The sequence below is a fragment of the Apodemus sylvaticus genome, chromosome 22 (assembly GCF_947179515.1).
Source record: "Apodemus sylvaticus chromosome 22, mApoSyl1.1, whole genome shotgun sequence".
Lineage (NCBI taxonomy): Eukaryota > Metazoa > Chordata > Mammalia > Rodentia > Muridae > Apodemus > Apodemus sylvaticus.
Genome location: NC_067493.1, coordinates 58,820,832 through 58,939,381, shown reverse-complemented (window position 1 = coordinate 58,939,381; position 118,550 = coordinate 58,820,832). Strand labels below are relative to the sequence as shown.

General features: G+C 43.6%; 5 protein-coding genes and 1 pseudogene across 10 annotated transcripts; 3 read left to right on the top strand and 3 right to left on the bottom strand.

Annotated features, from left to right (window-relative positions):
- Positions 1-3,662: 3,662 nt before the first annotated feature.
- On the top strand, positions 3,663-29,679 carry Ankle2 (ankyrin repeat and LEM domain containing 2). Of its 2 annotated transcripts, none has more exons than XM_052168425.1 (13): positions 3,663-3,851; positions 7,481-7,954; positions 9,389-9,601; positions 10,791-10,984; positions 11,073-11,261; positions 13,605-13,727; positions 16,199-16,265; positions 21,238-21,407; positions 22,642-22,748; positions 23,225-23,415; positions 25,900-26,512; positions 27,384-27,515; positions 27,901-29,679. In XM_052168425.1, exons 1-13 carry the CDS (start codon positions 3,665-3,667, stop codon positions 28,118-28,120), a joined length of 2,880 nt encoding a protein of 959 aa, XP_052024385.1. In that variant the 5' UTR covers positions 3,663-3,664; the 3' UTR covers positions 28,121-29,679. The 2 variants fall into 2 exon arrangements, with proteins under 2 accessions (XP_052024385.1, XP_052024384.1); XM_052168424.1 differs by having other exon boundaries at positions 10,788-10,984.
- Positions 29,680-32,157: 2,478 nt separating this feature from the next.
- Positions 32,158-41,425, bottom strand: Pgam5 (PGAM family member 5, mitochondrial serine/threonine protein phosphatase). 2 transcript variants are annotated; one of them, XM_052168285.1, is made up of 6 exons: positions 41,197-41,425; positions 38,390-38,568; positions 37,213-37,338; positions 37,042-37,130; positions 36,809-36,942; positions 32,158-33,421 (listed from the first exon to the last, which is right to left on the bottom strand). In XM_052168285.1, exons 1-6 carry the CDS (start codon positions 41,382-41,384, stop codon positions 33,271-33,273), a joined length of 867 nt encoding a protein of 288 aa, XP_052024245.1. In that variant the 5' UTR covers positions 41,385-41,425; the 3' UTR covers positions 32,158-33,270. The 2 variants fall into 2 exon arrangements, with proteins under 2 accessions (XP_052024245.1, XP_052024246.1); XM_052168286.1 differs by having other exon boundaries at positions 36,809-36,939.
- A 5,098-nt stretch (positions 41,426-46,523) lies between these two features.
- Pxmp2 (peroxisomal membrane protein 2) lies at positions 46,524-58,855 on the bottom strand. Its single transcript, XM_052168724.1, has 5 exons — positions 58,519-58,855; positions 55,787-55,894; positions 52,900-53,062; positions 49,999-50,118; positions 46,524-46,827 (listed from the first exon to the last, which is right to left on the bottom strand). The coding sequence occupies exons 1-5, from the start codon at positions 58,638-58,640 to the stop codon at positions 46,759-46,761; spliced, it is 582 nt and encodes a 193-aa protein (XP_052024684.1). The 5' UTR covers positions 58,641-58,855; the 3' UTR covers positions 46,524-46,758.
- An 89-nt stretch (positions 58,856-58,944) lies between these two features.
- Positions 58,945-112,877, top strand: Pole (DNA polymerase epsilon, catalytic subunit). 3 transcript variants are annotated; one of them, XM_052167514.1, is made up of 49 exons: positions 58,945-59,066; positions 61,811-61,952; positions 62,379-62,459; positions 62,788-62,832; positions 62,967-63,059; positions 63,317-63,471; positions 65,964-66,105; positions 66,438-66,518; positions 67,102-67,209; positions 67,650-67,760; positions 67,994-68,079; positions 68,285-68,404; positions 69,189-69,321; positions 69,687-69,800; positions 70,061-70,273; positions 70,580-70,687; positions 71,063-71,191; positions 71,271-71,373; positions 71,457-71,603; positions 78,235-78,380; positions 80,636-80,784; positions 81,490-81,582; positions 81,773-81,917; positions 84,596-84,753; positions 85,343-85,538; positions 86,472-86,686; positions 89,094-89,196; positions 89,785-89,865; positions 89,957-90,079; positions 94,362-94,571; positions 94,795-95,004; positions 95,235-95,378; positions 99,690-99,830; positions 100,064-100,217; positions 100,295-100,401; positions 100,556-100,732; positions 100,814-101,037; positions 101,206-101,426; positions 101,641-101,845; positions 103,651-103,824; positions 104,515-104,640; positions 105,615-105,756; positions 107,081-107,255; positions 108,771-108,902; positions 109,020-109,213; positions 110,732-110,932; positions 111,478-111,603; positions 112,121-112,210; positions 112,289-112,877. In XM_052167514.1, the coding sequence occupies exons 1-49, from the start codon at positions 59,005-59,007 to the stop codon at positions 112,400-112,402; spliced, it is 6,849 nt and encodes a 2,282-aa protein (XP_052023474.1). In that variant the 5' UTR covers positions 58,945-59,004; the 3' UTR covers positions 112,403-112,877. The 3 variants fall into 3 exon arrangements, with proteins under 3 accessions (XP_052023474.1, XP_052023473.1, XP_052023475.1); XM_052167513.1 differs by having other exon boundaries at positions 89,957-90,097; XM_052167515.1 differs by having other exon boundaries at positions 58,987-59,066; positions 61,834-61,952; positions 89,957-90,097.
- LOC127673449 (uncharacterized) lies at positions 104,015-104,137 on the top strand (annotated as a pseudogene).
- A 2,302-nt stretch (positions 112,878-115,179) lies between the features above and the next one.
- Positions 115,180-118,190, bottom strand: P2rx2 (purinergic receptor P2X 2). 2 transcript variants are annotated; one of them, XM_052167516.1, is made up of 11 exons: positions 117,930-118,190; positions 117,650-117,821; positions 117,483-117,554; positions 117,328-117,403; positions 117,153-117,249; positions 116,941-117,021; positions 116,695-116,833; positions 116,249-116,379; positions 115,994-116,087; positions 115,788-115,853; positions 115,180-115,703 (listed from the first exon to the last, which is right to left on the bottom strand). In XM_052167516.1, exons 1-11 carry the CDS (start codon positions 118,103-118,105, stop codon positions 115,314-115,316), a joined length of 1,494 nt encoding a protein of 497 aa, XP_052023476.1. In that variant the 5' UTR covers positions 118,106-118,190; the 3' UTR covers positions 115,180-115,313. The 2 variants fall into 2 exon arrangements, with proteins under 2 accessions (XP_052023476.1, XP_052023477.1); XM_052167517.1 differs by lacking the exons at positions 117,328-117,403; positions 117,483-117,554 and having other exon boundaries at positions 117,650-117,785; positions 117,998-118,190.
- Positions 118,191-118,550: the final 360 nt, after the last annotated feature.

The following is a 118,550-nucleotide window of genomic DNA, read 5'->3' as shown; positions in this document are numbered from 1 at the left end:
GATCAGCTGGTAGCAGAAAAAACACTGGCTTAATGTTTTGGTAAATCTCCAACCCAAATGACTCGGTTAAAGAAATCACAACTCAATTATTAGGAAAACAAGCTACATGCCTAGATTGGGCAGATCAACCACTACACTACTCTATTCCCAACTATGAGATCCCATAGAACTTGTGGTTTTCCAAGCCATCTCTCCACTCTCCTTCCACCGCCTCCTCTCCTCCCTCCCCCTCCTTTCTCCCACAAAATCTTTTCAGCTCCACCTTCCTCCTGCCCATTCATTGACTCTAGCCTTTATTTGAAAGGTTAAGGTGGGGAGAAAGTTCACAAGGCACCTAAATTAGTGATTAAGTGGTCTGCAGGCCCCTCCCAGGAGAGTATTATTAGCATAGAAATACAAAACCGGGGCTTAATCTGCTGACACCTCAAAGCCCACCTACTGTGAATTCCTCAGACAAGGCCCAACCTCCAATAATGCCACTCCTTGTGAGTGTGTAGGAGCCATTTTCATTCAGACCACAACTGGTAACCATTGTAGAGTCCTCAAGCCAGTTTGTAAGAATTCTTAGAATCTGTGCCATTCGCTACCCTTTGTCAACTTTTGTATAACTATGCACTGTTTCTAACTCCTTCCCCACGGCCCTTACAGTGGCATGATCCTGGCTCCCAAAATAAACTGCGTGGTGACCTGTTGCTAAAGTTCCTTCACAGGGAGATGTAAACAACGTTAAGTTCACTCTGGGAAACTAATAAGTTTACTAGGGTTCTATGGCTGTGAGGGTAATTAAAATGTGGGTACAGTTGGAAAGCCTCTACCCTGCAGCATAGGTAGGGCACTCCTTCCCTAGTTTTTCCCTCTCTCTAGCCTCTCCAAATACAACATATGGTAAGGAGCAGTTAAACACTCAGGTGCAGTTCTCAGGAGGGAATACAGAGTCAGGAAACTCAGCTGGGATAATCTTTTTACTACGGGCACAGCTGAACTCCCCAAAATAATGGTAGTTTTACTCAGAGGACAGTCACAACCTTCACAGGTCTTTTGTGTTCTTCCATAATTGAACTAGAGTTAGAGTTGAAGATGGCTCCTACTAGGCCGCAGTTTTAGCAGCCCAGGTAAGAAGTACTTGGCTCTTCCTCAAGTCAGTTCCAAAAGCTCCTAGGATATACATAATTATATATGTATATATGTGTATGTGTATATACACACACACACATACAGACACACATACATAATTAGGGTCAAGTATTACCTTCACAGTAAAATTCCCCTTTGAGTTCTATATGAATATCCTAGAGTAGTTGAACTCTATGGAGGAACAGTCTTATTAAACACCCCACATTAAGTTTCCTAAGCATTAAATTAGCATTTCCATATGCAGTCCACTACCCTTTGTCCACTTTTGTATAACTTTACTATCTCTACCATGAAAATCAAAGTGGGCTTTCTCAACCCTTTCATACCTTGTCATTCTGAAAGTAAGTCAGACCTCCTTGCCAGCCTGTTGTGGGCCTAGCTACAACCCCATAGACCATTATTCCTGGCCTGCTGTTTTTCCTGGCTTAGTTTTATGTACTAGCCTGTCTCTGCCTGAGAATCTCAGGCTCCTGGTCGTTGCTGTTCCCAATTCTCTCTACTCAATTCTCGATATGGGCTGAGACCAACGGCATACAACTTAACATATAGCCAGATCTCCAAAAGAATAGTACATTTCTGCTTAAATCTTTGTTTTTTTTGTTTGGTTGTTTTTGGTTGGTTTTTTTTTGTTTGTTTGTTTGTTTTTGGTTTTTTGAGACAGGGTTTCTCTGTGTAGCCCTGGCTGTTCTGGAACTCACTTTGTAGACCAGGCTGGCCTTGAACTCAGAAATCCACCTGCCTCTGCCTTCCAAGTGCTGGGATTAAAGGCGTGCGCCACCCCTGCCCGGTAAGTCTTTGGTTTTTAAAACAGGCTGGCCTTGAACTCAAGATCATCATCCTTAGCTGCCTGGGTTTCAAGTAAATGTTTTAGTCACTACACGCAGATCTAACAGTCTTAACAAACAATGGTCTATTTGTTTATTTTTATTTTTTTAAAGATTTATTTATTTTATGTATGTGAGTATACTGTAGCTGTCTTCAGACACAGAAGAGGGCATCAGATCCCATTACAGATGGTTGTGAGTCACCATGTGGTTGCTGAGAATTGAACTCAGGACCTCTGTAAGAGCAGCCAGTGCTCTTAACCACTGAGCCATCTCTCCAGCCCCAATCGTCTTTTTAAATAAACACAATTATGAAGCAAAAGACAAAACATTAAAAGTTGTTCTCCACTGCTCTATGACATATTCCTGTACCTGTTTCTTGAAGGAATAAATACTACTTTACCTATCTGCCTCTATCTACAATTAAATTTACTTATTTGGTTTCAATACTTAGTCTTGGATGCCTCTTGGGCTCGATCTGTAGACCAGGGTGGCCTCAAACACAGAGATCCACTTGCTTCTGTCTGGGATTAAAGATGTGTACCACTACGCCCAGCTAAACTGAAATTATCTAAATTAGCCTTCTAAATCCTGGGACTGTAAAAACAACTGTAAATTCATTTTAGCATTTCTCATGTCATCTGGTTGGTTTTTTGTTTTATACCTAGTTCGGCTTCCCTGAGTCTGTTCTGAGAAGTAAGTAACATCTTTAACTGAAGACATGACCTGAAGGGTGTGTATATCTGGCTCTTGGCCGGTAACCTGTAAATTGATTCTCCATATAATTCGTGGAGACCTCCACTCAGGCCTTTTTAGGCCATTCCTCAGGCCACTCTCTTCGGATAGTGAGAACTGGTCTTATCAAGTAGTCATTAGCAGGAAAGTAGGGTACACATTTGAACAGAACAGGTCTCCATCCCAGCGTCCACCCTCCACTCTGCCTTCTAAGACCTACTAAATAAGCAGCTTGCACGCGTCTTGCTGAAGACCAAAGTACGTGTGAGAAGCCTCTACACCATCACAGGCTTCCATAGTCTTCGGTTCCCTCGTGATCTGTAGTCAGAAGTGATTTCAAAAAATTATACTTAGCAGCTTGGCAAGGTGGCTCGCATCTTTAATCCCAGTGCTAGGTAGGCTTTCGCGTTATCCCTCAGAATGGAACCGGCATTTTACCTATATTCCAGAGCAACAGCTCCATTAATAACAGGAGGCAGAGCTAGGCTTCCTGGACTTGGCCGTCGTATTCACTTCAGCCCCTACCAATCAAGGACTCTGCCCCAGCTGTGCTGGCTTCGGGATGGCACACAGTCTGGGTGGCTCAGGAGCAGTCTCTCGCTCTCCAGCGGCTACACCAGTGGCGAAGAAACAATTCTTGGCGGCGCGCCCATTAGACCGAAGGACCCCAACGTGCTGCCCGCGCCACTGCCGGGCTGCGCTCGCGTTCATTAGGACCTCGGCTGCCCCCGAAGCCGCCTGAGGCTGGGGTCCTGGCCGCGTTCTGGCCTAGTCGTTGGGAAACGGGAGGCCCCGCCGTGCGCGCGCAGTCCACCTGGACTTCTCCCACGGCCCGGCGGAGGAGGCCTGAGGCAGGCGCGGCCCCGGCGGGGAGGCGAGCGGCCGGCCCACTAAGGGCCGGAGGCGAGCGCGGCGTGGCACGGGCTGTGTCTGCGGCGGCCGCGCTCAAGGCCTCGGCGCCTGCAGTGGCGATGTTGTGGCAGCGGCTGGCTGTGGTGGAGTGGGCGGACCTGGCCTGGGAGCTCCTGGGAGCCTCGGTGCTGCTGATCGCCGTGCGCTGGCTGGTCCGGCGGCTAGAGAAGCGGCCGCGGGACTTGAACCGTTGCGGGACACTCTCCTCTCCACCTGGCGCGACTGAAGCGGTGGCCGCTCAGCCAGGTAAGGCTGCGGTAGTCGTGGGAGGAAAGCCTCACTCTCCCCGCCCGACCCCTGGACACGGTCGCGGCCCGAGTCCGTAGGCGGGTGTTTTGGGAACTGCTGATAAGAACCCACAGCCCTGTTCGTAGTTAGCACTTTTCTTCTTAGCTCTCCACCTCCCTAAACTATTATCCCATGCTTACGAGGTATGTGTTCTTCAGAAGTCACTTTTCACTAACACTCACTTTCTCCTAAATCTAGTTCTTAGTGGAAAATGAATAGTAATCCCCCTGCACCCAGATATTCTAGAAGGAACATGACATTTTAAACCGTTAACTAAACCCTTAGAACTTTAGCGATAACCCAACCCTAACAAGATCTTACAGGTGAATGAGGCTCCATTTACTACTATGAACTTAAACACAATTTCACCTCATTATTTAGGGCTGGGGATAAAACTCAAGGCCTGGCACATCTTGGCAAATCTTCTACCACTGACGTACATATCAACCCTTTCTTAGTAGTCATTGGTTTCTTGGGGGTTTTTGGGTTTTTTTTTGGTTTGGGGTTTTTTGTTTGTTTTTGTTTTTGCTGAAGAAACTGGAACAGGAAGGACAGGGTCGTGCTGATTATTTTACAAGGCTGTGGAGAGATGAAATGTTTGTGTCGTGACAACAAGGCCAACACCCTGTCTTTTGGGTTTTACATTCTCTTGTCCCCCTCAGAAAATAGCATAGTCTTACTGCAACTTGGTGTGCCATGGCTAGTTGATGTGGGTGGAGAGAAACTGAGAGGAGAGGGAGGGCAAACTGATCAGGATGTAAAACATTTGAGGTTAAAAAAAGGAAGTGGCGCCTAAAAAGGCTAATCTCTCACTTGGGAATACACACACACATACAGCTGTACATGCAATTACAGGAAAGCACAAAGCAGTAAGGGCTTCTTTAATAAGTATAGTGCGCACTAGTCCGTTTACTCAGTGAACATTGTACCAAAAACTCAAGAGAACCAAGGTCACAGTGAAAATCACCCAGACACTGAAGGAGAGCAGTGCATGTGGCTAATAAGGTATAGAGCCAAACACCAGTGTTTGCAGCATCTTGTTTCACTAAAAGATTCTTGGTATGGGGAGGGACTGCCTGTGATATGGATGTAAAGTGAATAAATAAATTATTAGGGGGAAAAAAGAGTTCAGCCTAAAGTGAGTATGAATGCATATACCTATTATATTAGACTGAATAAGATTTAAAAAATATGATGTTTGCAAAAGTCTGCACGTGCTGAGAAGATGGTTCTCCTGCATTGTTGGTGTGTTTATTAATGGTATAGTCCCTCTGCAGATTAGTCTAGCAGTGTCTCAAGGAAGTTAAGCCTTCCCTGTACCCATAAGCTTTTGTCTTAGAGAAATGAAACTCTTGCTATGTGCCTTAGGCTGCACTTAAACTCATGATCCTGCCTTTAAGGGTTAGGATTACAAAAATATGCAGTATACTGGCTTTGAGAATTTATTGTCTCACCCAGGATAGCGGGCTGGCTGACTGGATGGATGGGCTGATGTGGATGGATGGATGGATGGGCTGATGGATGGGTGGGTGGATGGATGGATAGATGGATGGATGTGGTATGCTGCTATAATCTTGTACATCAAGAGTCAAAAAAAAAATAGAAACCTATTCCTACATGGATTAGCAAGTCCAAGTCTGCTCACTGAATTGTTATATGAAGTCAGTTTCCTGTTTTTGATGATGTGCTATCATTATAAAAATACCTTTAGAGAAAGCTGATGATTGGCTAGTTGAACTCTAGAGAGTTTATAATTTCTTGAGTCTACAAATTATTTCAAAATAAAAAGGTAAAGGGATTCTATATGCTATTGACTTAGATTCTCTAGATTTTCTATACTACATAATCACACCACAAGTATGGCAAGGAAATTAATAGTGGCAGAACACTTGTCTAATGTGCAGAACTAATTCAACTTCTTATATCTTATATCTCTATCAATCTTCTTTTTGTTTGTTTGTTTTGTTTTGTTTTGTTTTGTTTTGTTTTGTTTTTCGAGACAGGGTTTCTCTGTGTAGCCCTGGCTGTCCTGGAACTCACTCTGTAGACTAGGCTGGCCTCGAACTCAGAAATTCACCTGTCTCTGCCTCCCAAGTACTGAGATTAAAGGCATGCGCTACCACCACCTGGCCTTTTTATTTATTATTATATGTAAGTACACTGTAGGTGTCTTCAGATACCCCAGAAGAGGGTGTCAGATCTCATTACAGATGGTTGTGGGCCATCATGTAGTTGCTGGGATTTGAACTCAGGACCTTTGGAAGAGCAGTCAGTGCTCTTAACTGCTGAGTCATCTCTATCTATCTATCTATCTATCTATCTATCTATCTATTTTGGTTTTTTGGATTTGGTTTTTTCGAGACAGGGTTTCTCTGTATAGCTCTGGCCGTCGTGGAACTCACTCTGTAGACCAGACTGGCCTCGAACTCAGAAATTTGCCTGCCTCTGCCTCCCAAAGTGCTGGGATTTCAGGCATGCGATACTGCTGCCGCCGCCACCGCCGCCGCCGCCACCACCACCACCTCCTCTCCCCCTCTATCTATTTAAACTGCAAAAGTTGTGATAATACTTCCAATGCTATTGCCCTCACCTGTTTTGTTAGTAGAGGCATTTTTGAGACCAGCTGTGGCCTCTCTATGTGGTAGAGGTGGCAGCCCTTAAATGAGAGGGGTTTGTTCTTGCTGTTGTTTGTTTTTAAGTTTAATTAACTTTCCAGTGTGCTATTACTCATTCCGAGGATTAAGAAGCCTGTGTTCCTGGGCAGTGGTGGCGCATGCCTTTAATCCCAGCACTTGGGAGGCAGAGGCAGGTGGATTTCTGAGTTCTAGGCCAGCCTGGTCTACAAAGTGAGTTCCAGGACAGCCAGGGCTATACAGAAAAACCCTGTCTCGAAAAAAAACCATGATGCGAAGCCAAGAGGTAGATTTGGGAGGACTGCTGGTTATAATGCAGCAGCAGCCAGCAGCAATCAGGAAGCCCTGTCTCAAAAAGAAAATAAAAGAAAAGCCTGTGTTCCTCGACAGTTGAATAGCTGTAGCAGACATTTATGGCAATTATATCAGTGTCAGACCCAGTGGTACAGTATTATGTTCATTATTTTATCTGAATCCCATTATAACTTAAGAATGGACCTATTATTATTTCCATTTTGTAGGTGAAAAAGCTGGGGCTTGGGGTTTCAATAATTATCCTAAGGTTGATGTTAGTGATGTGTGAAGTCCTGTTTATGTGTTAAATTGCAGGGACAAAACCTTTGAACAACTACAGTTAAAAGCATAGCTTTAGAATAAGAATATTGATTGTATCTAAGGTAGGATCCTGTGAGGAAACTGAGCACTCATAAACTGCACTGCTGGGCAGTTGTGGTGAATGCCTTTAATCCCAGCACGGGGGAGACAGGCAGGTATATTTCTGAGTTCAAGGACAGCCTGGTCTACAGAGTGAGTTCCACGACAGCCAGGGCTACACAGAGAAACCCTGTCTTGAAACCTGTCACACACACACACACACACCCCAAAAAAAGTGTGTGCTTAACTACTGAGCTCCAGTCCTGTGGTCCAAGTTAATGTTTGTGTTCTTGAACTTAGGTGGTATGACAATGGATGCCATGTTGGCTCGACTGAAACTCTTGAATCCAGATGACCTTAGAAAAGAAGTTATGAAAGCTGGATTGAAATGTGGACCCATTACATCAACAACAAGATTTATCTTTGAGAAGAAATTAGCTCAGGCCTTACTAGAACAAGGTCGATTGATGACTTCCTCTCTTCCCAAGCACAGCGAGATGACTGCCGTGGCATTTATCCAGGGTGCCTCAAGGACTCCTGCGTCTGTGGATGGGAAACAAACTCAGCAGGCCTGTTTTTCTGAGGACAGAGATTTTGGTTACAGTGTGGGCTTGAACCCTCCAGAAGAGGAAACTGTAACATCCAGTGCCCACCCGATACCCTTCAGTGCCTCTTCAAGGAATGAGAACCACAAGACTGGAGTGACAGCTGCTAAGGAGCCACTTCTGTACTATGGAGTGTGTCCAGTATATGAGGATGGCCTTGTGAGACATGGTAACATGCTGTGTAATATCTCCTTACACAAACTAGGAAACTAGAATCTTACCACCCAAGATTAATTTTATTCTTATGTGTTACCCTCTGATTCTTTCTACCCTCTGATTCTGCCTTTTTTTTTTTTAACTCTAAGGAAAACTTTTTTTTAATTACTAGGAAAATGGATTCTATCAGATAGATGTGACTTGCAAATGATTGGCTCACTTCCATTTGTTAGTAACTACTAATGAATCATCTTCCTTTTTCTTAAATTCATTGCAACCTGAGCAGCTTTTAGGTTAATAATGTAATATGTACCAATAATAAATGTAAATGTACCAATTGTGCAACTGTAATGTTGTATAAGGAATTGTACATTTTGGACTAGAAATCTGTTTAGTTGGTAGAGCATTTGCCAAACATGCATGGAGCATACATGGATGTATTCAATTCCCAGATCCACATAAACCTGATGTGTAGGCACATAATTGTTACCAACACTTGGGTGGATGCTAGCATGTAGAAATTCTGTCTCTTAAAAAAGGAAAAAAAATGAAAATGAAAGATTATATTAGTCAGGATTATACTGTGTGCTTAGGCCTGGATCTTGTGGTATGGCCTAGGGTGGGCTTCAAATCTCAATCCTCCTGACTTTCTCTTATGGCTGTTGAGATAATAGGAATAAGTTATGTATCGGATCCAACAATTTTAAGTTTGAATTTTTTTTTATTTATATCCTTTTGGGTGGAGGAAAGGGTTGTTTAGGAAATAGGATTTCTCTGTATAGCCCTGACTGTCCTGGAACTCACTCTGTGAGGCTGGGCTCCAACTCAGAAATCTGCCTGTCTCTGCCTCCCAAGTGCTGGGATTAAAGGTGTATGCCACCACTTCCCGGCTCTTATTTATATCTTTAATCCACTTAAAATTCATTTTTAGTAAGTTACTTACTTTTTATCATACATCTCATGAATTTATCACATTTTGTAAGTTATACCTTTGGATATGTAATTAACACATAGGAATATAAGGTATCATTGCTTGCTTATATACATACACACATACATTGTCAGTGTATTCATGTGAATTTTTGGATAGCCAAGGCCTACTTTAAGATGAAAAATGGGAAGTGGGCAGAGTGATGGCTCAGTGATTAAGAGCACTTGATAATCTTGCATATCCAGCTCACATATTAGATGGTTCATAACCCACCTATAACTCCAGCTCCAGTGGTCTGGTTCTCTTTAGGCTTCCAAGGGTACTCATACATTATATGCATACAGTTATAAAAAACACACATACTTTTTTTTATCCTAAAAATATTTTCATAAAAGACCGAAAATCTGAACTGTGAATATAGACTTGTTAACAAATGTAAATTGACTGCTGAACTCTAGGTACAGTTAATACATGTTTCAACCTATTTATCTCTTAATTTTCCCTTGGTACTTTCAGACCCAGAAAGGATACATGTTTACGAAGATAAAAAGGAAGCTTTACAAGCTGTCAAATTGATCAAAGGCTCCCGGTTTAAAGCTTTTCCAACCAGAGAAGATGCTGAGAAATTTGCTAGAGGGATATGTGATTATTTACCTTCTCCCAGCAGAGCTATGCCCGTACTGTCTCCTGTGAAGGCAGTGCCTCTCTGTGGCAGCGACAGCTTGAAAGGTAAGGCATTCTGTACCTCTCGCCATCTCATTGCTGTCATTACCTCTCTTGCTCTCCTTCCTGATGTGTGGCAGGCACCTCCATGTCTTCATCTATGAGTTAAGTCTGGTGTAGAAAGAGCTATCAAGCTGAGGTGTCCTATAATGGAACAACCAAAGAGAAAGGAACTGGGGCTGCCCTTGTAAGCTCTGAAGGCATAAGGGGGGATGGAGCCTGGTGCTAGTAGACCCTGAAGCTAATGAGCCAAGTCTTGGCATGTGGACCACAGAAGCAGCAAAGGGAACACTTCCATTTTCTTGGGGCTATAGTTTAAGTTGTGGGTATTTCGATGCTGACAATCTATAATACCACCTGAAGATACACCTAGGATGTGTAAGAATCAGTCTCCATATAGGAGCTAGAAATCTGACTGCGCCCTCTGTGTGACTCAAAACCAGAGGCCTATTTGGAGAGGCTTGGCTTTGATTCATATGCTTTGTAGGAAAAGTCCCTTCAGTTGTTTGATGTGGACCTCTGGCCTTCTGTTCAGAGCTTGTCTGTTGCCTTCTACTTTTCCTTTACTCAGGTTTCTCTCCTTTCATCTTGGGAAAGTGCCCCCTCAGGAAATGTTATATGAAACTTTCAGGTTTTGATTAAACCTTTAGAAGCTGTATATGGAACTCTTTTTCTCTGAGGAAGATAACAGTTGGGTTTTTTGAGACAAGGTCTCAATCATGTTAATTCATGCTGGCCTTGAACTTGCAATCCTCCTTTCTCAACCCCTTGAATACTGGGATTATAGGTTATAGATTATAGGATACAGATTATATTATTATATTAGTATATATTATGTTAATAATATAGATTTTATTATTATAGAATATTGTAGGTTATATCTTCTTGACTTATCTTCAAAGTACTCTAAATGGCCAGACATGGTAGTACATGCCCTTAATGCCAACACTCAGGAGGCACATATAGGTAGATTTCTATAAAGTACACAAAATGATGTCTTTCAGTATTCAGCCATCTGATTGGAATTGTCACTGCATTGGTGCTGTAGTGTGCTCTGTGTCATGCCACTTCCTACCTGTCACTCCAAGAGCTGCTCATCCTCTGTAGAGGGACTGCAGCCTTCACCACAGTAGACTAAGTAAGAAGAAAATGTTTTTGAGATTAAGTGTTCTTCAGTTCTGTCTCTTAATAGCAGATGGCTTGTGCCTGGCTGAATCAGAAACTGTAAACAAAGAACGAGCAAACAGTTACAAAAACCCCCGTACACAGGACCTTACAGCCAAGCTGCGGAAAGCTGTGGAAAATGGGGAGGAACATACCTTTTCTGAACTTATCTGGAGTAATCCTCGATATCTAATTGGTTCTGGGGACAACCCAACCATTGTACAAGTAAGTATGCTTCTAACATCACTTCTGGTCACAGTGTTCCTGACCATGTTTTAACAAATATGAAGCTCAACATGTGGTCTTCTTTCAGGAAGGATGTAGGTACAATGTTATGCATGTTGCTGCTAAAGAGAATCAGGCTTCTGTGTGCCAGCTGACATTAGAGACTCTGGAAAACCCTGAATTTATGCGTCTGATGTACCCAGATGATAACGTGGACATGCTACAGAAGCGCATCCTCTACATTGTCGACCTGTATCTTAATACTCCTGACAAAGTGGTAAGTATTCCTCATTAATTTGTCTGATAAAGGTTTGGGTTCCTGATATGTGAGAGTGTTTCTTTTTCTGGGCTACATCAACATGCAAGGCTTATAGAATACTAGGAAGACAAGAACACTCATTGACTTAGAAAGATGTTTATGAGGGTGTTACATAACAAAACTTATCTTGGGGGAGACGTAGCATACACATTGGGAACTCATGGGGAACTCATAACAGACCAAAGTACAGATATCACCAAAACCCAACTTGATGCTATAGGAATATGGTATGGGTGAGGGATTACTTACAGGAACAGAAATGACTCAGACAGTTGTACCACCAGGGCCCATCCTAGCTAGCATGGGTGACAGTTTACAAAGAACTGGGAACCTGGAACACACTACACATCCTGCAGGCAGCTCAACAGATTAGAGTGTATTCTTTCCAGATGCCTCAGTTGGTCTAACCCTTTTATAGGGAGTTGGTCTGTCTTAAAGTTCCTTTGCTGTGAAGAGACAGTGTGACTACAGCAACTCTTATAAAGGGACGCATTTAATCAGGGCTTGCTGTATGTTCCCATCATGGTGGGAAGCCTGGTGTCATACAGGCAGACATGGTGCTGGAGAGCAGCAGAGTTCTGCATCTGGATCCACAGGCAGGAGAGAGACACTGGCTGGAGAGAGACACTGGGGCTGGCTTGAGTTATTTTAAAACCCCAAAGCCCACCCCCAGTGACACACTTCCTCTAAGGCCACACCTCCTAATATTCCCACTCCCTCCAACCAAGCATTCAAATCTGTGAGCCTGTGGGGACCTTTCCTATTCAAACCACCACATTCCATGTGGCCAGAAAGCAAAAATTCATTTAGTCCAACTTCAAAAGTCTCCATAGTCTGTAATCTCAACACTGTTTAAAAATTCAAAATCTGTGTAGAGACTCATGGCAATCTCTTAATTGTAACCCCTGTAAATTAAAAATCAAAAGGTAGATCACATACTTCCAACATACAATGGCATAGATACACTTTACCATTCCAAAAGGGAGGAATGGGAACATAGTGAGGGAAATACTGGACTGATAGGACCAAAAAATCTCAGCAGGACAGACTCCAAACTCTGTATCGCCATGTCTGATACCAAAGCATTCTTGATATTTCTAATTCCACTCAACTTTGTTGACGGCAGCACCTTCTGTCTCTTGATTGCTCCCATACCTGGTTTGCAGCTCTCCTTGGCAGGTGTCCCTTGGCTCTAGCATCTCCAACATCTCAGGGTCTCCAAAGCAACCGAGGCTTCACCTTCACAGCTTCACGAAATGGCCTCTCTGGGCCTCCGTGCAGGGTCAGGCCTGACAAGACAGCAGCTTAGCAGAGGAGGGAGATTCCACAAACATTTTCTTATGTCCTTGACTCTAAGGCCAGAAGCAAGTAGCCAAAGCTGCTGGGGTCTTCTGCTTGCTGTGGCTGGAACATGGCCTCAAATACATTTCTACCAGCAAGTTTTGTTTTGAAGGTTGTTGTGTTTTTTTAGAATTATTTCTTTTATGTATGAGTACACTGTTGCTATCTTCAGACACCCCAAAAGAGGGCGTCAGATCCCATTATGGATGGTTGTGAGCCACCATGTAGTTGCTGGGATTTGAACTCAGGACCTCCAGAAAAGCAGTCAGTGCTCTTAACTGCTCAGCCATCTCTCCAGCTCTTGTTTTTGGTTTTTAAGACAGACTTTTCTCTGTGTAGCCTTGGGTAACTCTCTTTTTTGGGGGGTTGTTTGTTTGTTTGGTTTGGTTTGGTTTGGTTTTCGAGACAGGGTTTCTCTGTGTAGCCTTGGCTGCCCTGGAACTCACTCTGTAGACCCCAGGCTGGCCTCAAACTCAGAAATCCACCTGCCTCTGCCTCCCAAGTGCTGGGATTAAAGGCATGCAACACCACCACCGGGCAGCTCTCCGGTTTGATGGTTTCTTTCACTTGGCTATTTTTGAACTTGCCCTGTAGATCAGACTGGCCTCAAACTCAAGGGATCAGCCTGTCTCTCTGCCTCCTGAGTGCTGGAATTAAAACTTTTAATTTCTTTTCACAACTTAGAAGTTTAGCTGAGTAAGTGATGCCCTGAGGGTCACCACTCTCTTTATTCTATTTAGGATCAGCCTTTTCTTTAAATTGTCTCCTTGAGCACTGGACTGGTGCTCCATTTTTATAATAATTTTATGGGGGTTGGGCGTCACCACAACATGAGGAACTGTACTAAAGGGTTGTAGGCTTAGGAAGATTGAGAACCACTGTTTTAAATAAACACCTACTTTCACTGTTTCATGTTAATGATTTGAGTAAACAATTGTGCTGCTTTTACACCTTTCCTAGGGCTTTGATACACCATTGCATTTTGCTTGTAAATTTGGAAATGTGGATGTAGTCAATGTGCTTTCTTCACACCCTTTGATTGTGAAAAATCCGAAGAATAAATATGGTAAAACTCCTGAAGATGTAAGTAACATTTTAATGGTACTTACTGTCTCGTGTTAGAAATTAAAATATATAAATATGCATTCTGTGACTGTAACTGAGTTGTGTTTGCCTTGTGGGGCACATTTAGAATGCTGACTGCTGAGTATGATATATTTGTAGAGCCAGGAGGAGATGAGCTAACCTATAACCTAGTCTTGCTGCTTTTATTTTTCTGAAACTGGCCATCATTTGTTATGAATAACTCATTCTTACCATGTTCCCTTTAAACACATGAGCCAGCCAAGTTAGAGAAAACAGGCAGTGGTCATGACAACAGCTATGGGTAGTGATGGTAGCAGTGGTCATGATGGTTATAATGTGTAAAGCAGCTGATTGCTATAAAACAGATAGGGAGCAGCCCACATGCATACAGTTGTACTCAAGCCAAGTGAAACAAGCTTTTTTGTGTTCCTTAGCAGTAGAATGAAATACAATCAGTGCATACTGCAACTGTGACATAAAGACAGACCTGGAACTAATAAGAACCAAAGTGCTAATTTAAGAATCGGGCATTATATGCTGCTAGCTGATCTAGATCTACTACTTTCAGAAATAAAACCTAAAGAACATTCTTCTAGTAGGAGTGTCTTCCCTAGGGTCAGGCCCCTTTTTTAGCTATTACAACATTTAGTAACACTTACATACCCCTGTTAGTAAAGCCTTGGAATTTGGGAATGAAGAAAAGAAGAAAAAAGAAAATAATAAAATTTTACTACAGAGAGAGAGTTTTATCTATATGTTTATAAAATGATTTTTGATAACCAGCCTAAAATTGTATGACTCTTGTGTGTCATATATACAATGTTGGACATAGCACCAACTGTCTCAAATATGCTAAATAAGCCTTCTAAAACTGAGTGAACAATTTTAGTTTGCCTCACAAAGTGGTAGCATACAGGGATTTTTGTTCTTGTTGTTTTGATTTTATTTGAAAGTAATTGCTTTTCTGTTGTTTCTAACATTATTACTGTTGTAATTGCACAGGAGCTCAGAAAGTTGATTCTAGTAGCTGCAAAAATAGATCTATGTTCTATATGAGTTAGTAGTTGTTTGAGCTCAGTTACTCAACAGCAAAAATTTGTATAGAGAAGGTATACTTTCAGACTGTAAAACTCCTTCAGATGAGAAACTGTAGCATGTTCATGTATTCATACTTTATATACTTTTTAAAAATTATTTATTTTTATTTTATGTGCATTGATGTTTACCCACATGTATGATGCAGTATGTCTGTGTGCAGGACTCAGATCCCCTGGAAATATGGTTACAGACAGTTGTAAGTTGCCATGTGGGTGCTGGGAAATTGAACCCAGGTCCTGTGGAACAACAGTCTGTGTTCTTAACTGCTGAGCCATCTTTCTAGCCCCCTGATACTTTTAAGGTTTTTTTTTTCTTTCACAAAATGGGAAACTAAAGTCGTGTGGGAAAAAAAAGATAAAATGTACCATATTGCTAGTCTGCTTTCTTGCCCTGTTCCAATGAGTGTTTCTAGTGAGTGATCTTATAGAATAGGCTGTGCTGTTGAGTGCAGGTTTTCTTTGTTTGTTTAATTTTATGTGTGGGTGTGATTTTGCCTCTGTATGTCTGCACTACATGCATGACTTGGGCTTATGGAGGCCGGCTAGGAAGGAGTCTCAGACCCCCTGAAACTGGAATTGCAGACAGTTGTAAAATGCCATGTCAGTGCTATAAATTGAACCCAAGTCCTCTGAAAATCATCCAGTGCTCTTAACCGATGAATCATCATCTCTCTAGTCTCCCAGCACAGGTTTTCTGAGTGTGAGTCTTGTGGAATTTTTAGCATTAAGATATTTCTAGGTCTGGAGAAACAAGCTTCAGTGGTTAAGAACACTTGCTGGGGTGGTGCCATACACCTTTAATCCCAGCGCTCAGGAGACAGAAGCAGGTGTAGCTCTGGTTTTTGGGTTTGGTTTGGTTTTGTTGGATTTTTTGGTTTTTTCGAGACAGAGTTTCTCTGTATAGCCCTGGATGTCTTGGAACTCACTCTGTAGACCAGGCTGGCCTCGAACTCAGAAATCCGCCTGCCTCTGCCTCCCAGAGTGCTGGGATTACAGGCGTGCACCACCACCGCCCGGTTGCAGGTGTACCTCTGAATTTGAGGACAGCTGGAGCTACACAGAGAAACCCTGTCTCGAAAAACCAAACAAAAAAGAATACTTACTGCTCTTGCAGAAGACTGGAGTTGTGTTCCCAGCACCCAGGCACTTGGATGCCTCAGAGCTGCCTGCAACTCCAGCTCCAAGGGAACCAACACCTTCTTCTGACCTGGGCACTTAAACCACACATATACACAACATATCCCCATACTCATAAATACAAATTTTAAAGATACTGTCCTACTTTACTAGCTTTAAAGTTAAGAAAACATTTGTTAGGAATGCAATATAGTAATATTTAGAATGCTCACTTTGTCTGTTTTGTTTAAATAGGTAATTTGTGAAAGAAGCAAAAACAAATCTCTAGAACTGAAAGAAAGGATTAGAGAATACTTAATGGGTGAGTTGTGGACTCGATGTATGAGTGGACCTGGGGCAGGACAACAGAGATTGATCTGCTTTCCCAAGTTCTGAAAAATAGTGCTGTGAATGCCCTCAGAGCCTTATGAAATTATTCACTGTTTCCCAGATGCTATACCTCCTTGCCTGAGTTCATACTACCTGTTGCCATTCTGACTTTAGGCTCTCTTACTTGATTGCCGCTCAGGGACTCACTCCATCTCTGGAGCAGGTTTCTCTGATCATTTCTCACTAAGGAGGGCTGAAGCCCAGAGCTCCTTGTTTAGTTTTTTGGCTTTTGTTTTCAGCTGTTTCAAGGAGGTTGTATTTTGAGTCTGTCTCCCTCTTCTGCCCCTATGAGGCTGTCTAGCTCAGCTTAACCTTTCAAATCTAGGATCCTATCAGCACCATTATCCTGCTGGATTGTGAGGGTATGATATTCATTCATACTTGTTTTCTCTCTCCTTGCCATCTCTTTATTCCTCTCCTCTCTTTCTCTCCTACACTTTCTTCTCCTCCCTTCTTTCCCCTCAGTGCCTCTCTTTTCATCTCTGGTATCCACCAGAGAAAACTGCTTGGACATGGGTTTAAGCTAATAGAAAGTATTAGCCTCCCAGCAACTTCATTAGGTGTTCAGAATCCCAGTATATCCATGAGTCTTTCTTAGGGTGACCTTTTAAAGCACAAAATCCATATCTTTGGTCAACATATTTCGGTTAGCAGGTACAGTTAGCCAGAAATGGAAGGAACTATAGAAGCCAAAAAGCAAGGTTTGTAAATTTAGAGACCTTTCCAGAACTATGGACTTGGATGGATTTCTCATTGCTTTCATTTTGGCAGGTGGTGTTGTCAATATGCTAAGTTTTATGGCCTGAATAGTACTTCCATGAATTATGCTGAGGTCTGGGGGCCTGTTTCATTTCTCTCCTTCTGGTCAGGAGCTTCTGGCTTCTGTGCTGGTCTGTGGGCATGTTAGTTTCAAGAGGGACTGTCCTATGTTATTTTCAGTGCCTCTCAGAAGATGTGTTGATACTTTTCTCTTTGTCTCTACCCATGGACCCAGTTTGTTGTTTCTGCTGACCAAGTAAAATTGAAATTTTCTGGCCTCTATTTTGACTTCTTTTCTTTCTTAGGTATATATCTATGGTCATGGTTTGGCACAGTGTCTCTGGGTATTTTATCTAAGTCAGAGTCCCTTTAGCCTGTATATTTGACATTTTGTACAATTGGATACTAACTGTCTTAGGGTTTCCATTGCATAAATGACCAAGGCATCTTTTATAAAGGAAAACATTGAATTGGGGCTGGCTTATAGATTCTGAGGTTCAGTCCATTTGGAAGCATGGCAGCATCCATGCAGGCATGGTGCTGGAGGAGGAGCTGAGAGTTCTACATCTTGTTCTGAGGCAAACAGAAGCTGTTTTCAGGCAGTTAGGAGGAGGGTCTCAAAGCCTAACCCTAGAGTGACATACTTCCTCCAACAAGGCCACACCTCCTAATAGTGCCACTGCCAGGGTCAAGCATATTCACACTATCACATACTCCCAATCTAAGATTGTCTGGATTTTTTAATTGTACTCTGATCTCTTCTAGTCCTTTCTGCCTATGCACCCATGAATCCCAGTGTATGGTGGAGGTAACAGATGTCTCTTGGGCTAGCTGTCATTTGTTGGAGACTCTAGTTGTGTTACAGAACACAAACTAAACTGCCAGAAATACCTTAAAATGTATTTAGTTACAGATTGTGGTGGGACTTTTCTTATTTGTAATCATATAATTTTATCACCTAGGTTTTTTCTGGGATTAGCATGGTACTTCTGCATCCATGTTCCTTTTTGTTACTCAGCTTTGTGGAATTCTGCATACCTTCCCTGTTCTTGCTGAGGGTCATAAAACCCAGGCAAGAGCTTCAGTGTTTCTCTTGTGGCAGTGTTCACCTTCTAGACTTAATGCTTCAGGCAGCGTGCTGCATAACTGACTACATTGCTGCATGCTGCCCAGTCATCCAAAAGACATCCAAGCTTGCATAGAGGAAGAGAACACACTACTTACTATCCATCCACCCGCCCTTCTGTCCGTCTTTCTGTCCATCCGTCCATTTACCCGTCTATCCATCCATCAATCATCTGTCTATCCATCCATCCTTCCATCCATCCATCTATCATCTATCATCTATCCATCCATCTATCATCTATCCATCCATCTATCCATCTATAATCTATCTATCCATCTATCTGCCATCTATCCATCTATCATCTACCCATCTATCACCTATCCATCCATCTATCCATCTGTCTATTTATCCATCTATCATCTATCTATCCATCTATCTATCTATCTATCATCTATCTTTATGTACATTGGTATTTTGCCTCCATGTATGGCTGTATGAGGAAGTCAGATATTGAAGTTACCATGTGTTTGCTGGGGATTGAACCTAGGTCATCTGGAAGAGCAGTTAATGTTCTTAACCACTGAGACATCTCTCTAGCCCCTGACATACAACATTTTAAGGAAATGAATAGGATAAAAAAGCTCGACACAAAATCACTGAGCTTCTGAATCCAGTTTGTTGATGCAGTATTATTGCCTTCTCCAATGTGCTGGGGATTGAACTGAGGTCCTCAAGCATACTGGACACCTCTACCTTTGATCTATCTCACAGCCCTTTATATACAAGCTTTAACATCTTGCAGTGGTAAAGTATATTTCTGGAATATTTTGATATACAAAGCCCTAGGTTCCATCCTCAACATGTGCACACATATACTCATATATACACATACCTCTAAATACACCTAACCTCTAAATTTTTAAGGGACTTGAATATTCAAAAGAAAGGTAAGCCTTATTTTATGAATAGCTAGGTTATACATGAGTTTTGTTGTGCACTTTCCAAAAAATCAGCCATTATTTCAAAATTCATGAAATGGGAAGGGAATAGAAATCTGTCATTTATGAAAATCTCATAGGTATGTAATATCAGTCACAAACTCAGATACTGAAATGCTAAATACATTTCCCTGGTTGATTTGTTTGTTTTGAGGCAGGGTCATACTATATATTCTTGGCTGCCCAGGAACTTATTCTGTAGACCAAACTGGCCTTAAACTCACAGAGATTAGCCTGCCTTTGCCTCCAGAGAGCTGGGATTAAAGGCATATGCCACTATGTCCAACCATTTTCCTATTTTTAAAAATTATTTTTATTGTATGCACATGAGTGTTTTGTGTGCATATATGTATGTGCATCAAGTGCATACCTGGTACCCACAGAGAGTAGAAGAAGGTGTTGGATTCTGTGCAACGAGACTACTACAAAGTAGGTATTTAGAATTAAGGAAACCAGATCCTAGTACCCTGTCCAAGCAGCAAATTCCCATAACTGCTGAGCTCTACCTCCATCAATCACCCCCATTGGTTTTTTTAATAGAAAATCTCATGTAGCCCAAGATGGTCTCAAAGCTCACTAAACTCAGGATGACCTTGATTTCTGATCCTCTTCCCTCCGGGCCTTGGTGGCACACATCTTTAATCCCAGCACTTGGGAGGCGGAGGCAGGTGGATTTCTGAGTTCAAGGACAGCCTGGTCTACAGAGTGAGTTCAGGACAGCCAGGGCTACACCCGAGAAACCCTGTCTGGGGGGTGGGGGGAATAAAAAATCTGATCTTCTTCCCTTGACTTCCCGAGAACTGGAATTGTAGGTATAAGCCACCTTATCAGTTTTATGTAGTGCTCAGTATCAAACCTGGGGCCTCATGTGCCTTCTAAACAAGTAATAAATGTTAAAGATACATTTTAATGCTGTGGGGTTTTCTTTAGGTAGGCTCTATGTTAACACTGTTTTAAGTAGAAAAAGAAAGATATAAAAGCTATTATAAGCACTTGAAATAAAAAAAAATTCCCAGGAAATTGTGAGCAGCATGACAAGCTGATATTCTAGCACACCTCTTCTACAAGAATGAGAAATGGAGTCAAGGAAGAAGGAAGTGTGACCTCTGGGTACTAAGCTCCTTCTCTGTCCTAATCAGATTCACGGCTCCAGGCTCACAGCTTCCATGGGTGTCTGCTTGCTTCTTCTCTCATTCTTTACTTATTTTCTTCATGTTTTTTGTTTTGTTCCACTGTTTGAGGACATGAATTTGATGGTATGTTTTATAGATTGATATAGAAAGAAGGGTTGAGAGGTGTGTGTGTGTGTGTGTGTTAGAGAGATGATGGGGACTAGGAAAAAGTAGTTTGGCTTCAGCAGTTTTACCATAAAATAATTATGTAAAAGTGGAGACAGAGCCGGGCGTTGGTGGCGCACGCCTGTAATCCCAGCACTTGGGAGGCAGAGGCAGGTGGATTTCTGAGTTGGAGGCCAGCCTGGTCTATAGAGTGGTTCTAGGACAGCCAGGGCTACACAGAGAAACCCTGTCTCAAAAAAACCAAATCCAAAAAAAAAAAAAAAATTCCAAATAAAAGTGGAGACAGATTAGATAATTTTTAAAGACAAGAATTACATGATACCTTCTAGATTTGAAGTTTAGGTGAAATAACATTGATAAACCATCGAACAAAACAGGAAACTACAGATTGAGTAGAAGCAATGTCGGGTAGGTTGGTTTGTTTGTTCATATGGGATAGGACTTACTGACCTGTTTGCTCATAGTTCATCCTTTTTACAAACATTTACTCTTGGCAGTCCATGGATTGAAGAATATTATAAGTATGCATCTTCATTTGTAATCTCAAAGCTTCAAATGGTGTGTCATTGTCTTCATTATGCATGCAAGGCTCAGAAAACAAAAACAAACAAAACCCTGCTTTAGTAGAGAATGGTGAAGGGACTCACTATGTAATTGCTGGCACAAATTGGTCTTAGACCCCAAGCCTATCTTATTGCCTGGTCCTTTCCTTGCTGTTCTCCTAGACCCTGACTCAGACGAAAGTAAGTAAAAGCTTGTGGCTGACATTTATCTCCTATTCAGGTCACTACTATGTGCCACTTCTGAGAGCAGAAGACACTTCTCCTGTCATTGGGGAACTGTGGTCCTCAGACCAGAAAGCTGAAGCCTCTAATGCTGACCACTGCAGAAGCAGCCCCAGAGATCCTGTGATGACACTGAGAGCGTTTGTGGGGCCTCTGAGTCCATCCAAAGTGAGTGGCCAGGAAAAGAACTACATTTTAGGGTCCAATGCTCCAATCTGTTGCTTTGTTTTGGTCTTGGAGGCCAACTTATGGAAGCCTAAGGTCATCTTTATCTCAGATCACCTCTAATGAAGTATTAATGAGTCCTTGGAGTGTTTGTTTTGTTATGTGGCCAGGGAAGGTGTATTCAAAGCCCAGGCCTCCTAGCATATTAGTGTTTTCCTGGCCAAGTTCCTTTTGTTATTTACCAATCCATTGCAACTTAGGGAGCTCCACATTTGCAAATTCAAATTCCAGACTGAGCTTCCTACACCTGAAACTCTTAACTTCCCCCATGTTCCTGAGTTCTTATCATACACCTGTTTAATTGAGCTCTACTTACAAATAATGGATTTGCTGGGTCTGTGTGCTTTCATGACAGATTTACAGTTGACAGCTTTCTCCAATGAAATACATCTCACTGATTATTATTTAAAATGTTCTAGCCGGGCAGTGGTGGCACATGCCTTTAATCCTAGCACTTGGGAGGCAGAGGCAGGTGGATTTCTGAGTTGGAGGCCAGCCTGGTCTACATAGTGAGTTCCAGGACAACCAGGGATACACAGAGAAACCCTGCCTCAAAAAAACAGAAAAAAAAAAAAAGAAAGAAAAAGAAAAGAAAGAAAGAAAAACTTTCTAAATAAGCTTGTCATGGTGGCACAGGCTGTAATTCCAGCTTCTTGGAAGGCTGAGGCAGGTCTATCACAATTATACACCCAGAAAATAAGTCTGGGTTATACACCCAGTAAGATCTTGTCACAAAACAATTTTCTAATTAATTTGCAAGAAAATTCCAGTAAGGATTATTCATGAGAAAGAGATGTCAGCTTTCCTTTTATATGTAAGGGGAAAAGGGATATGAACCAGTGAGATAGCAGATAGACAGTATCTGAGGTCCTTAGGGTGAGGCTTCATACTTAAGCCATCCATCCTGGGCCAGATCTGACCCTCAACATTAGGCTGTACAGAAAGGCAGCTCTCCTTTGTATTGCTTTTTCTGGAGTTGTAAACATCTACTTAGAAAAAGTCATACAACCAACCCAACCTTTCCCAGATCCCATGAGGTTGTGCTGTCTCTTGGCTATATATAGAAATGACTGCAGAATCTGTAAGGTGGTAGAAAGCCATTAAGTCTGTGGTGTTGGTGGTTCTAAGTCTCTGGTGAGCTGCATGAAGCATAGCCTATCTTGTCACTTTCTTCCAGGCAGAAGATTTTCGTAAGCTCTGGAAAACTCCACCTCGAAAGAAAGCAGGCTTCTTCCACAGCATCAGAAAGGCTGACCCAGAACGAGGCGTTGAGAGAGTTGGAAGGTATTTATAGGACCATGACTGCCAGGCTGAGCAAAGTGTGCTGTGTGGTTGTGGATAAATGATTAAAAAATATTAATTATGAATACTGAAATATAACAGTTCCCAGAAGGAATTAGAGCCTTTTTTCAAAGTATGTTCCCAGTTTGAACCTAATACAGACCTAAAGTTTATGTACTTAACCAAAGCAAGGACATACATTAGGAGGATTTGTGTGTGATTTTTATTTTTGCTGTGAAGTTATGATTGTACACTGGGCTTCTTTCATGAATAAGAGTCACTTGCTATGTTAGAGTAACTCAAGAGTATGCAGGATCTAACCACTGGGGGAGAATGAGAAAATGCCCCAAAGTAGGGCAAAGTAAAATACTCAAAACAACAGTGGCTCTTAAGAGGTTATGTGCTATTTTCTGTGTAGTTGGGTTTTTGTTTTGCTTTCTTTTCCTGTTTTCTCAACTGCTGTGTTTTATTTCTTACAGGGAGCTAGCTCATGAGCTGGGGTATCCCTGGGTTGAATACTGGGAATTTCTGGGATGTTTTGTTGATCTGTCTTCCCAGGAAGGCTTGCAAAGACTAGAAGAATACCTTATCCAGAAGGAGTTAAGCAAAAAGGCTCAACAAGAAATGGGAGAAAATGAAGACTGCCCTCAGGACCAGCGCTCAGATTGTGGTAAGTAGGTGCAGGTGTCTGGGTTTCTCTTCTCTTTCTTTATATGCTTTTACTGTAAAATCAGATTTTTTTCCTCAAACTGATGTCAGAAAATGTGCATACTATTGTGTTAAAACAAACAAGCAAACAAAAGCAAGGTATCACAGTGAGCTCTATATGTCTGGAACACTTGTGTGTATATGCAGGTATATAAACTGTGTCGTATGCATGGGATAGTATAGAAAAATTCAGAATCACAACAAGCAACGTGTGTATACTACATGAAAAACATGGCATTCTTGCAAGGAGTCCGATGCTTTCGGCTTCTTATACATACAACGTGTGTATACTACATGAAAAACATGGCATTCTTGCAAGGAGTCCGAGGCTTTCGGCTTTATATTTGTGTAATGTCAGAAAAAGAATAAGGAACATAGGTTTCAGAATACTGGGCATGGAATTTTGTACAGTCATTGGATATAGCATGTCTTGAGTACAAAGCAAGTTAATGGAATGCTTCGAAAAGGTTAACCTGAGTACAAAAAAAATATATAAAAATAAGTCATCATTCACCAACACCATTAAAGAAATTAGGTAAATTAGTCTGTGTTGTAACTCTGGTAAAATATGTGCTTACCACGAACAACGCCATAGGTTCAGTTTCCAGCACTAGGGGGTAGGAGGAGATATTATGTTTTTAATGTTATATACCTAAAGTGAAATGGGAAAAGAAAAATATTCTTTAAAGAAGGAAAAATCATGTATCTTAACTACTATCAAAGAAATACCTGGGGCTGAAGAAATGACTCTGCAGTTAAAAATACTTTGGAGAGGACCCAAATTCGGTTCCCAGCACCCATATGCATTGTGGTTGACTACCATCTATAACTCCAGTTCCAGAGGGTCCCACACCCTCTTTCTACCTTTGCTGGCACCAGGCACACACAAAAATGCATATAACATACAAGCAAGCAAAACACTCATGTAATAAAATATATTTTAAAAAAATTTTTTTAAGAAACACCTTAAAACTATAATGATTGTTAAGATCCCAATGTGGAGAGTTTCCCAGAAAGTAAATGTTCCGTCTAGGCTCTGGACAGTCAGTTTGCTTAATCAAGTGTTCGAGCTTGGGCCGGGTGTGGTGGCGCGCGCCTGTAATCCCAGCACTTGGGACGCAGAGGCAGGCGGATTTCTGAGTTCGAGGCTAGCCTGGTCTACAGAGTGAGTTCCAGAACAGCCAGGACTATACAGAGAAGCCCTGTCTCAAAAAACACTCCCAAGAAAGTGTTCGAGCTTACAGCAGTAGAACCCTCTGTACAGGTTTCTTCACCTACAGGTGAGGATTGGCTGAGGAAGTAAGTGACTCTATCCTTAGGCAGAAAAATCATGGTTTTAAATAAAATTATACTTTAAAACTCTTTTTTTTTTTTTTTTTTTTTTTGGATTTGGTTTTTGGAGACAGGGTTTCTCTGTGTAGCCCTGGCTGTCCTAGAACTCACTCTGTAGACCAGGCTGGCCTCCAACTCAGAAATCCGCCAGCCTCTGCCTCCCAGAATGCTGGGATTACAGGCGTGCGCCACCACCGCCTGGCACTTTAAAAAAAACTCTTTAAAGAAGTGAATGGTGTAAACTTCACAGAGTACTGTGACTTCTAGTTTCATGCCACTCCTTGCACGCACATGTTATGTACCTAGACACACATCATACTGAATTAAAAATGAGTCTGAAGGGCTGAAGAGATGGCTCAGCGGGTAAGAGCACCAACTGCTCTTCTGAAGGTCCTGAGTTCAAATCCCAGCAACCACATGGTGGCTCACAACCATCCCTAAAGAGATCTGACTCCCTCTCCTGGTGTCTGAAGACAGCTACAGTGTACTTACATATAATAATAAATAAATCTTAAAAAAAAAAATGAGTCTGAGAAGCAACGTTGAATATGTAGAGTAAAGGGTATGCACATGGGCTGTGGAAGAAACTGTACCAGGCTGGGAGTCAGTGCCAGGATGCATCTTTATATACTCTGAACCTATTGTTTCATGAAACTATAAGCACTTAGTTAATGTTAAAGAGTTCTCATATAGCGACTACTACTCTCAAGATGATATACTTCATGAAGTAGTTTTTATTTTTTATTTATTTTTTAAAGATTTATTTATGTAAGTATACTGTGACTGTCTTTAGACACACCAGAAGAGGCATTGGTCATTGTGATCCACCATGTGGAATTGAACTCAGGACCTATGGAAGAGCAGTCAGTGTGCTTTTAGCTGCTGAGCCATCACTCCTGCCCTCATGAAGTAATTTTTCACAAGCTGCTTCTACATAGTATTTCTAGAACCTTATCAAATCAACTTGTGGGAAACTGGCCACATGACCCTTGTCTTAAAACCTAACCAGTTTTGAAGTGGTTATTTCTTGCTTGGGTTGCAGGGTTTACACTGAGTGAAGGCTCTGTTACAGTTTCATCCTGCACATTGATAAGCAGTTCTGTTGCTCTTACAGGCAGTGGAAAGAAGTACAGCAATTCGATCTCCGTGGGAGCATTTCTAGATGGGGATGATGACATTAGCTTGGAAGAAATTAAAAATCATCAAAATATAGTTACAAGTCAGAGTCAGCCCACAATTGATAAGTTCCAAAACTCTAAAAGTGGTTCCCTCCCTTTGGGACAGAAGTTGGACCCTGGAGAAGCCTCAGTTGGATCTTACCCAGATAACAGCAGAAATGGGTTTTGTCATCCTCTGAACAGCAGGACTGCAGATGGAAGGGGACTAGAGGCCACAAATGAAGAGGAGGCCCTTCCACCACCTGTTTCTATTTTGACTCAAGAGTTTGATAAACTAAATTTGCAAAGTCTAGGAGATAGCCTTTTTGAGGCACCAAATAAAAATAGAAACCTAGCTTCAAGAAAAGATGTAGAAAGTGACTTGCTGGTATCTCCTCCTGCAATAGCAAGACTTGAAAATAAGCAAGTCAGAACCAACAGTGAGGTGTCAGAGGCAATGGCTGAAATGTCTTTGGGCCCCAACAGCCCCCAACTTGGGGTTCAGGATGGTCTGGAACCTGGGTTCTCATCTGCCACAGTAGATTCCACCACGAGACTCTTCCTGTCTGGGTAAGATTTGCTTGTAGCACTATAATGAGTATGTAGTTTTTAATATCCTTGGGGGTCTTCTATCTGGACTATGCTAATCCAATGTCAATAAGGGAGTACCAACCAAATGATTTCATCTGTTTTATGTTTAAGACTCAAGACCATAAGGGCATATGATACTACCATGGAAGACTCAAATAGTATATATATATAGTTTTATTTTTATTTTTTGTTTTTCAAGACAGGGTTTCTCTGTGTAGCCCTGGCTGTCCTGGAACTCACCCTGTAGACCAGGCTGGCCTCCAACTCAGAAATCCACCTGACTCTGTCTACCAAGTGCTGGGATTAAAGGCATGCACCCCAACCAGTATCTTAAAGAGGTCTTTACCATTCCTTACATCATTTACTTTGACCAACCCTGGTCTTGCATACCAGCTCTACCCATCTACCCACGTTAGGCTGTTTTAGTGGTTTATATGCTCAGCCCAGATGGGGGGGGGGTTTGTTTGTTTGTTTTTTCATGAATACTAGAAGCTAAACTCCAATCCTTTGTAAGACCAGTACCCCTCAGCTGCTGAACCATTTCTTTTTTTTTTTTTTTTTTTTTTTTTTTTGGATTTGGTTTTTTCGAGACAGGGTTTCTCTGTATAGCCCTGGCTGTCCTGGAACTCACTCTGTAGACCAGGCTGACCTCGAACTCAGAAATCCGCCTGCCTCTGCCTCCCAGAGTGCTGGGATTACAGGCGTGTGCCACCACCGCCCGGCGCTGAACCATTTCTTTAGTCCCTCCAGATTGGTTCTTGAGTTAAAAATACTATGCCTTAATATTTTAAGTTTCTGCCCCCCACAGTGTTTCTGCCTTTTCTTATATTTTTTCTGTTCTGAATTCTAGAGACGAACCATCAAAACTAGATCGAGATGTTTTAGCAGCTCTTGAGTGTGTGAATATTGACTTTGGTCTGTACCCAGCAGTCCACAGATGGAAAAGTACCGTCATGTGTTACTCGCCCTCAGACAGACAGAGGTACTACTAATCACAACATCAGCTTGCAGCGGCTGATAGGGTTATTATACATGGGTGGCTTTCTCATAGTAACAAAGCTAATCTGGGTAGCTCCCCAATGTCAGCCTGGCCTGTGCATCCATATAGATGTGGCCACAAAGGCAGATAGATGTCCATTGAGTAGAAAAGTAGACCAGGCTTGCTCCTGGCAAACTGCATCAGGGGAGGCAGTGTCCAGAATTTATAGCTGGAACAACATGGGTGTTGTGTGTACAGTCTCCATATTTGAGATATAGGAGTATTCCTCTCCTTAAGACAAGTATCATGCCTATGTCTTTGTTCTGTTCTTAAATCTCTACTCTGTAGTGTGCTTTTCTGTGGTAACAAATCTTTTTGGTTTCCATAGTTGGCCAAGTCCTGCACTCAAAGGGAAGTTCACAACTGAGCCGGTGGATCTTGATTGCTCTCATAGCTGCTCAGGACGATGCAGTCCAGCTGGTAGCAGCCCCAGTAAGCCTGGCCATACCACCTCCTCCTCTGGCCTGCACAGCCCTGGACGCTACAGTCCAGCACATGGGAGACACTTCCAAAGAGTGGCATGCATGGCCCGACTTGCAGCTCTGTAGAGCCAGCCAGTATGCTCACTCCTGAGATTCATTTACTTCTTTGTTTGTAAAAGAAGAGTAATATTTATTGGTAAAAATTCCATGAAAGAATGTATTCTGAATAACTTAATCCTCACTTTGAGGGTACCAGAATTTTAGAAAATACCATGTTCTGAGTATAATTTGAATGTCTGATATTTTGGAAGAAGTTAATGAAAGCAAGCTGAAATACTAATTGAAAGTGTAGCTATAGTAAGACTTTGCAGGTGGAAACTTCTAATTTTGAAATGGAGCAAAGATGCAAAGTCTGTTAACAAGAGAAGTGAAGTGTTGCTAATTGAATGTGTTAGCAACTCTGCAACACCGCTAACACCACTATTTCAGAAATAGATGAATTATGTGTTGCCTCTTTTGGGGGGAGGGACAGCTTTCTGACATGCAATGGTATAACTATTTCACTTTATCCTAGTTATTCCAACCGTGAGAAAGTGGGTGACAGAGAAGCAGATGGGCCCTGACTCAGACTTCAGTAACAATGCTCGAAACACTGCCAGAAGATGGGGTGGGGGGAGTTAAAGCCATTGAGAATCATGCCAGCAATCATAGGAAACTTACCAGCAATAACTACAAGCAAAACAAAATTATTTCTCAGTACTTGTCAGTGTAGCAAGTAATCTAGATAAGTAATCTAGAAGTTGTTCCCTAGTCTTAAAATTTATCCTGAGATTTCACTGAGCATGATTACACAACAGATGTATCCCATATTTTAGAAATTATTTAAAGAGCATTACACTAGAGTTTAGCACTTAAGATCTGAGTTCATTTCAGGGGCTTGTGGTGTTTGTTTACTTTTGGCTATCCCAAGAGATGTGTACAGAATTGCACTGCACACCCTAAGGCACCAAGATAAAGCCACCTTGCTGAAGCTGGGTCCTGGCTCTCTGGCACAGTTGCTTGCACAAAGCCAATAGTAGTCTATAGACAGTGCTTAATCCCAATATAGAACTATACCACTGATTTTGCCAACTTTAGTGCCTTTTGTGAGTCATTTAATTTTTCCAAATTTAGATTTTGAGATCACATAGTGCTAAATGGGTGTTAGATTCTCTTTTCTTAAAAATGTTGACCAGGCAAGCCTTTAAACCCAGCACTCATTAGACAAAAGGGAGGGGGGTTCTCTGAGTTTGAGGCCAGCCAAAACTATACAGAGATCTAGTTTCAAAAAAAAAAGAGAGAGAGAGAGAGAAAGAAAGACCCAAAATAATAATAAAGTCATTCTGAGCTCAAATGTTTAGGTCTTTTTTTTCTTTTAAAGCTTATTTTAATGTGGTAAGAAATATCAGAATTGAGATTTTGGATTCAGTTTCCTTGTAAGCAGATGCGCTCTTAAGTACAAGACAGCCAATAAAGTGACCTGGAAACAATCCCAAAGGTTATGTTTGTTCTCAAAAGAAACCAAAACCCACACATTATATTCGCTATGATTTTGTTTTCTCTACAGTCTTATTGTCCTGTGGGGTTATTTTTGTTGTTGTATTTTTCATACTCAAATAAAGAATTGAAGTACTAGTTTTGCCCTACTTTTAAGACAACTTTTGGGAGTCAGTTCTTACACCATGTAGGTCTCAGGAATCCAACTCAAGTCACTGGAAGTGAGTTTTACCTGCTAAGCCATCTTGCTGGCCCATTTTAAACTTTAAGCCACCTTTGGACTATTTTTTTCACTACTGTGAAGGGTGTATATCTATTAGTAACACCTGATGATTCTGTCATAAACATTGTTTAATTCATGTTTCTCAAAGTGTTGTATAGGAAATGATTCCTTAATTATCTGGACAGAATCCCCTTAGTAAAACTTTAAGCAATATTTTCATTAAAAAGTACATTGAGTGTCACATGTCTGGAAGATGATCTTACTATGTTGCCACATTGGCCTTGAACTGGACAGTTTACTTGCCGGGTTTAGGTTTATTCTAGCACAGTTGATAACATTTGATTATGTGGCAGTGTAAGACTTAGAAACAACCATTAATTTTCAATGTGTGGTAGGGTTGTGATAGGCGAGGTATGGATTAACTTATAACAGAGACACACCACTACCACACACACCCTGCATTTTAAAAGCAGGATGCAAGATTGAAAGTAAATGCTTGCAGCACTTGGCAGGAACCAACTCCAGATGCTATTTAACAGTTGATCTTTTCTGCTTTTGGGGGAAATGAATGGTTAGGATTTTGTCTTCCTGAGTTGGGCCTTGCTTGCTGGGCAGTTGGCACACACTTGTTGATCTAGTCATTTTCTGACTTAGAATTAGTGCCACTTAGTGGCATACCATTCTTACCACAGAGTCCCTCAAAATACTTGAAACTTTTGTTTTGGCAAGACTTAACAATATTGTTACCAGTGTTTCAGAAGTCTTAAACCAAGGAATATGGTTTCAATATCCAGCACCACAAAACATTTTCTATCACAATGTCATTGGGCCTCTAAGACACTGGCCAGATCCCTCCCTAATATGGGGCTGGTGGTCACTCACTCTTGCCGAAGTATTCACAGCATGTGTAGGTATAGACCATAAGGAAACTAAAAATTATCAGGTGTTTCATATTTAAGAAATTAAGTTATACCCAGAACTTAACTAAGCTCTTAAATTGAGCCAAATGTTCTAGTCTGGTCAAAACTTTACAAAATCTAGAAACCTAATTTTACATGGTTGGCTTCAAATCTAACAATTAGTATAGTTACTTTGGGGGTTGTATTGTATTTCATTAAAAAAAAAAAACCATAATCAGAGTATGTCATAATAAGATTTTGACATAGCATTGTGTGTAGATCAACACAACAGCCTAGCAAGAAAGGTCCAGTCTAGGAACATTTAAAAATTATTGGATTGGGCTGGACAGATGGCTCAGCAATTAAGAGCACTGACTGTTCTTCCAGGTCCTGAATTCCATTTCCAGCAAGTACATGGTGGCTCACGACCATCCATCCACAATGAGATTCAATGCCCTCTTCTGGTATGTCTGAAGACAGAGACAGTATATTCACATATATAAAATAAATCTTTAAAAGATAATTATTGAGCCGGGCTGTGGTGGTGCACGCCTGTAATCCCAGCACTCTGGGAGGCAGAGGCAGGTGGATTTCTGAGTTGGAGGCCAGCCTGGTCTACAGAGTGAGTTCCAGGACAGCCAGGGCTACACAGAGAAACCCTGGGGGGGGGGGGGGAGGGGGCAGAAACAAATCCAAAAAAAAGATAATTATTGGACCACAGATTTTGGCATAGCAAATGTGTATATTAATGGCCCTGCAAGCAAGGTCTGACTCAGGAGCCATTTTTGAAATCTATCAGATCACTAGTGTCATGACCAGAAGTGTGCATGACTTCAGCAGGCCTTGCTTTAGCTCTGCTCAGTATCTCTTACATCACTCTCAGCCATCACTCTGCAGTGTGAATTTTGACTGGTGATAAGGAGAAATAGAATCTGGAGGGCCAGAAGTGACTAGGGGTCAGATTGTCAGCTTGCAGGATCAGTGCTATTACAAGCAATCACTATGCCTTTCAGATGTCATCAGCATCCCAAGAGAGAGAACTCATTTCACATACAAGGAGCTCACCTCACATCAAAACAATGGTGTGTTGCCAGTCCTTAAAGGTCTGCTATGGAGTTTGTATGACATGGGGATACCCTTAGTACACTAACCCTGAGCAAGTCACTATCTCCTATGAAATGCTTTACTTTTCCATCAGGTCAGGTGAGGAGTCTTGACAAGTGAGGAGTCTTGACAGGTGAGAAGTTGGCAGCCTGCCATTCTTGCTTCAACTAGTTCTAGAAAACAACATATGGGTAGCCAAAGTCAACTCCGAGGGATGCCTCTCACAGGCCTACTGTTGGACAAGAAGCAGTGTGCCTTCTAGCTTGCAGCGGGGGTGGGGGTGGGGTGAGGTAGGGGGGTAGGGGGGTGTAGTCCTCCAAGCAGGATGCCTGGGATAGAAGACACTGAGAAAAGGTTTCTAAACACCACTTTCTTTCCTTTAAAACAAATAAACAACAACAAAAAAGTAAAATTTTATTACATACTTATTTCCAAAGAGGACAGAGAGGTACATCAAATATTCCAATTCATTGCATTGATTACAGAAGATGCTCACAACCACGTCATTAAAAACTGTACTGGGTTTTTTGGGGGGGCTTGAAAGGGGGGCAAGTAAGGTAGTATATACTTGCAATCCCAACATTTACAAGACTGAGAAGGGCCTCAAGTTTGAAGCTAGCCTGAGCAAGATCTGTCTCAAAAAACAAAAACCACATAAACAAAAGCCAGTTTTTTCTTAAGTTATCAGAATACCTGGAGTAAACACATCATTTCTAAATAACCTACAAGTCCAAGGTTAACGGTAACCAGTAGCAAACTAGGATGGAACTGTCAGTCAGGGATAATTTTCTAGGTCTTTCAACCTAACTCAGGCTGGCTAGAAACTCATGATCCTGCTTCTGCCTCCCAAAGGCTAGAATTACAAGTATATGCCACCCTCTCTGGTCAGTCAGTGGGGGCTGTATCTCTGCCTCCAAAGAACCTCTTATAGAACTGTCACCTACTTGCCTTATATAGGCCACAGTCTTTTGCAGTGCAACTTCTTTCAAGAATTTTATCTACCTTATAGTAAGCCAGCCCCTTGGTCCTTCATTCAGATGCCAGCTGAGAAGCTGGTTTTCAAAGCAAGAACCCACATGAGGAAGAGCTTTGATAAATAAGCAACCAAAGTCCCTAGATTGCAGTATATGAAAAAATCACCTATAAACAACCACTATACTACCTGACATGTCTCTGCCAGAGGTTATGGTTGCTCAGTTGATCTACTGTAATCACGTGATACAGTACACCCAGGCCAATACAATATCCATGACAGGGTTGCCTTCTGCCTAGGAAGGTTCCTGTCACACCGCATAGGACTGTGCTGGTGGTAATGGTAAAGTAGAAAGCTTTCAAAAAGGCCATATAATTCATAAGTTGCCTTCTTCAGCCTAAGCCAGAAATAAGCACCCAAATGTGACATTTGAGATATCCTCTTCTGGAGACAACAAGAAGCCACAGCACAGCTGTGGAAGACAAGGAAAGGCCATAGCCAAGCCACCAGCAGAGGTCAGGGTGCAGTCTTACAGGCAGCCTCAGGACCGAGTAATCTTGTCTGGGGGCATGAACCCTGTGTCCCCAAGGGTCCTGAGCGCAACACGACCATTGGGTCGGATTACCAGGTGGGTGATACTGCCGTTGTTGAGGGACAAGCGGAGCCAACCTTCTGGGGGAAACTGTAATGCTCTGGGGAGAGAAAAATAATGTTAGCAGAAAGTTCAGGTTGACACACAGCTGCTTTGTTCAGGGAGAGGCTGGGTTCAGGCAACTTGACAGCCTTTTGGAATAGATAGATTCAGGTAGGCCAGTAATGGAGATCTTCAGAGAAGAGATTCTCAGGGGGACATGTCTCAGTAGTGCTCTAAATAAGGTATTCAACCTGTGGGGATAAGGGCTTAACTAAGTAGAAATGTGCTCAGAGCTAGTGATATCAAGACATTTAATGTTTTCCTCTGTAACACAAAGTACCCAAACTTGTGCTAGAAATATTTCTGACAAGACGTGGCTGGTCTCCCGGGACAGAAGTATAATACATGACCCCTGAAGGATTTCCTTGCACATAGCTTGTGCTCTCTCGTGTTTTTAAGACAGGGTTTCTCTATGTAACACTGGCTGTCCTGGAACTCACTTCATAGACCAGGCTGGCATTGGACAACACAGCCCAGCTTCCATGCTCTTTTGAAGAGCACAAGTATAGGAACTAGAGAGATGGATTGACACGCTGCTCTTACAAAGGAGCGGAGTTCAGTTCCCAGCACTTATCTTGGGCAGCTCACAAAGTCTCATACCTCCTGCTCCAGGGCATCCTCTATTTCTGGCCTCTAAGATATCTGCTGAGCAGTTTATTATCATTTCTGCCATTTAACTTCAACTTAATTTACCAACACGTGACATTTCCTGCTACTAGTTGTTTACTTTTAAAATTTAAATACTGTAAAACCCTGTCATGGGTCCTGGCTAATACTGAAAAAGGGACATAGTATTTGTGTGTGTGTAGGGGGGAACACACACTTTTTTTGCCTTTTTCTTTTCTTTTTATTTTTTTTAGAAATGGGTTTTATGTAGCTCAGGCTGGACCCAAACTCACTATGTAGTTATACCTGACTCTAAATATCTGCCTCCTGCCTCCACATCTTTTTTTAGACGTATTTTTATTTATTTTATGTATATGAGTACACTGTAGCTGTCTTCAGACACACCAGAAGAGGGCATCAGATCCCATTACAGATGGTTGTGAGCCACCATGTGGTTGCTGGGAGTCGGGATCTCTGGAAGATCAGTTGGTGCCATCTCTCCAGCCCCCCTCCACATCTTAAGTGCTGGGACTATAAGCATGCACCACTACACTGGGCTCCTGGCCTTTGTATTGCTTTGCAAGCACTCTGCCAGTGGAGCTACATCTCCAGTCCAGTCAGATGGACACTGTACACTGCTGTGGTCTGATGCTTAGAAAGAAAACTTTTATATCCTCAAGGGGCTGCACGGATATTTCTATAAACAGGTTTGATTTTGAGACAGAGTCCTACTGTGCAGCCCGACTCACCTTGAACTTGCTACATAGAACAGGCTGGCCCAGAACAAACAGAAACCCACCCACCTTCTAAGTGCTAGGATTAAGGTATATGCCACCACACCCATGGGTTACTTTATAGAAAGTATATTTTATTTTGTTTTGCTTTTGAGACAGGGTCTCGCTATGCAACCCTGGTTAGCCTGGAACTCAGATCTGCCTGCTTCTGCTTCCTAAATGCTGGGATTAAAGGTGTGTTCCACCACACCTGGCATATTTAAGCAATAAAGTGGACCCATGAGAGAGTTCAACTTGGGTAAAGGCCCTTGCAGTGCAAGCCTGGCACCTTTAAGTCAAGCCCTAGAACCCACATAAAGGTAGAAGGAAGAAGTGACTCCACAAAGTTGTCCTTGATTTCCACACAAACTCTATGGCACATATGGGGTTCTCTGTTTAGCCCTGTCTGTCCTGGTACTATGTAGACCAGGCTGGCCATGAACTCAAAGAGTTCTGCCTGGCTCTGCTTCCCAAGTACTGAGATCAAAGGTGTGCACCACTTTACTGGGAAAAAAGTAAAGTCTTTTCCACCTTGGTGTTGAGGATCAAACCTAGGTTCCTAAACATGCCAAAACAAGCTATTTATCACTAAGCCACGCTTCAGCCCAAGATGACTATGTAGTCTTAGTGTTGCCCTTCACAACTGAGGATGCACACTCCTGAACAGGACTAAAAGCTACCTGCCTTTCTTCACAGCCTAAGTAGTCTTCCCACACTAATTCCTTCTGCATAGTCATCATTAACATCCCTTATCAGGGACTATTTATAATAATGAGGTGCAAAATAAACAGGGCATTCCTGGATAGTTCACTTGTTAAGAGGAATGTATGGGGTGGATCCTGACAAGCAGTTGGGACATCACCATCCTAGAAGCCCTTGATTTTATTGGAGAGTATAAACTAAGCACTTGTCTACCACATCACCCTCCTTCCTACTACCAGTCCTCAGTCTGATAACGGAGCTCCAAGAGCCCAGTAAGGATTCCCAGCTCCCCAGCAACCTTGTCATTTCTTGGGATTGATGCTTGCCTAACTGACCATGAGGTCCCCTAGCCATCCCTGGGCTTCTGTTCGGGTGTGATGAGAACACACCATCATGCCACTGGTGACAGTCCAAAAATAGGTAGCAGGCTATGATGTCACCCATGGAAAAGTGGCTAAAACAAAAATATGCAGGGAAACAGCATGAGCCTGGAATGTTGTATAGAAAGAAAATCCAAACACAAAGTAGGCTGAGTGGCAAATCAACAACCACAGGTCATAAGATAAACAGGCCCAATTTTCAGGACTAGCAGAAAAGAATCACAACCAGGCAGTGGTGGCACACGCCTTTAATCCCAGCACTTGGGAGGCAGAGGCAGGCAGATTTCTGAGTTCAAGGCCAGCCTGGTATACAGAGTGAGATCCAGGGCTGTACAGAGAAACCCAGTCTCGAAAAACCAACCAACCAAACAAACAAACAAAAAAAGAATCACAACCCCCAAGGTGCCCAAACTATTCACAAACACACAAACATGGAGAAAGATGCTTATATAAATTCTGATACCAACAGAATGAAGGAAACAAAATCTCAGAGCAAGTCCAAGTTGACTGCTACCGGCACCATCTAATGACAGGCAACTGGAACAAGTATGCAAAAAACAGGCCAGGGGGTGATGGCATAACTTTTAATCCCAGCACTTGGCAGGCATTTGGATCTCTGAATTCAAAGCCAGTATAAGTTCTAGGACAGCCAGGGCTACACAGAGAAACCCTGTCTGGAAAAGACTTAAGACATTCACCATTTTCATAAGGTAGTGGAGGCCAGAACACGGCTCCTTAATCATACACGGTCATGGCCAGATTCACTGGGGGCTTTTTACTGACAGAGCAGAGGAATGCAAAACAAAGGTATTCTACAGACAGTTGATCAGGCTTCACCAGTACTCCCCTCTGAGTCATACTGAGGTAGTGCCTAGGCTGAGGAAGCACAAGGCCAGGACGGATGGTGGCTGTCAGTACACTTACCTACAAACAATATAGCGGATGACATTGGCATGGCATATGAAGATCTCATAGCTGTCCTCCTCCTGCTTGGCATCAGCTCTGTGGATGTAGTTCCTGAAGGCAGCCTCAATCCGGGCTCCGTCTTCATAATACTGCTAGGAGCAGAGACAGGAGTTGTCAGTGAGGAAGCAGACAAGGGTAAGGTAAGGACAGGCCCTGCCCTAATCCAGTGGCACAAGGAATGGCAGTTTTACCACGGCCTCTGGTTTCCAATGAGAGACGGGTGGATCCGGTTCAATGGGGGCACCTTCCCGTAGCAAGTCTGTGCTGACCCTGCAGACACCTGGGAGGAAGCAGGCCCCTGTTCAGCACTGTATCCCAAGAGTGAATCTACACACTCAGCACAGGAGACAACCAGCACTCACCTGGCAGGTGCTTACTGATGATGTCTGTGGTCTCTACTGCACGGGTCATAGAGGAATGGACAATTTTATTAAACTTTAATCCCAGGCTTGCGAGTCGAAGCCCTGTGAGTTCAGCCTGTTCCCGACCTTGAAGGAAAAACACCTGTGAATATCATAAACCAGGATCTTCCACTTACTGCAAAAAGAGTGAGGTGCCATCAAGCACCACTGAAGATGTTAACCTCATAGGCTTAACTAGGGGCAGGGCCTCAGGGAGCAAAGAAACAGTCAGTTGTCCTCAACCCCAAGAGAAAATACACCAGTTTCAATTAGCAACCTGAGTGAACTCGACAGCAGTGGAATATTCCTTTGCTATTCCTATTTTTATTCAACTATGTTCAAAATCGAGTTCCATTTGGGAATATAATATAGCCCACTGATAGAATCGCCTAACATGTAAAACCCTGGGTTCAATTCCCAGTACTGATAAGGGGAGAACAAAAATTAAGTTTCAGCATCATGGTAGCCCACTGCCTCATGACAATAGATGCAACATAACAACATGAAGAAAAACATGAAAACTGAACTGGGCTTGGTGGTACAGACTTATAATCCCAACACTCAGGAAGGCTGAAGCATTGAGAGTTGCCATGAGTTCAAGGCCTGCTTCATAAAACAAAACACACAAACTACAAATTGATTCTCAGGGGTCACAAGGAGACAGTGATAGTAAATGCTTCTTCCTTATATGTACTTCAGCATATATAAAAACATTCTAAGAAAGCATTTTCCTTTTGTTTTGAAAATCATTTTTTGCTAGATATAGTAATCTGCATCACCACATGGAGACCTGATATCCTGCTTATGCCCAGGTGTCAAAAGCACAGAACAACTCCTCAGGTTGGAGAAACAATCTGCTAGAGAAGAATCCTGGAGACATGACCATCCAACGTTTGAATATGGATACAAATGGGAAATATGCCACCTACCAAGAAACTGTTTAAAACGGAGTGGCACAGCGCCATTTATTCATATTCCCACCTACTTGGGAAGCAAGGCAGGGGAATCAGATATTCAGACTACACAATGATGTCCCCATCATCACCATGCTGAAGGAGGGAGGGAAGAGGAAAGAGAAGAGAGAAGGCCTAGATCCCAAGTTCAGCTCCTAACTTCAAGACCAACAAATAAATCATACCTAATGGGGTCAGGGTGCGGTCCTTCTCCAGTGAGCCATCCACGTGGTACTGGGAATGCCGGATGAGGAATATGTGCCTTGTAGCCTTTGCCTTATAGTGGTCCAGCCTGGATGCCAGTTCATCTTCTCCAGATTCCACGTTCCTTTTCTTCAGGTTAATGAGTGACAGTGGCTCTCGCCTAATTGTGAAAGTATGTCCTGTCTTACGACCTCTTGTCCAAGACACCTTTCAGTGCATGGGAAAAGGCCAGGAGGGCAAGCCCACCAGCCCAGAGAGCCTGGCCTCACGGAGCATACCTCACTCTTCCCGAAAGGGCCAGGCTTGCTCTGGGTGATACAGACTGGTACATAAACATGAAGCCTCCGGCTCATGTTCCTGGTGAAGACGGGCTGGGGAGATGGCTCAGAGGTTAAAGTGCTTGTTATACAAGCAGGACGATTGGAGTTCAGAAGCCACATAAATACTGGGTAAGTTTAGTGGCTCACCTATAATTACAGTCTCAGAATTCGGAGACAGATCTCCAGAAGAAGCTGGCTAGTCAGACTATTTATATTAGTAAGTACTGGGTTTGACTGAGAGACCCTGCCTTAAACGATAATCTGGAAGTATGATCAAGAAAGAATTTCCAGCCGGGAAGTGGTGGGGCACACCTTTGATCCCAGCACTTGGGAGGCATACCTGGTCTACAGAGGGAGTTCCAGGACAGCCAGGGCTATACAGAGAAACCCTGTCTCAAAAGAGCAAAACAAAAAACAAAACCAAAAAAGAACTTCCGAATTTACCTCGGGCTTTCACACAGGCCTCCACACACATGATCTCACACACATGCACATGAGAAGAAAAAAAGGAGAAACTCAGTAATGCCCCAAATATGCAAGCAGTGTCGAGGACAGGTGTGAGAATGGATAGTTGCACAGCAGCAGAGCCTAACCCTGTACTGTGTATGACTCCAGTAGTCCTGGGGCTGTCTCAGTGTAGCTCAGGCTGACCACAGCAATCCTACTTCAGCCTTCCAAGTACGAGGAGTACAAGCATGCACCAACATCCTTAACGTAAATTAAAAATACTAGACATGGGCGCTTGGCTCTATTTTCTCCTGGAAGAAGTCTGCACTCCTCACACATGGAAAGCTGAGGCAGAAGGATTGCAAAAGGCCAGCTTAAATAAACAAATCGAACTATATTTAGGTCTTTTGTAGCTGAAGATTCCATACTCAATATTCAACCAACCAAGCATCAAAATACTCAAAAGTCTGCATCTGAACTAAACAGACCTTGTTGTATGTGATTTTTACTACAAGCTATATAATTTAACAACTACTTAGGTAGCAATTTTATTGAGTGTGATAAATCATCTAGGAATGTTTTAAAGTATACAGGAGGATAAGCTAGATGTCTAGGTTATTTGCAAATAGTTCATTATCTTGAACATCCACAGAGTTTGATATGTTCAGAGATCCTGGAACCAACCCCCCAGCATTCAGAGGGATTACTATAATTAAATTAAAATTAAATAAAAACAGAACTCTTTTCTAAGTCACACTAAACACACTTTAAATGTTTAGTAGTCAGTGGGGTAGTGACTATTACAATATTAAGAACTATAGTTAGTGGACTGGATGTAGGAGCTGAAGAAACTGAAGCTACTTAATTAAATGTAGGAGGCAGGAAGGGGACAAATCGAACCTGCCCAAATTACAACAATGGTGGAAGAGGAAGGTCTGGAGAATGTGATGGTAATTCAAGCATTATCTGAGCAGGCTAACCTGGGGTGTTAGTCCAAGCCAAAGTCTTGCAGATACAGAAATGTGTGGGGTTGGACCAGACAAAATTTAGAGACAACTGTCAAGAGAGGAAGGCACACCAGAAAGAAACCAAGTGGATATGCCCGTTTTAGTCCCTTCGTGCACTTGTTTATCCATCTGTCACGCATCCTTCCCCACCTAACAAAGATCTAGTCACTGTACCGGTCCATGCACATATGCAGACATGGCAAGCAAGTATGAAACATTTAACATCAGGTAATTTCATTTTCCTTTTTTTGAGACAGGGTGCTTTTATATATAGCGCAGAATTCAGAGATCTGCCTTGCCTCTGACTCCCAGTGCTGGGATTAAAGCTGTATTCCACTATACATGTCACTATACCCGGCTTCCATGGGTAACCCAACCCTTGGTTCTACTTCAAGCGCAGGTACTCTGACCTCTGAAGGAATAGATAGCATGCTTGTAGTCCCAATTTTCCCCCAGGCTGCAGCCGGACAATTGGTGGGGCAAACCTGGCCATATATATGTATGTATGTATGTATGTATGTATGTATGTGTGTGTGTGTATATATGTATGTATGTGTATGTATATATATATATATATATATATATATATATATATATATATATATATATATATATATATATATATATATATATATATATGACCCTGACTATAAGTAAAATGTAACCCTTTAGAATTTCAGGCCAAAAGAGGATAATGGTCCTGGAACTAAGGCCTTCGGGTGGACTGTCTCTGAACAAGGGCTCTTCGAGGATGGGATCCGGGCGGATATAGGTCCCTCAGAGGGATGGATGGTCCAGGAAGACCCTCGGAAGAAGCGCCATCCTGGTGCGGAGACCCTCAAAGGGCCGGCCGCACAGATTCACGCAAACTCAAGAGCCACTCAAGACTAGGGTACACACCGTCCCCTTCAGGGAACCGATGTCCGCCACACCGTGCACCGTGATGGATGTGAGGCCCACCCTCTCGGGATGGAAGCAGGCCTGAGCCCCACCCTCTCGCCCCTGTCCCCGCACCTGTCCCAGTTGGAGTCCCAGACGCCGTGCCCGGGGCGCGCTCCCGTCCAGGCCGGGGGCTCGGTCGCGCGCGTGTCTGCATCCCCGCCACCTCGCGGCTTCCCTACCGCTACCGCCGAGAAGAGAACAGCAGCCGAGCCACCGGCCAGACCACAGGCCGCCAGCTGAAGCGCCTGCCGGAAAGCCATGCCGCAAGCCGTGCGACCCGACGACAGATACAAGCTTCCGCTTCCGGCTGGTCGAAGTTCCACCCGGTTCCCGAGACAAAGCAGGAAACGCGGCCGGGGTGCCACCTGCTGGTGGTCTCAGGGTAGCAGGCGCGGACGCCAGCCTTTCAGTGAGTGTGAGTCCCCAGTGTGTCGAAATCAGGCACTAGGTTTATATGAACTGAAAAACCTCAGGTTTGGCTCTTGCTCTAGATCTAATGTTTTTGTGTTTTCTTTTGTAATCCTTAAATGTATGCATACTCTCAACTTTCACCTCCAGAATTCTTTCCATTTTTTTCCCCTAAAAACCTTCTGTATTCAGCTATCAACTCTCCATTCCCTAACCCTATTCCCTGGCACCTACCATCGTGCCAGTTTGATTGCCCTAGATGTTATTGATCAACTGACCAGGCCCTTCTGTGTAGGAAAGGAGTCCAACCGCTCTTCCAGTGCTGGCAGTTCTAGGCCCTGTTGAATCCAAGGCCTAGGGACTAGATTGGCAGGCCCCGTGACTCATTACTCCAGCCTTGAGCTTATTGCTTTGGGCTTTACCAAAAGGCCCAGCACTTGGCGGCTATTACAATTTTCAGCTTTGAGCAGTAGTGAACAGCAGCAGGCATTTGATAATATTACTGCTCCTGAATGAACCTCTAACCTCCGACATTCTCAGGACCCTTGACTTTGAAAATGGCGAAGACGGCTCTTTTGGCTGGACAGCTCCCTAAAAGTCTTAACAACAGTATGTTTTTTCCACTGCCTTCTTTCACCTCAGCTCTCTATACTCTCTAGCCTCGGCCTTTTCATGTTACCCTACTACTGATAAAAATAATTTTTTTTTTTTTACAAAAACCCTTTAAGTCCTGAAATACCGAAAAAGGGACACAGAGGCTGCATTTCCACTGACTGAAGTTTCAGTTGGCTTATATATAAAGAGAAAAGGGGTAGACAAGGGTCTTCGCTCCAATCCTGGCAGTCCTTCATACATGCTTCAATCACAGGCTTTCTGCAGAGCCACCAAGGAAGTGCTTCCCCTCTGGCCAGGATGAGATTATTGCAAGGTCATCAGAGGTCACCACCATGCTTCTCTTGCTCATACTACTACTTTCCAGTGTCAGCGGAGGCAGTCTGGACAGATCACGACTGGAGCAAGTCGTCCACGGAGGTTTTGGTGGTCCACTATGGCTTCAGAGGCCCCAATATCTAAACTGGCTGCCAGAAAGGCAGTGTGGCTAGTTTTTCATAAGAGGTTGCTTTCCTGGCAAGACCTCAGCCAGGCACCAGAGCAGGGCCTGTTAAATGTTTTAATCGTTCACAGAAGCATCAATAGGGTGTGTACACAAAGGCCTAACAAAATCTGTAACAAAATTACAGTATAATTCTTATTTAACAGTGCTTATTTACTGCCTCCTTGTCTCATGGGGATGTAGGTCCCTCTGATTTGTATTCTGGGTATAAATTATTTGGACTCCCATAGTCTGTCCTTTTGGAACGAGGTGTCCTTTTCTGTTTCTTTTTCGTTCCTCTGAGATGGGGTCCCATCATACTGTATAGTCTATAGACCAGACTGGCCTCAAATTCATAGATATCCTTCTGCCTCTGTCTCCTGAGTGAGAATGGAAAGGCCCTTACCACTAAGTCTGGCTTATGTGGTTATTTTGAGCATTAAATTTGTAAACAAATATATTGCTTCATCTCAAGAAACTACTTCTGTTTCTGCACTACTCCTCTTTACATATCACTGCAAAGTAGGGGAAAAGATGTAATGGACAGAGTAAGCAGGAGGTGCATGCAGAATTGTGGCACCATGTGACAGTGCCGTTGTGAGGACAATTTTATGGGTTTATATATAGATATTGGTAGACTGGGTACCCAGCTCAGTTGGTAGGAGGCTTGTTTAACTTATGCAAAGCCCTAAATTCCATTCTCAGTATTGCCTAAACCGGGTATAGTGGAGCACACCTGTAATCCCAACAAATGAGAAGTGAAAGTGGGAGAGTCGCAAGTTCAAGGGCATCCTTGGACTTCAGGATCAGCCTGAAATACATAAGACCCTGTCTCAAAAAAGCGAGGCAGGGTTAAGTTGGGAGGGATAGAGAGATGGTTAAAAGCACTGGCTGCTCTTCCAGAGGTCTCAAGTTTAATTCCAGCACCAGTCTATGACTCCAGTTCCATGTGATCCAAAACCCTCTTCTGGCCTCTAAGGACAGTGGACACACAGGGTACACAGACATAAACTTTTTTTTTTTTTTTTTTTTGGTTTTTTTTTTCCCGAGACAGGGTTTCTCTGTATAGCCCTAGCTGTCCTGGAACTCACTCTGTAGAACCAGGCTGGCCTTGAACTCCAAAATCTGCCTGCCTCTGCCTCCCAAGTGCTGGGATTAAAGGTGTGCGCCACCAACGCCCGGCAACACAGACATAAACTTAAGTAAAATCTTTTAAAAAAATAAAGTAAATGTTGGTCAAAGTATCTAGAGATAAATATGAGGAAAAGATTAGTTTTCTCTTACCTACCAAAACAATTCTCAGTTCATTTAACTACTTGTAAGTACAATGATAATGTCTGAGTAGAGGAGACTACAAAAGTACATTCTGACCTTCTCTATATGTAGTTGTGCAAACCACTATGTATGAAATGAGATAAATGATGTGGGCTGTGATATGCCAGAAATAGGAATTCACACCATTTTAAAGCAAAGAAGCCGGGTACAGCTTCTGTGAGTACATGCTGGTAAGTCCAGGACTTTAGAGGAGGCAGCAGGATATGGCTGACCATGATGGCCTACTCCTTTAATCCCCGACTCTTAGGTCAAAGGCAAGTGAATCTCTGTGAATTCAAGGCCATCCTAATCTACACAACAAATTCCAGGCCAGGCAGGATTACCTAGTGAAAACTTTACTCAAAAAAAAAAAATTGTTTTAATTCCAATGTAAGACTTTATAAAAATTCCAGGTTACTGTTAACTATACAATGAGTTCAAGGCCAACCAGGTAGCCCTAGTTACCTGATATCATGTATCAACAAACAAATAAATAAACACCTGTATCTACTTTAGTGACCTCACCATACTGGCTGAGCACTGGCATTTTGAGGCCACATGCTAAAGCGTTAGAGAGAGCTGGTGTTTTTAAAGCCATGTAAAAAATAAAAAGACATCAGAGACTACACCTGAACACCTGGATGAGGGTCCCCATTCATGAAATGCAAAGAACAGCAGCACAGCCTTGTTATAGTGATGCTAACTCATGAAGGACACTGAAGACCCCTGGGCACAGAGATCCCTCAGCAAATGCTATCATGGCTGATCGCTAGACTTGAGTGGGGGAGGGGTGGAAAGTCTAACAATGGGAGTTTTACTGTAGTTCCCAGGCTGACCCTGAGCACCTGAGCCCCAGCTATGCCCCTACCTCCACGTCTCAAGCAGTTAGGGCTGCAGCTGATGGTCTGTAGAGCTGTGCACGGGATCCAGAGCTCCATCATAACCAAGCAAGGTAGACAGACTGGAATGCGTCAAGCTAGGGTTAGGTTGTAAATTGTGTAACTGGTATCAATCATGGGCTCAGCTATTTTCGTCAGTGTCTGGGGGGCTAGTGTAGGAACAATGTCTACACACCCATGTTCACACCAGCATCTGCATAACCAACTCTTAAAAATGATACAGAGGTCTTCTGATAAGCAGAACATGGTATATATACACTTTGGAATATGTAGATTCAAAAGGGAAGGGATTCTGACATGCAATGATACAGATGAATCTTTTTTTTTTTTTTTTTTTTTTTTTTTTTTTTTTGGTTTTTTTCGAGACGGGTTTCTCTGTATAGCCCTGGCTGTCCTGGAACTCACTCTGTAGACCAGGCTGGCCTCGAACTCAGAAATCCGCCTGCCTCTGCCTCCTAGAGTGCTGGGATTACAGGCGTGCGCCACCACCGCCCGGCTCAGATGAATCTTAAATACAGCAAAATACCACAGACTATATAGCACACACAACAGAAACCTATGTCTGTTTGGAGGCTGAAAAGCCCAAGATCAAGCACTATTTCTGAGATGGTGTTGATATGTGCCTGGAAGAGGAAGGTTCTCCTAGCATAGCCAAAGAGCATGAAGGAAATTCTCTGAAGCTTCTTTTTTTTAAAAAAAAGATAATTTATTTTATGTGAGTACACTGTTGCTGACTTTAGACACACCAGAAGAGGGCATCATATCACATTGCAGATGGTTGTGAGCCACCATGTGGTTGCTGGGAATTGAACTCAGGACCTTTAGAAGAGCAGTCAGTGCTCTTAACTACTGAGCCACCTCTCCAGCCCTGAAGCTTCTTTTACAAGGGCATTAATCTGCTCTTTGTCAGGTTTAATAACTTCCATAAAAACCCTAACTCACTCACACTCACTCTCTCTCTCTCTCTCTCTCTCTCTCTCTCTCTCTCTCTCTCTCTCTCTCTCTCTCTCTCTCTCTTTCTTTGGTTTTTCAAGACAGAGTTTCTCTGTATAGACCAGGCTGGCCTCAAACTCAGAAATCTGCCTACCTCTGCCTCCCGAGTGCTGGGTTTAAAGGATGGCAATTCTAAATCTTACCAAGCTGATGAACGAGATTAACCAATATGCAGTTATTAGGCAAGGTAAATAGACCAGTCCTAAAAGAATAGTATCAACAGATTCTATGAAGGCTCACACTCAAGACGACATAGGAATGATGGTTACTGGAATAGAAAGAAGGGGAAGAATGGGGTGTTTCTTAGGAACAGTTCTACTTTAAAATGAAAAAACACCTAGGAATGGATGCTGGTTATGTTTACAAAGTGCCATGATTGTACTTACTGCTGCCGAACTGTACACTTAAATGGTAAGTGTTGATGCATTTTGGCACAACATAAAAGAATTTAAAGAGCTGGGCAGTGGTAGCACATGCCCTTAATCCCAGCACTTAGGAGGCAGAGGCAAGCAGATTTCTGAGTTCGAGGCCATCCTGGTCTACAGAGTAAGGTCCAGGACAGCCAGAGCTACGCAGAGAAACCCTGTCTCAAAAAAAAAAAAAAAAAAAAGAATTTAAAGAGATCTGGCTCCAAGATTTTTCTCCAAGCAACAGCAATTGTTCTGAGAAACCACACCATCATGGAAGCAGCTGCATCACTGTTTATTGACCTTAACCCTGTTTACAGTGACAAGTAAGATTAACTCCACCAAGACTGGTGCTGTCGGTCTGAAGCACATGACTCTGACACTCACGCATTTCCTCCCTCTGTAATTTTAAGGCATCTTGAATCACATAATTTAGTCAGGTGGTGTCCTTAATGGTGGATTCTGCTCTCTCCTGCTGGTGGTTGGATCTCCCCAGACCTCATCCACGGTGTATCTGATATCACTTCCCCAGAGAAGCCAGGTAGGCATACCAGAACAGAGCTGCCATGTTGGCAAAGAGCACCCGGAACTGCCAAGAGAACAATCATTAAGCCCCGAGTGGGAATCCTGACCACAGCCCTCACACGTTAGTCTCCCAAGATGGAATTCATCCCTTCGATTGTTTGCTGTTTGAGCTATCTTACCTTCCAACTCTTGAGCCTTTAGCATGTAACAAGGTTTGTTAGGGTCCAGCAGAGAGAGGAGGAGTCTACATCATCCTCTCCTAAGAATATTCTTTATGACTTAGGATCAGCCTAGCCACCACCACCCCAGTACCCGCTCATCCAGACTTAACCCACCTGAAAGCACCTTCAGTCAGGTGCTATCTCTTCTTGGCAGACAGTTCTGTGACAATGACAATCTGTCCCTGCCTTGCTAATTATGAGTCTTTGGCACTGGAGCACAAAGTAGTGCTTAATAATACTTGATGCATAACTTCCTTGTCCCTCAAGCATTCTTGTGCAACTGCCTAAAACCTTGAGCCTAACCTCACATCCCTTCTTTGAAGCAGTTTTCTAGCCTCTTCATTCCTCAACTCACCAATCCCTCTGTATCTTTCCAGGGTGCCTTAGGGTCAAAGTCTGTCATCCCTGTCTCACTAGGATTCTTTGAGTGTTGATTCCAGTACTGTGAGCAAAATAGTCTAAGGCTCATAACTAAGAGGGTTTCTTATTTAACCTTATTTAAGAGGGTTTTCTTCTTCTTTCTTCTTCTTTGTTTTTTTGGTTTGGTTTAGTTTGGTTTTGGTTTTGATTTTGGTTTTTTTGAGACAGGCTTTCTCTGTGTAGCCCTGGCTGTCCTGGAAATCACTCTGTAGACCAGGCTGGCCTCGAACTCAGAAATCTGCCTGCCTCTGCCTCCCAAGTGCTGGGATTAAAGGCATGTGCCACCATTGCCCAGCCAAGGGTTTTCTTCTTAACACAGTTTATTTTCTTCCAAATACCTTGCTTCTCTGCTCAGACCCAGAGGGGAAAAGTCAAGCAGTCTTGACCATTCATATCAACTCTCTGAAGTTACAGAGAAAAAGTAACCACCTAAGCATGATTCTGCACTCACCCGGGGGAACCCCATTCTCTCACCCTCCTAAGATGGCTCTAGGAGACCCTCATTTTGGACCTGAGTGCCCACCCATTTCAGAGGCAGCCATATTTGTACATAACATAGTTTTGGGGTTAGTTGGCCAGTTGGTTGGTTTGGAGACAAAGTTTCTCTGTGTAGCCCTAGCTGTCCTGGAACTCACTCTGTAGACCAGGCTGGCCTTGAACTCACAGAGATCCACCTGCCTCTGCCTCCCAGCTGCTGGGATTAAAGCTGTGTGTCATCAAACCTAGCTTCATAACACAGTTTTATAAACAGGATATTATTTCCTGACCTCAAGACCTCTCTATCACCCTGCAATTCCTGGTCCTCCAGCCTCTGCCTCCAGAGTGATGGATTACAGGCACTAGCATGCCTGGCTTGAGTTGTGATTTGTGTGCTTCCCACATACTCTTCAAGTCAAAGCAATCTGGCTTTAGCTCCTAATCCATCCCAATATGGCTCTTAGAAAGGTCACTGGTGAGGTTACTTCAAGCTGGACATCTGCTGAGATTATTTGGGGGTGGGGGGTAAATTCCTAATATTCCTGCTATGATTGACTAGCCTTTGTTATATCCTAAACGTGTGCTTCTTTTTCCCTACTTTGTGGACTATGTGATGCATGTATGCATATACGAATGTGGGTGGTCTTCATGTGTGCTTGTTAAGTAATACATTTGTAAGTATTTATGAAGTGAGGCATATGGATAGGTACTATATCATGTGGTATAAAGTGAGGCCCGTGTATGGAATGATGTATATGTGGTGTGTATATGTGCTCACTCATTCCTTCATTCTCTCTTCCCCTCCTTGTGTGTATGTGTACATAATGTGGTCTGTATATAGCGTAGTCCACATGGTATGTATGTCTGTGTGTATGCACACTGTCCAAGCCCAATGTGAGTCCTATATCAACCCTATTCTGTGGGCCCGTACTCTGAGAGCTTCTTTTGGGGGGGGGGGATTTGGGTGTTTTGTTTTGTTTTGTTTTGTTTTGTTTTTCCAAGACAGGGTTTCTCTGTATAGCCCTGGCTGTCCTGGAACTCACTCTGTAGACCAGACTGGCCTCGAACTCAGAAATCCGCCTGCCTCTGCCTCCCAGAGTGCTGGGATTACAGGCATGTACCACCACCGCCCTGCTCTCTGTGAGCTTCTTACAGAAAAGATGTTTAACAAAGCACAGAAGAGGATTAAGTTCCTGGAATAGACTAAGGTTGCTATTCAAGACAGACCTGTTTAGAAGAATGGCCCTGGTTGGCAACGTGGGTGTCAACGCTCTCACCCTTTTCCTTCTTCAGTGTGTACAGACAGAGCTCCTGGGTTTGTAACTTGGCAGAGGTACCTAGTACCAATTATTGGAAGAACTGTGCTGGCTCCCTAAGCAGAATCAGACCCAGGGGCAGAGGAAGAATGGCCTTAGAGAGGGAAAAGTCTACATCTCAGATGGCCCTTCTCCCTTAAGGTTCACCAGGATCCTGCCACCCACTATGTAAACTTACTGGGACTGTGAGCCCTTCCAGTGACAGGAAGGTCTTAGGGAAACATAGGGGATGGGTGTGGCACAAGGACAGCTAGTACGTAGCAGCCTGAAGCAGTGCACAAGTGATAGCATCTGTAGAACACTGAACCATTGGGTACTGTCTATTCTGTGCTCTGCACTGTACAACACTGATCCAACGGGTACTTCCCACTCTCCCACTGTGCTCTGCACTGCTCAAAGCCAATGGCTTCACTCACCTTTCAGCAGTCAGTTTCCTCAGCAGCATCTTTGTGCCTGCAATTCTCCCAGTTACGTACAAAGGACCTTCTCTTTGACCAGCTAGCCCTTTGAAGACCCTGCTCATGCCAGGGTCTTCCCTATTTATCTGTTCCAATGCACTTGACTGTTGCATCTTCCTGTTCAGCTGATGCTGAAGCAACCCCGATTGTTTCAGTTACTAGAAAGCACTAGCCTGAAACAGCTGCTTGGGAGTCTCTGCAACTTGGCAGCTCTGAATCCAGAGCTCACAGTGATCAAGGATGGACCAGACCTCCAGAGATGGGTAAAAACATAGTTTGAAAGTACTACCAATTGTTAGGAAAAAAATGACAAAAGCCTTCAGTGGAAACAAGCACGCCTCACCTGCAGGGGCACATAGTTGATGTTAATGAACTGCAAGGGTGTCCACATCTTCCAGTTCATTTGCAGTGCAGGCCAGAAGCCACTCCTCATTTTGGCAACAAAGACACTGGTGTTTTTCCCCTGCAGGGAAGGTAAGGGAAGTTGTGTTCAGTCCCTCCATCCATAGCACCTGTAATGTGGCACCCGGACCCGGACCATGACAATGAATTGAAAAGCCTGTATTATATTTGAAAACACATCTGCACTTACTACTCTGTAGCTAAAAGGAGCCAACTATCCAGGTGGAAAATCTTCAATGACAACAGCTCAGGGACACACTGCCATTCATACTGGGTGGTGTCTGTTCCTATCTGCTCCTTACAGCTAACTGATGATGACTTGTGCTGAGGCCAGCCTCAGTTATCAATGCTTCCTACATTAACTCTCAAAAATGATTGCTTTCCAGCCAAAACTTAATCAGTTTTTAAGAGACAACCCCAAATAAATGCTGTCTGGAAGACTGAATGTATTAAGTGTGACCACACTGAAAATGGATAGAAGCACCTGCCTTGGCACAATTATTTTTTAAAATACTGCAAAATTATGGTAATTAAAATAATCTGTAAGCAATAGTAAAAAATGAAACAAGGGCTGGAGAGATGGCTCAGCAGGTAAGAGCACTGACTGCTCTTCTGAAGGTCATGAGTTCAAATCCCAGCAACCACATGGTGGCTCACAACCATCCTTAAAGATATCTGACTCCCTCTTCTGGAGTGTCTAAAGACAGCTACAGTGTACTTACATATAATAATAAATAAATCTTTAAAAAAAATGAAACAAAATGAAAGTAATACAAAAGTCAAATCAACGTGCAAAGAAACTGAAAATCCAGAAAAAGAACCGAATCTAACTAATGGCCTGTATTTGTGGAAGTAAGAACAAGATAAAATTATTTTGAAACACTAAGGATTACAGTAAGTGGGAGATAATAAGCGATATAAGTGGAAAAATGGAAACAGAAGTCTTCTTCCCCTATAAATATAAAATTCAAAAGACAGGAGAGGAAAGTATAAACTACTTTTCTTGGACTCTTATCAAGATATAACAAACAAGGGCTAGAATGCTGAGAGCCAGGCCAACTGGCTTTCCCTGAGGCACTGAAGTATAGTATGGAGAAGAAACACAGTTCTTTCTTTTTTCTTTTTTCTTAAGATTTATTTATTATATGTAAGTACACTGCAGCTGTCTTCAGACACCCCAGAAGAGGTCATTAGATCTCATTACAGACAGTTGTGAGCCATCATGTAGTTGCTGGGATTTGAACTCAAGACCTTCAGAAGAACAGTCAGTGCTCTTAACTGCTGAGCTCTTAACCGAACCAGGAATAAGCTAAACAGAACCAGTAATGGCCTGGGACATGGGCCTTGGAGGAGCTACAGAGCCTAAGAAACCAACTCTTTCCACCTACAGGGGCTCTGGTTATCAGTCTTAAGGCTGCTATGTCTTCTGTTTATGACATTGTCTTATCCCCAGCCAAAACCTGTATATAAGTTGCTGTAATTTTTAATAAATTTACTTGCATGAGCCATCAGTTTATGAAGGACCTCTGGTTCCAATTTTCTTCTTTATTTCACACCCCCATAACTCCCACTTCAGACCCTGTTCTTGAAGAATAACCTGATGGTACAGGTCACGGAAGAGATGGTCCAGGGGTTAAAAGCACTGGCTCTTGCCCAGAGAATCCCAGTTTGATTCCCAGCACCTAGATGGAGGCCCACAACTGTCTCCAATTCCAGTTCCAAAGGATCCAATGCCCTCTTCTAACATTCATGGGTACCAAGCAAGCTGCTGCCCAGACACACATGCAGACTATATAAAAATAAAAGATGTACTATACAATCACTAGAAAGGATTAAGAATATTTATATTATCTTTCTATCATAAAATCCAAAGAGAAAAGGAGAACCAGAGTTGACTATGAAGTTTTAAAATTTCTGTATGAGCCAGTTAGTGGTGGTGCACGCCTGTAATCCCAGTACTCTGGGAGGCAGAGGCAGGTGGATTTCTGAATTCGAGGCCAGCCTGGTCTACAGAGTGAGTTCCAGGACAGCCAGGGCTAGCTATACACAGAAACCCTGTCTTGAAAAAACCAAATCCAAAAACCAAAAAAAAAAAAAAAAAAAAAAAAGAAAAGAAAGTTGAGGACTAGCGAGATAGTTCAGCAGGTAATGGTACTTGCTGATCAGCCTGATGACCTGAGTTCCACATAGTGGAAGGGAAAAACCAACTCTTACAGGCTGTCCTCTGGTCTCTACACACATCCTGCAGTACATGCACGTCGACACACAAACACAGAGAAAACAGGGAAACTGCCATTTTCTGAACATGACAGCATTATTGTACACATCAACTCATAGAAATTTTGACTCCATGTGTAAAGTCCAAACAAGACCAAGCCAGGAAACCCCAGTATGGATAGGGGAGAGGTTCGTAAAGTCTTCCCCTCAGCTGTGGAGCTACTGTAAATGCTTCTGGGAAGGAATGCGTTTTTTTTTTTTTTTTCAGGGATGCAACCCCTGAGAGACCTATACCCCCACACATACATGCAGCAGGTTTAAAAAGAACATGTGAAGGTGGGGAAGGAAAAGTAGAGTGAGGGAGGATGGGGTGGACACATTCGATGCAAGTACAAAATTCTCAAGAAACTGTAAAAAAAAAAAAAGGAAGGAAAGGGACAGAAGGAGGAAGGGAGAGTGGGAGGGAGGGAGAGAGGGGGCAAGGGAGAAGGAGAGAAAGGAGGGAAGGAGGCAGAGAGGAAGAAAAGAGAAAGCTGAGAGTCCAGACCTTGGGGCCCACCCTAGGAAGCAGGCTATCAATCCACCTTTGACTGGAGATACAGCACATGCCAGGACAAATACTCACCTCCAGCAAGTTCATGAAGAAGAAGAACAGCAGCAGAAAGGTTGGGGCAAAGAACAGGCGATCCAGCAGAAGCCTCTTGATGCTGGCCCAGGGAACCTCAGGAGGGACCCAGTACTCCATGAAGAGGTAGAGGTAGTGACTCAGTGGACCTGTGACAAACAACCTGGATGCCACAGGAGTGTGAGCTTCACTGTGGTTCTTTCTACATTTCTGTCTCCGGTCCTCACACCAAGATTCACCTTAGGTCCTAAGCCCTCTTTTCTTCCCCCAAAGTACGTACTGACCACACAGATTTATAAAGCTACTCTAGAGAGAAAAAAAAAGTTTCTTTCAGCCAGTTTCAGGAAGTCTTTTTGCCCAAAAAGACTGAAGTGACTTCTGCTAGTTCTCCCATTTGGTGAGCTGGAACAGCCACAATGATGGCCCTGGCTGAGGTATATGCCCAACTGACTCCTCTGTTTCAGGCATTTATGCTGTCTGTCCTCATCTGTGCCCTCATGCCTTAACGGGCCCTGAGAAACAAATAGACATAGCTCAGCTCCCGGAGGTTTTCATCAAGCTTTTTGTTGTTGTTGTTGTTGTTTTAAAATTTATTTTATATGAATATGCTGTAGCTATCTGAAGAGGGCATCAGATCCCATTACAGATGGTTGTGAGCCACCATGTGGTTGCTGGGAATTGAACTCAGTACCTCTGGAAGAGCAGTCAATGCTCTTAACCACTGAGCCCTTTCATTTTTAGGGGAAACTGGCAGGATAAAACTTGGTATTACCTCTGACTTCCCTAACATGCTGATCTCTAGTTCACATTTGGCTCACCTGGGAATGCGCCAAGTCCAGCCAAGTGAGTTTCACAAAGTACAGTAATATAGGGAAGGGCAGGAACCAGGGTCTTTCAATTCCAACAAAGTCTATAAACAAGGTTTTCAATTAGACTTTTCCTACATCACTGTGGGCCACAGTAAGGCAAACAATTGACTTCTTTGGGAGGCCAAGACCATGTGAGAGGTGTTAAAGTACCTTAGCTGATCTTGTTACTTGTCAAAGTATAGGGGATGTGGCTTTATAAACATTTTAATAAGTGGTCCAAATTATTATTCTTAGAAGCTTTTGTGGGGTTAGGACTGAATCTCAGTTGGTAGAGTACCTCCCAAGTATGAAAGAATACTTTGCAAGTATGCAAAACAAACAGACAATCCTGGGTTTGATTCCCAGCACTGCAAAACAAGAAGCAAAAACAAACAAACAAAACCCCCAAAACATCAAAAAACAGATATGGCGGTACACTTCTATAATCCTGGCACTCAGGAGGCAAGGGGATCATCAGGATCATCAGAGTTCAAAGGATATATGAGTTTCAGACTCTTTCATTTACATACACGTGCATATGCACATGGGCTCTCCAACACACACACACACACACACAAATTATTTGATTTACTTATTTATTTTGGCTTAAGACAGGGTCTCACTGTGTAGCTCTGGTTGACCTGAAACTCACCATTTAGACCAGGATGGCCTCCAAGTACTGAGTCATACACTACCACACCCAACTAAATAATGAAGCTATATGAGATCAGTAGTAACCTATACGAAGCCATGGGCTTAATTCTAACACCACACAACCACACAAAGTTTTTCTGTTTGCTTTGGAGACAGGGTTTCTCTGTGTAGCCCTGACTGTCCCAGAACTCATTCTGTAGACCAGGCTGGCCTTGAACTCAGAGACTCATCTGCTTTTGCCTCCCAAGTGCTGGGATTAAAGGTGAGTGCCATCACCTTCCAGCTTTCTTTCTTTTCTTTTCTAATCATTCCAGTTGGAAGGATTTCCAATCATCTAGCCATCTCATTAGTAGTGGCCAAAGAACTCAGGGACACTTTTGTTTTAAAGACAGATCTCTGTACATAGCACAAACCAGTCTGGAATTTGTGGCAATACTACTGTCTCTGCCGCTCCCTCCAAAGGGCTAAGTTAAAAGTCTTTGTCATCATATCCAGCCTCTGATATTTCTTTTTGTTTTGAGACAGGGTCTCACAATGGAGACCAAGATAGCCTCAGACTCACAGAAATCCACCTGCCTCTGCCTCCTGAATGCTGGAATTAAAGACATGCACCACTACATCTGCTCTCTGATGCTTCTTCTTCTTTTTTTTTTTTTAAGATTTATTTATTATGTATAAGTACACTGTAGTTGTCTTTAGACACTCCAGAAGAGGGCATCAGATCTCATTATAGATGGTTGTGAGCCACCATGTGGTTGCTGGGATTTGAACTCAGGACTTTCGGAAGAACAGTTGAGCCCTCTCTCCAGCCCCTCTCTGATGCTTCTTGAAGAATTTTCTTTGTTTTTTAATTATATCTTTTGTTTTCTATTTCTTGTGCATAGATACTTTGCTTGCGGGTACATCTGTGTACCATGTACGTGTCTGGTGCCTTATGAGGTCATAAGGTAGAAGTCATCAGACCTCCTGGAACTGGAGTTACAGATGGTTGTGAACTGCTACATGGGAGCTGGGAGTCAAACCTGGGTCCTCTATAAGAGCAGCCAGCACTGCTAGCTGAGCCATCTTCCAGCCTCAGAATTAGGTTTTTGTTTTTTTTTTTTTTTAAGATTTATTTGCTTTATTTATATGAGTACATTGTAGCTGTCTTCAGACATACCAGAAGAGGGCATCAGATCCCATTACAGATGGCTGTGAGCCACCATGTGGTTGCTGGGAATTGAACTCAGGACCATTAGAAGAACAGTCAGTGCTCTTAACCACTGAGCCATCTCTCCAGCCCCAGAATTAGGTTTTTAAACCAAAGTATTCCAAAGGGTTAATGCTGGCAGGCAGCTCTGCTGTGCTCGGTCTACAGAGGTGAGGCAGCTTTCTGTGGTACTTACCCATAAACTAAATATCTGAGAAGCCCACTGACTTCTAGACTTTGAGAGTCTTTTTTCTGCTTCTTAATCATCTGGGCCAGAAAGTTTCCAAGGGCTGACAAAATGCCACTGTAGAGGAAGAGGCAATCAGAAAATGAACAACAGACACACAGACACAAGGATATGCCTGTCTTGCATGGCAATAGCAGGGCTGCTGTAAGATCTTGCTATGTAGATCATGGGATGAGTTCTTGTTGAAATAACTTGCTTAGTTAGGTAAAGCCCCAGAGAGAGAGAGACACTAGGACCTAAAGCCACAGATGAGCACAGTGAGACTTCCACCTGCTGGGCAGCATGCCTTCCAGCATCCCCACAGCTGCTCCACTGAAGGCATGGGTGAAGAAGCCAATAGGAGGGATCTTCACAAGGACCTTTCTGTAGTTTACTGTGGACTGTATTCAAGCTGATAGCTCTATGTTGTAGTTTTTTAGTTTATGTTTGTAGATCTCTGGCAGAAATCACCAGAGGTTTTTCTTCCTGTTACTTTTCTTCTCTCTCTCTCTAAAAAACAAAACACTGGATTTCTGAGTTTGAGGCCAGCCTGGTCTACAGAGTGAGCTCCAGGACAGCCAGGGCTACACAGAGAAACCCTGTCTCAAAAAAACAAAAACCCAAAAAACAAAAACCCAAACCAAAACACTTCTATAATAGTTATGTTACACTCCTGAATTAAAATTGTAAATTCTTGGGCTGGAGCGATGGCTCAGCAGTTAAGAGCACTTACTGCTCTTCCAAAGGTCCTGAGTTCAATTCCCAGCAACCACATGGTGGCTCACAACCATCCATAATGAGATCTGACGCCCTCTTCTGAAGTGTCTGAAGACAGCTACAGTGTACTTACATATAATGCATAAATAAATCTTTTTAAAAATTTGTAAATTCTCAGTAAGAAGATAGGACCAGTTGCTTCTTTCAAAGGATGGATCTTGTCTTAATTTTTTTATGTTGCTGTGATTTAAAAAACAACAACAACAAACCTGATGTCTTAGTCAGGGTTTCTATTCCTGCACAAACATCATGACCAAGAAGCAAGTTGGGGAGGAAAGGGTTTATTCAGCTTACACTTTTCCACATTGCTGTTCATCACCAAAGGAAGTCAGGACTGGAACTCGGGAAGCAGGAGCTGATGCAGAGGCCATAGAGGGATGTTTCTTACTGGCTTGCTTCCCCTGTCTTGCTCAGCTTGCTTTCTTATAGAACCCAGGACCACCAGCCCAGGGATGGAACCACCCACAAGGGGCCCTCCCACCTTGATCACTAATTGAGAAAATGCCTTACAGCTGGATCTCCTGGAGGCATTTCCTCACCTGAAACTCCTTTCTCTGTGATAACTCCAGTCTGTGTCAAGTTGACACACAAAACCAGCCAGTACACCCGACAAAAGGCAACTTAAGAGAGCAGTGGCTTATTTCAGCTCCCAGTTAAAGGTTAAAGTCCATCATATTAAAGGTTAAAGGGAGGGAAGACAAGGCAACAGGAGGTTGAAGCTCCTCACATCACATCCATAATCAAAACACAGCAAGAAAATGTATGCTGCTCAGCTAGCATACATTTTTTCCACTTTAAAGACACCAACCAGGAATGGTGGCACCCCCTAGTGGGCAGATCTTCCCAGCTCAATTAAGGTAATCAAGATAATTCCCTCGGGCATGCTTAATTCCTAAATTTTATCAAGTCGACAACTAGCATTAATCCCCACAGGTCTATAAGCTGTCTTCTAAAAGCTATAAAATCCAAAACTGACAGTATGGATAATAAGGACCCTCTTGACTTGATCCTTGGTTGCCTCTTCCTATCTTCTTCCCATTTCCATTTTCTCCACCAGAGTCCTTCTCTTCACCCCTCCAACCTGCCCCGCATTCTTCCCTCAGAACTTTTGCACTTACTGTGCCCTGTAAACAAGTGCTTCTCTTCTCTGTGCTTCTAACCAACGTCAACAACACAGGAGAGATTTCCCTAAGTTATACATTTATCTGCCTTTTGCGGGGGGTTGGGAGGATGACCTCGTTCTTCTCAGCTCCAAGCCTGTTTGATCACAACTATGTGCACGGCACACAGAAAGCACTCTGTACATACTTATGAAAGGCTAAGTTAATAGAGAACAAAACTATAAAATTCACTAATAAAAATTAACAGAAACAGGGATTTCTTGTTAAGAAATCGAACCATGTAGATCAAAGGGCAGAGTTCACCAGCAACAGTGCACTGATTGCTAAGGGTTGGAACGTGTCCCTGACTCGCGGGTCTTCACAACATTCAGATTGCAAAGGCTAATGGTTGGGACCCAATACACAAACAGCATTTACTGGATAAGCAGAACAGGGCACACTTTAATGCAAAACTCTGCCTTTGGTAGCCACATTCCTCCACAACAGCGGTTCTCAACCTTCTTAACGCTGTGACCCTTTAATACAGTTATTCATGGTGTTTTCATTGCTACTTCTAAACTGTAAAGCTGCTACTGTTATGAATCGTAACGTAAATATCTGATATATAGGATATCTGGTATGCGACCCCTGGAGAAAGGTCGTTCAACCTTCAAGGGGTTCCCGACCTACAGGCTGAGAACCACTGCTGCACGGGCAGCATGGAGCTGCTTGGTCTGCTGGCACCCCCTCTTTTACCCTCCCCTGCAGGAGAGTCTCCCCTGTTGACACCCCTCCTTTCCACCCCTCTTCCCATTATGCGCCCACCTACTGACGGCTTTGGTGGCCACCGGATAGAGCTTTAGGAACAGCAAGTATTGGGCGAGCGCTCGCTTGGGAAGCGAACCGAGCTCGGGTTCCACCCGCAGCCTGGACGCAGCAGGTGCCATCGCGGTCCCGACTCTGAGTCGTCCCGGGCGCCCACCCAACAGCTAGGCAGTCGGGCACCCGGCCCAGAACACGGGGCACAGGGCGGGGACGGCCTGACATTTCCTGCCCTATCTCGGCCCTCAGCGAGGCTGGCCGGCCCGCCACGCGCGCGGCCAGCTTGCACCTTATTTTCCCCGGGTCCCTGCGACCCACCCTCCGCGCTCCGCGGAGGATTGGAGAGCCGAGGGGCGGGGCGGGGCGGGACCGGACGGGCTACGTCTGTCTGAGGCCACGCCTACTCTTTGGCCGGAGCTGTCGTCTCGCGAGAGCACGTGAGAGCGCGCCAAATTCTCTCCAGAACCTGAGGGAACTCCGATCGCTGCGATGGTCCTGAGGAACAGTGGACGGAGGCACCCGGAGCTGGGCGCGGACAGTGAAGGCAGCCGGTGAGAGTCGGTGTTCTGCTGCGAAGAGCAAGCTTGGGGGACGCCGTGTCCGGGGGAGCGCCGAGGCCGGCGCGCGGCGCGGTGGACAGGGCGGGCTCCGTCTTCACCCAGTGCTGTTTCTGTAATTTTATTGAGACGCTAACTCACTCCGTGGCCCTGGCTGCTTCTCTAGACATATTTGTGCCTGTTGTGTGACTTTACTAGGGGGAGAATAGATATTCTCTTCAAACAAGAAGGGAGCAGGAAAACTAAAGAAAGATTCTGTCTAGACCATCTCGGCTAATTAAACCAATTTATTGGGGTTAAAGAAGTATCAGTTACTCGTGGGTGCCTGCACCACCAAAAGCCGAAACTCTCATGCATCCGCAAGAGATACTAGAGTATGGTGACAAACGAAACTGATGTGGATATGAGATTGGTGACACTGCCATAAGACTATGTATCAGGATGTGAGCACTAATTGAATGGAAACCCTTTAAGAACTGAATAGTGATAGTGTTTTCCTATTATATGTGAAGCTCTGGGTTTGCTGTACACCTGCATAGCAGCAATGGTGATGGACCTGGACCAGTAAGTCGTTCTTCAGCGACAGGTTCCTGAGAGAGTGGTAGCCAGGGGATGAGGAGCTCGAGAAGATAAGAACATTCAAGATCAGGAGGTGTCACACAGACGGGTGGCTCACACACATTTATTAGGAAGTACAGAAAAAGTTCTTTTTTTAATGTGCATGAGTATTTGGATGCAAAGACACAGTACCACCTGTGTACCTGGTGCCAGTGGAGACCAGAAAAGGGCATCAGATCTCCTGGAACTTTAATTACAGATGATTGTGAACCACCGTGTAAGTGCTGGGCATCAAACCTGGGTCCGCCTGCAAGAGCAGCCAGTGGTCTTAACACTGAGCCATCTCTTCAAGCCCCTAACTACAGTGTCTTATATAGAGGTTTTGGGCCTCTATGAAGGGTGGATGGGACAGAGTCTCATAAACAGAGCACATAGCAGCCTTGGGATGGATAACCATAGCCCTTAGGATGGGAAGAGTTCATTTCTCAGAATCTGGATCCACAGCTCCATCAAAGCTCTGGTCCGAGACTATTACTTGCTCCACCAAACTCATTCCTGATTTAGAAAAAGAGCTATGTTCCTTTTTATACATCTGAGCTTCAGTCTAACCCTCAACAGTAATGATAGTTACTGTGCTGAGTTCTTCATGTCCATAATGCCATGAAAAGCCACATGAAGTGGGCAGTACACATACTGTTATGTTCATGGTAGACTTCAATTTAGGGATGAGAGATGTATTATTACATATTATATGTGGCATGGTATGTTAGATATATAATATATACTTTATATATTACATGTGTATATGTAGCTAGAAGTGGAATACAGAACCTCACATACTCTATCACTAGGACATATTATCAAGTAAGGACATCCCTTTAGTTATTCAACTTTGCCATGTACTTGAGCAGATGGAAAGCTGTTGCAAGCAATAAATAAATAGAAGCTTTTAGAAACCTTTTATTCATTTTTAAGAATTTGGTTATATTCACACACATATTCTACTCCTCTCAATTCTTCCCAGATATACCCTTTTCCAAAGTAGAGACTTTTTTTTTTTTAAATAACCCAATTTGTGCTGCCTATGTACTCTTAAATGTGGGGACAAGCAATAGCTTTTAGCTTATGCTTATGCTATACACCCTGTGTGCTTTAATTGTTGAATCAGTCCTCTGAGGTAAACATGTTTCCTTGAAGCTGTAGGTAGTGGTCAAGAATGAGCTTTATGTATAACTGCCTCCGTATTCATTGAGTGAGGGAAGGGATGGTCCTCTTCATATGTGCTATCATGAAAATGAACTGAGAATGTAGGCTCAGAGCACCTTGACACTGTCTGAGGTAATCTGAAAGCAGTTGTCTTTGGTACATTTATCTTTTAGATTTTTGTACTATGGCTGAGTAAAAAGTAAAGTAGACAGACAGCTTAGAGGAACCCATATTAGGAGGAGATGGTGTCTGGGTAAACAGTTTTCTAGTCTATTTTACCAGCTTACTCACTGGAATAGTATTTAAAGGCCAGAGAGTTTTGTGCTCCAAAAATAGTAAGACCTCAAAAATAGCACTTCATTCAGCCCTGGTTTTGAAAAAGATCTGGGTACAGACTAAAGCTATTTTTCTCTAGCAAAGTCAAACAGTTTGTGATTTTAATTAGAAATAAATCCAAGCAGGATGCAGTAGTGCACACCTGTAGCTCCACCACTTTGGAGGCAAAGGCAAGAAGGTCGTGAATTCAAGGCCAGCCTCAGACTGTCTCAGAAAGAAGCAAGTAGAGCTGGGCATGGTTGTTCATGACTTTAAACCCACTGCTTGGGAAATAAGTCTTCATTTCTCTGGGCATAAAACTCAGCGGTGTCATTTTGGGATCTGTGCAGTTTTAGTATCTCAAGAAGCAGCAGCACCCTGGTCTGACTGTGGTTTCGTTAGTGTTCTGGTGAAATCAACAGGTTGAGACGGGGGTTGCCTTTGTTCTGTTTTTTCCTAGAAATGCTGTTTGTTTCATTGAGCCTTCTACCAGTCTTGATGTTTCTTCAGGAACGTATATGCTATGGCATTTCAGAAATACATAGACATCAATTGTGGTGGCACATGCCTTTAACCCCTTGGGAAATAGGCAGGTGGATTACTGTGAGTTGGAGGCCAGTAGGGGTCTGAATGGTGAAGCCTGGTTCTCTTTTACTCAGGGATGATGGTCCCTCTTCCTCAGTCTCAGCACTCAAGCGTCTGGAACGGAGCCAATGGACAGATAAGATGGACTTACGGTTTGGTTTTGAAAGGCTGAACGAGCCTGGAGAAAGGACTGGCTGGCTTATCAACATGCATCCTGTATGTATTTGAACACTGCTCATCCTCCTTGCTTATAGGGGATGGCTGCACCTATCCCTGTAAAAATCAGCCTTATCTAATGGATGAGCGATAGAGAGGAAGGCATGTCTTGAGAGATGTGGTCATTAGAGATGCTTTTCCTTTCTTGTTTAACATGGAGGCCACAAAGTGGCTACCATAGTAATAATCTGTTAGCTCCCAGCAGAAAGCTTTCAATAATTATTAAAGAAAATTTGGAAGAATCCCCACCAAGGAACCATTCGTTATAATTCAGTTCTTGCAAAGGAGGTTGGTGGTGTGTGTATAGGGGCAAAGTAAAGAGCTAGGTGTGAGGATTTCATCTTTAGAGTACTCAGTTTCTCAAAAAAGTAGTCAAGAACGAGCTCTTAGGCTTTATAGAGGTTAACTACAATGGTTCTCTTACAGACTGAGATTTTAGATGAAGACAAACGCTTAGTCAGTGCAGTAGATTATTACTTCATTCAAGATGATGGAAGCAGATTTAAGGTAAGCCCTTGAACTCCAAAGAACTAAAACCTATCTGTGACAAGAAAGTTATCTAAAATAAGAGTGTATTTGTTCTGTAACTCCAGTTCCAGGAAACTCAATGCCCTTGTCTATGGGCACCAGACATGTACTTGGTATATAGACATACATGTAAGCAAAACACCCATACATGTAAAATAAAAGTAAGTAAATAGATCTTAAAAGAAAAAAGCTATCAGGATCTAAGGTGCCTTGTATCCAGGTTGCTTGTCAGTTGCCACTCTGAAATCTTTTTTCCCTTTCTCTCCATTTTTTCTTTTTTCTCACACCCTTTTGGTGGTTTTTATAGGTGGCCTTGCCCTATAAGCCATATTTCTACATTGCAGCTAGAAAGGTAAGTCTGTGCTTGGTAGTAACTGGTCAAATGATCTGTTCCTTGTTCTACTGGGCGGATTTCAGAACTGATATGGGTAAATAAGGAGCTAGATCGTACTAATGGAAAATACGTTAATTCTGATCTTAATTTAGGGTTGTGATCGAGAAGTTTCATCTTTTCTATCCAAGAAGTTTCAGGGTAAAATTGCAAAGTTAGAGAATGTGCCCAAAGAAGATCTGGACTTGGTAAGTATCCCCAGACTTCCCAGAGCAGATGAGACAGTATTGGATGAGGTAGAAGTTCAGGTCATTTACTGGGTTGTGGGACAGCCTGGAGGATGAGGGATGGTAGTTGCTCCCAAAGCTATCTTTAAGGAACTTTAGTACTATTGCAGGTACCACATGCAAAAGAAAGCTAGGTGCTTTGACTTGTACATGTTTACCTAGCAGTCTTTACCCTCCTGTTTCACATTAACCTATCAGCTTGCCCTTTTACTTTATAGCCAAATCACCTGGTGGGCTTGAAGCGGAGTTACATCAAACTGTCCTTCCACACTGTGGAAGACCTTGTCAAAGTGAGAAAGGAGATCTCTCCCGCTGTGAAGAAAAACCGAGAGCAGGACCATGCTAGTGATGAGTATACAACAATGCTCTCCAGGTAACTTTCCTTCTCAAGAGCAAAGTGCCAGTTACTGCAAACAAACAAACTACTACAGGCAGGGACTCTTCAGAGAGACTCCCCTGATGTTTGACATGTGTAAACATTTTAGGTATCTTCCTGTTAAATAAATGCTGGCTTCCTAAGATTGGGTTCTGTTTTGTGCTTGAGCTCCTCTTACATAGGAGAGAGGCTTGTGGCTCTAAAATTGTGTTGCTATAACAATGAGACTATTTTAGAGTGCTCCTTCCACCACTTTAACATAGTCTACAGCCGGGCTGTGGTGGTGCACGCCTGTAATCCCAGCACTCTGGGAGGCAGAGGCAGGCGGATTTCTGAGTTCGAGGCCAGCCTGGTCTACAGAGTGAGTTCTAGGACAGCCAGGACTATACAGAGAAACCCTGTCTTGAAAAAAGCAAATCCAAAAAAAAAAAAAAAAAAAAAATAACATAGTCTACAAATGTTATCAAGTGTTTTGTTTTATTGATATCTTCAGAACCTGGAGTGTACAAAGAAATTTAAGTGCAGAACACCAAGTACTATTAAATATTTAGGCATATTAATAACAGAAAAGCAAGTTAGGAACAGAACAAGTTGCCAGCTGGTAGTGGCACACGCCTTTAGTCCCAGCACTTGGGAGGCAGAGGCAGGCGGATTTCTAAGTTCGAGGCCAGCCTGGTCTACAGAGTGAGTTCCAGGACAGGTGGAGCTATACAGAAAAACCCTGTCTCGAAAAACCAAAAAAAAAAAAAAAAAAAAAAAAAAGAACAGAACAAGTCTTGGGTAATTAAATTTACATGATACCAGAAACACTGATCACAGTCCTTTGATAAAGAATTAAATTTAGAACTAGGTGTAGTAGCACATGCCTTTGATCCCAGCACTCGGGAGACAGGCAGATGAATCTCTGAATTTGAAGCCAGCGGAGCTATGTAGAGAGACCCTGTTTCAAAAAGAAAGCAGGGATGGGGGCAGGTTTTGAATTTCAAGAACCCACATAAAGCTAATGTGTATGTAATCCCAGTCTTTCTATGGTGAGATCAGAGGCAGAGACAAGAGAATTCCTAGAAATTCACAAAGAGACCTTATCTCAATAAGAAGCAAGGCAAGAACCAACACCCAATGTTGGCCTCTCATGTTCCACATGTGCATTGTAGCATGCATACACACACACTGAAAAAATACATCAAAATCAATTTGAGACTTAGGACTTACTCAGTCTGCCTGTGTATATGTGTGTATGTATGTATGCATGCTTGGCCCCACAGAAGGTATTAGGTCCTCAGAACTAGTTACAGATGGTTATGAGTTGCCATATGGGTGCTGGGAATCAAACTCAGGTCTCCTGCAAAAGCAGCAGGTGCTCTCAACTGCCGAGTCATCTCCCAGCCCTCATTTCTTTTACAAAGCCATTTAATTTTAAACTTAGAGTGGTAGAGTATATTGTTTTATTTTCATTGAAAGTGTGTGTGTGTGTGTGTATGAGAGAGAGAGAGAGAGAGAGAGAGAGACAGAGACAGAGAGAGACAGAGAGAGACAGAGACAAACACACACTGAGGGTTAAACCTAGAGCCTCTGAGCTTTTCCCTCTGTCCCTTTTCTTCTTTAATTGGTTGGCTCCTTGGTTCAGTGGTTCATTGGTTGGTTAGAGTCAGGGTCTCACACTATAGGTTAGCTTCTAACACATTATGTAGACCAGGCTGGCCTTATATTTAAACCAGTTGTCCTGCCTTTGCTTCCCAATTATTAGGATATTGAGTGGCTATTCCAGTGAAAGGTTTTCTACTTGAATATAAGAAGTTTATAAAAGTAGTTGACATTACCTAGTCACTTCACTGTATGTTAGGCTCAGTGCTTTATGAAATCTCATTAATATGTCACTCCTGTAGGACATTCTAGTTACTGTCATTCTTATTTTAATAAAGGGATGTTCTGCAAAGGCAGGCCACATTTGTTAACTGCAGCTCTCCATAGTCTCTGTGGTACTAACTCTACTCTTTCACCCTTACATAGAGCAACCTGCTAGTAGAGAGGACGCATTGGGAATAGCCACACTGGGCCCTCCTGACTATTTGCAAAGTCTAACTTTTTTTTTTTTTTTTTTTAATTTTTTGGTTTTTCAAGACAGGGTTTCTCTGTGTAGCCCTGGCTGTCCTGGAACTCACTCTGTATATCAGGCTAGCCTCGAACTCAGAAATCCGCCCGCCTCTGCCTCCCAAGTGCTTGGATTAAAGGCGTGTGCCACCACTGCCCCAGCTACAAAGTCTAACTTATATAAAATGTACTCATCTCCAGTATACCTTAATTCTCTTTTCTCTGTGACCTGCTACTCATGTTGGGAGGTGATCCAAGGCCATTTCTTGAGAGATTACCCTGCTCCTTCCAGGCTCCTCGGCTGCCTTTGTGTTTGCTCAGTTTGGACTCTAGTCTTCACTCCCCCAGTTCCCTGCAGAGCATAATTGAGTTTGTGGCTTTCTGTGCTTATTTACCAGTATTCTGCAAGGAGGTAGTGTAATTACTGATGAGGAAGAAACCTCTAAGAAGATTGCTGACCAATTGGACAACATAGTGGACATGCGGGAGTATGATGTTCCCTACCACATTCGCCTCTCCATTGACCTCAGAATCCATGTGGTAAGAGGAAGGTGGTTAGCTGCTGCTGAGTTAAGTTCCTAAAATCCAACGGGAGCCATGGATGCATCTACACAAAAATCAATTTTGCTCAACCCAGCAAGATGAGTTGGTGGATTAAGGCTGGCAAGTCTAATGACCTGAGTTTGATCCCCAGAACCTGCAGAGTGGAAAAAGAACCAACTCCCACAATTTGTTCACTGATTTACAGAATGCATACACACACACACACACTAAGTAAATGTAATTAAAACATCTTTGTTAGAGAGATAGACATGTCTGGATGGAGAACTCTTTAGTTAGTGTGTGTTAATGTGTGCTTCATTATTCTTCAGGCCCACTGGTACAATGTTAGATTTCGAGGAAATGCTTTTCCTGTGGAAATTGTCCGACGAGATGATCTTGTTGAACGACCTGTAAGTTTTTACATTTCTCCAGTCTTAAAATCTATTTCTCCTTTAAATAGTTTCTGAAAATAATTAGGGAGTACTTTGGTTTTCACCAGTCTCTAATCTAAAAACATATTTTTGCACTTGTGTGTTAGTCTCAAACATTAGTATTTAAATTAAGCTGGATTTGAACCCTTAAGCTTTCGTTTATGTAGTTGATAGCCAAATGACTGATGAGAAGTAGATTTGTAAGTAAAAGAATCTAGTTCAGGCATCCCTTTCAGTCCTTAGGAAAATCTTTGTCTTCAGTTTTCTTGTTTTCAAGATGAAAATGTTGTCCTGCCCACAGTCACTTGCTAGTGCTATCCTAACATTCAAGTGCGAGACAGTGTGTGCTAAGGAGCTTTGGTACTGAGGTGATCTGACCAGTAGCTTCATTCCTTGAATGTTTTCATTTTCATACCCCAAAAAGCCCACAGTGGGGTTTTGTTATTGTTTTGAGATATGTGTGGTTATTTTGTTTGTGGTGCTGGTAATTGAACCTAGGGCTGAATGTGAGTGTCCAGAGGATGTACCAGACCTGAATTCATGGTATATTTTGTCCTTTTAGGACCCTGTGGTTTTGGCATTTGACATCGAGACAACCAAACTGCCTCTCAAGTTCCCTGATGCTGAGACAGATCAGATTATGATGATTTCCTATATGATTGATGGCCAGGTGAACAGAATCTCTTTTTGGAAAACTTAAAATGCCTTTGTGGAGCTGGGCAGTGGTGGTGTACACCTGTAATCTCAGCACTCTGAGAGGCAGAGGCAGGCGGATTTCTGAGTTCGAGGCCAGCCTAGTCTACAGAGTGAGATCCAGGACAGCCAGGGCCATACAGAGAAACCCTGTCTCAAAAAAACAAACAAACAAACAAGCAAAAAATGCCTTTGTGGGGTTTTCCTATTGTTTTTGAGGCAGGGTCTCGCTCTGTGGCTCAGCTTGGTGGTTCTCCTGCCTCAGCCTTCTGAGTGCTAGGATTATAGGCAGATCACCTTTACATTTTTGTGGAGCTCTTTGAGATTATTTTCTTGAGAAGCTTGTGGGTAGGCTAGGAGTCTTTGTCTTAGCTTTTCTGTGGCTGACTTGCATTATTTGCTCATGAACTTTACCAGGGCTACCTCATCACTAACAGGGAGATTGTTTCAGAAGATATTGAAGATTTTGAGTTCACCCCCAAGCCAGAATATGAAGGGCCTTTTTGTGTCTTCAATGAACCTGATGAGGTAAAGAAACTTCCTATAGAAACGGCCTGGTGTTTGGTGTAGGGTGGCTAGGTGCAAACTGATTCTTGGGCTGAGGTGCTTGTTTCTCAGCCTCCTCTCCCATGGCCAAAGCTAGAGTAGGTCCTCAGCATCTGGGCTGACATGAGGCTGCTGCTTCTACGTTTGGGAAGTACTAGCAAGGGGCTGGAAGCAGAGGGAGGGTTCCACTGACTTCTGTGGTTTGTTGAGCTCAGGTCCATCTGATCCAGAGATGGTTTGAGCATATCCAGGAGACCAAACCTACCATTATGGTCACCTACAATGGGGATTTTTTTGACTGGTGAGTCTAGCTTCCTGTTGTGGATAATTGTATCAGGGAAGGGTGGGAGAGGAACAGCTCTGCCTGCTGGTGTCAGTGGTTTTCTCACTTTCACAGAGAAGTGCATGTGACCTGTGTCTCCTGGGAGCAGTCTGCCTACACACAAGGAGGATCAAAGGAAGAACTGACAGTTTATTTATCCCTGTTGCCTGTCTTTTGTTGTTAGGCCATTTGTGGAGGCTAGGGCAGCAGTTCATGGCCTAAGCATGTACCAGGAGATAGGCTTCCAGAAGGATAGCCAGGGGGAATATAAGGCACCACAGTGTATCCACATGGACTGCCTCAGGTATGTATACACCACACAGTAGGCAGCTCATGACTATGATCCCATCTGTCATATAGAAAGGCTACTTTTACAGACTATTGACACACCTATTATGATTGGCCTCCAAGAAACAGCTTTGGGTCACAGAGATTTGCTGTCTGCTTGTTGCTATTCTTCCATTTGGTGAGCAAGAATGTTAAACAATAGCCTGTAAGGTGGAAAAACTTGACTAGAAAGAAACATAAAGCAAGATTCTGATACTTGCATAGAAGAAGTCAGCTTTATCCACTGAGCCAAATTCTGAGCCCTAGAGAACATCTTCTGAAGGGGGTGCTGTTGAGAGAGCTCATACTGAAAGGACAATGTAAGAAGAGGAAAGATGGACAGGTAGTTTATGCAATAAGGTTTAAGAGACTCAGAGAGACCTAGGGGTTCTTGGCTGTGTTTCCTTTTTATTTCTCCATAGCAAGAGGCTGAGTTCTCTGCTGAAAGTGGAGGGTAAGGCAAGGGTAAGGATCCCCTGATACTTACATATACTTTTTTAGTATACCTAGGAGCTGGGGATTTAGCTCAGTGGTAGGTAGAATGCTTGCCTAGCAAGTACAAGACCTGGGTTTGGTCCTCAGCTCTGGGGAAAAAAACCCCACCAAGGTAACTTGCACCCACACGAGTGAGTACACCTGAGGGTCAAGTGGTTCAAGTGGCATTGGTTCCTTGAATGTCTCCAAAACCTATATTTTGGTGTTATGTCTGCTTTTGCCAGCCTTTGTGTTACCATCATCTCTAGAATCTGTCCTTTTTCCAGATGGGTGAAGAGGGACAGTTACCTTCCTGTGGGCAGTCATAATCTCAAGGCAGCTGCCAAGGCCAAACTTGGCTATGACCCTGTAGAGCTGGACCCTGAGGACATGTGTCGTATGGCCACTGAACAGCCCCAGGCACGTAAGCCCGTTCCCTCTCCTGTGTATCCCTGAAGTCTTAGACATTCTGACTGGAGAGGCTAGGTTACCTGAGATGTGGGTACTAGATTTTCCTTCCTAGTGCACTCCCGCTCAGCCTTGCCTCTTTCCTTAACTTTACTCTCTGTATTTCATAAATTTCCTTGGACCCTTGTTTTTTTGTTTGTTTGTTTTATTTTGTTTTGTTTTTTGAGACAGGGTTTCTCTGTATTGCCCAGGCTGACCTCGAACTCAGAAATCCATCTGCCTCTCTGCCTCCCAAGTGCTGGGATTAAAGGCATGTACCACCACTGCCTAGCTGACCCTTGGTTTTTAATGGTCTTGCTCTCTGATGTTCTCCCTAGACTCTGGCCACTTACTCAGTGTCAGATGCTGTTGCTACTTACTACCTGTACATGAAATACGTCCATCCCTTCATATTCGCCCTGTGCACCATTATTCCCATGGAACCTGATGAGGTTAGTGCACTGATGCTCAAGGTGGGATGGTTCTGGAGACAGTGAACTCTTATGGGTAGCATCACTGGTATCTTCCTAGAGTCTGGGGCACCAATGTGAGAATAACCACAGGAAGCAGAGGCTTCTGTTACTGGCAGCACAATTTTCCTTCCATGTTACTTTCAAGGATAGATGACTTTTTGGTGGTGGTGGACTTTGCCTAGGAGTCAAGGCTTTTGACATAGATTTGGGATAGGCTACATGCTACATCTTCCCTGCAGGTGCTTCGAAAGGGCTCTGGAACATTGTGTGAAGCCTTGCTGATGGTGCAAGCTTTCCATGCCAACATTATCTTCCCCAATAAGCAAGAACAGGAGTTCAACAAGCTGACAGATGATGGCCACGTGCTAGATGCTGAGACCTACGTTGGGGGCCATGTGGAGGCACTAGAGTCTGGTGTCTTCCGAAGTGATATCCCCTGCCGGTTTAAGATGGTATATCTCCTTCCTAGGTCTTCTGGGATTCTGCTTCTTCCCATACTTGTGCTGTTGCAAAACCCAAGAAGCCATGAAGATAAGATGAAGATTCTTATCTTCATTTCTCCCATGGCCCACTTCTGTCAGTGATAATTTCATGGGCGAAGTACTACCCCCATCCCCATCATTATATAAGATGAGCTTCCATTTGGTGCTTTCTAAGACACAGTATACTTGCAGAGCATTCTCTGGAGCCTCCTGCCAAGTGTTACAAAGGAAATTGAAAGCTCTGTCTGACTTGTGCCCTTTGGTGTCTTATACTAGAATCCTGCAGCCTTTGATTTCCTGTTGCAACGAGTTGAGAAGACTATGCGCCACGCCATTGAAGAAGAAGAGAAGGTGCCTGTGGAACAAGCCACCAACTTTCAAGAGGTAGCCATTTAGGAAGCAGGGATTGGCCTGTATTTGGCTTTGTTCTTTCTTACATAGCTAAAGTATCTCAGGCTCTTGATATGATTTTCATCTTACTTCCTTTAGACTTGTCATTCTATCTTCATTATCATTATTGTACCTCATTCTTTTGGGTTTTGATTCTTCTTTTTGCTTTCTGTTTTTTTCAAGACATGATTTCTCTGTTTAGCCCTGCCTATTCTAGCACTCACTCTGGACCTAGACCAGGCTGGCCTTGAACTCAGAGATCCACGTGCCTCTGCCTCCCTAGTGCTAGGATTAAAGGGGTGCACCCCCACCCCAGTGCACCTAGTTCTTATGTTGGCACAACGTCCCTTTGTTTTTCCTTCTCTGTAGGTGTGTGAGCAGATTAAGACCAAGCTTACCTCCCTAAAAGATGTTCCTAACAGAATTGAATGTCCTCTAATCTACCATCTAGATGTGGGGGCCATGTATCCTAACATAATCCTTACCAACCGCCTGCAGGTAAGACCTCCCTTCTCATACCATAGTCATCCCTCTTTGCAGACCCAAGTTGATTTCTGACCATCTCCTCCTTTTATAGCCTTCTGCCATAGTGGATGAGGCCACCTGTGCTGCCTGTGACTTCAATAAGCCTGGAGCAAGTTGTCAGAGGAAGATGGCCTGGCAATGGAGGGGAGAATTCAGTGAGTCAGGCCCTAAGGGTGCTCAGCAGGTCAAGACAGACCAAGACTCGGATCTTGGAACTTATCTCATTACTTCTTTCCAGTGCCAGCCAGTCGCAGTGAATACCATCGAATCCAGCATCAGCTAGAGTCGGAGAAGTTCCCCTCTTTGTTTCCAGAGGGGCCAGCACGAGCCTTTCACGAGCTGTCCCGTGAAGAACAGGCTAAATACGAGAAGCGGAGGCTGGCAGGTGAGCCCCTGGCAAGCCACAGCTTGGAAAACAGTGGCTCCTTTGATCAGTGGGATGGACACATTGCAATTCCAGGGCAGTAGGATTTTAGATTTAAATCATGTTCTTTCTGGGGGGGGGGGGGGGTTCCTTTCTTTATTTCTCTTTACAAAGCTCCGGAAGTAGCCTTTTGTCACGGTCTTAGTATCAAGTATTTAGTCCTTCTGGACTGTTCTGGGTTTTCCATTCCTTTACTTTACCTTAGCATCCCTGTGTCCCAGCTTTCTCTTTTGTTATCTGGAAGGTCTCAGCTATCAGTTCCAACACTCTGTTGTTGTTTGTTTGTTTTTTTTTTTTAATTTTTTTATTTGGTTTCTTTTGAGACAGGGTTTCTCTGTATAGCCCTGACTGTCCTGGAACTCACTCTGTAGACCAGGCTGTCCTCGAACTATAGGACCTCCTTTTGGGGAGACCCCCACTCCATTCTCAGGATAGTGTACACCCAAGGAAACACCAGAGACCGACTTGATGCAAACGCATGAGGTAGTTTATTATCAGAGCTCTGGACCAACACGTATCTGACAGGAGACAGAGGAGTTGACCCCGAGGCTCAAAAGTTAGGGGTTTATATAGGAAAAGTCAGGGGGGTTGTCAGGGGGGTTTGGCACGGTTACACGTGATTTGCTGATTCAAACATTGGCGGGGGATTCTGGCGCGCAGGGTGGGTTTTTTTGGCATACGTGCAGATCGGGCCATCAGCAATGTAGGAGGGCGGTTTATTTTTGTTAGCAGGAAGGTCATTTTAAACTGCATCCAAGGACAGGAGACAGGAGACTCCAATCCAGATAGTGTCTGACCCATAGGAGTTTTCCCCGGCATGCCCCTTATCTTTTATGGCCGGTCTGTTTGTGGAATGGCTCAACCACAACCTTGCTTCACGCTTGTCCAGCTTGCCCCCGCTCTAGTCTGCTTGCTGCCTCAACTATGGATTCTGAAAAGTCCCAACTCCCTTCATTTCCCCTCTTCTTTTTTTGTTAGGAGTTCTAATCTTAGAACTATAGAATTAAATCTCTGACTCTATATATTTTGGATTGTCCTGTCTTAATCGCTGATATTGTTGGCATAGCATAAGAATCTGCACAGCACTTATATATTTTTTAATAAAAACTATTAACAGGTTAATTACATTGGTTCTAATTGTATGCAAAGGGAGTAAAATTATAAAGGGTCTTATCAAAGCAGAAAGCAGGGTGGTCAAGAGTACAAGATAAGGGCCTTTTTACCAAGTCTCAAGGTATTTTGCACAGTGGGGTCTAACGTAGACCCAATCTCAAACTTGGAAATGGTGTGGGACTTCCAAGTCTCCTCCTGAGTAGGCCTCCCAGAGCTGCTTCCATACTCGCTGCCTCATCCACTCGAGCGCCTTGAGCCTAGAGAACAAAAGCCTGAAGAGCACAAAGGGTAGGAGAGCTATTAACACCAGTCTCTGTGGTCAATTTAGTGAGGGTTTTTTCATCAGGGTTTCAGCAACTGTTCCTGAAGCCTTCTTATACAGATCCAGTCACCTATCTGGAAGCAGTGAAGAGTCTCTGGCATGCCTGGAGCATTTAAGGCAAATTACGTAGTGTGGGACACCTCCTGGGAGGGCCCAATGGACACCAAAGGAGTTGGGGTATCAAAGAAGATCTCTAGGAGGATCAGGTTAAAATGGTAGGGGCTGTTCAGAAACTAGGGGAGAGGCACCACCTAGCCTGAGCCAGTCTCCAAGGTCAATTTAGTTAAGGTCTCAAATAGGATTTTGTTTATTTTCTCAACCTGTCTTGAGCCCTGGGGACAGTACGTCTAATAATGTTTCTAATTAGTCCCCAATATCTCTGTCAATGTCTGACTTACCTTAGAAACAAAAACAGAACCATTATCTGATCTAATTACCTTGGGCACTCTGAAACTCGGGAAAATTTCTTTTAACCTTGGCAGCTGTTCTCTTTTAGGTCTTTTGTCCTGTTTACTCTTTATTGCATAAGTATTTACTTGCTGGCATATCTTATATTGTTTTATTATCTTTCTAGCCTAAAACCTGAGTCATAAATATATATATTTGGTCTCTTAACTGCCAGGACAAGGTTTTTAATCCCCTAAATGAGTCCATGTGTGCATTTGGCCTAGTGAGTCTTTGGCTTACTTTCTGGGGAGTATAGTTCTCTCTTCTTGTGTGCACCCTCTCTTGGCAATAGTTGGTAGGGTAATTAGCAATCTCAGTCTTTTTTAAGTGAGGCTCTCCTTAATTTTGTTCTATTTCTCAGTGGCTGTCTCTTACAGACCCATAACCAGTATGTATATCTATTTTTGGAGCCATTTGCTCTGCCTGGTTATTGTCCATTTAGTCTTTTCCCTTTGGACATCCTGGGCAGTGAATATTCACAGTGGCTGGCTTCATTGGGACATCTAAGAAGTCCAAGACTTCCTGTTGGCTTCCTCTGATGTGAGCAGTCCTCTTGGCATATATCCCTGTGAACGTGGGCTGTGGCAAAGGCATACCTGTTATCCATATGGCTGTTGATTTTCTTGCTGGTTCCAAGTTTCAAGGTCTTGGTGAGGGCAACGAACTCCACTTTCTGCGTTGACATGTTAGGGGGTAAAGATTCTTCTACCCAGATGACATTTGTGTCGTCCACCATAGCAGCACCTGCTTATCTCTGTCCATCATGGAGAAAACTGCTCCTGTCTGTAGCGACTTTCAGCAGGGGTCAGTCTCTCTTTTTGGGCCAGTTAGTTGTAGCCCATTGGGCAGGAAGCATATCTGCCCCCCCCCCTCATTTTGGAGAGTATGTCTTACTCCAACAGAAAGTAGGAACAGTCTGGGGTGACCCTAAATGAATGGGCTACCCATCCCATCCCTAGGTCCACTGTTCTTCAGGTAGTCCATGAATACATTTTGGTGCCAGTGGCTTCTTGGACCCAAGATCTTTTCTTGGAAACAGCGCCATTGGCTTGAAAGACCTAGTGTTGAACCCGTGTGTCCACCAAGAACTGAGTGGGTTTTTCTTTTATTCTCACAGTTTTTTTGGGTTGGGGAAGGTGGTCAGAAAACCCCATCTCCCCTAGTCATTGTCTTCACCCAGGGCTAACACCTGGGTTTATCATTTGGGTGCACTTTTCTCAAGACCTGGGAATTTCTGCTCCCGGCTTCTATCTCTTAGGGCACACTCTGGCTCAGTGGCCTCTTTCCTTATAGTATGCACACTGGTCCTTTTCTGTCTCTCTTTTTTGTTTTTTCTAACTATTATAGCCAGGATCCTCTGTAGCTTTTTTTTTCTGTCATTTTTTGTTTGTTTGTTTTTTCTCCTTTTTTTGTCTTCCTGTATCAGCAAACTGTACTAAATCTTTTTATAGACTTTTTATTTCTAAGGCAAGGAAACATAGCTGAAGGAGCAAACTAGCTCTTCTATTTGCCTCTGAATTGCTCCTCACTTGTCCCCATTTTTACTAGACTCTATCTTTAAAGACTATCTTCTAAAGGTTCTATCCCTTCACTACGCCCTCTCTACATTTAGAGTCCTCAGCAACCTGCACCAAATCTCTCTAGCTTCTGAAGCTTTTTTCTGATATCTCTATTAGCCCTATCTATAAAAGCCATTGTCATAATATAATAGCTTTATAGTCCTTGCCCTGTATTCATAGCATGTATACGGACAGAATGCCTCTATGAGCTGCTCTAGAAAAGCTGCAGGTGACTCATCTGGTCCCTGCTTAACCTTATATACCTTGGTCAAATTTGTGGGCTGCCATGCCCTCGAGACCTGCCAATGGAGTCTGGTGTTGGTCTTTCAGGTGCCTCTTACCTTTTGTCTGAGGGGGTAATCTTGGCTTCTTGTATTACAAATAAAGCAGTCTCAAAGAGATTAATTAGTCTCTTGGGAAATATTCCCTTAGTGAGAGAGCTACCATGGTATCAGGATAGGTGGTCTCAGGTCCTCTCCTGCTCTACTCTGTAGTCCTCTCTAAATATCAATTGAGCATAATTATTATCATTTTGTAAATTATAAACTATGAGATAGACATAATAGTTTATCATCCCTGTCAATTAAACTGTATTATCTTAAAAGACTGTCAAAATTAACATTTAAAAATTAACATTGTAAAAATTGACTCATGTCCTGGCTTTAAATTTTATGTTACCTGAAAATCATTTATTTAAATTTATATCAGCTTTCTCAGGATTAAACAGCTTGGGCTGTCTGTGAGACTAACAGTCTTCAATACCATCAGAAATCTAAGAGTGACCAATATTAAAAGCTTAACATAGCTTTTAAGACTTAAACATTATATTTCATGGATTTTTGACATTTTTGAAAACCAACTATCTATGTTAAGTAATATGGACTGTTGTCTGTTAAACTATCTTTAGCTATTTTTGATTAAAACCTAGAAAACACCCTAACAATAAACTCAGAGCCTTAAACTTCTATTTGGCCCTAAACTCACAGGCTTAAACATCTCAGCTCAGTAATAATAACAAAGAACTGGGTGTAAATTTTGTACTTTTAAATTTAGCATTTATACCAATGAAAACCTTGATTTTTGTATCAAAATAAAACCTGTATCAAATAGAAACTTATGCTTTGAACTTAATAGCAATTATAAAGATTTTTATCAAATGAAATTAATTTTATTTTCTCCTCATTTTAAATATGACCATTTTTATATTCTCTAGAAAGACCGTTTCTTCAATCTGAACATGGATGTTGATATGAAGGGGAATGCTATTTTCTGTAATGTAAATCTCAAAACAAGATTTTATTATCACAAAGACAGCTTTTTTATTTAATATTTTAGAATCTAGTCTTTTGGAGGTCTCCCTTATTTTGACCTCTCTCCCAGAGGAACAGTATAACCACAAAGTTTAATATTATATTGATTATAATAATTTAAACATGTTAAAATAAAAGGAATAAACCATCTGTACCACCTTAATGTACCATAATACTCGCACCTGCTACATTGAGCTTCTTGTTAAGGCTTATTTTCTAGGGAGTGTCAGAGTCTAAATATTTTGTCTGTCCCTTTGTTCTGAGTTGTTCTGAGTCACATGACCTGATTTTGACGGGCTTGAGAAAGTTGTTTTTCAGTCAAGGTCAAAATATTAATCGTCCCTCTAAGTCCAAGAACACAATACAACACCACATAGACAGCCAGCCTGACCTTGCCACTGTCAGGCCTCTAGATTTAAGAACACAGAGCAAGGAAAATCACATAATTTGCCCCAGAAGGGCCCAGTTTCAGACACCAGGTATTCCTGCACAAACTGCAGGGAGGAAAGCCTTATTTAGCTCTCTCCAGACCCCTTCGGTCTCAACTCTAGCAGCCGAACACATGGCACCAGACAGGCTCTCTGAGCCTGCAAACAAAACCAAAAGCTTTACTCAGACCTTGACAAACGGTGAGACAGACAAAAAACAAACCATGGCACCATCTAGTAGTCAAACTGTAGACAAAGACACACAAAACTGACAAGTAACCAGATCAGCTGAAGGGTGGGATTCTACTTTACTCCCTTCTCAGTAGAAGGAGCACTCTGTCCCCTTCATTCCAGAAAACCACAGTCAGGCCCTCCTGACTGTCTCTCAGCCTTGGAGCGTCCTCCAGGGTTGCAGCCTGCGGGACTCTAGGACGTCTCCCTCCACAGCCACTGGGACCTTACGGCCCCACAGTGGCACCTGCAAACAAACCACGGAGTAGGATTCCACATCTACTCCTGTTAACAAACAGAAACCAAGACACATACACAGCTGCACTGCACTCAAACATTCAGGACATTTAAAACAAAAACATCGCCGGCGCGCACACACACACACACACACACACACACACACACACACACACAGACATACCTCCAAGGGGTCTTTGAGGTTCCTGGGTGCCACCAATTTCCCCGTAAGGGCCACCAAATGTAGGACCTCCTTTTGGGGAGACCCCCCCACCAAATGTAGGACCTCCTTTTGGGGAGACCCCCACTCCATTCTCGGGATAGTGTACACCCAAGGAAACGCCAGAGACCGACTTGATGCAAACACATGAGGTAGTTTATTATCAGAGCTCTGGACCAACACGTATCTGACAGGAGACAGAGGAGTTGACCCCGAGGCTCAGAAGTTAGGGGTTTATATAGGAAAAGTCAGGGGGGTTGTCAGGGGGGTTTGGCATGGTTACACGTGATTTGCTGATTCAAACATTGGCGGGGGATTCTGGCGCGCAGGGTGGGTTTTTTTGGCATACGTGCAGATCGGGCCATCAGCAATGTAGGAGGGCGGTTTTTTTTTTAGCTGGAAGGTCATTTTAAACTGCATCCAAGGATAGGAGACAGGAGACTCCAGTCCAGATAGTGTCTGACCCATAGAAGTTCCCCCCCACACACACATGCCCCTTATCTTTTATGGCCGGTCTGTTTGTGGAATGGCTCAACCACAACCTTGCTTCAAGCTTGTCTGGCTTGCCCCCGCTCTAGTCTGCTTGCTGCCTCAACTATGGATTCTGAAAAGTCCCAACTCCCTTCAGAATTTAGAAATCCGCCTGCCTCTGCCTCCCAGAGTTCCGGGATTACAGGCGTGTGCCACCACCACCTGGCAAGTTCCAACACTCTGGATTATTTTAGATTATTGTCGGAAAGCCTATAAGAAGATCCATATGACCAAGGTAGAAGAACGTCTAACTACCATCTGTCAGCGGGAAAACTCATTTTATGTCGACACAGTGCGGGCCTTCAGAGATAGGCGCTATGAATTCAAAGGACTGCACAAGGTAAGTCAAAATAAACTGGTGTCTGAAGTGAGAGGGTCTTGGTTTGGCTCTGGAAACACCTTGGTCTGTAGCTGTAGTTTGTGGATTGCCATATGTATTTGGATAATAAATGCACAGTGGTGTATAAAGAATTAATGGCCAGAGAGGATGCAGATTGTTTGTCATGGCCTGAGCCCTTGAAACTGCTGAGTAATTGTTTCAGAAATAATTACATACATACATACATACATACATACATACATACATACATACATACATAGAGCTGCACCTAAAAAAGGCACTAGCTGAGCTGACTTACTGAGCTAGATACGGCCATGAGTTGACTGCTTTCCCAGTACATGGTCCATACAGACTCTAAGGCCACTATACACACTGGATTTAACCCTATGGTTTTGCTAACCTCCGATTTAGAAGAATTAGGAAAGTGATTTTTTTTCTCTCTTTTAAAATTTCATTATTATTATATCTGTATGGGTGTTTTGCCTGAATGTATGTTTATGGGGGGGGCCCACCCCCACCCCCCATCCCACCCCCACCCCCTCCTCACCCCCCCTACCCCCATGCTTGGTATTTGTGGAGATCAGAAGAGAGTGTCAGATCCTCTGGAACTGGACGTACAAACATTTGTGAGCCATCCTATAGCTGCTGGGAATCAAACCTGTGTACTATGGAAGAGCAGCTGGTACTGTTAACCATCATCTCTAGCCCTATGAGAAATGTTTTTTGTTGTTGTTGTTGTGGTTTGTTTGGTTTGGTTTGGTTTTTTCAAGGCAGGGTTTCTCTGTGTAGCCCTGGCTGTCCTGGAACTCACTTTGTTGACCAGGCTGGCCTCGAACTCAGAAATCCACCTGCCTCTGCCTCCCAGAGTGCAGGGATTAGAGGCGTACGCCACCACCGCCTGGTGGGAAATGTTTTCATGTACATATTTATCTCCTGGTATAGAACTTATCCCCTTGAATAGAGGTGTAAATGATTTCTTCTGTTTTATAAGAAATAATGCTTTTATCAGGAGCTGCCTGAATTTCTTTTCCTACTATAAAGTGAAAGTTTTAGGTTTTATCAGCTAGTTTAAATTCTGAGAGCATGTCCCTCGAGGCTAGTTTTGGTGAGATCCCAGCTTGTGGACCCTTGCACTCTGCACTGTTCTGATACACAGTCCTCATCACTCTCCTCCCTATTATTGGTTCTCCTTTTATTGCGGGGAGGTGTTGTATCATGAAGTTTAACATTTATATGTGTATAGTTGGGTGGCATCTGTTAGGCAACTGTCACTGCTCTCTTCAAAGCCTTTTATTTTCCATGTTATTCAGACTTGAAATTGCTCTGACCAAGTTCTTAACATTACTTAAGATTTACTGTGTCTTTTAGTTTCATAGATCTCAGTCCATAGTTGACTGGCTTTGTTTCTTTTTTCTTTTCTCTTTTTTTTTTTTTTTTTTTTTTTTTTTTGGTTTTTTTGAGACCGGGTTTCTCTGTATACCCCTGGCTGTCCTGGAACTCACTCTGTAGACCAGGCTGGCCTCGAACTCAGAAATCTGCCTGCCTCTGCCTCCCAAGTGCTGGGATTAAAGGCGTGTGCCACCACTGCCGGGCAACTGGCTTTGTGGCAGTTGGCTTTGTTTCTTTTATGTTGTTTTGTTTTTGAGACAGGGGGTTTCTCTGGGTAGCCCTGGCTATTCTAGAATTAGCTCTGTAGACCAGGCTGGCTTTAGAGATCTGCCTACCTCTGCCTTGAAAGTGCTGAATTTAAAGTCCTGTGCTGGTTTTGTTTTTAAATCAAGATGACAATATTGATGGAAGGCCTGGTAGACTAGAAGTGCTTGTTTTATGGGGATAGATGACACATGGAATGAGGGGATGCGCTAAGGTATTAACAGGTGGCCAGTTTAAAGAGGGTATGGTGTTCATTATCCTTTTTCAGGTTCTCTGGATTTGAAAGTTGGTTTTTTCTTTTTTGTTTTATGTTGGTTTTTTTTTTTTAATGTGTTTGAATGTTTTGTATGCATGTATGTATGTGTACCTGATGCCCATGGAAGTCAGAAGATGGCATCAGATCCCCTAGAACTAGAGTTACAGATAGTTGTGAGCAGTAATGTGTGTACTAGAAAACAAACTCAGGTCCTGCAAGACCCACTGAGTCATCTCTCTAGTCCCAGATTTGAAAGTTTTTAATATTGAAATTTTATGCTTGTTGACCTTTGTGGACTGAATTTGGAGAAGCTGGAAGGTACTTAGGCTCCCCAGTGTACTTCCAGGTGTGGAAGAAGAAGCTCTCAGCAGCTATAGAGGCGGGTGATGCATCAGAGGTAAAGCGCTGCAAGAACATGGAGATCCTTTATGATTCACTGCAGTTGGCTCACAAGTGCATCCTGAACTCCTTCTACGGCTATGTCATGCGCAAAGGGTATGGGCCACATGCAGTAAATGAACAGGGAAGGAATGTGCAAGATGTGACAGCAAAAAAAGCAAGAATCTGGGGGTAGGGGGAAGTTCAGTTATTGATGGAGCAAGCAGATGATGGGTATGAATGGGAATGTTCTTGCTCACAACATGTACATCATGTCTAACTCAAATCATAAATATTAGTAACAAATGCATCTACTCACTGAGTCATTTTACTAGCCCTATTTGTTGATTTTTTTTTTTAATGAGAGTGGATGTGCTAAATGCTGCTGGGTCAGAAAGAAGAGGGGACAGGGAAGAGGTCTAAGCCCAGAGAATGAGGACTGCAAGGTGAGCTGGCAGGAGGCTGAGGACAACTGTCCAGATATGCGCTTAGAGTTTCTGGAAATAGGTGAGTGAGAGTAGGATTTGGGAAGAGCTATGACAAGAATAAAGAAGATATGGGATAGAGTAGAGTGGGATTTAGGACTTTGAAACTGTGAGCTTGATGGGTGACATGTTAACCCTTTGTGAGCCACACTGTCCACCCTAAACTAGGGATAGAAATTCCCCTAGAACAAAGCCAGATTCCACCTTAGTTCTGTCCTGCTTCAAATATGTTTGACTGCTTCTATAATCTCTCCCAGGGATCTCCCCCCCTTTGATTCCCTGGGGGGAGGGAGCCTCCTGTCAGTCCTGTTCACCATAGACTGGCTGTCCTTTCCAGAGCTCGCTGGTATTCCATGGAGATGGCTGGTATCGTCTGCTTTACCGGAGCCAATATCATCACCCAAGCAAGAGAGCTGATTGAGCAGATCGGGTAAATGTGGCCCGGGATTGGCTGCAGGGCTTGCACCACAGGGGCACAGGAGGGGCAGTGATAAGAAATTGTAAAGGCTGAGAAGACAGAAATGGGTTTGATATTTTCATACTCTACATATTTAACACCTGACTTCTAAGGACTTGGGGTCATTGTCCTGTATCCATAAACTTTACTCCTTTCTTTGAAGGAGGCCTTTAGAACTGGACACAGACGGAATATGGTGCGTCCTACCCAATAGCTTTCCTGAAAATTTTGTCATCAAGACAACCAATGTGAAGAAACCCAAACTGACCATCTCCTATCCTGGTGCCATGTTGAACATCATGGTCAAGGTGAGTGGACCTGCAGCAAGCAAACATATAATTCTGACCTCTGGCCTGTCCCCAGTGTGGATATTTGGAAAAAAAAATTCAGCTCTTGATATCTTTGGCCCCCTACAAAAACCACCCATCTGTAACATTCTTTTTTTTTTTTGTTTTTTTTGTTTTTTGTTTTTTTGAGATAGGGTTTCTCTGTGTAGCCCTGGCTGTACTGGAACTCACTATGTAGACCAGGCTGGCCTCAAACTCAGAAATCTGCTTCCCAAGTGCCTCTGCCTCCCAAGTGCTGGGATTAAAGTCATGTGCCACCACTGCCCAGCAGTAACATTCTTTTACTTAATTTTTTCAGCCGTGCCAGGTGGTGGTGGCGCATGCCTTTCTTTAATCCCAGCACTTGGGAGGCAGAGACAGGAGGATTTCTGAGTTTGAGGCCAGCCTGGTCTACAGAGTGAGTTCCATGACAGCCAGGGCTACACAGAGAAACCCTGTCTCAAAAAAAATAAAATAAAATAAAAATAAAAATAAAAATAAAAAAACCAAAAAAAATTTTCCTCAGCTGTTATGGTAAGACTGTTAGATTCAGGTTGCAAAGAAAGTTACTTTCACTTTTACAGAATCATACTGCTTTTGCTTTTACTTTTATTTCAAAGCAATTATAAACTTATACAAAAATCTCCCAGGTACTAAAGATATGACTCAGTAGAGTGCCTGACGTACAAACATGGGAACCTGGGTTGGGATTCCCTAGTACCTTTGTAGAATCTGGACATGGCAGCAGTCACTTTGTCCCGGTGCTGCGTCAGGGATCCAGGAAAGGTAAATACCTGGGCCTCATCGGCCAGCAACCCTAACCAAATCGATGAGCTTCAGGTTCAATGGGAAACCCTGTTGTAAAAACCAAAGAGAGGAAGAGTTGAGGCAACCATCCAGTGTCAACCTGGCCTCTGCATGCACATATACCATGTACAAATACTGCATAAAACTGGTCTGTACCTTTCAGACTGCTTATCTAATGTTAGCATCTACCTGAAGCATACAGTCATCAAAATGAAGAAATGCATGTTGACACACCCTGTAACTGAATTACATATTATTTGGAGTCCCCAGTTTCCAGGTGCTCACAGTCCTCTTTACCCTAGATAGTGCCTTGGTCTTCGCTGGACTGAAATTTGTTTTCTGCTGTCAGTTTGGAGATCTCATTATAAGGCTATTATAGCTTTTATATCCAGCCTCTTTGTTCCCAGAATAACAACTCTGAGACTTAGTTATTTATGAATAAGTGCTTAGGCCATGGCCTTGGCTCATTCCCTGACTAGCTTGTAACTTATATAACCCTTTTATTCTAGCCTATGTCTGTCAAATGGCTAGTTACAACTTCAGTTCCATTTGTCCGTCTCCTCCAAGTCCAGGGCGAAATCTCCCACTCTTAACTCCCAGACTCTTTCTCTCTTTGCCAGTTGTCCCACCTTCTAATCCTGCTTCAGCTAATGGGCCATCAGCTTTTTATTGACAGGTGATGCTTCCACACAGATTCTCTCTACAGGCTGTTATTTGAGTCACCTTTGAGGAATATCATGGGGGTAATGCCAGATCATCACTTCCTCATCTTTAGAGACATTGGCTCCATCACCAGGTTGCCCATATCAGCCAGGTGTCTCCACAGGGAGGTTCCCCAAGTTTCTGTTCACATGCTGTTCTTCCCTTAGTAGTCACACCCAAGGACAGTCATGTCCTCAAAGGAATGAGATTCAAAGAGCATCTGAATATGTGTTAGAGCCACTACAGTGAAGTGTTAGAGCCCCCATGTTTTGAAATGTTCCTTGACCTTTGTTAAGTCCTGCTGTTTGCACTCATCAGTAGTGTCACCTGCACCCCAGCATGTCTCCTGTGTTGGAGTAGCTTCATGGCAGGTTACTGGTGTCCGTCCCGCGCCCGTCCCCCCAACCCCCCCAAGACAGGGTTTCTCTGTATAGTCCTGGCTGTCCTGGAACTCACTCTGTAGACCAGGCTGGCCTCGAACTCAGAAATCCTCCTGCCTCTGCCTCCCAAGTGCTGGGATTACAGGCGCGTGCCACCATCGCCTGGCGGCAGGTTACTGTTTATCCCATTCCTTCTTGCTCATTGGAGTCTGTAAGATATAGTGACCCTTCTCATTTATATTCCCCTGCATGTTCGTTGACTGATTCACAGCAGCGTGGATTCTCAGACATCTTTTATACTTAAGAGGATAATCCAGTATGATCCTCATGTCTTTTCTTGCTCAATTTGTTCCTAGCTGTCCGCAAGGTCATACAGTTTCCTTTTTTAGACCTTGTGTTGGAAGCATTTTCTTACTTGATATTATAAGATACTCCAGCCTTATCTTTATCTTGTATTTTCCTTGTCTAGCCCTAGAGTAAAGCATTTCTTCAAGGAGTCCCTATCCTCCACTAAAACCCCAGCAACTCTTGATGTGTTTTTGTGCCTTTTTTCCTTTCCCAGGTCACATATATGGAGACATAGGCCATGCAACCCCAGACCCTGTTAATTGCACTTGAGTCTCAGTGTGTTGCTGTCAGAACCCTCTACTAGTCTGCTACCCGTTTTGTCCATTGTGTTGTATAGTTTATTTGCTATCCACTCCCTGAGGAGGGAGGTCCTGGGTGTAAGCACATAGGAGTGAGGTTACCTTTCTTGTTATTGATTCTTAGGAAGGCTTTACCAACCACCAGTACCAGGAACTAACAGAGCCCTCGTCTCTCACCTATGTCACCCGCTCTGAGAACAGCATCTTTTTTGAAGTCGATGGACCATACCTTGCTATGATCCTTCCAGCCTCCAAGGAAGAAGGCAAGAAGCTGAAGAAGAGGTAAGAATCCCAGAGCCAGGGGCTGGAGAGATGGCTCAGTGGTTAAGAGCACCATCTGCTCTTCCAAAGGTCCTGAGTTCAAATCCCAGCAACCACATGGTGGTTCACAACCATCTGTAATGGGATTTGACGCCCTCTTCTGGTACATCTGAAGACAGCTATAGTGTACTTACATATAATAAATAAATCTTTAAAAAAAAAAAAAAGAATCCCAGAGCCTTATGTTTTTTGGAAAGAAAATGCAGTACATGGACAAAGTAAAGGCTCAGGGTGGAAAATACACCTGGAGCCAAAATGAAAACAAAGTGGGTGGGGTTTCACTTGTTTGTTGCTTGTTTTATTTACTCAGCTTGAGGGGAAATAGATGCTGATGTGCCGGCCCTCCCCTCTGGCTCTATGAGCAGTGGTCCCTCAATGCATTCCAGTTTGCTAAAGCATCACCCTAAGGGGCCGGCATTGGAGGGGTTGCTACTCACTGCCTCAAAGATAACAAGAGTGTCGTCAGGCAGTGAAGCAAGGAGTGAGAAGGGAGACAGAACACACCCAGCATCCTGAGGTTCATTTCTCTGGTGTTTACCTTGCTTTTCAGATATGCTGTATTCAATGAAGATGGTTCCTTGGCTGAACTGAAAGGTTTTGAGGTGAAACGCCGAGGGGAGTTGCAGCTGATTAAAATCTTCCAGTCCTCCGTTTTTGAGGCCTTCCTCAAGGGCAGTACACTGGAGGAGGTCTATGGCTCTGTGGCCAAAGTGGCTGACTACTGGCTAGATGTGCTCTATAGCAAGGTAAGGCTCTATCTGGGAGCTACCTCTAATTAATTATTCCCCACACAGTATGGCTTTGGCACTTACTGCTCATACGTATTTCTTGATAAGTTTATGAACAACCTATTAAGATAAAAGGTAAGGTTTTGTGTGCCTTTTTTTTTTCTTCAAATGACATTTATTTTGAGGGTAGGGGACACTGGAGTAACACAGTGTACATATGGAAGTCAGATGACAGCTTGTAGGAAAGAAACGGTCCTCTTCTTACATCATGTGGGTCCTGAAGAAAACCAGGGTTTGCATCCCAGCACCCACATGGCAGCTCATATTGTCTGTAATTTTAGTCACAAGGGATCTAATACCCTTTTTTGACCTCCATAGGCACAAGAAACACAGTAATGCGCAGACATGCATCAGACAAAATTCTTCCACACAAATGTAAATGAAAAAAATTAAAGACTCAGTTGTCAGCCTTGACAGTAGGTACCTTCACCCACTGAGCCATCTTACCATTGCCTCATCCTATACACACTTTAGTGCTAGGGCTGTGCGGGTGGCTTTTTTAAGGTTTTGTTTGTTTTGGTTTGGGTTTTTGTTTTTAAAGATTTATTTATTTATTTTATGTATATGAGTACACCATTGCTCCCTTCAGACACACCAGGAGAGGGCATCAGACCTCATTACAGATGGTTGTAAGTCACCATGTGGTTGCTGGGAATTGAACGCAGGACCTATGGAAGACCAGTCAGTGCTCTTAACCGCTGAGCCATCTCTCATTTATTTATTTATTTATTTATTTATTTATTTATTTAATTTTTTTGACATTACTCTGCCCTTTGGAAATCCAAAGCCTGCCTTCAGCTTTCCAGGGAAGAAATAGGTAAGTGGAGTCCTACAGAATCAAAGTGAATATGGCCTTCATCTTCCTGGCATCTGTTGTTTTTTTTTCTCTAGGCTGCTAATATGCCTGATTCTGAATTGTTTGAGCTGATTTCTGAGAACCGCTCCATGTCTCGGAAGCTAGAAGATTATGGGGAGCAGAAGTCTACTTCCATCAGCACAGCAAAGCGTCTGGCTGAGTTCCTGGGAGACCAGATGGTCAAAGATGCTGGACTGAGCTGTCGCTATATCATCTCCCGAAAGCCAGAGGGGTCTCCTGTCACTGAGAGGTAAAGATCTCTTTAAAGAGTTGAGCAGATGGATGGGTGCCTATAATCCCAGTACTCAAAAGGCTGAGACCAGAAGATTTTGAGTTTTAGGCTAACCTGGACAACTTAAGAGACTGTGTCCTGAGGGGGTTTTCAAGGTAACAGGTATGATGGTATACACTTGTAAGCCCAGTATTTGGGAAACTAAAACAAAGGTTTCATGAGTTCATTGTTAGTCTGGACTGTAGTGAGTTTGAGGCCATACCGGGCTGGGCTATTAGTCATTCTCTAGCTTTAAAAAAACAAAAACAAAAACTGCCTTTTCAAATCCACACCTGTAGTGGAGCCTCTAGATCCTTATAATAAGAGTTTCCATAGGAAGAATGTGGATTTGGTGGCTATTGAGACAAAGAACACTACCTGGTATTTTACTGAATGCCTGCACTTGGGAGGTAGAGGCAGATGGAACTCTGAATTCAAGACCAGCTAGTACTACAGATGTGACCCTGACTCAGAAAGAAAGGGAAAAACTGGCCTCTAGCTAATGCATGTCAATTCATAGGAAGGCCTTGTGGGACCCCGGAAAGGGAATGGTAAGTCTGGAGAACTTTGGTTTAAAGGAAGTCAGCTTCTTTTTCATGGACATAGATATGGATATCTTGGAAGGATAGGATCTGGGCTGCTCATACAGCTTGATGGTAAGAGTGGCTCTAGTGAAGAGCCATGTGGCCTACAAGAGAAAGGTTATGCTGTCGTCTATGAGGAGATCACAGAGTTCCTCGTTATTGTCTCTCTCAGGAAATGACATTTTAGAGCATTGCAGCTTGACTGAGCTGAGTATATGAGCACCTGCTATGTTCTAAGTTTCATAATAAAAAACATTTTGTGGCAACTGAAAGTTGCCAGCTGCTTTATTGATAATAAAACTAACTCACACCTTAGAAAAGCATTCCATCTCTGTGTATTTTACCCAGTGAATAATATTTTAGAAGTGTCTACTGCCCTCATGTAAGAACAGCTCTGAACAGTGGCTACATACAAAGCAAGCAGCTAACACAGGGCGATGTGCATTCAACTTCAGCCCTTTTTTCCCTCAGTTATGTGTACTAGTAGGGGATTTCATGATAACACATTCATACACATAACATACTGTGATCATATTAACTGCCATTGTTTTGTCCTGTCTTGTTTATTGTTATATTGCTGTAATAAGATCCTGTGACCAAGGCAACTTGTAAGAGTTTCAGAGATGGCCGGGCAGTGGTGGCGCACGCCTGTAATCCCAGCACTCAGGGAGGCGGGCAAAGGCAGGTGGATTTCTGAGTTTGAGGCCAGCCTGGTCTACAGAATGAGTTCCAGGACAGCCAGGGCTATACAGAGAAACCCTGTCTGGAATAAACAAAAAAACAAACAAAAAAAAAAGAGTTTCAGGGTTAGAGGCCATGATGGCAGAGCAAAGGGGTGGAAGCAGCAACAGCTGAGGCCTTTCTCTACATCTTAATGCCCAAGTAGGATCAGAGAGCAATAACTGGAAATAAAGGAAGTCTTTTGAAACCTCTAAGCCTGACCTCACCAAGACCACACCTCCTAATCCTTCCCAAATGCTACAACTGGGGACCAAATAGTCAAATATGAGTCTGTGGATACTATTCTCATTCAAACCACCACAGTCCCCAACTCCTGTTACTTTTCCCAAAAAACGCTCCTTTGTTCTTTAATGTCTTCTTTTTAAATCTAGGTGCTGCATGTGAGAGAAACATGAAGTGTTTCTCTTTCTGTATTATTTCTCCTAATGTAATCTTTAGTTCCATCTTCTTGTAAAGGATATAATTTTATTTTTTTCCTTATGACTTAGTAAAACAATGCGATAAAAATACACTTAATGCTATATAGTTAGCTCCATTGTGTATGTATGCCTATGCCGTATTTTCTTTTCCTTTTTTTAATTTCTTAAAAAAATTAAGATTTGTGTATTATGTGTACATTGTTCTGCCTACATGCTTACACACCAGAAGAGAGCATCAGATCTCATTATAGATGGTTATGAACCACTATGTAGTTCCTGGGAATTGAACACAGGACCTCTGGAAGAACAGCCAGCACTCTTACCCTCTGAGCTATCTCTCCGGCCCCTGCCATACTTTCTTTATCCATTCATGTATTTCTCTTCCCCCTCTTTCCCTTCTCCTTATTCTTTGTTCTGTTTTATATTTCTGAGAATGGAACCCAGATTACTTACCTAGAATAAGCATGTCCTCTACCAGTGAGACACGTCCCTATCCCCTAACATGGTAAAGTATTACTCAGTCACTGAATGTTATAAACATCATATACAAGATGTAAGTGTGTGCAGAGTCTTTATACCATGTACATTCAATAAGAGTGATAGTAGGTTTGCATTTTTATTCTGTTTGTTTTCCTAACCTAGGGCCATTCCACTTGCCATTTTTCAAGCAGAGCCTACAGTGAGGAAACATTTTCTCCGGAAATGGCTAAAGAGTTCATCACTTCAAGACTTTGATATTCGGACAGTGAGTGCCAATTTTTTTTTTTGGGGGGGGGGGGGCAAATGTTGGCATACATGTAGAGATTAGAAGATAACAGGAATTGGTTCTCTTCCATCAAGTGGGTGCCAGAAATCTAACTCAGGTCATGAGACAAGTATCTGTGTCTACTGAGCCATATTGCTACCTGCTAGCTATTTTTATACTATTAAAGATTTAGAAAAGTTATTATGTACCTGACCTTTCACAGGGATCACCTAAAGCAGAAAACACAGACATTTACATTAAGATTCATAAGAGTAGCAAAAATTACAGTTATGAAATCAAAATAATTTCATGGTTGGGAGTCACCACAACATAAAGAGCTGTATGAAAGGGTCACAGTGTTAGAAAGTTTGAGAAGCACTGCTTTGGGGCATCAGGAAGCCCTTAGGCTGCTCTTTGATGGAGTAAAGCTGGAGTACTACCTTAACCATCCACTATTTCTTGATCCTATAGTCTCATTAAGCTTTACATGAGCACGCCGCTTCTAGAAGATGAAGTGAAACACAAGCATTTAGTAATCTTGGCATGTAACAGTAGACGAGTGCTGCTTCTTATTTTTCATGCATGCAGATTCTGGACTGGGACTACTACATAGAACGGCTGGGGAGTGCCATCCAGAAAATCATCACGATCCCCGCAGCTCTGCAGCAGGTGAGACAAAAGCTGTGGGTACCATCCTGGACCACAAAGACCAGTAGACCCACAGAAGACTTTCTTCCTGGTGTGTGTTATCCTCACTTAGGTGAAGAACCCAGTTCCACGTGTCAAACATCCAGACTGGCTGCACAAAAAACTACTAGAGAAGAATGACATCTACAAGCAGAAGAAAATCAGTGAGCTCTTTGTGCTAGAAGGAAAGAGACAGGTAACACACAGGACCCAGGTACCGCGTTTTGCAAGCTTCTATCCATAAATTTTATTTGTTTTGGTTTTGTGACAGGGTCTCTCTATATAGCCTTGACTATTCTAAAACTCCCTATCTAGACTAGACTGGTCTGAAACTCATAGAGATTTCTGCCCCTGTATGCACCACCCTGCTTGGCCCATAATTGCCTGATACTACCTCTAAAGAGACATTTTATCTCTAAAAGTGTGTGTACACAATGGTACCTTAATCATTAGGACCCTCCAGTGTCATTTTGTGTAATAAGAAGCATATGTGACTCATCAGATGGGTATGAAGAACTCATTTGCATGTAAATGATGAGGTATGCAAATTAGACATATTGACCTCACCTAGATCACTACTGTATGAGGACTTCAATTTCTTAACAAAACGAAGATCATTCCTGGAGACACACCAAAGACTGCGTGATGAAAGTGTGAGTGAAAAGCTGGTGGTGGTCTTCTCTCCAGATCCCTTCCTGCCCATCACAGAACACAAGTTCTGTTTTCGGTACCCCTATCAGGTGGCTTACACCTGCCTGAAACTCTAGCTCCAGGGAAACCAAGACCCTTTTCTGGCTTCTGCAGACCTCTGCATACCTATGGCATACACTTACACAGACATACACTCAAAAACAAAAAGTAATCTTTGAAAATATAAAAAAAAACAGCAAAACTAAAATTAGAGGAGGAGAAATTTTTTAAAAAAGGTTTTATGTGAATGGTCAGCATATATGTGTGAGGTACTTACATGCCTAGTACCCACGGAGGCAAGAAGAGGGTGTTGGATTCCCTGAAACTGGAGTTAACAGATGGTTGTGCACCAACATGTGTGTGCTGGTAATTGGACCCAGGTCCTCTAGAAAGGCAGACAATGCTCTTAACTGCTGAGCCATCAGCCCCCCAAAAAAGTATTGGAATTTAGAAGTGTTAAAAATTAGAAGTGTACCTGTTATGACATTTCATGCCTGTAATCCTGCTTGAGAGGCTGAGATAGGATGAATATGAGTTCAAGGCCAAGTTGGAGCACAGTATGATACACTCTTTCTCTATCTCAGAATACAAGTAAAAATGAGTTATAAGCCAGAATGTTATACTCAATAACCTAAAATAGAGTGAGTCAGTATGTGAGTGTGACTGTGTGTAATGGTTTCTCAGTATAGCCCTGGATGTCCTGGAACTCACACTATAGACCAGGCTAGCTTCAAACTGAGAGGTTTACTTGCCTCTGAAGGTGCTGGGATTAAAGTTGTATGTCACCATGCCTGGCTTATTTTAATTTTTTGAGGCAAGGTCTTAAGCCAGGCTGGTCTTTAACCTTCTGTGAAGCAGATGCTGGCCTTAAGCTCCCAATCCCTTTACCCCAGTTTCCTGAGTACTAAGATTATAAGCATGTATGTGACATGCCCAGTTTAGATTTTTAAAGCTTTAGCAATATGATATTTGCAAGAGCTATACCTTTAAAAATGTATATACTAAGTAAATGTTAGCCAAAGTATGCTGATGCAAGGCCCAGAGGTAGCTCAGGCCGAAAGTATTTGTGTATTGTATATGAGGCCTTGTCTACAATCCCCAGTACACATGCATACACATATATACAGATTTTTAAAAGAAATTTCTTTAAAAACAACCAAAGTCTTGTTTGAGACAAGGTGTAGCCTTGCCTGGCCTTGAGCTCAGTATCTGCTTGCTTCTAGGATTAAAGAGGTGTGCTGTCATGCCTGGCAACAAATCTTAATCCTCCTGTCGTTGGCAAGACTCTTTTTTTTTTTTTAAAGATATTTTTTTGTTTTAAGATTTACTTATTTATTTATTTATTTATTTATTTATTTATTACATGCAAGTACACTATAACTGTCCTCAGACAACACCAAAAGAGGGCATCCAGTCTTGTTACAGATGATTGTGAGCCACCATATGGTTGCTGGGATTTGAACTCAGGACCTCTGGAAGAGAGTCTATGCTCTTAACCATCTCTCCAGCCCCAATAATACTCTTTTAAATTATTATTATTTTATATATTTATTTTTACTTGTATGTATATATGTGTTGGGTATATGGGAAGGTCAGAAGTATCAGTTTTCTTTCCACCATGTGGGCTCTAGGAAAATCAAACTCAGATTAGCAGATTTGGAGGTAAGCACCTAACCTACTAAGCCATCTTGTCTCTACAAGTTGTAGCCTTTACTGAAATTCAAAAAAATTATTAAATAAAGATTGACAATCATCTTGGAAAATTAAAAAAACTCAATTGTTAAATGAATACATCACAAATTAATAAGATACATAAAACTAATGTGTATAAGTATTTTGCCTGAATATATGTGTGTGTGTATGATGTACATGCCTGGCGCCACAGAGGTTAGACGAGCCATCTCCCTAGCCCCCAACTATGTTTTTAAATACCCATACTTAATGCACAAATAAAACCTTATGCTCAGTAATTAGGGACTGAAGAGATGGCTTAGTACGTCAGAGCGTTGGCTGCTTGCTCATTGGCTGCTTGTTCAGATTATATGCATCAGTGACTAACTCCCAGTCACCAATAATGCACTGGTGTTGAATTAAGGAAAGAAAGAAAAGCACTTCCCCTTAGAGTCATTTAACCAAGATCTAGTTAATATTTAAATTCTCTGCTTCATGCTCCCTGTGTCTCCATCCTCTGTCTCTCTGAATCAGTGCCAGCCTAAATTTTATCTTATGAGTTTGTTTGTTCCTGTGTCTGTTGGTCTGTATGAGTCCATGTGTAAATGGTATTAGTCTGTGTGTCCCCCTAACAAAGGGCTTCTTACTATATTGGACAGCATAAAAAGTATCACATGGGGGAAGGAATAGAGTACTTTACAGAAAACTTTCAACAGTTTTACAAGGCACTAGCTGACCCAGATAACAAACATCATTGTTTTGGTTTTTAGTGGGTGAGGGTGTCAAATGGGTTTTTTTTTTGGCTTGTTAGGGAGGTACTGTTGTGGGTTTTGTTTGTTTGTTTTGTTTTTTGTTTGTTTTGGGTTTTTTTGTTGTTGTTGTTTGTTTGTTTTTTGGTTTGATTATTCAAGACAGGGTTTCTCTGTATAGTCCTGGCTGTCCTGAGATCTACCTGCCCCTGCCTCTGCTTCTGCCTCTGACCCCTGACCCCTGCCTCATACCTAGTTTAAGATTACAGATATGCATTAGCTTAAGTTATAAAAGTTGATTACATGGGAACTTCAAGGCAAGAAAGACTGTTCCATTGTTCTCTTAAAAGCAGGTTAAACAGTTTTGAGTACACAGTAGGCTAGCAGTCTTATTTTAATTGACCTCAAGGTATATTAACTTCGGCTGTGAGGTCCAGCAAAAGTTCTAGTCCTTTAAAATGTAAGCGGTGTTGTTGTAATAATAATAATAATAATAACAATAAACATATTCTTAACTGGTTCAAGTGTGGCAGACCTGTAATTATAGCTACTGGGGAGGTTGAGGCAAGAGGATCCAAGTTCAAAGCCAATTTGGGCTATGCAAAAAAATAAAATAAAATAAATAGGAACCACTAAGATGATTCTGTCTTTGGAATCCCTCACATTTGGGTGGGTGTTCTTTCTCTAAGTGCCCCCCTTTTTTTCTCCCTTCATACTCAGGGCTAAACCTGTGTTAAAACCTCAGCTCTGACTCAAAACATACAACCTTGTAAAAAGGCTCACAGATACATACATCTTTTTGAATGAACTGACATTCTCTGATTAACAGCTGGGAAACTTAGGACGGACAGCTTCCTTAGGAGAATGAAGACATATTATCTAATTCCAGTGCTTCTAAACAAAGACAGGTACATCTCTGAAAGTTCTCAACCCGTCTGGTCTACATAGAGAGTTCCAGGCTGGCAAGAGCTACACAGTCAGACCCTTTCTCCAAAAGGGGGGGTGGGAGACCAGGCTGGAGAATGTCTCAGTTAACAGCACATACTGTTCTTGCAGAGTACCTGAATTTGGTTCGTAGTCCCTATATCAGGATGTTCACAACTGATATGCATTATTAACAATATGCATTAGCTTAAGTTATAAAAGCTAATGCATATTGTTATATGCATTATATAACTCCACCTCCAAGTGGTCTAAAATCCTCTGACCTCTAAGGGGAACTGTACTCATGTACATACACATGACTAAATCTTTTTTTTTTAAGTTATGGTAGTCTGTTAACAGCCCTTTTCAGGTGATGTACTATGAATAGAATAGAATTTACCAGATTGAGATTCTCAATTATAAGGCTGGGTTTTATCTTTCCAGATTGTGATGGCCAATGCCTCAGAAAACAGTCTGAGTCTCTGCACTCCAGACATGGAGGACATTGGACTCTCAAAGCCATACCACTCTACAGTCCCAGTTGCTACTAAGAGGAAGCGAGTCTGGGAGAGCCAAAAGGAGTCTCAGGATATTGCATTAACTGTTCCCTGGCAAGAGGTCTTAGGGCAGCCTCCCTCCCTTGGAACCACACAGGTAAGACCTCTGAGAAAGTTGCCACGGCACTGTGTCCTAGGGGTATGCTACAAAGTACACAGGGATCCTAAGGCAAATCCTTGCCCTGGAACAAGTTGGTTGCAGAAATGCCTCAGGGTTAGAGAGCATTTAAAGCTGCTGAAGCTTAGGAATAAAAAGCAGGCTGTTGGAGGAAGGTATTGATCAACGTGTGTTAGCAAGTGTTCATTTCCATCTGTCCTAGGAAGAGTGGTTGGTCTGGCTCCAGTTCCATAAGAAAAAGTGGCAGCTGCAGGCCCAACAGCGCCTAGCCCGCAGGAAGAAGCAACGCTTAGAGTCAACAGAAGATATGCCAAGGCTTGGGGCTATCAGAGAGGGACCTGCCACAGGACTGGGGAGCTTTTTGCGACGGACCGCCCGCAGCATTATGGACCTTCCATGGCAGATAATACAGGTGTGGGTCTTCATCCATGAGAGTGGCAAGATGTTGAGAGCAGGCCTTCATGGGACTGGAGGGGGTGTGTGCAATATGGGATGAAAGAAAGAAAAATGCCTCCAGCTTCCTGCCCATCACAGGGGCCCTGCATAGGAGGATGTGGCCAGGGCTGGAGGCCTGGGAGATGACCTGTTCACAGGTGTCAGTATGTTTCATGATTATGTACTACATATTCTGCATTTTCTTAGATCAGTGAGACCAGACAGGCTGGTCTGTTCCGGCTGTGGGCTATCATTGGTAATGACTTGCACTGCATCAAGCTGAGTATCCCTCGAGTATTCTATGTAAACCAGAGAGTAGCCAAAGCAGAGGATGGGCCTTCATATCGAAAGGTAAGGAGACCACTGTTATTGCTTGCCACCTCTGAGGTGTCTCCATATGATGGAGGCCACATAAAGAATTGGTCAGAAGCATGGACTTTGCATAGCTGGTGAGCAGTGTGGTCTGTCTCCATCTCCCAAGTACCTTATTGATACTAGGATCTTGTAAAGAGTTACTTGAAACTGTCTTTGAATGTTCAGGAAGGAAAACTGCTGCTCTCCATCAAGCTGATGAGCAGGAAAGAATTGGGTAGAGGTTACAAGTAGTTTATGTAAGTCCTATTGTACTTACTAGCATCATTGAGATATAAACTCATCTACCATATATAATTCAATGGCTTTTAGTAAATTCATGGCAATATGAACTATAGTCACAAATTCAGACTTCATCATCCCCAAAAGAAGCCTATACTAGTCAGCTGGAAGCCTGTCCTTCCCTGCAGCCCCAGCAGCCAACCACCATCCCACTTCCTGCCTGAGGACTTGCCTAGTCACAACATCTCAGAAATGGAGTCATAGTCTAGGTAGGTGGTTCTTTGCACTGTACCTGTCTTCAGACACACCAGAAAAGGGCATCAGATGCCATTATAGATGGTCATGAGCCACCATGTGGTTGCTGGGAATTGAACTCTGGACCTCTGGAAGAGCTGTCATTGTTCTTATCCACTGAGCCATCTCTCCAGCCCAGCTTAGAAGATTTTGAGATGTCTCTTTATGTGACATCTTAGAGCACCCCATTTGACTCAGTATGTACAGGGTAAAGCTAGTTTATGATTATTGTCTGCTCACAGGTGGACACTAGCTATATACAAGAAACACCTGGGAGAGGTACATAATTGTAGGTGGAATATGTGAGGCCTGATTCTAGCTCATTGACTTGGTGGAATCTGAACCTAGAAAGTGGGCAGGCAGGGAGCTTCAGGATAATGGGCACATGGGACTAATAGATTTTCATACAGGTAGAGCTGTGTGGTGATTATTGTCTGTATAGAAGAACCTTTTTCCTTTGTGATTATCTGCTCCCTTCTGGTACAATGTACATGCAATCCTTGGCACTGGTATTTGGTATATCCCCTGGAGACTCTAGGAGGGAAGTTCTCTGCCCATTCTGTGTAAGAACTTTATATATCACTTAGAATTGAATTGTTTCAGAATGGAGGTCGTCTTGGTCAGGTTTTGTATTCCTGCATAAAACAATATGACCAAGAAGCAAGTTGGGGAGGAAAGGGTTTATTCAGCTTACACTTTCACATTGCTGTTCATCACCAAAGGAAGGCAGGACTGGAACTCAAGCAGGTCAGGAGGCAGGAGCTGATGCAGAGGCCATGGAGGGATGTTACTTACTGGCTTGCTTCCCTCTGCCTTGCTCAAATTGCTTTCTTATAGAACTTGGGACCACCAGTCCAGGGATGGTACCACCCACAAGGGGGCCCTCCCCTCTTGATCACTAATTGAGAACATGCCTTACACCTGGATCTCATGGAGGTATTTTTTCAACTGAAACTCCTTTCTCTGTGTTAATTTCAGCTTGTGTCAAGTTGGCACACAAAACTAGCCAGTACAGAGGTGTTCATTGTTTGAGACAGGGTCTCATGTAGTTTAGGCTGGCCTTGAGTTTGCAATAAAAGTAAGGCTGACCTTCAATTCCTGACCCTCTTGCCTCTGCCATCCACATGCTAGGATTATAGGCCTGTGTTACATGCTAAGCTCATGAATTGTGTATTTCTCAATCCTAGAGATCAAACCAAAGGACTAGTGAATTGTTAGGTACAGTCTATCCCTAAGCTATGTACCCCAGCACAGAAGGAAACTAGTTTCTTCCTTAAAAAGTAAAATATTTACTATTTTGCCCTTAAATAATATTGTTTCCATGATAATGAATGACAAATAGATTACTTTTTTCTTTTGTTTTTTTTTTTGTTGTTGTTGTTGTTGTTGTTGTTTGTTTTTTGGAGTTTTTTGTTTTGTTTTTTGAAACAGGGTTTCTCTGTGTAGCCCTAGCTGTCCTGGAATTCACTCTGTAGACCAGGCTGGCCTCTGACTCAGAAATCTACCTGCCTCTGCCTCCCAAGTGCTGGGATTAAAGACATGTACCACCACTGCCCGGCTTATTTTTTACTTTTTTTTTTACTTTTTTCTTCTTTTTTCTTTTTCTTTCTGTCTTTCTTTCCTTTTTTTTTTTAAATGTTTAAAAATATCCTGTGAGCCTGGGTAGAATGATCCTTGCCTATTAGCCCAGCACTCAGGATGCCTAAGCAAGAGGATCTTAAGTTCAAAGCCAGTCTGGCTTACATAACAACACTCTTGTTTCAAAAACAAACAGTTTTTTTTTTTTTAAAAAAAATTACTGTGAACCTGGGAATGTATTGTTGTTTAGTTATAATCTGTTATAGCCTGCCTACCCTAATATAGATAAATAACATAGGTGTGGCTTAGAGTTGACTTCCATCAGTTTTTAAAAATATAGCTACCTGAATCATTCTCCCCACCATCCAGGTAGATATTTCCACCTCCGCAGAACACACTTGCCCACCTCTCCATACTGCTATTGCTAGTGTGTGAGATCCGTGTTTCTGTAACTATAGGTACACTTGATCTACTAGAGCTTTGTGTTAGTATGTCATTCTGTAGACGCTATAATTATCTTTTTTGGTTCATGGTATTTGATATTGGTCCAGGTATTGTTTGTATTAGTAGTGATGTATTAAGATAAGAACTAAGCAGCCTGGTCTACAGAGTGAGTTCCAGGACAGCCAGGGCTATACAGAGAAACCCTGTCTCGAAAAAAACCAAAAAAAAAAAAAAAAACTAAGCCTGCATTGTGTACATAGTCCTTGTCAGCAACATCAAGATGTCTGAAATCTGTAGGATGAGCTGGGAAGTTCCCTTTTTCCTCTTTTCCATTTTCTAACTCTCCATTTTCCAGTTAGCTATTGAAGAAACAACTATCATCAATTTGATATTTTTCTAGGCTTTATTTTGTTTACTTAAATACAGTAAAATGGTCTTTTGACCATAATACTGCATGGGTGATGGCAGCCACAGTTTCATGATTTTCAAGACACAAAATATTTCTGTTATCCTTAACTTACTGTGTTCTGGTTTCTCCTCACCCCATCCTTAGACACTGGCCTCTGTCGCTATAGCATAAATTTCAGAGTATAGTATGATTCCATAAAGGGGCATTCTATACTCTGAAATTTCAGTCTGGCTGCTTTCATGTAGGGTAGAATTTCCTCGAGGGGAAGCCAGGAAACTTGCTGGTGGTACTCTGTGAGGTCTCTTGGTCCCTGACTACATTTTTTTCATTCTGAGGCCTCATGCTATTCCTTCAGGCATGCATTTATTAGGAAAGAATAGATGGTGGCTACTTGGTTGTAAAAATCTTTTCCTCTGGTTTTAGGGTTGTTTGTTTGTTTGTATGACTGAATAAATTCTATGGTTTTATCTTCATATTTCCTGACCATGTTTAATTGTCTCCATTCTTTTATTGAGCTCAGATACTGAGGTAGGTTATGGCGCTTGGTGTGTAATGTGTATGTATGCATGTGTGTGCACCTGTATGCGTGGAAGCCCAGAGTCAGCATCAGATATCTGTCTCAATCACCTTGCACCTGAACCTAGAGCTCACTGTTTCTACAAGTCCATGTGACAGGCAGTCCCTAGGGATTTCATGCATCCATTCACCTCTCTAGAACTGGGATGATAGACATGCACCACTGTGCTGGGCCTTTTACAAGGTGATAGACATCCAAAATAAGGTACTCATGCAATACAACAATCACTTTTTCAACTAAACCATTTCCTGTGGACATTTTGTTATTTTATTCTCAAGTTAAGCCTTGCTGTCTTTGTATAAAGGTTCCATTGTTAACTCAATTTTCAGATTTTTGTGTTCCTCTGAGCATGTCTGTATATTTGTAACTGAAGTGAGAGTATTTTTTGTGAAGATTAATGAACAGTCAGTGTGTATCCTCTGCATGCTCCCATACATGCAACCAGTACACACAGGGTTGCCCAATCATCTCTTTTCTTAAAAAAGTAAGGTTTATCCGTGGGTTTTAGATACCTACAACCTCCAATTAATAAAACCAAGCAATCTGGGAAACATTACCTGGAGCCCATCCTCCAGACAAGAATAGCTGATGATGCTTCAGTTGGAAAACATTTATAATCCAACTCCAGGTTGCTATTTTATTATACCTTAGTCTTTTAGTTGTAGTCTTTGAAGCTGGAGAGCTGACTATCTTGGGTCCTGAAAGCCCTAGGCAGTGATCCACTATGTGGGCTGTGGTAGTAGGCTCATCACCACTTTGTCATCAGGTGAATCGGGCTCTTCCTCGTTCCAACATTGTCTACAATCTCTATGAGTATTCAGTACCAGAGGACATGTACCAAGAACACATCAACGAGATCAACACTGAGTTGTCAGCACCAGACATTGAGGGCGTGTATGAGACACAGGTGATTTTCTCCCTGGCCACTGACCACCTGGTTGAAAATGAAGCTGGATGATCAGAGAGAATCCCACAGGGAACTGGGCAGGGGGTGATGGTGGGCAGGTGGATTAGATAGTGATGGCTGTTAGCAACATGTCTACCTAAGGTAGTCTCTTATAGGTGAAGACAGGCTATGCTGGAGTATATGGCCCCAGATAGAGTCTCTCATTTGACCCAACATACTAACCACTTTCCCAGGTCCCATTGTTATTCCGGGCCCTCGTGCAACTGGGCTGTGTGTGTGTGGTCAACAAACAGCTGGCAAGGCACCTTTCTGGTTGGGAAGCTGAATCCTTTGCCCTGGACCACCTTGAAATGCGTTCTCTGGCCCAGTTCAGTTACTTGGAACCAGGTATGGCCTTACCAACAGCCCTATTACCTACCTTGCCTCCCCTGTATCTCAGGCAACAGGTTTTCTTTCTTCTACAGGGAGTATCCGCCACATCTACCTGTATCATCACACACAGGGCCACAAGGCACTCTTTGGGGTCTTTATCCCCTCACAGCGAAGAGCATCTGTGTTTGTGTTGGATACTGTGAGTCATTGGGCCCTGGGCATGTGAGAATATGTGGGTCAGACAGAATATGGGGAAGAAAAACACTCCCCTTGCCATTCAGTTAGAAATTGAAAGGCACAATGACTGCCCAGCTACACACACACAGCAGGCCTAACAGTTGGTGTCTGCTTAGGTACGAAGTAACCAAATGCCAGGGCTCAGTGCCCTGTACTCAGCAGAACACAGCCTGCTGCTAGACAAGGTGGACCCCAAGCTCCTGCCTCCCCCAAAACACACCTTTGAAGTTCGTGCTGAAACCAACCTGAAGACCATCTGCAGAGCCATCCAGCGCTCCCTGCTTGCCTACAAGGTAAGAGAAGTTGGGATCCAGGAGTGAATGTCTCCCATCCTGAGGTTTGTCCACTGAGCCCTTTCTGCCTTCTCAACCCAGGAAGAACGCCGGGGGCCCACGCTCATTGCTGTCCAGTCTAGCTGGGAGCTGTGTAGGCTGACCAGTGAGATTCCAGTCTTAGAAGAGTTCCCATTAGTACCTGTCCGAGTGGCTGACAAGATCAGCTATGCAGTCCTGGACTGGCAGCGCCATGGAGCTCGCCGAATGATCCGACACTACCTCAATTTAGACATTTGCCTTTCACAGGCCTTTGAGATGAGCAGGTGAGGACTTGGATGTAGCTCAGTAGTAGAAGTTAGCTAGAAAGTGCAGTTCCCAGCACTCACACATAAACAAGTAAGGCTATAAGCTGGTGCTTACAGTGTGTGGCTCTGTGAATGGTCCCTAAATGATGATAGTATACTTGGGACTAAGCCTGTACCCCTGTGTAGGTACTTCCACATCCCCGTTGGAAACCTGCCAGAAGACATCTCCACCTTTGGCTCTGACCTGTTTTTTGCACGCCACCTCCAGCGCCATAACCACCTTCTTTGGCTGTCCCCAACCTCCCGGCCTGACCTGGGTGGGAAAGAAGCTGATGACAACCGCCTTGTCATGGAGTTTGATGACCGAGCCACTGTGGAGATCAATAATTCTGGCTGTTACTCTACTGGTGAGTGAGAGAAGGGAAAGATGGGGTCTTCTGCTCAACCATGTGGGCAAAGGCAAGTCTTAAGAAATGGGCACAATAAGTTAACAGTCTGCCGGAGGTCAGACTTGACCTCGCAGGCAACTCTGGCTGTCCTCTGGTGGCAGTGACTAGCTCAGACCTGGGAAGTGACCCTAGTTCTAGCTGACGTACCTAGACAAGCTGTGTTTCCCTGCAGTGTGCGTGGAGCTGGACATTCAAAATCTGGCAGTCAACACCATCCTCCAGTCCCACCATGTCAATGACATGGAGGGGGCTGGCAGCATGGGCATCAGCTTCGATGTGATCCAGCAGGCCTCCCTAGAGGACATGGTTACAGGCAATCAAACTGCCAGTACCCTCGCCAGCTACGATGAGACAGCTCTCTGTTCTAGTACTTTCAGGTATCTACCTTCATATAATACACCATCATCCTAGCCAAGGCAATGAGGAGGGTAACCTCCACTTTAGAATGCTAAAGCCAGTCAGCAAAATATATATATTGTCAGGGGCTCCCTGTGTAGCTCTGGATTGCCTAAAACTCACTATGTAGACTAGACTGGCCTCAAATTCATAAAAGGCACATATTTCTGCCTTCCAGGTGCTGAGATTGAAGGTGTGTGCCACACATTCAACTTTTTTTTAAAGATTATTTTTGTGATTATTTTTTTATTGTCATTTATTTACTTTACAACCTGATCGAAGCTTCCCCTCCTCTCCTCCCAGTTCTTCCCTCTCGCCTTCCCTTCATCCCTTCCACCCTTTCTCTCCTCAGAAAAGGAGATGGTTCCAATGGATATTAGTGTGTACATGTGAGTATGGGTGCCCAAAGAGGCCAGAAAAGCCAGATACCCTGGAACTAGTTACAGGAGGTTGTAAAACACCTGGTGTGAGTATTGGGAATGAAACTCCAGGAGAAGTAGTATGTGCTCTTAACTACTGTGCCACCTCCAGCCTTAGAGTCAGCATTCCCGAGATGTCTGTCTCATGAGTCTTCCATAATGGAATCAAGGACCCCCATGTTCCTGCCTAGTTACTGAGAGGCAATGCAAGTGCTGTATCATCTGACCTTTCTGATGCCAGAAGCATTTCTCACAAAGAACTTTTTGATACATAATTGCTTTCAGTGTAATCAAAGGTGTATCTATCTGCGGGAAATTCCCAGGGTACCCAGCCTAATGAGTCATAGTAGCCAGTATCATCTGTCAGAGATATGGTCAGCCCTGGCTCCTAGTGATGGAACAGTGTATACTATAGAGTGGTTCCTTTGTACCAGAAACACAGAACACTTTACTCTGCCTGTAGTCCCATAGCCCTATAGGGTGGTACAATCTCCACTCATGCTAGAAACAGCAAAGCCAAGGTCAGACAGGCTGTGGTCATGATGAGTTACTGTGGCTAAGCACGAGGTAGATATTTCATGTCTGTGATTCTAAAACATGTATTTCAGCCCTGTTGCCTCCAAATGAAGAAAGAAAATTTGATAAAGTAAGAATTAGGTTAGGAGAGCTGGGAACTGAGCAGAGTTGTAGCAGAAAAAGTGTTTCAACACTGAGCAGCAGATGAGGATCAGACCCAGATAGCAGCAACCACCAGATGAGGGAAGTAGGTGTTTGTACAGAAAGCATAAAAGTGACCTCAGCATCATATCTCTGATACTGACTCCTTCATGACCCAAGTCCAGTTTGTTCTATGTAAGCACTGAATTGGTTCCAGGAACATCCCCTGCGTATTATTGGTGTCTAGAAAACGCAGCTTGGGACAGACCCTAGTTCTTCACATGGAAAGTATATAATCAACTCTGTGACTCTTCTGACAGTGAGACCCTGTCTCAAAAAAATGCTCTGCAGAGGACATGAGTTTAGCTCCCAGAATGCATGTTGAATAGTTGACAACCACTGTAAATCTAGCTCCGATACATTAGACACCTTCTGGCTTCTATGGGCACCTAGACTCACTGTACATACCATCACAACTACACATATATTTTAAAAAATTAAAAATAAATCTTAAGGACAAATGTGTCTCCTTGTCCAGGTGTGATAAGCAAGTCAGGGAGTTACATGGAGGGAAGTGGTGAGGAGGTGAAGCGCACAAGTTATGGGGCCAAGGAATGGAACCCAGACAGTTGCCTCGGGGATGAATGAGAAGGGACGGTGATACTGGCAGCAGCATACGGTACAATTCATCCTCCTTTGCCGTCTTTCAGGATCCTGAAGAGCATGGTGGTTGGCTGGGTAAAGGAAATCACACAGTACCACAACATCTATGCTGACAACCAGGTAATGCACTTCTACCGCTGGCTCCAGTCGCCGTGCTCTTTGCTCTACGACCCAGCCCTTCACCGAACACTGCACAATATGATGAAGAAGCTCTTCCTGCAGTGAGTGTTTCACCCACACTGTGGGCTGAGGGACATGAGCCAGTGCCTTTGGGATGTATAAAGCCCAGGACAGTCTTAACTGCTGTTGTGGCAGAGGCAGGCAGATCTCTGAGGTCAAAACTAGCTTGCTCTACAGAGCAAGTTTGGGGAGAGCCAAAGCTACACAGAGAAACCCTGTCTCAAAAAACCCAAACAAAACAAAACCTGAATGGAGTTCCTCATGGGACCCTAGTACGCAATGGTTGTAAACAGCAGCCTCCTTAGTAGTCTAGACCGCCTATCTGAGTTGTCCTAAGGGACCTTGGAGACAGTTCTCTGGCAGTTATTCAAGTTTCTGATCTCAGTGCTAACCCCAATCTAGGCTCCAGACAGGTATTCATGGTACCTTTGGGAAGCCCCAGGGCTCAGTGTCCAGGTTATCATGTCCATCCATCTTCACTAAACTGCAGAGTAAGCAACATGTGATTGAGGTTCTTTGTAGAGATAAGTTCAAGTTCTGTGACCACCAGAAGATCCTCACCTCAAAGAAGTGGGCCTTTATCAAGTTTAATGCAGATGAATTTGAAGACAGTTTAGGGTCAGTCAGGGCTAGTAGTGGAGCCAGACTTCATCTGGTTTTGGTTTTTTTTGTTTTTTGTTTTTCTTTTGCACCAAGCCACCTCATCCATTAATTATAAACATATTCCACAGGCTCATTGCTGAGTTCAAGCGCCTGGGGTCATCAGTCATCTATGCCAACTTCAATCGCATCATCCTTTGTACAAAGAAGCGCCGGATAGAGGATGCCCTTGCCTATGTGGAATATATTACCAACAGGTCAGTGGAAGGGATATTCTGGTTGGTAATACAGCTGCCATAGCTTTGAAGAGATGTTTGAGGGTGTCTCCATTGCTGATGAAGAAACCACACACAGAGTTAAGTACAGCAGCGTGAAAGAGTACTACATGGTAGACAACTCCGATATAAAGCATGTTGTTCAGGTCTGAAATATTAAAGGAAGACCACCTTCTGTTTATAAGAGGGTCCTATAAAGTGCTGTTACATAAACATTTTACAGATATGGGCTGGTCACGTGGGAGTGTTTTGATTCCAGATGGTCAGTCATCAAGTTCTCAATTGCAGGACCCTGTTTTATACCTTTGGCTTCAGGCAGTGATTATGGTCTGGATGAATCATATTCTCAAATCTATTTGGGCCCAAAGGCTTCAATGTAAATAAGATAACGTCTTGAGGGTTTGACTTTGGGGTTTTTTTTTTGGGGGGGGGGTTGTTTTGGAGAAAGAGAGAAAGTGTGTGTGGGTTCCTAGAGCAAAAGAATGTGTCAATCAGATCTCTTGGAGGCAGTTATAGCCACCCAATCCAAGCTCCAATTCTGATAGAGCAATAAAAGTTCTTAACAGCATACACTCATACATTAAGGTAAATAAATAAACATATCTTTAAAAAATATGAGGAAGAGAAGTCTGTTTAGAATCTCCTTCCCTCCTTGTGGGTATAAAGGGTGGGATTAGTGATAAAGGCCAACTTATCTAGGAATGGTACCAATGAAGAAAACTTATGGTGCTTGAAAACAGGAAGCAATGCTACCAGTGACATGTACCTGACTAAGATAGAGGCAGTGGACCTGGGCTTCCCCAGCTTCCCTCTTGGTCGTCTTTATTACCAGGCAGTTGTTTACAGGCAGCTCCTTCATATGCTGGGAAGTTTGGGAGACTCTGAATACACTTGAAGTTCATTTGTGAGCAAAAGGAACTATGTCACTTTCATAGTTTCTGTCTGGCTTCTTGCAGCATCCATTCTAAAGAGATCTTTCATTCCCTGACAATCTCTTTCTCTCGATGCTGGGAATTCCTTCTCTGGATGGATCCATCCAACTACGGTGGAATCAAAGGAAAAGTTCCATCTAGTATTCACTGTGGACAGGTAAAAGAGGTAGGTACGGTCCCCATATATATGGGACCACATTCACCCCTGTGGCAGCCACTGCTTACCCCTCTAAGTCCTGTTTCCTGGGACTTAGAGGAAAAGTTAGGAAAAGTACAGTGTTAGCCGTAATGAAGGCAAAGAGCTTTCCATGAAGCAGAACCTGGCAAAACTCAAGGAAAAGAGGGAGGAGAGAGTGAGTTGTGGAAACACTGGCAAAGCCAGACTTGTCTAGAGAGCAAGACACCCCAGGAGCTGGGACAGCTCAGGCACATTGGATGTCGGGGCAATCGTTTCAGGTGATCACAGAGAGCTGGCAGTGCCCACTTTTTTCACAGAATGGAATTCAGCATTAGAATGGAAAGTCTGGCATTTATTTGCCCCCTTCTGAGACTAACGCACCACAAGGGGAAGAAAAGCAGGCAGTGTCAGGTCAGAGGAGGGATTCCAGTGCAAAGTTGTGAAAAGTCAGGGTCCGGGAGCTAGCAGGTAAATTTAGCGATGCACAATACCTGTGGGTGAATGGAGGTTGCATCCAAGAGTCATGTGAGGGAAGGTGTGTGATATTTGTGAAATGGAAATATAGTTGATCACCTTGTGCTAGAGCAGTACCCAGGAAACAGGCCAAGACAACAGACCCTTGTTCAACATGGCGTACTTGCAGATAGCCAAAAGGGGAAGCAGGCAGACTGGAAGCTGAGGGACAAGGACAAGACTTCCTTAGACACCGTGTCTCAAAGGTCTAGACAGGAGCAGTTCTAGTTAGAGTTGGGATTAGGACATAGACTTCACTGGGCTGGGGGGTGGGGGGGAATGTGGTCATCAGGATAATGGCATGGTGCTAATGTCAACTTTTCCCATAAGCTGATGTAGAAGTGAATTTACCCTGGCAGGATCACAGGCATACAGTCAAGTTGTGCCTGTGGGAAAATTGTCACCAACATAAGAGGTTCTATTTTGTGAGATGGATTCTGACTGTGTAGTTTGGGCTGACCTTAATACTCATCATCACTAAAGACTCTGAGCATCCTGAGCCATAGGTTCAAGGCACTGCTCCCAGCTAAAGAAGAAATTTTTAAAGGATCAGAAGAAGCTGGTCACTTCAAAGTTCTGGTTGGTTAGCCCTAAATGGAAGGGGAGTTGGATAATTTTGAAGTTCCCTCTAAAAAAAGTAAATGAGAATCACAGTTCCCAGTCACCCTAGTGAGCTAGACATGCTCCATGGAGCACTGGTCTTACAATGTGAGAGTTCAGGAAATTCAAGCTGAAGGAGTCCTGCCTCCCATGTCTTGTTACTGCCATAGTGGAAATAGGAGTTGTCTTTGTGTTGCAGCAAGACTCCCAGGCAAGGGAGGAAACTGAGGATGAGGAGGACAAAGAAAAGGATGAGGAGGAAGAAGACATGGGGGAATCTGAGGTTGAGGACTTACTGGAGAACAATTGGAACATTCTACAGTTCTTGCCACAAGCAGCCTCTTGCCAGAGCTACTTCCTCATGATTGTTTCAGGTGAGCCAAGCTGAAGCTGAACAACCACCTGAGTTATGGAAAATGGCTCTGGCTCCTTGATGTGGAGAGGACATTGGCAAGCTCAGTGGAGCTGCCGCTGTCTTTACCTTTTTCCAGCATAAGGACCAGAGGACAGCTGATGGAAGGGCTTTCTGGCTTCTCTCTAGACCTCCTGAGCAGCTCCCCTGAGGGAACCCCAAAGCTGTTTTCCCAGTTCTATTTCTAATAGGTTCACAACTAACATCCCTGGGAACATGTACATGCTCATACGGTAACAAGACTGGCCTCTGGGGCTTCACTAACGAGGAAACTTGTACCTTGAAAGTATTTGTAAACCTGGTTATTGTGGTCAATATGCAAATAAGTATAAAAATTAGACTTTTATAATTCAGTGCCATTCATTAAAACAGAAAAACAAGTGATGAGCATAGTCATTAAACTGTCAACAGAGAGACAAGACTTCTTACACATCTCATAGGTCTGTACCAACAGATGGGTTCGTTTGTGATTGCTTATGTCTTTGTCTACATCTTTTGAGTCTTTACCTTTCCAGGTTGTCTCAAGAAATATTCCAGGTTAGCTGAGCAGTGGTGTCCATGCCTTTAATCCCAGCACTTGGGAGGCAAATGCAGGTGAATCTCTGAATTCAAGGCCAGCCTAGTCTACAGAGCAAGTTCCAGGACAGCCAGGATTATACAGAGAAACCCTATCTTGAAAAACCATGGGACTGAAGAGATGGCTCAGCGATTAAGAGCACTGACTGCTCTTCCAAAGGTCCTGAGTTCAAATCCCAGCACCCACATGGTAGCAAATCCCAGCACCCACATGGTAGCTCACAACCATCCATAAAGAGATCTAATGCCCTCTTCTTATGTCCAAAGACAGCTACAGTGTACTTACATATGATAAATAAATAAATCTTTAAAAAAGAAAGGAAGAAAGGAAGAGAAATATTCCAGGCATGTGGGCTCAGGTTTTACAGTACTGTCAACATTTGCTGTTAAGGATCTGCTTTCATAAACTATCCTGTCTATGCTTGTTGTCCTATTTATTCACTGTTCAGGATGAATTCAGGCATCAGCAGATTCTCTTTTTGGGGGATTTTCTTGGTTGTTTGGTAGATCAGTTGGTTGGTATTGATTGTTGGTTGTTTTGTGGTTTGGTTTGGTTTAGTTTGGTTTTGATTTTGGTTTTGATACAAGGTTTCTCTGTGTAACCCTGGTTGTCCTGTCCTGGAATTTTCTATGTAGACCAGGTTAACCTCAAACTCAACCTGCCTCTGCCTCCCAAGTGCTGGGATTAAAGGCATGTGCCACCGCCACCACCCTGCACAAATTCCCTTCTTATATCCAATTCTCTATTTGATTTTGTACTCATCAAAGGGCAACAGATAAGCTGTCCACTAACAATGACATTTCAGATGAGTGTGTCTGACCAGCTTAGCAGCCACTGGGCTTCTTCAAATTCGGGAGTATTTACCAATCTTCTGTGACCTATGTCTGTCTCTCTCTGCAGCATACATCGTAGCTGTGTACCAAAGCATGAAGGATGAGTTGAGACACAGTGCCCCAGGCAGTACCCCTGTGAAGAGGAAAGGGGCCAGCCAGTTCTCCCAGGAGGCTGAAGGGGCATCTGGAGCTCTTCCTGGTGAGTAGTCCCTGGTCACAGGATACTGCTATGTGCCATGAGCTGATCTATATGCTTCAGGTGGTACAGACAAAGGGGTAGGAGATATCCAGTGCCAGCAGAGTCTGTCTTTCCCAGGAATGATCACTTTTTCTCAAGACTATGTGGCAAATGAGCTCACTCAGAGCTTCTTCACCATTACTCAGAAAATTCAGAAGAAAGTCACAGGTTCTCGTAACACCACTGAGCCCTCAGAGATGTTCCCTGTCCTCCCTGGTTCACACTTGCTGCTCAATAATCCTGCTCTGGAGTTCATCAAATACGTGTGCAAGGTAAGGGCCAGGTATAAGTCCTTCAACCATTCCATCAGCATTTGCTGTGTCCCAATCAAATGCAACCATTGTTGAGGGATTTGAGCTTAGGTATTACAGAAGAAGCCCTGCTCTGATAGATCCTAAACCTGGCAATAAACCATAAGAGATTGCTCAGTTCAGAGACTCAGGCACTCTGGGGGTGGCTGGGAGGGGGGACCTGGAACCAGGCACATAGGCTCTGAAGTAGGAGAGCAGAGTGCTGGGAAAGTTACAGCCCCTGGAAGCGGCAGGAATCCATGGATTTCCTGCCACCAGTGGGCCTGGTGAGCCAGAACAGACCTCTGAGACCAAATGAGGTGACAGCTTGTTTTCTGGGAAAAGCGGGCCAGCACGGTGAGGTGATATTACCGGTGCCCACGTGAGGTCATTGCTCAAAGCACTTATTGTTCATTGTGCCATCTGAGCATCCCAGGGCATCACTCTGAAGCTGAAACTGAGTATCAAGTGACTACACCTTAGGGTTTAACATGGTAAGCTGGGGATGTTTCTTCTCCACAGATGCACTTTGGATAGTCACTGACCTATCTTTTCCAGAAAACACACTATAATGAACTGCACATTAGATCTGTAGTCCATTTTTAGGTCATCTTTATAGTGTGTGCACAAGTTTCCAGGGTGTTCGGTTCCAGAGCCCTTTTCTGTTGAATATTTACACCCTTTCAAAACACAATTGGACTGGGCATGTTGGCTCATGCCTAAAGTCCCAGGGACTGTTGAGGCGGGTAAGAGGACCAGTTTGAGGACAGACTGTATCTTCAAAAGCTATCGAGTATGACTATCTTTTAAAAAGTAACAACAACCGGGGGCTGAGAGATGGCTCAGTGGTTAAGAGCACTGACTGCTCTTCCAGAGAACCTGGGTTCAAATCCCAGCAACCACATGGTGGCCCACAACCATCCATAACAAGATCAGACACCCTCTTCTGGGGTGTCTGAAGACAGCTACAGTGTACTTACATAGAATAAATAAATCTTAAAAAAAAAAATAACAACAACCAAAAAAAAACAAACAAAAAAAACCAAAAAACAAACAAACAAAAAAAAAAACTTAAAATGACCTCATTGGGCTTCTTTATTTTTGGATTCTGTAGTTTTTTGCACATTGATGCTAGTACTTATATGGGGTTTTTTTGTTGTTGTTTTTTGTTTTTTGGGAGTTTTTTTGGTCCATTCTTATGGTGGTAACAGCCTGTGTCTTTGTCTGGTATTAGGGTGGTGTTGACCTCCTAGGACCAATAAGGGTATCCTCCCTCTTTAGTTTCTAGAAGGTATTGTGTAGAATCAGTGTTGTTTCCATCAGTGAAGACTCTACTCACTGACAGAGTTGCTACTGTAGAGAATCAGCTCTTCCTGGGGCTTCCAGGTAGGAAGAAGGCCTAAGATGCTGCTGGGAAATGAGCTAAGAGGAGGTATTTGGTCCAGCCAGAATGGCAAAGAGGCCTAGGAGCTACTTCATGATGGTCTGTGGTCCCCATAGGTACTGTCTCTGGATACAAATATCACAAATCAGGTGAATAAGCTGAACAGAGACCTACTTCGCCTGGTAGACATTGGTGAATTCTCTGAGGAGGCCCAGTTCAGAGACCCCTGCCACTCCTACGTGCTCCCTGAGGTAATCTGCCACAGCTGTAATTTCTGCCGAGACCTGGACCTGTGCAAAGATTCCTCTTTCTCTCAGGTGAGCTCAGCTGATGATCAAAACCTCTAAATTTTTTGAGGTTGGCCTACAAACCTCCAAAGTGGTTGGGATATGTAGCCCAACCTGTGATACACAACGTATTGCCTCAGTGACTCATTTATGGATTAAAAAGCCACCCTAAGCCACTCCACTGTAGCATGCTAAAAATTTGTTCTGGAGCAGGGCGGTGGTGGCGCATGCCTGTAATCCCAGCACTATGGGAGGCAGAGGCAGGCGGATTTCTGAGTTCGAGGCCAGCCTGGTCTACAGAGTGAGTTCCAGGATAGCCAGGGCTATACAGAGAAACCCTGTCTCAAAAAAACCAAATCCAAAAAACCAAAAAAAAAAAAAAAAAAAAAAAAAAATTTGTTCTGGAAAGGTCTGATAAGCACAGACAAAAAGCTCAGGCTATATGCAATGTAGCCAAGAGCAGTGATGGTTTCCTTTGCCCCTGCACTCCTCTCTGACATCTTCCCTTGCACCAGCCTTCTGTGCTGACCCAGGTGTGCCATGCTACCGCTCACAGCCTTCCTCCCATTTCCCAGGATGGAGCCATCCTGCCTCAGTGGCTCTGCTCCAATTGTCAAGCCCCCTATGACTCATCTTCCATCGAGTCAGCTTTGGTGGAAGCCTTGCAGAGGAAACTGATGGCCTTCACACTTCAGGACCTGGTGAGCTCCCTAGTCCACCTAGAAGTTTCCAAGCACTATCAACATTTCAGGGAAACCAAGATGATACTTGGTTCCTGACTGCCCTAGGAGTCAGTCCTCATCCATAGAATTCTCCGGCCCATCCTGTCGTTGTCTGTTGATACCCTCTATGGGCACATGCATCTGTCCATTGGAGGGAGATAGACAACAGACAGTAAAGATGTTGGTGGTAGAGCGCAGGAGCAGAGCAGAAAAAGCTTCAGCAGCAGTTTATGAGGACCTGAGCAGAGTCCTTGGGTATATCCCTGGGCAGAGCCAACTGGGACACGGGACCCTCCCAGACCTTGGCAGTCCAGGCTGAGGATACCCACAGCAAGGTGGGCATCTTGGAGAAGGAGCTGGCAAGAGTTGAACAACTCTTGAATTTCATCAAGCACTGAGTCCTGAAATAAACTTGCCAGTGGTTTCAACAGGGCTCCAAAGCTGCAGATAGGATCCAGTTTGAGCCAAGATTCATGGTGCTGCTTGCTTGTTTCAGGTATGCCTCAAGTGTCGTGGTATGAAAGAGACCCATATGCCTGTGTACTGCAGCTGCGCTGGGGACTTTGTTCTCACCATCCACACTGAGGTGAGCCATTCTCACACTGTGGGCATTGCCCCTCCTGTCTGAGTGAAACCCAGAGTCATTGTCTCTTTGTTCCTACAGGTCTTCATGGAACAGATTCGAATCTTCCAGAACATTGCCAAGTACTACAGCATGTCATATCTCCAGGAGACCATAGAATGGCTGCTACAAGCAAGCCCTTTATCAAACTATTAGCAAGCCTAGACTGAAGACACCTTGGTATCCCACACCTTACTGCCTGCTCCAAAAGGCTGAACCACTGACCACCTTGCTTTTCTAAACTCATGACCACAACCTAGGCAGAACAGAGAGAATACTTCCAGGAACTTCAAAGTGCCACAAACAAGCAGGAGCAGGGACTGGCTCTGTCCCCTAGTTACCTGCTAAATAATCAAGTTTGTGAAGCTTCTGCTTTATGCTTCCTTACAAACTCTTCTTCCTCCAGCCTGAGCATGAGATAGGTTCTAAGACCAGGTAAGTGGATGTGGCAGAGAAGATGCAGAAGCCAGTGCAAAACCCTGACTGACCAGAGTCTTGCTTATTTTCAGACAAATGGACCTTTCCCTCAGCTTCATGGGTATAGAATTCAGGCTGCTTTCAGGGATATCCAGAAACATAGAGACCCAGGGTTTTTTTCTTCAGAATAAAGTATGAAGAGGGTTATCTATTACCCAGTGTCTTGAATGAGACCTGGAACTCTGTCCAGAACTGGGCTGAGACAGGCCTAAAGAATGGAAAACCCACTCTTTGTCTACCAGGGCTGCATTGCGAGGACCTCGTAAGCCTGAGGGCCATAAACAAAGGCTTTGTAAGTGTCATTTATCATAGGCTCAAACACCCTAAGACCTAGATTTTAGAAAAATACCTTCTCACGTGTAAGATTTGAGGCTTAACTGGAGAAAAAGCAAGGAAAATGAGGGAAAAGAGGTTCTGTGAGGGTTCAGATCTGTTGAGGGCTTGTATTCAGCATCATTTGTTCCTCAGGCTATTACAGACCCAGAGCACTGAAGCAGATACCCCCTTAAAGGGTCAGCTTAATCTCTAACCTTTTTAATATGATGCCTCTTTGCACTGCAAGTGGTGGATTAAGTAGCTGTTCTCACTTCCTACTCTGTACTGTCACTGACCTATCTGCTAGATGAGCAGAACCTTTCATTAGTCTCAGGAAATAAGAGAACTCTCAAATCTCACTGAGCTAAATGCAGCCCTTGTCTACAGCTTCTTTCTGGCCCAGGCCATAGTTTACCAGGGCAGTAGCGAACTGCCAAACTCAAATACCCCAAATAATGGGAGCCCTAAAGGGAGATGGGAGCTACTACTAGATTTATGTGTATGAGTATTTTGCCTACATGTATGTGTATGTACCAAGTGTATGCTTGGTACCCACAGAGGTCAGAGGAAAGAAAGCATTGGATCCCTTGAAACTGAACTTATGGATGCTTGTGAGCCACTATGTGTGTGCTAGGAACCAAATTCCAATCCTCTGAGAGAGCTACAAGTGCTCTTCTCTGCTTAGACATCTCTCAGCCCCCTATAGTTTGCAATTCCTAGCTTACTACTTTCATTTGTACAGAGACCCTATACAAATGAGCCTGTCCAGGGAGTCCCTGAAAGGAAAGTTTAATATCTAACATCTATCCATCAGGCATTTGTCTGAACCTTAGTGAGCTCAGGCTGTCTGTAGGGAGAAATCTGATACCTACTTGATCTTCCCTGGTTGGAATGTGCACTGAGCTGGCAGTGCTGGGACATTATGAATGGAGATCAAATCAAATTAGTCGAGGGGAGGAGGGAGCCGGTTAACTTAGCTTCCTGGATTTTTGGGCCCAAGAGACTCCAATCTACAGCAGCACATGGTAGGTCACTGCAGCCATAGATACTGCTCAGCCCTGGGTTCAATCAGAGGTCAGTTTAGGGATTCTAAAGTAGAAAACTCTATCTTTGGCCCTGGTTTCTAAGCTGTAATCAGATACCAAACTGAAAAGGGCAGTTTGTCTAAAACTAGATAAACTTTCAAACCAAACATAGAGGAAGTTAAACATATTTGGTAGCCTGTGGAGGCCATGACCAAGGAAGGAAGGCTCTGGGAGTAAGTATCAAGAACTGGTATTCTTGCTGGGTGGTGGTGGTGCACACCTTGAATCCCAGCACTTGGGAGGCAGAGGCAGGCGGATTTCTGAGTTTGAGGCCAGTTTGGTCTACAGAGTGAGTTCCAGGACAGCCAAGGCTACACAGAGAAACCCTGTCTCGAAAAAAAAAAAAAAAAGAGAGAACTGGTATTCTTCCAAGCATCCTATAACACCTAGAGTGCCAACACAAACACCATCTTCTGGTAATGTAGGCAGAAACTGAAGGGGCTCCTTCCTAGTTCTTTGGCTACTCTGCTACTTGGTGTGCTGTTCTGAGCTAGGATGCCTTCTCAGGTGGCTTTCAGCATAGACATACCCACCATGGACTAAGATCCAGGTTCCCAACAGGGCTTTACCTGACCAGAGTCACTCCACTAAAGGGGAAAGATGCAGTTAACTAGATTCCCCAGGCCCAGGTGTTAGTACTGGCTTTGTGCTTCACCCGTTCACTGGCCTCACCCCATGACGTTGATTCTGAACATAGCCTTATCCCCTTGGCAGATGTGGCTTTACTCTATACCCAGTCTGGTTCACAGACCTAAGAATGCAGGCAAACTCAGAATGCAAGACCCCTGGGAAGGAGGCTGACTCTCCTGTCTTATATTCCCGACACATATTCACAGCTACTCTCAAAGAACTGAGGCCAGAAAGCTCATCACTGGTTTATTGGACTCAGCATGCTGCAACTTCTAAAGAGGGGCTTAAAATACAACAGAGGGAAATAGCTCTAATTTGGGGTGCCAGAATACTGTGAGAGTACAAGAGGTGGGCAGGGAAAGGATAAGGGGTCCTATGAAGAGTTCTGTTGAGAAAGGAGATGGCAGGAACCCACTTCTCCCCAGATGCCTGTCGTCTTGCACAGGTCTGTTTCCCAGTCACATGGACATGGTTACTGAAGCGTGCAGATCTTCCCTAGGGCTGCCTAGCAGCTGAAGCCGTCTGCCCTCCCAGATCCAGGTCTGTAGCTTAGGATGAGATTAAAGTTGGGCCAAACCTTTGGGATCCGTGGATGTGGAGTCCTGTTGGGAAGGCTCGGGGACAGGAGGCCTTTGTCCCATATGCTGGTCAAGAGTGTCCACCACCTGCTCAGTCAGAGCAGAGATGGAGCAAGGCCGAGGAGGCTGGACAGCCAGTGATAGCTCTGCCCCTTCTCCCAAAGTTGGTCCTTCACCTGATGGAGGACTGGGTAGCTGATCCTGGGAGTAGTGACTAGGTCGGGGAGGGATCTGGCCCAAGACAAGGGCAAGGGTCACAGGCCATCTACTTGAGGGATGCCTTGGAGTACGCACCTTGTCGAACTTCTTATGACTGTAGAGCTTGTTTTTGTTCATGAACGTTAGCAAAATCCAGTCACACAGAAAGGAGCCCTGAAATCAGCAGGTGCGATAGGTAAAGGCATATCAAACACTCCATACCTGACCCAGACTCCCAAGGGGATTTGTATTTCTTACCACCCCGATAGAGGTCAGAGCAGTGGCCAGATTGATGATGGTAGGAATGAGACTGAATTTCCCTGCCTGTAGAGAACAGACGTGAATTTAATTAGGCCTTCAGCACATGCTCCTTGTGGCAGAAGTGGAGCTTGAGGGTGGGATGCTATAAGGGACACGGAGCTAGCCCAGCACAGGCCTAGTTGGAACCCTTCAGCTGTGTGTACCTGTCCATGCACAATAACATCAATCCGAATCCCATAGGCTTTGATGAGAGTTCGAGTAGTGGTGGTCCCATTTATCTTGTAATACTTGGCAAACCTAGGGTCGAGTGAACCAGAGTGGTGTCAGAACTGTCAGTCTGAGGACTGGCATTTCTGCACACTCCTCTTCCTCTCTTTAGGACCACTTCTTGTGGAACTATAGTCAGAGCAGCTACTACTTTCTATGCCATGGATTCAGACATTGAGAGAACAAGGTACCTGAAGTTGTAGCCTGAGGAGGCAGGGTCATACTTGGGGTCGAGCCTCCGGAAAGAATATTTGGGGTTGCACTGTGATTCAGACAAGTCCAGGTCACAGTTCCAGTTGATGATGACTCCAATGACACCACCCTGCAGAAAAGTGACCCAAGGAGGGTTGAAGAGCATAGAGCAGAAAAACCTCAAGGGGTAGAGTTCAACTCAGAGCCAAAGGTCCAGGGAACAAGTGACTTTTTGGCTTTGGAGGCATAGTGAGGTACTAGCACCAGTACCAGGTGTCAATAATTGAGCAGGTGCCTGCAAGACCGTGATCACATTTCTCCCCTCTGCCCAAACGCAGCTAAAGCTGGCCAAAACAAAGAAGGTACACCTAGATGGAGTAAAGCCCTTCCTGGGTAGCAGATGCTGACACCCTGCTTCTCTGTCCTCATGCCTTCTGTCCCTCACCTTGTGTGCCAGTTCTGTGAAGTTCTCTCCTGCCTGCTCCACAATGAAGCCGAGCCTGAAGATGGGACAGTATGGGTCAGACTCTTGATCAAACGTGCAATGCTTCAGGTAGTCATTCTTCTGGCTTGCGATGTTGCCCCTAAGGAGCAGCAGAAAACACAGTACTTTTTTTTCTGAACACCTGGCTCCCAGCACAGGCCAACACACTGGCCAGGCATTTGCTATTGCTCTGTCCCTCAGACTCACTTGGAGAACTTGAACTTGGGGTAGTGAATGCTGTTCTTGATGAGGATAGTGAAATTTGGTGCCATCTTACCCAGAAAGTGGCTGCAAAGTTACAGACAGTTGTTTAGTCTCCCCAAAGCCCAGGGGAAGGGAGGACATAGTCTCCCTCCTCCCAATTAATCTGATTTTCATCAGTAAAGAGACTCCCAATGTGGTCTGTGGATCCTACATACTTTTCAGAAGTTCCATCCTCCACCGGGCACCAAGCTGACACTTCGCAGGTCTTGGAATCCCCATAGTAATAGGGTACACAGTGCCCTGTCCGAATCCCTACAGGACACACTCTGGTTAATCTGCTGAGGTCCGTGCTAACCCCACCTTCCCCCACTGTCCCTGGTGCATACTGACCATTGCCTTGCATTTCCAGCTGTCCGGGCACACAGTCGTCATCTGAATGGCAGGTAGAGCTGTGAACCTTCAAGCTCTAGAGTGAAGATTGTAGGTCAGAGAGAAGATTCTGTATCTGGCCTAGGTTTTCCCAGACCACCCTTGACCCATCTCACCTCTGGACATGTTCCCAGGGTCTGGGAAGCGGTAACCTCGATCCTGGTGATGATGCTGACTACACTGCCCCCCTGGTTGCAGAAATAAAGGCGCGGTGGGCCTGTTAGCTCACTCAGACCAGTCACACCGCAGAGGAGCATCGGGCCAGGGGCAGGAAGCGCCGCACCTCCGGGGGCTTTACATATTCCTCCACATCCCACACTTTGTGCTCCGACATGGTGATCCCCTTGACTTTGGTGATGATGGAGCTCTCCGGACCGGTCTCGCTGTCCTGGTAGCTTTTCTGCACGATGAAGACGTACCTGTGGGACAGGGCGGTGCCGGCTCCGGAGGCAACCCTGGAGAGACCAGGATATCCCGCTCCTGAAGCCCTAAGGGCGCTCGCGCAAGCCCCCAGCTGAGGATCCCCCTCCGCCTGATTGCCCACTGTGCCCCGGCCCGCGCACCACACGAAGTAAAGCAGGATGAGCAGCTGCACCGTGCGGTGCACGAATCCCAGGCGCCGATTCCGCACCACGATCACCTTAGGCGTCTCGTAGTCCCAGAACGCGGACCAGCAGCCCCAAGCCAAGCGCCGGACCATGGCCGCCCCCGGGGGAAGCCGGGGCTGTGCAGCGGCCATGGCCCTAGGAGCTCAGTCCACTAGAGCTGCTGGAGCGCCTCACACCCTCGGCTCTAGAGGGCAGGCTGGGGGTGTGGCCTCGCTCCCCGCCCATTGTGACAGTAGAAATCTAGTCCCTTTCCAAAGCTGATGGAGTTATATATACTGGTCTCCCTGACGGCTGCATGTGCAGCCCGGTGCGGCTCAGAGTGCAGCCTGGTGGTGAGGTTGGTGGGTCACAACTCCAGCTTGGTGACAGAAGGGCAGAGAGGCCAGGCCAGCCTGGAGAAGCCCAAGAAAAGCTCCATGCTAGGAACTTCCCTCATTATTCTTCAGGCTCGGGCTGACAGCAGGCATCCCAGGTTTCTCATAGCAGACACAAGGGCGCAAGCTCCAACCCTCATTTCTCCATGGAACTGCCCAGCCTTGTATTGGGCAGTTAATTCCGCTTCCCACCCCCACCAAC

What these genes read in the sequence shown, in the direction of transcription:
- Ankle2 (XM_052168424.1), top strand. Translation starts at nt 3,665, where the DNA reads ATGTTGTGGCAGCGGCTGGCTGTGGTGGAGTGGGCGGACCTGGCCTGG. An exon ending in TGGCAGCGACAGCTTGAAAG is followed by an intron (nt 9,602 to 10,787) that starts GTAAGGCATTCT and finishes GTCTCTTAATAG; the next exon opens with CAGATGGCTTGTGCCTGGCT. An exon ending in GGACCAGCGCTCAGATTGTG is followed by an intron (nt 23,416 to 25,899) that starts GTAAGTAGGTGC and finishes TTGCTCTTACAG; the next exon opens with GCAGTGGAAAGAAGTACAGC.
- Pgam5 (XM_052168285.1), bottom strand. Translation starts at nt 41,384, where the DNA reads ATGGCTTTCCGGCAGGCGCTTCAGCTGGCGGCCTGTGGTCTGGCCGGT. An exon ending in ATTGGAAACCAGAGGCCGTG is followed by an intron (nt 36,943 to 37,041) that starts GTAAAACTGCCA and finishes CTCTGCTCCTAG; the next exon opens with CAGTATTATGAAGACGGAGC. An exon ending in ATCCGCTATATTGTTTGTAG is followed by an intron (nt 33,422 to 36,808) that starts GTAAGTGTACTG and finishes TTCTCTCCCCAG; the next exon opens with AGCATTACAGTTTCCCCCAG.
- Pxmp2 (XM_052168724.1), bottom strand. Translation starts at nt 58,640, where the DNA reads ATGGCACCTGCTGCGTCCAGGCTGCGGGTGGAACCCGAGCTCGGTTCG. An exon ending in CTCAGATATTTAGTTTATGG is followed by an intron (nt 53,063 to 55,786) that starts GTAAGTACCACA and finishes TGTGGCATCCAG; the next exon opens with GTTGTTTGTCACAGGTCCAC. An exon ending in TCTTCATGAACTTGCTGGAG is followed by an intron (nt 50,119 to 52,899) that starts GTGAGTATTTGT and finishes CCTTCCCTGCAG; the next exon opens with GGGAAAAACACCAGTGTCTT.
- P2rx2 (XM_052167516.1), bottom strand. Translation starts at nt 118,105, where the DNA reads ATGGCCGCTGCACAGCCCCGGCTTCCCCCGGGGGCGGCCATGGTCCGG. An exon ending in ATCCTGCTTTACTTCGTGTG is followed by an intron (nt 117,822 to 117,929) that starts GTGCGCGGGCCG and finishes TGGTCTCTCCAG; the next exon opens with GGTTGCCTCCGGAGCCGGCA. An exon ending in TCCTCAGGCTACAACTTCAG is followed by an intron (nt 116,088 to 116,248) that starts GTACCTTGTTCT and finishes ACTCGACCCTAG; the next exon opens with GTTTGCCAAGTATTACAAGA.
- Pole (XM_052167513.1), top strand. Translation starts at nt 59,005, where the DNA reads ATGGTCCTGAGGAACAGTGGACGGAGGCACCCGGAGCTGGGCGCGGAC. An exon ending in TCTACATTGCAGCTAGAAAG is followed by an intron (nt 62,833 to 62,966) that starts GTAAGTCTGTGC and finishes ATCTTAATTTAG; the next exon opens with GGTTGTGATCGAGAAGTTTC. An exon ending in GAGCTGATTGAGCAGATCGG is followed by an intron (nt 81,583 to 81,772) that starts GTAAATGTGGCC and finishes CTTTCTTTGAAG; the next exon opens with GAGGCCTTTAGAACTGGACA.